Raw genomic sequence first — 144,179 nt, 5'->3', positions numbered from 1 at the left:
TAGAATGGATGAGCTGGAATTAGGATAATATAAAGTTCTTCTTATGATTGTACTCTAAGACCCTAAGAATTTAATTTGGCATTAATTAAGGGGGAATGAACAGAGTCATGCTAGTACTTTAAGGCTAAACAAATTCCTTTAGGGCTCTGATACCCAATCAAGTTAAATAATTTAATTTGACTCATGCTTGGACACCTAAACTCAAAGAATTTATTAAGACATTAATTTAAAATTTAAATTATCTATGCAACAATTCTTTTCAAACACCTTAAGAATTGAGCTAAGTACTTCACCTAATTTTTTTAAGTCTGAGTACTTAACTATGCTACCCTTTAGGGGGAGCTTAAAATTAACTAGACTATTTCTCTCTTCTTAATTCTTTTTGATTTATGTCAAAGGGGGAGAGAAAAGTAAAAGTTAAGAAATCAAGAATGAAAGGGGGAGCATAAACTTTAAATTTTATTTATACATTGATGCTTCTGGTTAACTTTCATTATTTATTCCTTTATTTAAATGTTATGTTTTACTTAACTTTGAACCAAGATTGCCATAATCAAAAAGGGGGAGATTGTTGGTGCAGTGAGCACCAGATGATCGAACCTGAGTTTTGATTATGGCAAAGGGCTCAAAGTTAAGTGGTGGTGTTATCTAACAAAGTTCATGGAGCTTGCAGGAAAGTCCTAAGTGTTACTTAGGCAAAAGTCCTAGCTGCGGTTAGGCAGGTGAAAACCCTAGGGGGTGGTAACCCTATGCGGAAAAGTCTTGGTAGGTCGATGGCTTCAGGCAAAAGTCCTAGGGGGTGGTAACCCTAGGTGAAAAGTCCTGGTGTCGCGAACCAGGTGAAAGTCTGGACTAGCCGGGAAGCGGATGTCCAGCAGAAAGTCCGGAAGCGTCGAGTGCCGAGCAAAAGTCCAGTCGATCTGGAGGATCGTACTGGCAACAGGTAAATCTCCTGAGTGGAGTAGGTGAGGACGCGTTCCCCGTAGAGGGAACAGTAGGCGTCGGGTCGACCTAGGGTTTCCGGTAGGAAACCTGAAGTCAGACTCGGACAGTCCGGAGACTGTTAAATACTTCATTTATAATAGTTATTGTATTATGTGCTAACTTTGTGCTGCAGGGTAGTGTTTGGGACTAACGTATCTTGCAGGTGCAAAGGAGCAACTTAAAGCCTCGGATGAACAGTGTGGAGGCGCCTCGGATGCAAGGCTGGAGCTGGCTGCGAGAAGCTGTTCAAGGCGCCTTGATGAACAGTGGAAGGCGCCTTGAACAGATGAAGGCGCCCTGTGAACAGTGGAAGGCGCCTTGAGTCTGCGATAAGATTCGACCAGTTCGCTCCTCATCTCCGCGGCTGACTCGGCTGTTCAAGGCGCCTTGGTGAACAGTAGAAGGCGCCTTGAACACCCTTTATAAGGGGTTTCGACCAGCAGCTCTAGATAACAACTTCCAAGCGATCTTTCTGCTACAAGCTGCTCACGAGACGATCCCGAAGTGCTGCTACGAGACACCGACGACCCGGAGCTCCGAAATCTTCAGATTACGATATTGTCGTCGGTATAACTGTACTTTTTCATTATACTTAACTGTAATACTTGTACTCTTGTCGAGCTTATAGTTGTTGCCCACGGAAAGCGATCAAGGATCGCGGGCCTTCGAGTAGGAGTCGTCACAGGCTCCGAACGAAGTAAATTCTCTTGTCTTTCTGTGTATTTGTTTACTATTCCGCTGCGTTGTTTTAACTCCGATAAGTTTTACGTTAATCGAACGTTTTAGCCACGAGCGCTATTCACCCCCCCTCTAGCGCGTCTCGATCCAACAACTTGGACTTTTCAATTGCCTGATCTCACTTAATAGGACTTTCACCGCCAAGTCTAGTCAACACTGACCTACTTGGATTTTCACTTTTGTCAACCTTCCTGTTGGACTTACCTTGATGCCTAAACTTCAGTTAGGACTTTCCCATTGCCTAAACTCCAGTTAGGGCTTCTCCACTGCCTAATCTCAAGTTAGGACTTCACCACTGCCTAACCTTTAGTTAGGACTTCTCCACTGCCTAACCTCCAGTTAGGACTTCCAGACACCTAACCTCCAGTTAGGACTTACCTAGTCAAGTCTCCTGTCATCCCTGACCTAATTGACTTGTCTTCTTCTCAACCTGGTCAACTCTTTGACCATCTCCACAACCGGATGATTGCCTTAGCAATCTCCATATATTGTCAAACATCAAAACTTAAATCTCGACTCAAGCTTGACTCAACTCAAGCTTAGTCAAACTGGTCAAACTTGACCTACGAAAATTACCCCAACAATCTCTCCTTTTTTGATGTTTGACAATCCTTCTTAGTTAATACCTCTAAGTTAGGCTAAATCCCATAGCCTTAACTTCTTCTTCATCACAAGGCTAAATCTCATAGCCTTAACCTTTCCATGATAAAGTATGAATGAAGGCCTAACTTAATCTTCAATTCTCCCCCTTTGTTACACATCAAAAATAGAAAACAACTCTTCCCCGTAAGAGTTAATCTCACAATGAAGATCACATACCCTTCATTGTCTCCAAAGCTCCCCCTTGAGCTCTACATGACTCCACAATGCTCAACCTAGAGCATTCACCATTTGACCAATGAAAATCCCATTCATTGTATCCAATGCTCCCCCTTGAGTAGTAATCTTTTTCTCAATGCTCATCCAAGAGCATTTTTCACTTTACCAATGAAGGTCCGATCCCCCTCATTGAACCTAATGCTCCCCCTTGAGCAAACATCTACTCCAAAATGCTCATCCAAGAGCATTTAACATCCTAGCAATGAAGATAACCAACCTTCCATTGTTCTCCAATACTCGACCCTGAGTATTAATTCATCACGAAGGTTTAACCCACCTTCCAAGGTCTTTGAAAATATTTTTATGTTTTCAAAGATTAACTCCCCCTAAAAATATGGTCAAACTTCTATCATTGCACCAACAATGACTTGGGGTTTCTAAATAATTAGGAAAATCAAAACTCAAAGTTTTGAGGTTCAAAATTCAATAATGAAACTAACCTCAACCTAAACATCACCTAAGTCGACATTAACCAAACCATGCTTGTTTTCATCATGAAAACTCTCCCTTAGTGTATACAAATGTATTCCAAAGGGTTAGGAATGGTTAATGACCCTTGAAAACCGAAACTTAAAGTTTTAAAGTTCTAAAATTTAGTATTAGAGAAATATGGCTATAGCCAAGTTAAATCTGTTGTCACACCCTATGATCCTTCAAAAACTCTCCACAAGAATAAGAGTGGTGTGGCAGTGTCTCAATTAAGATACTCACAAATAATAGGTAGTCTAATGTATTTAGCAAATTGTTCTAGACCTGATATTTCTTTTGCTATATCGAAATTGAGTAGGTTTACCAGCTGTCTGGACAGAACGCATTGGGATGTATTAGACAGAGTACTCAGATACCTAAAAGGTACTATATCCTTGGGCTTGTGGTATGGGAGATTCCCTGCAGTCCTGGAGGGATATAGTGATGCTAGTTGGATAGCTGAAACTGCTGAGTGTAAAGACGTTACTGGTTATGTCTTTACACTTGAAGGCGGTGCAGTTGCTTGGAGGTTTGTTAAACAGACGATTATAACCCGTTCTACATCTGAGGCAGAATTGTGTGCTTTGGATACCACAGTAACTGAAGCTAATTGGCTTAAGGGTCTTCTTTCTGAAATTCCCTTGATGATAAAGCCAATACCTTCTATTTCAGTATACTGTGATAATCAAACAACAATAACTCAGATTAGAAGCTCCAAATATAACCAGAAACAGAAGAGACATGTACGAATAAGATTAAAGTCTATTCGTGAGTTAGTGTCTCTTGGAGTGGTGTCATTGGACTTTGTAAGTTCAAAAGACAATATTGCTGATACACTCACTAAAGGACTTGATTCTGATAAAATCAAGAGATCCAGTAAGGGAATGAGACTTAGGCCTATCCTGGTTTCACTTATAACGGCAACCCAACCTATCTGATTGGAGATCCCAAGAAGTAGGTTCAATGTGGTACAAACAAGTTATAAGGGTGAACCGTAAGCATCAAATTGATTGAGATGTAATCTCATAGTCTCTTCCTTGGATAGATGCTTGACTGCTAGTAAGGATGAGCTTAGGAGCTTTTAATGAGTTCAAGGTCTTAATGATAGGATGCTTGCAGTACATCCTTGGAGAACTCACCTATGTAAGTGTAACTGTGTGTCCGCAGTGTGGGGGGTCTAGGCAACTCCCCTTAGCACTTATGAAACAAGATTCGGTGGCATGGCCGTAATGCACCAACCCAGAAGGATTCAACCGTCGCCCGTGATGAGTTGTTACCAATTGATTTTCACATATAAAAGGTTTAAGTTCAAGCCTGAGTTCACTTCAAACCTATGTGAATAAGATTGGTGTACTTAGATAAAAATTCAAACTGGAAGGCATTTTCACTAAAAACTCATTGCAACCAAGCCTCAGAACATATCTTTGTTTTCGACCAAAAATAATTTGAATTAGTGGGGGATTGTTGAGTTTGGTATTTTAATTCAAACTATTTTTTTGGTTTAGTTGTTATTTTGGCAATGCATGTGTGTATGCATTTTGTCCCACATTACTAAGCAAAGAAGGTTGGAAGACCTTATATATGGAGCCCTTCCATTCTTGCTTAGCAAAGTAAAGGGGGGCCTACACGCATGCGCGGGCTGAGCCCAAATCAAGTGGCTTCGGGGGGTTCAGGCCGGAAATCCATAAACCGGGCGCGACGCACGCGATCATCGCGCGCAGGGGGGGTGCAAATCCCCAGCTCGTGGGCCTTGCGCTTGCTTGGCGGCCTGGTTTGTTTTTGCCAGTCTCCGGTTTGGTCTGGTTCTAGGTTCTGACCCGCGCGCACTTGGGTTTGGTTCTGTCCGTGCACACTTGGGTTTGGTTCTGTCCGCGTAAGGAAGCAACGCGACGCACCTGTCCGCGAGAGGAAGAGAAGCGACGCAGTTCTGTCCGCGTGAGGAAGCAAAGTGACGTACACTTTGGTGCGTGCACTACTTCGGAGTGTATAAATACACTTCCTCCGTTCCTTCTCAACTCACTCTAGAAAATAGAGCATTCTGCTTTCTTTCTTTCTTCCCTCTCTTCCCCTGTTCTGAGGCTTGGTTCTGCGATATGAGGTTGAGTCCGAGTGCGGCGTTCATTTTGGAGTGCACCTACGGACGACGCGAGTCGTTGTCGGATCTTGGGAGAATTTTGCCAGAGAGCCTCTGCACCCTGGGCGGCAATAAATTCTCTAAAGACAATCGGCACGTCGGCGCGTCAACTAGAGATACACGATTTCTCAACCTTACTCTTTCCATTTACAAGTTTATTGCATGCTTGCTATTTTGGTGCAAATAGATTACTGTATTTGCGTAATCAGTTTTACAACAATGGTCACGGTTGAGGAATCGGATTCTTGTTCCATATGTCTGGAGGATTTGGGGATGACGGCTCCAGTGTTGGCGATGCCTTGCGGCCATCTCTTCCATCCGGGATGTCTAAAGAAATGGCTGGAACGGAGCTGTTCATGCCCTCTCTGTCGCTTCTTGCTTCCTCAAGAACAGTGTGGTAGCTTGATAGCTCAATGATCTGTAATTCGTCATCGTTCATTTATCTCATATTCATTCTTCCATTTGCTTTCTTCTGCTTTAGACTCTAGATGCTATGTTTAATTAGGATTTCATGCACTTCAATTATGATTAAGGGCATATTGATATTAGGTATGGTGCAAGTATTTTTGACTTTGTGACTAATTAGTAAATTCTTTGCAAAATATGATCTGTTGGATTTTGTTCATGGTCATGACAAAATTCATTAATGTCCTGTTGTGGTTTATTTTCTTCCTTTTGCATATGCTTTATTTCAACTCGAAACATAAAATTAGATTGAATATTTCGCGCTTCGCAAGAAAGGGGTGGTGCATGCACTTTGTCTGTGAAAAATGAAATAATTGAATTAACACAATAAAAAAAACCTCGTTTCAGGATTTCCAGATGGAAATTGAGTTTTCGTCTGGAGAATACGGCTAAATTAAAAAAAAATAGAGTATTATCGATAGAATCTTGAATCCTCGATAATTCCCACTTATTATCGATGGAATCACTTGACTCCTTCGGTAAAATGTGAGATTACCAATGGTGATTCTATTGTTAATACAAGATTACCGATAGAATTAAGATTCTGTCAGGATCCTGAAAATACACTTCTCTGACTCACGCGTGTTTCTGGTCTTCGACAATTCTCTCATTTCCAATGATCTTGGGGTAAGTTCTGTTGGGATCGTTGTACCCGCTAGAGGGGGGTGAATAGCGTCTCGTCGCGTGCTTGTGTTTGTTTCATCTTGATATGCAGCGGAAAATACAATACAAACACAAACACCGCTAACTCTAGGGATTTACTTGGTATTCACCTCAAAAAGAGGTGACTAGTCCAAGGATCCACACACTCACGCACCCTCCACTATGAAATCACTCCTTTACGGTAACTACCGAAGACGGAGAAGCCTTACAAGCTCATAATACAACACAAATACAAAGAGAAGTAGATACAAGGGAAATTTTACAAGATTTGTACACCAAACCCAAACCCTAACCCTAACTTCTTCTTCTTGTTGTAACTCGCCTCTTGACTTGGACGTGCCTCCAAGAACCTTCAAGAACTGGCATTGCAAGCTTGGAGAAGATCGCTATAAATGTCGCAGAAGAGTCTCAGGAAAGAACACAAAGTTCTTGCGAAGAAAATGCTCCACCCAGGCTTTATACAGTGCTCCCAATCGATCCAAATTAGTCCCAATTGATTGTCATGTCACATCTGCACAATCCCAGCCGCCCATTGCTCGTTTCTTGCTCCACGGTCACTTCCCAATCGATCGACCGATCGATTGGGACCATCTGAATCGATCGGTCGATCGATTCAAACCAATTCTATGCTCTCGCGTTCGCGCGAGAGCTTCTCCTCCCCAATCGATTGGTAGATCTCAATCGATCGCCCGATCGATTGGGAAAGCTTCTATGCTTGCGAGTAATGCTCCAAATCGATCGACCGATCGATTGGAGTCATCCCACACTCGCAGCACACTCTAATCGATCGACCGATTGGACACTGGTTCAATTGATCGACCGATAAATTTAACACCCTGAACTTGCTCAAACTCAAGTTCAAGGTCCCAAATCCAACTCCCGGTCAACCATGACCTGTTGGGTATCTATGCCAAGCATTTGGCCAACACCCGACCAACCTTGAACTAGCCTTCTATCCTCCTCCATCAGCCTTACGTCCCTCGGATATCTCCCATCCTTTACGCCTTGCCTTCAGGAGCTTCCTTCAACCTCATCCTAGTTGTCGAATTATACACCACACTCGATCAACCTCGAACTAGCCTTCTAGCCTCCTCCATCAGCCTTGCGTCCCTCGGATATCTCTCATCCTTCACGCCTTGTCTTCAGGAGCTTCCTTCAACCTCATCCTAGTTATCTAGTTCTCCTTGCCAAGTTACACTTGGACTTACCTTGCCAAGACCACATGCTTGGACTTTCAACCTTTGCCAAGATCACACTTGGACTTTCCCAATTGCCTTGCTCCTCACTAGGACTTTCTCCCTTTGCCAAGATCACATTTGGACTTTTCAATTGTCTGATCTCACTTATCAGGACTTTCACCACCAAGTCTAGTCAATACTGACCTACTTGGATTTTCACTCTTGCCAACCTTCCTGTTAGACTTACCTTGATGCCTAAACTCTAGTTAGGACTTTTCCATTGCCTAAACTCCAGTTAGGACTTCTCCACTGCCTAATCTCTAGTTAGGGCTTCACCACTGCCTAACCTCTAGTTTGGACTTCACCATTGGCTAATCTCCGGTTAGGACTTCACCACTGCCTAATCTCCAGTTAGGACTTCTCCACTGCCTAATCTCCAGTTAGGACTTCCAGACACCTAACCTCCAGTTAGGACTTACCTAGTCAAGTCTCCTGTCATCCCTGACCTAATTGACTTGTCTTCTTCTCAACCTGGTCAACCCTTTGACCATCTCCACAACCGGATGATTGCCCTAGCAATCTCCATATATTGTCAAATATCAAAACTCAAATCTTGATTCAAGCTTGACTCAACTCAAGCTTAGTCAAACTGGTCAAACTTGACCTAGGAAAATTGCCCCAACAATCTCCCCTTTTTTGATGTTTGACAATCCTTCTTAGTTAATACCTCTAAGTTAGGCTAAATGTCATAGCCTTAACTTCTTCTTCATCGCAAGGCTAAATCTCATAGCCTTAACCTTTCCATGACAAAGTATGAATGAAGGCCTAACTTAATCTTCAATTCTCCCCCTTTGTCACACATCAAAAATAGAAAACAACTCTTCCCCATAAGAGTTAATCTCACAATGAAGATCACATACCCTTCATTGTCTCCAAAGCTCCCCCTTGAGCTCTACATGACTCCACAATGCTCAACCTAGAGCATTCACCATTTGACCAATGAAAATCCCATTCATTGTATCCAATGCTCCCCCTTGAGCAGTAATCTTCTTCTCAATGCTCATCCAAGAGCATTTTTCACTTTACCAATGAAGGTCCGATCCCCCTCATTGAACCCAATGCTCCCCCTTGAGCAAACATCTACTCCAAAATGCTCATCCAAGAGCATTTAACATCCTAGCAATGAAGATAACCAACCTTCCATTGTTCTCCAATACTCGACCCTGAGTATTAATTCATCACGAAGGTTTAACCCACCTTCCAAGGTCTTTGAAAATATTTTTATGTTTTCAAAGACTAACTCCCCTTAAAAACATGGTCAAACTTCTATCATTGTACCAACAATGACTTGGGGTTCCTAAATAATTAGGAAAATCAAAACTCAAAGTTTTGAGGTTCAAAATTCAATAATGAAACTAACCTCAACCTAAACTTCACCTAAGTCGACATTAACCAAACCATGCTTCTTTTCATCATGAAAACTCTCCCTAAGTGTATACAAATGTATTCCAAAGGGTTAGGAATGGTTAATGATCCTTGAAAATCAAAACTTAAAGTTTTAAAGTTCTAAAATTTAGAATTGAAACTAAACCTTATCCTAAACTTCACTTTGGTATTTCTTAACCAATCCATACTTGTTTTCACATGAAAACTTCCCCTAAATGTATACAAATATATTCCAAGGGGTTTGGAATGGTTAACGGGACTCGAAGTGACTTGAAGTACTGAAATCATGCTTTTCCAGCCAAAATCAGACTTCCCAATCGATTAAAGTTGGGACTCAATCGATTGAAATCACTTCAATCGATCCATTGATTGATTCCGCAAGCTACTGCTCGCAAAAATTTCCCTCTGAATCGATCGACTGATCGATCTAGACCTGGTCAATCGATCGGCTGATCGATTCACTACCCTTCTGTTCACGGGAATTAGCTTCCCAATCGATCGGTTGATCGATTGAACCCAATCCAATCGATCGGCTGATCGATTGGGTTTCTGATTTCCTGAAATTCAATTTCAGCAAACTTCAGAAACTCCAAAAAAATTCTACAAAAATCTAAAAATCATGAAAATTCATGTAGACACTACATAGGATATATACTATCAAGGAAAAATAGTTTTCTATGAAAATACTTCATATTTTCAAAGATTGACACAAACTTTGAAACTTGTAAAAACTCTAGTGTTTTCTTCCAAGTTTGTGCTCAACTATTCAATGATGATTACTATCAAAAGATAGCCTTCATCAAGGTTTTCCAAAGTACATTTAAAATCATTTTCAAAACTAATATCCAACCATGTTCTTTGGGCTCAATGCACATAACTTGTACATTAGCTTTCCCAATGATTGGAAAACACATAACTATGTGTTTTGATAAACCTAAAACTCAACAAGATGCACTAAATCAACATCTTGAGTTTTGTTTACCATCCTAACATCTCACTTGTATCTAATGTGTACTAAAACACATACAAGTCACCTTATGATTCTTTGTGAGATGTAAGTTTGGTTTTGTCCTAAACTAAGGGATCATGCATATCTATCTAGGCATTATGAGACTTATGATCATCTACCTAGGATGTTATTTTAGTAGAATCCCACTTGTTGGGATATTCACCATTCATAATAAATGTCTTTGTCCTTAATCACAAGGAAATTAACTTAATGCATGATGCTACATGGCATACATCAAAATAAGCAATTTTCAAAAGAAAAACATGCTATAACTACATGATGTATGTATGACATGACATGATATTTTTATATTTTTCATAATAAACATGAATGCAACACATGATGTCATGACATATGAAGAGCAAGCAATCATGACATTTTAGCATAAATAAAATATACCTAGATAATCTATCTAAGTATCCTTAAACCTTATCTAAGCCTTAAACTTAATCCTATATTGCCTATGCCTTCCTTAAGAGAATGCCAAAACCAACTTGACATTTCTTTTTTATGTTTGTGCCAATTAAAATCAAAATCAAACCCTCAAACTTTGGCACACTTTACTCTTTATAAGAGTGACAACTTGGATTAAGGTTTACATTTCCCTTAATTCCATAAGAAAATGTCAAATTCCCATTTGACATTTCTTTTGCTTCTCTCAAGTGTGTTAATTTAAATTAAAATCAACTCCTCAAATCTTTGACACATTTTACTCTTTCAAAGAGTAACACTAATAATCCATTTCATTTTCAAGGGTTAACAATAACATTGAAAATGCTCTCAAGTGTCAACTTTACCAAGGTTGGGTGACATACCCTTCCAATTGAAGTTGACACTCTCTAAACCTATCTAGGGTGTAGAGAATATGCTCCTAGGAACCCAAAACCTATTGGTGCTCCTTGGATGCTCTAGGTACTCACTAGGGATAACTTAGATACCTTCCTAAGGACCTTTCTAGGCTTCTTAGAAGCCTTAGTCACTTCTACTAGGTCACTCCTAGGGCTAACTCCCCTTGTAACCTTATTTGTGACTTTGTTTGGCCTCTTTGGAGCCTTAGTCACCTTTACCAGATCAACTTTAGGGATGACCTCCCTTGTGACATTCTTTGTGACTTTGTTAGACTTCTTAGAAGTCTTGGTCACATTGGTCTTGCCAAAAGAACCTTTAGGGCTTCCTTCCCTAGTATCTTTGACTTGACTTCTAAACTTAGGGTTGGTCCCATATCTATATGGAACTCTATGAAAGGAAGTCACATCCTTCTTGACTTTAGGTTTGTATCCCAAACCTCTATAGCCATTGGATGGTTCTTGCCTAGTTCCCCTAGAGTTTGCTCATTTTGACGCTTAAGAATATTTTCCACTCTTGATAGGGTCCTTTCTAAGTTATCAAGTCTTGACCTCAAGACTTGGTTCTCCGTCATTAAATCCATAGATTTGGATTTTTCTTGACCCCTATGAGCATTTCTATTTTTAGACATATATCTAAAGTCCTTAAAGTTATTGCCTAAGTTACTATCTACCTTCCTAAATTTAGGTGTGGTAGTTCTAGCATGAGGAGGAATGTATTTTCCCTTAAAGCTATCATGCTTTCTATTTTCATGATAATTTGCATTAAAATGATGAGTGTTATTTCTAACATGCATTTCATCATGACTAAAAGGAATTGCACTATTAAAGGTTACCTTGGGTTTGCTTTTAGAAGCTCCCCCATGATTTGTGCTTCCTCCTTTAACTTTGATTGGCTTCTTCCCTTTAGGGCATTGACTCCGGTAATGCCCATTTTGATTGCATGAGAAGCACACAATGTGCTCCTTGCTCTTGCGTTTCATGGGACCAATCTCCTTGGGCTTCTCCTTGCCCTTGGGTATTACTTGGCCCTTCTTCTTGGCCAATTTGGGACACTTACTCTTATAGTGCCCATGCTCCCTACACTCAAAGCAAATGATATGATTTTTATCTTTAATAATTGAAATCTTTATACCTTTGCTTGTAGGGTTGATGCTTGATCCTTCATTTGATTTTTCTTGTAATGTAGAGATGACATCATCTTCTATTTCTTCCTCTTCACTTGAGGATGTGGACTCTTCCACTTCTTCATCTCTTGAGGATGTGGAAGATCTCTCCTCTTCCACCTCTTCCTTCTCTTTCTCTTCCTCCTCTTCCTTTTCCGCCTCGAATGTTGAATTCTCGTCAACATCGGATTGGTCCTTCTCTTCTTGGACCAATGAGTCATTCTCCTTGGGCTCTTCCACTCCTTGGACTTATGTAGGGTCTTCATGATAGGCAATGATCTTTTTCAAAAGATCACTTGCATTTGTGGTTTCACCTACACTCAACAAAATATTAGAAGGAAGTAAATTATGCAAAATTCTCGTTACCTCCTTGTCCGACTCCGATTGCTCTCGTTGCTCTTCGGTCCAATGCCGAGGTTGGAGGCGTTTACCCTTCTTGTCCGTAGGAGCTTCAAATAGATCACTTAAAACAACCCATTGGTTCTAATCCATTTGGAACCATGTCTCCACCCGATTCCTCCAAAAGGCGAAGTCTTCCTTGTCGTATGGAGGAGGAATCCGGATGTCCCATCCAAGTGGACCTCCCAAGTCCATCTTCTTCCTCTAAATTCTTGCTCTCTTGGCAGTTAGTCCGTAGAAGAGCGACCTCATTCTGATACCAATTGTTGGGACCATTTTGCCCGCTAGAGGAGGGTGAATATCGTCTCGTTGCGCGCTTGTGCTTGCTTCATCTTGATATGCAGCGGAAAATACAATACAAACACAAACACCGCTAACTCTAGGGATTTACTTGGTATCCACCTCAAAAAAGAGGTGACTAGTCTAAGGATCTACACACTCACACACCCTCTACTATGAAATCACTCATTTACGGTAACTACCGAAGGCGGAGAAGCCTTACAAGCTCACAATACAACACAAATACAAAGAGAAGTAGATACAAGGGAAATTTTACAAGATTTGTACACCAAACCCTAACCCTAGCTTTTTCTTCTTGTTGTAACTCGCCTCTTGACTTGGACGTGCCTCCAAGAACCTTCAAGAACTGGCATTGCAAGGTTGGAGAAGATTGCTGTGAATGTCACAGAAGAGCTGCAGGAAAGAATGCAAAGTTCTTGCGAAGAAAATGCTCCGCCCAGGCTTTATACAGTGCTCCCAATCGATCCAAATTAGTCCCAATTGATTGTCATGCCACATCTGCACAATCCCAACCATCCATTGCTCGTTTCCTGCTCAACGGTCACTTCCCAATCGATCGACCGATCGATTGAGACCATCTAAATCGATCGGCTGATCGATACAAACCCATTCTGTGCTCTCGCGTCCGCGCGAGAGCTTCTCCTCCCCAATCGATCGACCAATCAATTGGTAGATCCCAATCGATCGCCCGATCGATTGGGAAAGCTTCTGTGCTTGCGAGTAATGCTCCCAATCGATCGGCTGATCGATTGGAGTCATCCCACACTCGCAGCACACTCCAATCGATCGACTGATCGATTGGACACTGGTTCAATCGATCGACCGATCGATTGGACACTGGTTCAATTGATCAAGCGATCAATTGGACACTAGTTCAATTGATTGACCGATCAATTGAACACCCTGAACTTGCCTCAAACTCAAGTTCAAGGTCTCAAACCCAACTCCCGGTCAACCATGACCCGTTGGGTATCCATGCCTAGCATTTGGCCAACACCCGACCGACCTCGAACTAGCCTTCTAGCCTCCTCCATCAGCCTTACGCCCCTCGGATATCTCCCATCTTTCACGCCTTGCCTTCAGGAGTTTCCTTCGGCCTCATCCTAGTTGTCGGATTATACACCACACTCGATCAACCTCGAACTAGCCTTCTAGCCTCCTCCATCAGCCTTGCGTCCCTCGGATATCTCCCATCCTTCACGCCTTGCCTTCAGGAGCTTCCTTGAGCCTCATCCTAGTTATCGAGTTCTCCTTGCCAAGTCACACTAGGACTTACCTTGCCAAGACCACATGCTTGGACTTTCAACCTTTGCCAAGACCACATGCTTGGACTTTCAACCTTTGCCAAGATCACACTTGGACTTTCCCAATTGCTTGGCTCCTCACCAGGACTTTCTCCCTTTGCCAAGATCACACTTGGACTTTTCAATTGCCTGATCTCACTTATCAGGACTTTCACCACCAAGTCTAGTCAACACTGACCTACTTGGATTTTCACTCTTACTAACCTTCCTGTTGGACTTACCTTGATGCCTAAACTCTAGTTAGGACTTTCCCATTGCCTAAACTCCAGTTAGGACTTCTCCACTGCCTAACCTCCAGTTAGGACTTGACCACTGCCTAACCTCTAGTTAGGACTTCACCATTACCTAATCTCCGGTTAGGACTTCACCACTGCCTAACCTCCAGTTATGACTTCTCCACTGCCTAACCTCCAGTTAGGACTTCCAGACACCTAACCTCCAGTTAGGACTTACCTAGTCAAGTCTCCTGTCATCCCTGACCTAGTTGACTTGTCTTCTTCTCAACCTGGTCAACCCTTTGACCATCTTCACAACCGGACAATTGCCCTAGCAATCTTCATATATTGTCAAACATCAAAACTCAAATCTCGACTCAAGCTTGACTCAACTCAAGCTTAGTCAAACTGGTCAAACTTGACCTAGGAAAATTGCTCTAACAAGTTCTCTCCTTCCCCACTCTTTTCTCCCCTTCCCGATCTCCGCCGGTCGCTAGCACCGAGCTGCCGGCTTTGCTAGCCGCTAGCACGTGGTTGGCGGCTTTGCTAGCCGCCAGCACACGACTAGAGGTTTTTATGCTCGCTAGCATGTGGCTGATGGCCAACCACGTGCTGTCAGCTTTCTCAGCCGCTAGTACGTGACTGGCGACTTTTCATGCAGCCAACCTTGTGCCGGCGGCTTTTCATGCAGTCAACCTTGTGCTGGCGGCTTTGCAGGCCACTAGCTGCATGCTGGCGGCTTTGTCGGCCACTAGCTGCATGCTGGCGGCTTTGCATGAGATCAGCGACTGTGCTGGCCGCCAGCAAATGGTCGACGACTTTACTGACTGCTAGTAGCGACTGCTTGTAGCATGGTTGGCTGTCAGCCCACGGCCGGTTGCTTGGCCAGTCGTTAGCCGACAACGGAGCTAGCTGCAAGCTTAGCAAGCCAATATTTTCATCTTGTCCTATCGCAAGCATGCGACTATATACAAGCTTGATTCGCCGCATACTCTTTTGTTAAATTTGTTTGTGATAAAATTTCAATAATTTTTTTTGTTGTAGTATACTACATTCGTTGCTCTTCTCCGGCTAGACTACTCTTCTTAGGTATAATTTAATAAATAATAAATATGCGATATTTTACATGGTTGAATTTAGATGTTGTCATTTGGTAGTTTTAGTGTTGATATATTTATATTTATGTTAATTTTAAAGCTCATTATCTTTTGGTTGGATCCAAAAAGATAGCATTGTTTGTTGCTTGTTTGATCTGAAATCTTGTTTTTTATTATTTAAGTTGATAGATACTACAGGTTTAATATATGGGAAAATAATCTTGGTTTCTTTTGATTCACTAAGTTGAATGTTCAATAGAAAGTAAACATTATGTCTGATCTAATCTATTAGGTTGTTAAATGGAAATTACCTATACTTTGATATCTTTATTTAAGCTTAAATCAAATTGTACAAGTTTAATAATATTTTAAATTGTATTCTTATTAGGAGATAATGTCTATGAATAAATCTTGGATGTATAATCAATTATAAAATAAATTTATTAAAGATGAGTATATTGCTGAAATTGAAGAGTTTGTGCATTTTGCTAAGAGTCATCCAGAATGTATGAATGGTGTCGAGTTACGGTATCTGTATAATCATTCGAAATGTAGGAATAAAGCCTTCTGTGATGAAGATATCATGAAAGTACATATATGTACAAATAGTTTTGTGCCAAATTACTACAATTGGTATTATCACGGAGTCTTATTTGTATGAACCAATTGGGTCTTCTGGTAGTTCATCATCTGGCATAACTTATATTGCGCCTCCGGCGAGGTGACCGCGAGAGTCTCTGGCGGCGATGCAACGAGCGCACGTCATCCCTGTGGCGACCATCTCTATGCGGCGGAGAGAAATACGAAGAAAATCCTCCTGCGAGCTTGGAAAGGGGGCCCTCCTGCCGAAGCAGTGAGAGGGGAGAGGAAATGGCGTAGCCAGCGGCGAAGGCGGTGCCGACGTCGGCGCCGAGAGGGGGAAGCGTCTCCGAGTGCTGGGCGGTGATAATGACACGAATCCGATGATGTTTCCGTGAGGTCGTGATAGCCTGAGAGGGAAGAGGAAGTGGCCGCTGGAGTGGACGCTCGAGGCGGAGTGCGCAGCGATTGGTGTACGACCGATGAGCTGCCGGCCCCGTGGGTGGTGGCGGAAGAAAAAACCCAGCAGTCTCCCCCCTCGAAGTAATGAACAGCACCCCATACAAATTCAAAACCCTAATAGTGAAAAGACCAAACTGTCCCTCCCTTCCTCCCTAATTACTCCTAGGTCCCTGATTACGTCTGCATCAAATGGGATACAGTTTAACGGAGGCATGTACTTGGAGAACAAAAATTCTATTTAAATAAATTGAATTTAATGGTTTAATCAAAAATATCGCAGATTTATGGTTTATCTATATATATATATATATATATAGATAATACAACCGGAAGACTGAACTTGCACTGACTACTTCATGCATGTTCCATTGCACGACCGTCAACATTGCTGCTTCTTAATCTGTCCTCCCGATGGAACCTTCATCTCCGATGGTCACCGCCCCTGTAGAGGACGTTGTTCTGGTGGATCTTCTGTCACGCATAACCATCTCACCGAGCGTAGAACATACACATTCTCGGCAAGGTCGCCTGATTCCAGCGCCGACAGCCCCGCCCCGATTATCCATCCACTTCTCTCTTCTGACGTATCCATCCCGGGAGCCCCCGAACGACCAAGCTAACATCATCTTCCACAGATCATTCGACCTCCTCATGCAGGAGCAGGCATGGGAAAGGGAAGCACAGGCGATGTTGGCGCATGTGGCAGCCGATTATGTGGAGCCTATAAACCTAGACTTTATCGCACAAGTATTCTATTGGTACACCTCCTTCTCCGTCTGCCGGCTACGCATGATGGATGTTGTTTCGATGGAGATATCGTCCATCATTTTCGTCTGCACAAATTATCCGGCCACCATTAGCCTCCTGAACATCAGTGACGACGACTATGATGATGACGACGACAACGATGACGACGACGACGATGATGAGGAGAATGATGATGATGATGATGAGGACGATGACGATGAGGATGACTACTTCGACTTAGTCGTCGACGATGACAACTTCGACTTAGTCGTGGACGATGACTATCGTTCCTACTTCGACAAAGGTTCCAGGCTTGCATCTGCAGCGGCGGTGGAGGGCCTCAAGATGGTCACGACTGAGGAATCGGACTCTTGTTCCTTATGTCTATAGTATTTGGGGATGACGACTCCAGTGTTGGCGATGCCTTGCAGCCATCTCTTCCATCCGGGATGTCTAAAGAATTGGTTGGAACGGAGCTGTTCATGCCCTCTCTGCCGCTTTTCGCTTCCTCAAGAACAGTGGTAGCTTGATAGCTCAATGATCTGCAATTCCTCATCGTTCATTTATCTCATATTCATTCTTCCATTTGCTTTCTTCTGCTTTAGACTCTAGATGCTCTGTTTAATTAGGGTTTCATGTGCTCCAATTATGATTAAGAGCATATTGATATTAGGTATGGTGCAAGTATTTTTGACTTTGTGACTAATTAGTAAATTCTTTGCAAAATATGATCTGTTGGATTTTACTAATGGTCATGCCAAATTGCATTAATGTCCTGTTGTGGTTTCTTTTCTTCTTTTTTTGCATAAGCTTTATTTCAACTCGAATAATATAAAATTAGATTGAATGCTTTTCATGCAACCAACCTTGTGCTGGCGGCATTGCATGCCACTAACTGCATACTGGCGGCTTTGTCAGCCGCTAGCATGAGATCAGCGGTTGTGCTGGCCGCCAGCAAACAGTCGACGACTTTGCCGACTGCTGGCAGCGGCTGCTTGTAGCATGTTTGGCTGTCAGCTCACAGCCGGTTGCTTGGCCTGTCGTTAGCCGGCAGCGGAGCTAGCTGCAAGCTTAGCAAGACAATATTTTCATCTTGTCCTATCGCAAGCTTGCGGCTATGTACAAGCTTGATTCGTCGCATACTCTTTTGTTAAATTTATTTGTGATAAAATTTCACTAATTTTTTTGTTGTAGTATACTGCATTCGTTGCTCTTCTCCGGCTAGACTACTCTTCTTAGGTATAATTTAATAAATAATAAATATGTGATATTTTACATGGTTGAATTTAGATGTAGTCATTTGGTAGTTTTTGTGTTGATATATTTATATTTATGTTAATTTTAAAGCTCATTATCTTTTGGTTGGATCCAAAAAGATAGCATTGTTTGTTGTTTGTTTGATATGAAATCTTGTTTTTTTATTATTTAGGTTGACGGATACTACAAGTTTAATATATGAAAAAATAATCTAGGTTTCTTTTGATTCATTAAGTTGAATGTTCAATAGAAAGTAAACATTATGTCCGATCTAATCTATTAGATTGTTAAATTGTTTTGTACTGTTTTGCTTTGTAGATTTGATGAATGCCTACAAACACTAATTGAAAGAACGAAAAAAAAAAAGAGTTTAATTATTGTATTTACGTTATCAAAGATTATTGATGATGCTTCTATTTGTTCGAGTTTTTTGTTCTTTCTATTTTTAGGTCTACACGAAGAATCAATGTTTAGACATCCAAAATTAAAACAGAGTTCCTAGCTGATCATTTGAGATAAAAAGTTGATGTATAAAATCATAACATATGATTAATTCTTTAGGAAAGCTCGACAAAGTAGATGCCATAGAGGTTGCTAAACAGAGTTCCTGTCAACATGGAACAAAATATTTGTTGAGATTTTTTTTTATGTTTTAAAGTTTTTACACATTTAGTAAACTGATGTCTGTTAAATTTTTTAGGATATTGAAATCTGATTACCGTTAAAATTCTTTAACTACAGCTGTCTTTTTCTAATTATACGGAAGATAGGAATCCAACGGTCAATAGAATTCAGCACAGAAAGGATTTCATTTGATTTCGTCACGTGACACTAGACCTAGCCTTATATACATCGCACAAACCCGCCGATCGATAACTCGATCATTCGTCACTTGTCTCAGAGCTTTCCACCGCTTCTCGCGTCGTCTTCTTCTTCTTCATGGATCCTTTCGCTTGGAGCATCAACGCAGACAGCTCCGCCCCGTCGACGGTGATTCCCGGGTGGGAAGCCGACGCAGGCGGCGTTATTCTTAGCATTGAGGCGCGGGTGGTGTTACGGCTCTTGGAGGGTGACCAAGACATGATGCCGCCCCAATTGATCTCACACTTTTGCCGGCGGAGGATTCCTTCTTCCGACGACGTCGCTGCCGAGCACTCCCACTTCACCATCCCCCAGCCCTACTACCACATCAACAATGAGCCCTCCTGGGAGGTGCAGACGCAGGGGATGCTCTACCGCGTCGCGGCGAATCACGTGCGCCCTGCCGACCTCGACCTTCTCGCTCGAGCCTTCCGCACATACACCTACGCGGTGCTCGACCTATTTCCGATCACGGATTTGGTCGTTATGGAGTTCTTCTCCGTCATTGAAATCCCCGACGCTCCTTCCTCTTCTGACAGCCACCTTCGCTATTTGATTCCTCTGGAGACCTACGAATACTTTTTCGAGGACGACGACGATGTCGACGTCGTCCAGTTCGGCAGAGGGCCGTGGCAGGCGTCCGCAGAGGCGGTGGAGGGGCTTCGGATGGTGACTACGACGAGAGAAGATACCTCGTGTCCCATATGCCTCGATGACTTCGAGGAGATGAGTCAGGTTCTGGCGATGCCTCGCGGCCATCCGTTTCACGAAGGGTGTCTGCTGGAGTGGCTGAAGCGTAGCAGTTCTTGCCCCCTCTGCAGATTCTCGCTTCCGGACCCGGAGTAGTCTCTGGATCTATTGCAATTGAGGAAAGAAATTTCTGATCAGTTCAACTATTTGTTGGTTTGATGAGGATTGTAGTTATGTTCTGCTTTAGATTACTATATGATTGTTGTTGTTTGTTTGATCGGAAAGACGGTCAATTTGATGATGTAAATGTCAACTATATTTTTTGATTGATAAGTAAATTTTTAGTTACAATTTGATTCAAGTTAAATTTATAAATTAGTTTAATTGATGAAAAATTAATAATGTATTCTCATTTAAATCTAATCGTTTGAGTGTTTTAAAGCTAGAAAGAAAAAACTTGACCTAATAAATTAACAATTGATTTTGTGGACTAAATGTATATATATATATATGATGTACGATCATTTATTATATAAAAATACACTAATTCTAAATACGCCTATTTGACTTATTTATCCGATTTAGTTTAATTACCTAATTTGATTATTGACAACATTTAGCATCTAATTTTGGTTAAATTTTATTTTAATCAGTAATTGAATCATCATGTAGTTACCTAATTCGGTTACAGATAACATAATTATTTTGTTAACCAAACAATAATCAGTAACTGAATCATAATGATCATGTATAATTTGTCACAATCTAAGTATCTAACTAATATATCTGATTTAATTTGGAAGTTGAAGTTGTTAAGGAATTATCGAAAAAATAGATGGAAGAACAAAAATTTTATTTAAATAAATTGAATTTAACGATTTAATCGAAAATATCACAGATTTATGGTTGCTCTATATCTATAATATGGAAGACTGAACTTGCACGACTACTTCATACATATTCCATTGCACAACCGTCAACATTGCTACTTCTTAATTAGTCCTCCCGATGGAACCTTCTTCATCGACAGTCACCGCCCCTGTAGAGGACGTTGTTCTGGTGGATCTTCTGTCACGCATAACCATCTCACGGAGCATAGAACATACACATGCTCGGCAAGGTCGCCTGATTCCAGCGCCGACAACCCCACCCCGATTATCCATCCACTTCTCTCTTCTGACGTATCCATCTCAGGAGCCCCCGAATGACCAAGACAATGCCACCTTTCACAGATCATTCGACCTCCTCCTGCAGGAGCAAGCATGCAAAAGGGAAGCACGAGCGATGTTGGCGCATGTGGCAGTCGATTACGTGGAGCCTGTCAACCTAGACTTTATCGCACAAGTATTCTGTTGGTACACCTCCTTCTCCGTCCGCCGGCTACGCATGATGGATGTTGTTTCGATGAAGGTATCTTCCATCATTTTCGTCCGCACAAATTATTCGGCCACCATTGACCTTTTGAACATCAGTGACGACCACTATGATGATGACGACGACGACGATGATGAGGACAATGACGACGATGATGATGAGGACGATGACGATGAGGATGATTACTTCGACTTAGTTGTCGACGATGACAACTTTGACTTAGTCGTGGACGATGACTATCATGCCTACTTCGACAGAGGTTCCAGGCCAGCATCTGCAGCAGCGGTGGAGGGCCTCGAGATGGTCACTGCTGAGGAATCAGACTCTTGTTCCATATGTCTGGAGGATTTGGGGATGACGGCTCCTGTGTTGGCGATGCCTTGCAGCCATCTCTTCCATCCGGGATGTCTAAAGAAATGGCTGGAACAGAGTTGTTCATGCCCTCTCTGCCGCTTCTCGCTTCCTCAAGAAAAGTGGTAGCTTGACAGCTCAAAGATCTACAATTCCTCATCGTTCATTTATCTCATATTCATTCTTCCATTTGCATTCTTCTGCTTTAGACTCTAGATGCTCTGTTTAATTAGGGTTTCATGTGCTCCAATTATGATTGAGAGCATATTGATATTAGGTATGGTGCAAAAAAATTTTACTTCGTGACTAATTAGTAAATTCTTTGCAAAATATGATCTGTTGGATTTTACTCATGGTCATGCCAAACTACTTTAATTTCCTATTGTGGTTTTTTTTTTTTTTTTTTTTTTTTTGCATATGCTTTATTTCAACTCGAATAACATAAAATTAGATTGAATGGTTCGCGCTTCGCAAGAAAGGGGTGGTGCATGCACTTTGTCTGTGAAAGATGAAATAATTGAATTAACACTATAAAAAAAAACCTCGTTTCAGGATTTTCATATGGAAATTGAGTTTTCGTCTGGAAAATACGGCTAAAATAAAAAAAAATCAGAGTATTATCGACATAATCTTGAATCCTCGATAATTCCCACTTATTATCGATGGAATCACGTGATTCAATCGGTAATATGTTAGATTACCAATGGTGATTCTATCGGTAATACAAGATTACCGATAGAATTAAGATTCTGTCAGGAATTCCGAAAATAATTAGGGCACGAACCTGTGCACTTCTCCTCCTCGTGCGTGTTTCTGGTCTTCGGCGATTCTCTCATTTCCAGCGATCTTCGCGTAAGTTCACTCCTTCCCCACTCTTTTCTCCCATTCCCGATCTCCGCCGACCGCCAGCACCCAGTTGCCGGCTTTGCTGGCCGCTAGCACGTGGTTGGCGGCTTTGCCAGCCGCTAGCACGTGGCTAGCGGCTTTATAGGCCGCTAGCACGCGGCTAGAGGCTTTTATGCCCGCTAGCACGCGACTGATGGCCAACCACGTGCTGTCAGCTTTCTCGGTCGCTAGTACGTGACTAGCGGTTTTTCATGCAGCCAACCTTGTGCTGGCTACTTTGCAGGCCACTAACCGCATGCTGGCGGCTTTGCCGGCCACTAGCATGAGATCAGCGACTGTGTTGGCCGCCAACAAATGGCTGACGGCTTTGCCGACTGCTGGCAGCGGTTGCTGGCAGCGGCTGCTTGCAGCATGGTCGGCTGTCAGCTCACAGCCGGTTGCTTGGTCGGTCGTTAGCCGGCTGCGCAACTAGCTGCAATCTTAGCAAGCCAAAATTTTCATCTTGTCCTATCGCAAGCTTGCGGCTACAAGCTCGATTCGCCGCATACTCTTTTGTTAAATTTGTTTGTGATAACATTTCATTAATTTTTTTTTGTTGTAGTATACTACATTTGTTGCTCTTCACTACTCTTTTCCAGGTATAATTTAAAAAATAATAAATATGTGATATTTTACATGGTTGAATTTTGATGTAGTTATTTGGTGATTTTAGTGTTGATATATTTATATTTATGTTAATTTTAAAGCTCATTATCTTTTGGTTGGATCCAAAAGATAGCATTATTTGTTATTTGTTTCATCTAAAATCTTGTTTTTTTTTTATTTAGGTTGATAGATACTATAAGTTCAATATATGGAAAAAAAATCTAGGTTTCTTTTGGTTCACTAAGTTAGAATGTTCAATAGAAAGTGAACATTATGTCTGATCTAAACTATTAGGTTGTTAAATGGAAATTACCTACACTATATTATGGTTGATAGCTTTATTTAAGCTTAAATCGAATTGTACAAGTTTAATAGTATTTTAATTTGTATTCTTGTTAGGTGACAATGTCTATGAACAAAGTTTGGATGTACAATCGATTATAAAATAAATTTATTAAAGATGATTTTATTGTTGAAGTTGAAGAGTTTGTGAATTTTGCTAAGAGTCATCCAGAATGTATGAATGATACTGAGTTACAGTGTCTGTATAATCATTTGAAATGTAGGAATAGAGCCTTCCGTGATGAAGATATCATGAAAGTACATATATGTAGAAATAGTTTTGTGTCAAATTACTACAATTGGTACTATCATGAAGAGCCTTATTTTTATGAACCAATTGAGTCTTTTAATGGTTCATCATATGACATAACTTTTAATACGCTTGAATCATCAACTAATGATATTGCAATGCAATCAATAGTTCACGATGCCATGAATGTTGCTGTTGAATATTCTAATATAGATAAAATATCAACATTTGAATATCAGCAACTATACGAAATGTTAAAAGCTAGTAAAAGAGAAGTATGGAAAGACATTCCTCTGGTCATTCACAACTATCAGCTACTACAAGGTTATTGAATATGGAAGCAAAACATCATTTTATAGAAAGATATTACGATGACATATATCAATTGATATCAGAGTTGCTTCCTGCTGATAACTTAATGACTGATTATTTTTACAGTACAAAGAAATTGGTTAGAGGTTTAGGTTTGCCTATAGATAAGATTGATTGTTGTATAAATAACTGTATGATATTTTAAAATGAAGACAACGCTATGAGTGAATACAAAATCTGTACACACCCTCATTATAAGTATGGTACTCGCATACCAAGGCAGAAGAAGAAAAAAACTACTTGGAAAGTGATGTATTATTTTCTGTTAACTACTAGACTTCAACGCTTGTATGCATCTGCTACTACAACTTGCCACATAATGTGGCATCATGAGCATGAGCGCGAAAGAGGTATAATATGTCATCTTTGTGATTCTCTTGTATGGAAATATCTTGATACTGTATTTCTCTCTTTTGCAATGGAAACACATAATGTGAGATTGAGACTTTTCGTAGATGGATTTCAGCCATTTGGTTAGTCGGGTATTCATCTTGGCTGGTTATATTTGTAGGTCTCTTGTGGCCGGCAAGAGGAGGGTGAATTACCCCGCACAATAAAACAAACCAATACCTTTCTCAAACAACTGGGCTTAATACAATTACACACTTAATTAAACAGAATAATAGAATGAAAATAAGTACAAGACAAGCAAGGTTTTTACTTGGTTGGCAATCACAAGATTGCTACTCCAAGGAAAGTAGGCACAGTAAGAAAATCTCTTTCTTGAACAAAACTTCAGAGGTGGAGAAGCCTTATACACGAAAATGAAGCATGAAAGTGAAGAATTGACTAGAACTTAGCTTGAAGTATTGATTGTGTTGTTCGAAAAGGAGAAGACCATGGTTCTATTTATAGCCCATAGGTCAAAAATAACCATTTGCTGACGTGTCACGGTCCAGCCACCTGGACCCTCTCTGGGGGTCCCCACCATGACAAATCTTATCATCACGAAAACGACTACGCAATGGGTGCCGGATAAAATTTTATCTTGGTCCAGGCGCTCGGAGCAGGTCCGGGAACCTAGACACCCTTCCTCGACGAGGCGGGCGTCGAGGCACCCCTGGACTGACCCAGGAGGTTCAGGCACCCGGACAGTCAACATCTCATTGATTGTCTGGTTCTGCTCCGATCTGGTTTCGCTCGCTTGGGTGATCTTAGCTATTTAGAATAGGGCTAACCCGAACCTATTTTCTAGCATTCTCGAGTAGTCTTCCGCTCCGGGTTCTCGTCCCTCGAAAACTCCGCACGCAGTACTCTTCCGCAGCACCTCGTCCCTAGGATGCATTGAGCCCATCGACTCTTTCCCGTGCCGTCCTTCTTGCTAGCTGCGTCTTTCGCTCGACTTCCTATGTTTCTAAGTTCTTGCACACTTAGACACAAGGCATGAAAAGACAACAGGACCTAACTTGCTTAGTTGATCACATCAAAATTATCATGGGGTACTTACAATATTAACACCGTATAATTTACTGCCATGGATGTGCATCAAAGATGAGTTTATATTCCTTACTTTGCTAATTCCTAGTCCAATCAATTCCAAAGATAAGATAGATATTTTCTTGTAACATCTGATTGCCGAGTTGAATAAATTATGAAATGTAGGGCCAGTGACTTATGATATTACAAGTAAAACTAATTTTAGATTGCATATTGCATTATTATGGATGATCAGTAATTTTTCAGCATATTTAATATTGTCAGGATGGAGCACGACTGATAAATTAGCATGTCTACACTGTACGACGGAGTCTGATACATTTTCATTACCTTATAGTGGGAAAGTATCTTAGTTTGATAATTATTGTAAATTTTTACTAGTTGATCACCCTTTAAGGGAAATAAAAAAATTATAAAAAATATTGTAGTCAGAAATAAGGCTGCAAACGAAAAGAGCCAGCTCACGAGCTTTTCGAGCTAGTTCGAAAAATATTTGATTCATATTCGAATTTATCGAATTCGAGCCAAACTCGAACATGTTCGAACTTTTTTTCGAGCTGAACTCGAGCCCAAATTATATTATTCGATAGTCGGGTGCCGTTCGCGAGCCTTAATATTTTATTAATATAAGTTAAATATACATTAAATAAATAAATTTCGAGCCTTTCAAGTACCTATTTTCTAGTAAAAATTCAAATAGTTCGCGAACATGTTCAAATCTTTTGAGCCCAACTCGAACTTGAGCCCTAATTCGAACCAAACTCGAATACAAAATTTTAAAATTTTTGAGCTTCGAATTGAGCTCGAACTCGAATATACCTATTTCGAGCCGAATTCGATCATTAAATTTTTCAGCATATTCGGCTCAATTCGGTTCGCTTACACCCCTAGTCAGAAAATCTCCTCTAATCTATGCTTCATGTGAACAAATTATTGAGTCCCCTCGGATGGGTCTAGTGGCTAGCGCATGAGGTGTTGCCACAATGAAGCCTAGGGTTCGAATCTCGGCAAAGCCGAGGTAAACACCTCCCTTATGTGTTAGTCACTATTCCAAAGGCTAGTAGCCGTCCGTGATTTACCTCCTTCGTGTTGGCCTTGGGACGGGCTGGTGGAGGCGCTGGGGGCGAGCGTATTCGTCTTTTGCCACAATGTGAATAAATTATTGAGCAAATAGACAATTATGAAATATAAGAAAAGAAAAAGGATAATCCTTCTAAAATTAGTGATGCCGGGCAGGATAGCAATTATCTCGTGGGCTATCGATAAAGGAAGATTAAGGAGAAAATAAAAAGAAAATCCTTCTAAAATTCTTTAAGTTGATCCTAATAAATTTTTTTATTATGAATAAAGAATAATTCCTCAACATTTAAATATAACTCTTATATATCACAATCTAAGATCCAAATAAAGGAAATAAATTATAATTAAAATATTTTAATTCCAATCTTAAAAAGAAAGGAAATAGATCTTTTATCTGAAAAGGAAAGTAAATTGAATAATTTTAACTCAAAAAGGGCATAGATCAAGACAAATCCTCTCTTATAAATACCAGGAATACCAACATTATCCTAAATACCCTAAAAAATTACCATAATTAGAAACAAGGCTCTGAAAAGGGTTTAAAAGGTAGAATTTGGGGCCAAAATTTGACAGTTATGGTTTCACCAGTAACAAACGTAGGTTTTCGAATTTTACATGTGTGGTCATCAACAGAACCTAATTTTGAGTCCCAAACCAAAATTTATACTCTTTTAAAATTTGAAAGGTCATATTGAGTTTCATCGTAGATTGAGCTTAATCAAAATGATCAATTAAGCTTGGCAATCTGAATCCGCCAACTATTATAGAAAATTCTCAGCCTTGAAAAATAAAAATTATGAAATATTATAAAAATAAATACAACAAATTCTTATAAGAGGGGGAAAACACCCTAGTCCGAGGGTGGATCTAGGCACCAACTAGAATACCTGAAGACAATTTCCAATAAAGACATTTGCACAATATAATTAATTTTAAAAAGTTTGGATGTGATTAACTCTTTCAACTTTGTGTAGAGTTATTTCGAGATCCTTAGAAATGTAGTAGGAGTCTATGACTGACATCCATTCTAGGGGTCTTGGAAATGCATTTAATACGTACTTTAGCCAATATCTGTTTGTTACTATTTCTCTAAGGTGGTTGAGCCCAGTGATTAACTCTTTCAACTTTGTGTAGAGTTATGCAACCGTTTCTCCTTTTGTCCGTAGGTTGCTAAGTTGATTTCTGAGCAAGTCCCATCTTACTAGTTTAGCCTTCTAGGTGCCTTTATGAAGCTCCAAGAAGTTCTCCCAAAGTTCATTGCAGAGTTGTAGGTGCCGATCCGGTTGACTTCTTGGGGGCAGTTATACACTCAACAGATGGAACTTTACCTTGCAGACGACCACAAAATCAGTTTATTACTTCTTGTTCTATTGGTGTTCTTCCTTTTCTTTTCTATTCTAATCCCTAGGTGTTTCAAAATCATATTCAAGCATCAAAAATATATTAAAATTAGTTTTGAAAAATACTTCCATTTGGTGCTTCCAAAGTGTAAACTCCCCCTTGAATTTGGGTGGATGAATGCTTGTTTCGGCCATTTTCTTATTGCTTTAGTCAGCGATTAGTCCTTTCAGGGTAGTTGTGCTCTATACCACTTGTTGGTGTTGGTGCAATTGACTTTTAAGGTTTTGATGTTTGTTTGAAAATATGTTTAATGGAGTTCGGTCAAGGTTGACCTAGTCGGGTGAGTAGTCTACCGAATGATTGCAAGAATGAGTAGTTTACCAAGTGACTAGCAAGTCTAAACAGGTTAAGATAACCTAATGTTTGGTAAGAGGAAAACCCTAGGAGAAGATAATCCTAGGTAATGAAAAGTCTTAGAAAAGTGTACTCTAAGTAAAGGGAAAACCATAAAGAGAGGTAACCTTAGATAATGAGAAGTCTTAGAGGAGTCAACTCTAAGCAAAGATAAAACCCTAGGGGAAAGTAACCCTAGATAATGAGAACTCTTAGAGGAGTGAAATCTAAGCAAAGGGAAAACCCTAGGGGGGAGGTAACGCTAAGTAATGAGAAGTTTTTTAGGAGTGAACTCCAAGCAAGTTTGATTGGTTGACCGAACTAGTGGATTTTCGTAAACCTAATTATAATTTTACCAACACTATTTTGCATTACTATTATTACTATTGTGCTAATTTAGTATTACAAGAAAAGTCTTAGTGGATTAGATGATCAGACACTCAGGAGAGAAAGTCCAAATAGGTTTGAAGAATTGATGTTCGGAAGGTAAGTTAAGATAAGCTCCTGAAGGGAGTGTGGTGAGGTCGTGTCTCGGTAGAGATAAATCTTAGGCATTAATCCAACTGAAGAAATCAATGGAGATTTCTAAGTTGAGATTAAGATAGTCCTTACTGTCATACTCATGCATCATTACTATATAACTATGCTAACATTGTTTTAAAATCACTAAGCATTACTTAGTGGTTCGGTCGATTGATTAATTGGTTTTGTTAATGGATCCTTGAAAATTTGAAACAATTTAGATATGAATTAGAAGATAAAAGGAAAATTGGTTCCGTCAACTGATCAAGGTGATTAGTCAACAGATCAAAGATTTCATTGAGATAAGACCCGATCAGATTAGAGAACAAAAGGTAAAAAAGGTTCTATCGGTTGATAGGTATGTTTAGTCCATGGATCAGCAGATTCGAACGTGGTCAGTCAGATCAGCTAGATCAGTCGAAAAGGAAATCTTGGGTTGCATCATGAATAAATGATTTAGTCGATAGATCATGCTGATTTCGAGGTTGATCAAATAGAGAAGCTGGATGCGTATCCAAGGAGATTCATTGGGTTCCATCGACGGATCATCAGGTTCCATTAACGGATCAAATCTGAATTCGGAAGCTCAACAAAATCAGTGGGATCTGATTGGTTACTTACTCAGCTATAAAACAGAGCCTCGAGGATGAAGGAAAATGATCAGTTCTATGTAATCAAATTCTTACTCTCAAATCTACTTCATGTTATGCAACCCGAACGCCAAGGTCATCTCCAACATGCCGAGCTCAAACCATTTCTCTGCTTCGTGTTGGTAATGTTACTTTTATTTATTGTATTAGAGAGGTGTAGAATTTTTTTACACTCTCTATTTTCATCTTTGTAATTGAACACCCCTTCAAAAGTTACTCGGAGGAGATTTTAGTGAATTTCCCAACGACTATAGTTAAGGAATCATTGGTCTTGGAATAGGAGTCGGCTGGGCTCAGAGCCAAGTTAAAACCTAGTATGCTCTTTCTTTTGTTTTTCGTATTTCTATTCCACTGCGTACACATTTTTGATAAATTTTTTTAAAAGGAAAAGTTTTTTAAGTGACGAGATTCACCCGCTCCTCTGTCGTTTTCAATGGTCTACAGTTGGAACGTGTGGACTGACTAGAGGTGGTTGACTAGACAACTTGCAAATAAAAATCTAATTCTCTTGCTACTTTCTTAGTAAGAATACACACTTAATCAAATGTAAACAAATAACATAAAAATAAGGAGCAGCAAGGAGTCAACAAAGAAGAATATCTGTGGACGAAGGAGCAAGTCAATTTCGTGGCAAATGAAAAAGAAGAATTACATATACTAAGCGTCTTACCACCAAAAGAAGTCAATCGAATCAGAGCCTATGAGTCATCCCAAGAGCTCTGGGAGAAATTTCTGGAACTACATGAAGGGACCTCAGAGGCGAAAAACTCGCAAGATGAGACCTACTCCAGAACCAAATCAGCAACCTCTGGATGGAAGAAGATGAAACAGTCACACATCTACACCCAAGGATCAAAGAACTGATCACCGGACTCACAAATCATAGAGAAAAGGTAACAAACTGAGATTCATTAAGGTACACTTTAAATGTATTTTCGAGAACACCCGAGTGGACATTTATAGTTGACTCATTTTATATCTCTAAGGACCTCGAGGTTAGTACATTAGAAAATCTGTTTTCCACTATTGAACTTCATGAATCAAGATGTGTTGAAAAATATTGAACAATTAATAATTAAATAATAAGGTTATTTGAGGAAATAATCTTATTGAAATTTTTAGAAATTTTCTAGAATTTAATCGGAGTCTGTATGACGTACTTAGAGGGGATGCATTCATGGACCCGAGAAAAACCTTTTTGGAATACCCAAAGGTGGGAGTTGATCAATTTGATTAACGTATAGTTAATTAATCAAAACCTAAGTTATAAAATTTGGTTTGTGCCCTAGCTCCCTTATTCGCCGAATCCCCTCTACCCCCAATTCCTCTTCACCTCACGATGCCGCCTTTCCCCTTCGCCGGCCCTCTTCCGAGTCACATGTCGCCCGATCTCCTCCTCCTCACGCGGGCGCCAGCCGTCGAGCACCGGCTCTCCTCCTCGTGCGAACACCAAGACGTTGCCAACTCTCCTCCTCACGCGAGCACTAAGACGTCACCGGCTCTCCTCCTCACACGAGCACCCAAGCGGCTCCGATCCTCTCCTCCCGCAAGCGCCCAATGCCTTGGACCTGATGCGTCACCGATCGCCACCATCAGCAGCCGCATCTTCTTCCCCTGCACTCTGGCTGTTGACCTAGGGGGGAGAAGGGGCGCTAATTCTAGGGTTTCCAGCCATCCTTAGTTGCTTGGAGTCATGTGATCATCGAGGGTAGGCTAGCCTTCTTCTTTTCTTGGTACTCTTTGACTCGTGCCCTAACACTGTAGTCGATCCTCCTTTCTCTCGGTGTTTCTCTGCCCCATGCCTTGGTGCTGTCGCCACCCTCTGTTTGTGGATTGACATCTCGGTAGCTACTTGATTTCATTGGAGAGGAGGATGCAAATTCGGATTTGGGCTACAGCAGCGTTCTTCTCCAGCAGAAAATCATCAACTGAGGATTGAAAGAAGGAGGTAAGTTAGTTAAATGTTATGAATCAAGAGTTAGAGTTGAATTCTTGATTGTGGTTGTATTGATATTGAATTGGGATGTTTGAATGGAAAAGGGCAGCGGTTTTACCTACTCACACTAGCAATACTAATAGTGGTTTTCTCCAGTTGTGAAGCATCAGTTGAAGCTTCATACTTGGGTGAGTTCTAGAATTTATTTCGTGTTTACATTGGATTGATTATGCTTGTAGTAAATCCTAATTGGAAGGAGAAATGATTGGGAATGCTTAATCTATTTGATTTCGGATTTGAGATTCAATTATGAGTGGATTTCTCTAGTCAAATTAATTGATTCATGATGCCAAGTCGATTTAAGATTTAGATTAAATGATATGTTGATTTGTGTGAATTTTGGAGATGAGTCATGTATAAACCAAATCTAGTTAGGTTGTAGTATGGTTAAGATTAATTGGGGATTTATCTATAATCATGTCTGATTAGAGTGATTCTATTTAGGTGGGGGGAGTTGTTTAGTTAGTTACTTCCTATGTAATTAGCTAAATATATTATGTGATTGCAGGACTTTATTTCGGGACGATCGTCTCGACGTAGGATTTCCGGACACGATCTATGTATAAAGGCGGGTACTTCTTACCTTGATTCTATATTTCTTTGAACTTTGTGCATGAACTATTTTTGGATAAGGACTATTTTACCTTGACTCCACTCTTATGTTTCCTGCGCTTGATACTTCCACGCGATCTTTGAGATATTCATTTTCATATCTATACAGTCTCTTGTTGTTGTCCATGATAAGTAGTAGATACTAGATAGCATGTTTGTATGCTTTGATTGTTTATTTATGTACTATATTGAGCATGTTGGCTTCGTGTAGTATACCTAATTTTTGCTTATATTTGTATGATGACTGTTGTATTTGGCACATCATATCATGGCATGCATGTCAACGACCAATTCTCCCTTACAGTCGAGAGAGTCGTTGACCAGGGCCGCATCCTCGGCCACTCGAGAGAGTGGTAGCTGGAGTTGATGCCGCTTGTCCTATCGTGCCACACTCGGCCACTCGTGGGTAGGGGTAGCTGGAGTTGCGAGCAGCAGGGACCCCCTTCGCTGTGTAGCTAGTTAGCTACTCAGCATTTGTCCATCCGGTCACTCGAGAGTAGTGACGGTCTTTCGGTGGTACAGTTGTCATCGATCCGGCCTCTCGACCATGCAGGGGTCATGGTGCAAAGGTGGGCAGGGTGACCATCCGTGCATACATTGTTATTATACTGACTTTGGCTGCTGCTGTTTACATATGCTATTATTGCTTACTTATGCTGTTGTGGTATATTTATGCTGCCATCACTTACTGCTGTTATTCCCTTATGCTGACATGCTTATGTTGAGATATGCTCTCATTGTAGGTGTTTAGACATTGGTTTATTTATTGGAAATGTTTATATACCTTACATGTTACCTCTGTAGCTGTGAGCAGTATTGTAGCAGATTAGTACTACTTCTGACCTTCTATTACTAGCTTAGGATATGGTTTCAGGTATGAGTATTTATTATGATTTTATTTTAGTGTCTGCTACTCTCCTTATGAGACTGTATTCCTTTTGGCATTCTCCATTTGTTTATTTTGTTCATGCACTATCTTACCTTTACTCGCTGAGTTCCAATACTCACCACCTCGCAAACTGGTTTTCTTTCGCCAGGTAACAGGTAGATGATTCATGGATGCTTGGAGAGATGTCGGCTGCCAGTCCTGGGTCCTACGTTATATCGATTTTATTTCCGCTTTACTATTTTTTTTAAGTATACAGCGGTTTTAGTATTGTATGAATTGGTCTGTGTTTGGAGTTTGATTTGTGGTGTTTTGCTTTCGTGATCTTGTGGTTGTGTAAGCCTAATTGGCTAGTAAACTTTAGTTGTGGATTGTGGGTTTTCTCTTCATTTTTCCGTTGTATTTTTGATACAGCCGTGTGGGCTAAATATTAACTGCGTGGTTGTTTTATTCATTTATGTCCAGTCGGGTAGGTTGCGTATATTAACTGCGTGGTTATGTTGTTTTTATTTTATGTATGTTCCAGCCGTGTGGGTTGATGAGTATGTTGTTTATGTTATTATGTTGTGTGCGTTTGTATCTATTGCTTCATATTGTCACCGGTACAGGGGAGATGTTGCCGTATTTTTGTCTGGCAGGGACTCCTCTGGGGCGTGACATGTGTAGGTCTACGAAACAAAGTAGAAAAGATGGCTCAAAACCTAGCACTGAAGGCTAGCAAAAGTGTGAACCAGATTCAGACACATCACTCAATGAAGATGAGACTGCATTTATGGTAAGAAAATTTGATAAATTCCTTAAAACTCACAAATTTAACAAGTCACGGGCTAAGAAATATTCACGAAGCAACGAAAGATACGATGTTATAACTGGCAAGAAGAAGGGCATATAAAGAACCATTGCCCAAACTTGAAGGATAAGGAAAAGAACAAACGACCGACTCGGACGAAGCACAAAAATCTAAAGGCGATGTTGGAAAAACATCATTATCAGAATTGAAAATTGAAGCCTACGCCAGACTTGCACTGATGACAAGTCACTAAGAAGATGACAAAGTGAGTTTAGCTTAAATGAGCATTAAAAGCATCGATGAAGGGGGAGTCACTTCAAAAGGAAGCAACAATACAGGGAGAGTATCGGATAACGAGATCGACAAGGTAAGTCAGGTACGATCTCTACCTCCTGACAAATTATATAGATTTATAAAAATTATTTCTAAAAATTCTTGTCAATTAGAATTATAAAATAAAAAAAATAATAAACGAAAACTTAGAATTAAAAGTGAATTTAGCAAAATTTTATCGATTAGAAGATTTTGACAAATTTAAAATTTAAAATAAAAAATTAAAAGAACAAAGTGAAATATTGAAAAGAAATCATGCATGTCTAAATCTTAGTTCTTTTTAAAATTCAAAATTTAAAAATTATGGTAGGCATAATTGGTACCTTAGATACCATACAGGTCAAATTACAAATATTTTATAAAAATTAATTAAAATATTTGGTTGATTTTGTAGGAAATAATTAATTTTAGATACCAAAATACTCAATAAATTAATCTCATATGCATGCTAAAAATTAATTTGGTTAATTTATTCCTTTTTGGGTAAAATTAATAATTTCGTCGACTTTGTTGTCATATTTTCTCTTTAAAATTTTATCTGAGAAAAATAGAAATTTTATCTACTAACAATTTTTTTAAAAAAAAAATTTGTCTGCTAGATTAATTTTTATGAATTTTTCTAAATAAATCATATTTTTAAAATTAAAATTATTTCATAATTTTTATTTTGAAAAAAAATATTTTTTGATTTTTTTTATAATAAAATATTATGTTCTCTATCAATTTTTTTTTAAAAAAAATTTCTCAGTGTTAATTTATTTTTTTTTACTAATTTTTGTGAAAATACTAATTTTTAATATTAAAAATTCTTTAAAAAATTAATATTCAAATTTTTTTCTAGAGATAGACTCTCTGTTTTATATATTAAAAAAGTTACAAGATTTTTTAGTATAAAAAAATATTTTTAAACATTTTTTATAAATTACATTTGACTAGATAAAATAATTTATTATTACTTATATCAATTATGGTTATTCGTGAAAATTTTAGCACCATTTTGGATCATTGTGTTTGATAGTGATAAAAATTTTCAGAAATTTTCAAACAATAAAATCAATTTTAATTTTTTTTTTCAAAAACTGATTTTTAAGTCGTAAAAATTTAATTTTGAGTCACTGTTTATTTATCCCTTAGAATTTTTTCTTAATCTATTTTTGATATTTTCTCTTATTTTTTTTAATATGATCAAAAGTGAAAAAATTGGCAGGGTAAGTTAGATCTTATTTGTAAAAGCTTACTTATTTGTAAAAGCTTAGTTAAACTTAAATTGCTTGATTCATATTAATTTATTTTTATGTTTTTTAATTAGGACCGATGCACATCAACAAAAAGGAGATTGTAAGTACCTATAAAATATAGCACCTAAATATTAATTAAATAATAAGGTTATTTGAGAAATAATCTTATTAAAATTTTTAGAAATTTTTAGTAATTTCAAGGAATTAATTGGAGCTTGTATGATGTAGGTTAAGGGGATCAATATTGAGCTACGAGAAAGCCTGTTTATGCTACCCTATTTAATCGAGAAAATGTTTAAAATTTTTATTTATTTTCCTTTTTTTTTTATTCCCTCCCCCGTGCCCTAAAACCTAGGTCGACCCTTTCTTCCCCGAGCCCTCTCCCTCTCGCGAGTTCCCGCACCCCGCCGGCTTCTCCTCCTCCTCACGTGAGCACCACCGTAGCCGGCGATCTTCTTCTCCCCCTCACGCGAAAGCTACAGTCGTCGGCCTCTCCTCACGTGAGCACCAGAGACGCATGCCATCGCACCCAATGGCATGATATTGCTCAAGCCGTCGCTCGCCGGAGTCTCCTAACCCCTCTACCCTACACCTATAGCCCCGCTAGGTATTCCTCTCTTCCGACCCTTGCTCTGCACCGATCGATCTACAGCGAAAGGGAAGAAAATCCGAGCCCTAGTTTCGCCGTATTTGGATCTTGCTGGATTCGGTGGAGGCTGGCATTTCAGACAGTGATCTCTTGCTCCAGAATTTTTCTCTTGCTCCGGAACCTTAATTTCGAGCTACAATCGTGGATCACATCCCTGTCAAACTCAACAGCAACGTGCTGTGTTTCCGGTTGGAGAGAAAATTTGGGGTAAGACATTTATAGTTTTGGGATGTTAGATCTGTAAATCGAGGTTCTGAGTTTCAGTTTGGTTGCATGTTCTTGAATGTAGCTTCACCATAGCTCCGACTGTAGATTTTCGGTAGCAAACATCATCGGCGAGCATTTTTCGACGGTAGTGTTTCCTGGTCGGGAATCAACAGGGAAGGTATCGTGAGTTGTGGGGAATTTGATACTTATTGTAGCTTGATCTGTTTCTGGTTACAAATAATTAGGGTTTCTAAAGTTAAATAAGAGTTCAAGTTTATTATTGGGTACATGGGTATAGCTTGATTATATGTGTGGTTACATGACTTTGATTTACGACGAGTCACTTGACGGGTAGATAATTCTGGACGCTCGACCTATATTAAAGGCGGGTACTTCTTACTTTGACTCTCTTTAGTTCTTTTAAACTTGGTGAATGAGCTATTTTTAGATAAGGATTGTTTTATCTGTGCTTGATACTCCCACCCAAATCTTTGAGATATTCGTTTTTATATCCATAAAGTCTCTTGTTGCCATCTATGATGTTTAGCAGATATTAGATACCAACCTTGTATGCTTTGATTATTGTTTATTTATGTATCGTATGAGCATGTTGGCTTCATGTAGTATACTTGATTCCTATTTATATGTATATGATGACTATTGTATTTTGCGCATCATATCATTACATGCATGTCAATGACAAATTCTCCCTTGCGGTCGAGAGAGTTATTGACCAGGGCCACACGCTCAGCCACTCGAGAGAGTGGTAGTTGGAGCATATGCCACTTGACCTGTCGTTCCCCCACTCGCTCACTCATGAGTAGAGGAAGCTGGAGTTGCGAGCAGCAGGGACCCCCGTCGCAGATGTAGCTAGTTAGCTACTATGCAACTGTCCACTCGAGAGAGTGGTAGCTGGAGTGTTGTACAGTTTGTCACTGACCTGGCCTCTCGACCATGCAGGGGTCATGGTACAGAGGGATGAGTGGGAGTGACCATTAGTGCATACGCTTTTATTATTGTTATACCTACCTATGCTGTAGTTTCTTTGTTGTTGCTTTCTTATGGTTACAGTTGTTCGTTTTGCCATGTGATACATTTTTACTTGTTGAGCTATATATGTATCGATCGCATGTTGTTCGACTCCGGTTTACTTGTTGATATAATGTCTTTACCTCACATGTTACCTTCGTAGTGATAAGCAGTTCAGTAGTTGATCTGTATTACTCCTGATCTTCTATTACCCAGCCTAGGACATGGTTTCAGGTATGAGCATATATTACAATTTTATTTTAGTATCTGCTATTTTTCTTATGAGACTGTATACTGTTGACTCACTCTCTATTTGTATATTATGTTCATGCACTATCTTTCCTTTACCCGCTGAGTCCCAGTACTCACCACCCCACCAATTGGTTTTTCTTTCGGTAGGTAGTAGGTAGATGAATCAAGGATGCTGGGAGAGTCTTAGCTGCCACTCTCGCGTCACATTCGAGGACAATTTTCTTTTCGATCTTATTTCTATTTGGATGGTATAGTGATTTTGTGTATCTGCTTTCTAACTAGTTGATGTGGATTTTGGAGTCTAGTATGGTGATTTCAGGTATTTTGGTTAATGACCTTGTTGGTCTTACATTCGATTTTCCCCTTGGAGTTTATTATGTGGAGTTTGTATTTGTGTTGTTGTGATTGTGGTATAAAGCTTAGCCGGCTAGCAGTGTGTTGTTTTAGTTTGTATGGGCTCCCTTTATCGTTTTTCCTCTGTGTTGGTTTTTAGTACAGCCGATTGAGCTGTTTAATATATATATAACTGCATGGTTGTGTTTATTTTGTTCCAGCCGAGTGGGCTAAGTATATAATTGCGTGATTGTGTGTAAATCCAGCCGTGTGGACTGATGATTATTTTTCTTATTTTGAGTGGTAATGTATATGGTTATATGGTTATGTATGTATCCTTCAGATTGTTACTAATACAGGGGAGATGTTGCCGGATTTTCGTCTGGCAGGGACTCCTCTGGGGCGTGACAGTACCCCAGGTAAGTTTGATATGATCAATGGAGTTAAGTTAGGTCTTATTTGTGTTTAATGTCTTGTGTCTGAATGTGCAAGAACTTAGAGCACAAGAAGTCGAGCGGAAGACACAGTAGACGAGAAGGATGTCACGAGAAAGGAGCCTACGGGTTCGGTGGATCTGAGAGATGAGAAGCTGTGGAAGAGTACACGTGTGGATGAGAAGGACGTGCATAACATTCAAGGGACAAGAAGCCAGGGAGGAAGCGTGCTCGTGGAGAAGGTCGAAGTTGGATTTGTGTGAGCTCAACTCCAGATAACCAGAGCATCACCCATGCGAAGAAGACCAGCTGGAGGATGGTCTGCCTTGTAGAAGGCGCCTTTCATTGCCTATGGAAAGCGCCCTCAATGACTCATGGAAGGCGCCTTCAATAGCCATTCATTGAAGATAAAGCTTTATTTTCAGCGAATAAAACTTATCTTGTTGGAGGCACCTTGGACTTCCCTGGAGACGCTTCCGAGCCATAGATAAGATTTTTTAGGGGCTATAAAAAGATCCCCGGAGATAGGAAATTAATAAAAACTTCAATATTAATTTCCTAGTATCTTTCTGAGCTATCATAAAGTGTAAGAGGCTTCCCTGCCTTCAATAAAGAAGACTTTTATAGTGCTTTCCTCTGTCTTGGATTAAAAATCACCTAGGTTGTAATCAAGTAAACTCTAACCTTCTTACTTATTCTTTTTAAGTTGTTAATATTTTTATTAATGTTAATTGTCTATAGTAGCTTAATCTAATTACGCATCCTTACTAAGCAAAAGCAAGAGATTATTTTATTCTAACTTTGATCGTAGGCTATTCGCCCCCTCTAGCCAGTCGCACCGGGACCAACAAATATGACCAGCTTAATCTGTCCTAGCGTCTGAACCTCATTCCCAGTGAATTGTACAAAAGTGTGACCATGGGCTAAAGCTCACTCTTCTTTATTTGCAATTATTCGAATGTCTTCTTAAAAATAATGTTGATCGAGCTGTCTGTGTCAACAAAAGTACGATGTATGTTATAATTAGACATAACAACTTCAATAATTAGAGCATCATCATGGGGTATTTCCACCCCTCTAAGTACTTGGGCTCAAAGTTGATTTCGGGCCATTGTCCTTGCTCATGATTACACCCGATAGTGTGAATTTCCAATTGGTAAGTATATGCTTTCGGGTCTGGTTGGAGTCTCCATCGGTTGGCCCACCTGTTATTATACCAATATCACCCCAAGCAGCGTTGATGCAGTTTTTCTCTTGCCTAGTCAGGGGGCGCTCTTGTTCAAGTCAGATAGAGGCCTGAGCCTTGTTCTCTTCCTATTGGGGCGCTCGCTGGCGTCGCTCGACATCTCAATGGTCTCTCCTGGGTGGTTCGTTTGGCTGCTGGTAATGGCGATTGTTGGGAGACATTGAGCGCTAGCCGAAACCCTTGGTTGGCAACTCGACCCATCTCTTGCTTATACTGATAACAGTCCTCAATGTTGTGTGTTCTTGAATGATGGTAGGTGTAGAACATCGGGGTTCATTGCATCAATTCAGGCTCCATGCACTGCACAACGTTAGGCCTTTGCTCGTGGTGGGGTGGTTGGGTTCCCGATAGAGGTCCTTGGTTCGATAGAGGCGGGAGAGGAGCTCGGCGCTCTAGGGCAGAAATAGGAGCAGGCGCGACAACCTGATTCTTCTGAGCGGATTGTGCTTCCTCTACATTGATATACTTATTTACCCTTTTGAGTAGATGATTGAAGTCTCTAGGGGGATTTTTGATCAGGGACCGGAAGAAGTCTTCATCTATGATCCCTTGGGAGAAGACACTCACTAAGATTTCTAGGGTGGCCGAAGGAACCTTTATCGCCACCTGGTTGAATCTTTTGATGTACGCTCTCAACACCTCCTTAGGCCCCTCTTTAAGTGAAAGTCTCAACCTAGTTTTGTGATAGCGACGACTATTGGCAAAGTGATGGAGGAATTGTTTGTGAAAATCCTTGAAGCAGCAAATGGACTCGGCAGGAAGCCAATTGAACCATCTTTATGTCGAGCCAGAGAGAGTTGTAAGGAATACTTAGCACTTAATGTCATCCCTGTATTGATGAAGGATGGTTGCGTTGTTAAATTTAAGTAGGTGATCTTTCGGGTCGATCGTATCTCCATACTTTTCTATGGCTAACAGTCAGAAATGACTCAGTAGCTTGTCTTCTAAAATTTCTTGAGAGAATGACATACTTATCCACTCGGGAGAGTTGCTAGGCATCGGGGCTTTTCCTTTTCAAAGATCTCGAGCGGGCGTGTCTCCAGAAGAAGATACTTACGGTTTTCCACTTGGCCCATATCATCGAACGACATGCGGAATAATGTCTTGTGATACGCAACTGGACAGGGTGGCACGAGCGGCAAGCTGATTGGTTACGCAGATGCTTGCATGAAGCCGACCGGAGGAGGAGGGATTGGTTGGAACCCAGTTGGCCCTTCCACTCAGGTCCCTCGCTCGCTGTGAGGGTCCATCATTCATATAGCTGGGTCATTCTGCAATAGACACCCGACTGTCGTTTGTTGTTATTGTACCAACCTCTGCGCTCGGGAGGCTATTAGCAGCTCCAAGTCTTCTTGCAATAAAGTAACTATATTGAGTCATCCAGTCTTTTCCATCCCCACATTTTAGATTCAGGCAAAGATTCTCATAGACGGTGCTAAATTTAATCTAGTATGAAATCAGGAGAGATGAAACATTGAGCACATGGCTCTAATATTGACTATGAAAAGACTCTACGTTGGAAATTGAAGATACTGTGTGATCCTACGTGTTAAAAATAGAAGGTAGAGGAAAAAATGTCAACAATCGAGGTAGAAAGGGGTCCTCGACGTAGACACTCTGACGCTAAACTCAAACAGGTATCCGAGAGGGAATGCAATGAACAGTCGTGAAGAACAATGGAATCTGAGTGCCTTATATTGTGTAGTGTAGCGTTTGCATTAGCATACCTGCACTTGTAGATGGAGATCCCCTTTTATAGTGTTAGCTTTACTCTTTGCACGAATTTTGAAGCATTACCAAAAAAGGACCGACCCTTCTAACGTTCTGACATTCTTTCCAAAAATAGTTCCACCATTTCTGTGTTTTGTAAAGCAAAAGCTTCCTCACATAAATAGCACAGGGAATATTTCCTTGATTCTCTGACAATCGTTACACAAAATGTCAAAGGGGAATATTTGGTCTTTGGTTTGATGGACCTTCGGTATGGTGAGCCAACCGGCTGACTGAGTTCCCCTTTGTAGTTGAATCGACCTCCACTCGTGGATGGGATCAAGTCGGCTAAAGAGTGACAACCTTCTAAAAGGATCGACCTTTATACTCGTGTAAAGAGTCAGGTCAGGTCGGACCATGTGTCTAGCATGCCCGATTGGACCTCTGGTTCGATTGGCCAGAGCACTTGGTGGAGACACCTGACTCAGCTTTGACTATCATTGATACAACTCGAGGTCTGATCGACCCAGTATTCCTATCGGCTAGACCACCCGGCCGAACCAAATACTCTTGTTAACCCTGAGTGTTGACCCATTCTTGACTTTGACTGGCACGTCGACTGACCCTCTTGAATTTGACCCTGACTTGGGACCCCACCTTATCTACCATATCATATATCATAACTACTTCTATAGGTGAAAGACTGTAGAATATCAAATGTGCAAGACGAAAAGATAATGAATCTTGTATCATGACCTCTCCGTTGTAGGATCGAAAAGTGTGATAGAAGGTAGGTTGAATATCGCTTATCAATTTTTTTTTTTACAAAAACCGAGATAGGCATCTAAAAGTAAAACAAGCTAATAAGAACTCACGCGGTTTACTTGGTTCGTAGTCCAGCGACTACTACTCTAAGATCCACAATCCCCTGAATCGTTTTGAATGGGTAATCACTAAAATCTCCTCTCTAACAAGCTTTCGGAGAAGGAGAGTGTATAACGATGAAGGTGATAGTAACAAACTACTAAACCAACAACTGAAAGATAAAGTTTGAGAGCAGGTTGTCAGAGAGCTTATTGGTGTAGTAGTAGCAAGACTTGCATGGACAAAGCAGCAAAACATAGTATGAGACATGGAGAGAATTAAATTATAAGTCTCAGACCTCGAGACTTATTTTATAACTTTTTTATTCCGTTGATTGATCCTTTTTAGTCGACCAACCTTTAGAATTTTTCCAACTTTATATCAAGGTTCACAATCTATCTAGATCATATCTTCCATAAAATTAGTCTAAATCGGTTGACTGAATCCTTGTTTAATCAATTGAATACCAAGAATTCCCTTTTGTTACTCGATCCGATCTAATCTTTTCTTACCAAATGTATTTGGTTGATCGATTACATATTCAGTCGACTGAACTCTATTATTTCCATTCTTATCTGATCTCTGGTTACCAAAATATTCAGTTGACTGATCATTCTATCGGTTGAATGAGCCAATATTTCCTTCTTTGACTCAATTTGAATCTTATTTGATCTAATCTCATCACTGTGGTTCAATCAACCGAACTTTTGGATCATGTCGAACTTTCTTTTTTGTAAAACAAAGTTAGCATAGTATACTAATATGATCCTGCAAAATAGTGTTAAAATAGATAAGTATGCATGCATTAATATGACAGTTAGGACTATCTTGATCTCGACTTAAAAGGCTATAGTTATAAGAATATAAAATTTATTACCGTTCACAATTAATAATGACTAGCTTTATTAATAATATATTAGATACTAATATTTTTCTTGTTTTACATAAGATGAAATGGCTAATTGAGTTGCAAAAGCATCTCAGCTTGTTATAGAAGAAGAGGAATTATAAACTCTATCCACTGATATTGTAAATGAAATTTATTATGATGTTATTGGTTGAACAAAAAAAATCTCTCTATGGCCTTGGCTACTAGGCAAAAGTCACTTATGAGCGTGTAAAGGCTCCTAGGGGTCATCGTCCCGATTCTTCATCATATGCTGAACTGGAAGTCTGAAGGAAAGAAATACAAGAATTGCAGAAGTAGATGACGACAGTAGAGCAGCATGTGCACGAATTCTTAGCTTGCTTTTCATTAATGAGTCCTTTTGCTTTCTAACACCGCATACTTTTGACTCCCAGGAGACTCAGGACCCGAATGCTATTGATAAGTAGCTCCGTCTGAGGTGTCTTGACTTAGTTTTTTTTTTGTTTATCACTTATAAAAAAAATGTAAAATGGTTTTGTTATTTTTGATACTATATACCTCTCTAATTGTATTTCATATTTTCAAAAATAATGTAGATATTAAAACTCTCATTAAGATTTTTTCTTTTTGCATATTTATGCAAATTCTCATTTATCTAAATAATTTTGAGTTATTGTATATCTAGTCTAACTGTAGATTTATATATATGAATAAGATTATTTTAAAATAGAAAATATAATGAAATTTAAATCATATGCTTGTATTTTATAATAATCTATCGTATTTTACTTGCTAGGATCAGATGATGAGATTTGATGATGATGAGTAGTGTACTAATTTTTTTATTATGATGATATAGATTTGAATACTAGATATATATGTTTGGTTTTGTGATGGAAGTATTTGGAATATTTTTGAGCCATGCACAATGATTTATTGATATAATAAATGTATCATTATTTTATAATTGTGTTGGTTTGTTGATCTATATTTGTTTTGTTGGTACACTGAATAATGATAACTATCGATATGGTTGTTAATATCGTTATTTATGTGATATTGTTGGTCATGTTGATACTGTTGTTTATGTGATATCATTGTTGATATGTACAAATAGGATTGAAACTCAATTGGAAGAGGTGTTGTTAAAATTTTACTGAAAATTAGACAAAACTTATTTGCGTCGCTAATCTATCGTTAATAATGGACGGAACACACTTATCGTCGCAATTGCTTAATTAGCAATGGAACGACGGAATTTGACTGACTACTGAAACTATTAGCAACCGAAGTTAATCTTTGGTTATTCTTGTAGTGATCATTCCACCGCCTCAAGTGCAGGGATTACGTGGAGTGGAGCTTGTCAACTTAGACTTTTTCACACGAGTATTCTGCTAGTATACCTCCTCCGCCCGCAGGCTACACACGATGGATGTTGTTTTGATGGAGTTATCTTCCATCATTATCGTCCACACAAATTATTCGGTCGCAATGAGGACGATGAGGAGGATGACGACGATGATTACGACAATGTCTACTTCGACAAAGGGTCCAGTCCAGCAACACAAATTAGATTGAATGCTTCGGCAATCATACACAATTTCAAGGCATAATTTCAAGACAATTTGATTAATTAATTGCGATCCCAACTCAATTCTGGTTGGTTAAATCGTCGTAGCTATTAGAACCAGTCGATAGTTAGAATAGCCTCACATCTGCAGCCATAAAAAAAGGGCTTCCTCATCTTTGAGTGGTTAGCTGACGCTTGTCAACGATGTTCTCACAACTATCGTTATCGGTTAGTCAAGCGAATTGTTGCCTTTGCGGATGAGTACTAAGTTGGACTTTGAAGTTGCGCTTGAAGTCTCCAATGTTTCAGTTAAGCTTGGAGTTTTGATTTGGCCTGCAAGTTAAATTTATATATGAATTTGCTTGTGGAATTTTTTTTTTTAATTGAAATATAATTGTTTGAGTTTGTTTTTAATCTTGAAGGAAAATGCTTGACCTAAATAAACAAATCGTCGATGTAAGAGCATTCATTATATTCATTTGCCCAGTGACACGATGACAAAGTTTTTATTTTAAATTCCATTTTATGTTCGATATCCGGTCGGAGCAAGTTTTTCGAGGATTGGTGATGAAATGATTGCGTGTCAGATTTTGGGCCTTTTGATGCTGTCAATCAAATCTACAACGGAACAGGTACTTTCGTAATGGCAACTAGTTAGCCTAGATGTTAATCTGTCCTTGATTGTAGAGTGAAGTCACCGAAGCATGTGCAACACTGGTTCACATGGAGATAATGTTCAAATCAGAAAAAAAAAACGAGTAAAACAAATAAACTAATGCACTAACTCTGTAAACTGTATGCTTAGATTTCACTCTGTAATGCCAAGAAAAAACAGCCTTCTAATATATCATATTAGATGTTTTAAGTTACATACATCTTGAGATCACTTTTGCTCAGCAGCAAATATTAATTGATTATAATAATGCAGCTAAATTTGTGCCAATAGCTTACAACTGTTTTTCGGCTGATTGGGAGCTTCCTGTTGTTCTTCAATTGGTATATTAAACTTGGTAAATTATTGTCCAACATAGTAGTATTTTGCACTTACGGCGAATTGTTGAAATGCATTGTTGTCCCTATCATCAAAAACTAACACCATCAGCAAAGACATCTTCCTCGGTGTCATCATCACTATCACTGAAGTCAGTATCATAAGAGTCATCCTCATTTTCAAGATCTTCCACATCGTATCTCTGGTAATGAAGTCAGAGTCCAGCTAATTAGCCATATCCAATTGACGGATTAATAACATATAGAATTAGCGAAGTAACAAAAATCTTTTCTCCAGGTAAACTAGCCTGCTACAGAATGGGGTCAAATATTTCCAAGAAACTATAATAAGGAATTAATACTTGATTGTGAAGAAAGTTCCCAAAATAATCAAGAAGGAACTAATAAACATTTAAGTTTATTCTAGCACATGATTTCAATGTGGTTAGAAGAAAGATTATGTAACTTATATGATATTTACCTTATCTAGATTTACTGGTCGGAGAAAAAATTCCTCTTCCCAATACAATCAATAAGGAAATGTAAGCATTCAAGCTGCGGTGAGAACAATGGTTTTGTAATTTTTATGATATTTACCTCGTCTAGATTTACTGGTTGGAAAGGTTGAGTCGTGTTAGGAACCCAGATCTTTACATCTTTCTCGATTCCAGAACTTGCAAGCATGGTGGTATGAGGGTGAGATACAGTACAGTTCACCACATGTCTGTCACCTTTCATAGCACGTAAAAGTATCCCATCTTTCTTTCTCCAAATAAATATGCGACCACAGTCTGATCCACTAACAACATAGTCACAATACGGTCCAAAAAAATTCACATCCTTCACAGTCTTTCTGTTACAATGTCCTTTGTACAACTTAATCCCTAGGCTCGCATTGGATGTCGATAGGACTGAATTAGATTTATCTTCTGAATCACTATCAGAAAGCAAGGACACAGGATTTGAACCCAGACCTTGATCTTTTGGAAAGAGATAGATATATTCGTTCATATAAGAGACCAGCAGCTCACTTGAATCAGAAAAACACAACCCTGATATCCCTTCACTATGATCGATCAGATGTGCAGGACAGAAATTTTCACATGGAAGACCATAATTTGTTGATCCATCCCATTTGTACTTGCGAATGTCATATACCCGAGCATAGTCATCTGCACCAGCAACTGCAAGATAGTTTGGGTTTCTTGGGTCTATTGAAATAGCCATGAGATTGACAAATGATGTATAAGTCGGCCTTCTTCTAAACGATCTGCATATGAATAGCTTTGTTGAATTTTTGGATCTAAGGTCAAACTGGGAGCAAGAAAACTGCATCAGAATTGTGTAAATGAAATTCTGTAGAAACACAAGAGGCATATTACACAACTCACATGCTGAACTAGGCCATCTTCACCACCACTATAAAGAACATGAGGATTTTGCAGCTCAAATGCAACCTTATGAACAGCATCATCATGTTCAGCTAGCAATTCTGTAGTTACTTGGCCGCCTTCATGTAATTGTGCAAGCCTTACCTGACGAAAATTTAGAGACTCCAAGAGACATTATTTGCTCTTAAAGAGGAAATAGAGAAGAAATAATGCCAAGAGATCCTATTGCAGCGTATACCTCACCATCTGCAGCAGATGTAACAATAGTCTGATGATGAGCTGTACATGGCATGAAGCGTGCCTGGAAAACATTGTCTTTATGCCCAGAGTGGAAGGAAGTCCTGACAGTCCCAACCTCCCAATCCCACAATATTACCATTTGATCATCCGATCCAGATACAAGAATGTTCCCATTTTCATTGAGACTCACAGTATTTACACAGCCATTATGCTTGTTAAGTTTTCTGTCAATTCCCAAACGCAGAACAAAATCCTGGTCAATAATGGTTTAGAAAGTTAAAAACCATCTCTGGAAGAAGAAAAAATAGGAAGTCCAACATAAATAAAAGGAAATTTCTATCAGAAGCAGGCTGGAGCAGTTTGTTCAATTGGTTAACTAGGGAATCAGAAGCTAAACTGATAAAAATGAATAGGAAAATTCTGGTTGAACTGCATCTGGGCTTGGTTCAACTAGAAAAAACAGGAAACAGATGGGTGATAGTGTCATCCACTGTTAGTATAAAAGCATCGCTCATGACCACAAAGTTCAGATAAGAAACTATGTAGCACCCACGCATAAGTGCAGATTTTTCCAATTGTGTTGTAGATAAGGCAAGCTGCCAATTTTAGATAAGCCCCCATTCAGGAGTCCTTGCCAAACCATATCCAAACAATATGTTAAAGGTATTAGGTTAATAGGGCTATTAGTGTAGTGAATACAGCTCCACATTGATATTTTAACTTTGGAATTTCTGTATTATGTGCTATATATATGTGTAGGTGTGCATCCATAACCAATCCACAAACAGAATGTCTAGCATTTGCGTCCAAAATTAGAGACTTCTCCCTTGCAATAGCATGTGCATTTTCTCCAAAGCCAAAACCTTCATTTGTTCATTCTGACATCTGCTTGTGAGCTACTATGTGTGCTACCACAAGTTTATGCCGCTCAATAGTTGTGGAATATCTCAATGAGTTACTTTATCCTTTTTTATAAAATCTTAAATTCAGTGGTCAATGCAGTGAATAATTCCTTTGCATCAAAAAATTTCTGGAAGAAGCAGAAAAGGTAAGGAGGGGAAAGAGTCGGAGATGAATAGACAAAGAAGATTAGGAGTGGGCAAAGTGGAACATTTAATTTTATCATCATATTTCTAAATCTCTATCTTCCCAAGTAAACAGCACTGAAAGTTTGGACTGTTTCCTCAATTTCTATCTCCCTCTCATTATTTGATTTCCTCATTTTCTATCTTTGAAAGAAACAGAACCTTAATTTACCACCATATTCCACTTCCAGAGTAGTAATCAAACCCCATAACATCTTGAAAGAAGTTCATAATGCCACTAGGCTAGCCAATATCTTTACCAACTGCATCTAAATACACGTACTGTTGGCCAGGTAGGCCGGAGGGAGGGGAGGTGAACTGGCTGTTAAGAAAAACCTTCTTCGAACTTTTAACTCAGATTAGTAGTGCAAAAGAAAACAAAATAAATGAACAACAAAAAAAAAACGAGACCAAAAGAATTACTTGGTTACAACCGGAGAGGTTGTTAATCCAAGGCAAGTAAACGCACTAAAGATCTCCTTCTTTGAAGGTGGAGAAGCCTCTTACACTCGTTGGAAGCTCAGAAAGTAGCTAGGAAATAAATACAGAAGTTGTTCCTCTATTTCCTAAGTCTAGGGGTCTTTTTATACCCTTTGGGAAAAGTTATTCGTGGTTGGAAGGAGCCTCCAACAGACTGGAAGGCGCCTTTAGCGAGGCGCCAACGGCTAAACTTAGCCTGGTCAAAGGAGCCTTCCATAGGGCTGGAAGGCGCTTTCGTACTGTTCATCGAAGGCGCCTCTCAGCCATGGAAGGCGCCTTCCACAGTGAAGGTGCGGAGGTGCGCGGAGGCGGCTCGGAGGCGCCTTCAACTCCCTTTGAAGGCGCCTCCAGTAGTATTTCCAACTTTCTTTTTGCTCTTCTGCTGCTCCAATCGCTTGGGTGATCGCGGCCATCCGGGATAGGGCTCACCCAAACCCATTTCCCGATTTTCTCCTTGAGCAGACTTCCGCTCCAGCTTCTTGTCCCTCGGAATGTCACGCACATCCTTCTCGTCCACCGATGTACTCTTCCGCAGCACCTCGTCCCTCGGATGCACCGAGCCCGTCGGCTCCCTTCCCCTGCCATCTTTCTCGCTAGCTGCGTCTTCCGTTCGACTTCTTGTGTTCTTAAGCTCCTGTGCACTTAGACACAAAGGTTAAACACTAACAGGACCTAACCTAACTTGGTTGATCACATTAATACTACCACAGGGTACCAACAATCTCTCCCTTTTTGATGTGATCAAACCCAAGTTAAGTTAGGATAAACCACAAATAAAAAACAATTATAAAAATAAATTGCAAATAAAAATTTTTACAAGTACAAAAATTAAAATTTGTTGTACTACTATCTTCCTAGACTTAATCTCTTACTACTCCCCTTTTAGATCACATTAAAAATCGGGTACTTTTAAAAGTCTAAGAGTAAAAATGATAAAAAAAAATTCTAATTGTTTTTAAAAAGATAAGAATTAATTAAAAAATATATTTAATTAATTTTTAACAAAAAATTAAGATATTTTTAGAACTTCTAAATGCTTAACAGTTAGTCAATTAAATACTTATTTCAATAATTGGCTTTCAAGGCGAGACACTAGGTGGATATGGGAACAACAACCACTTTCTAGACAAAGCCTCTTAAAGAAATTTAATATTTAATTTACTCCAAAAGCCATTATAAAAAAAACATTCAATCCAAATATGATTTTGGAAACCAATATAGGTTCCTTCCTACTAGGTTAATTAAAAATTTCTTAGGTATATATTTCTGTGAAATTTTCCTAATCTGGCCCTTATGGTATTTAAGGTACCAATTCAATCCACTATACTTTCTAATATATTGAATATTTGAGCATGCACGATTTTTTAAATTTTCTATTTCATTTTTTAAGCTTTCATTTTCATTTTTTATTTTATCAAATTCTTCTAATCGACAAGACTTAACAAGAGTTGATTTCAATTCTTTAATTTCCTTTTCTAATTTACAATAATTTTTGTTAATAGTTTTATAAACTGAAATAACTTGTCAGGAAGAGACTGTACCTGACTTACCTTGTCCATCCCGTGATCCGAAGCTCCCCCTGAAGTATTGCTTTCTTCCGATGTCGCTCCCCCTTCATCGATGCTTTCGATGCTCATTTCGGACGAGCTTACTTCGTCTCCTTCTTCTTGGTGACTTGCCACTAGCGCAAGTCCATCGATGACTTCAATTTTCGATTCGGACGACGTTTCGTCCCATGTCGCCTTTTTTCAATTTAGGGCAGTTATCTTTCACATGCCCTCTTCATTGCAGTGGTAACATCTTATCCTTCTTTTTTTACCCTGCACTTGATTAAATCTTTTAGTTTTAAGTAATTTTTTAAATTTATGTACCATCAGTGTTGTTTCACTATCATCGAGAGAAGATTCTGAATCTTATTCGTCCGCCTTTGCCTTTAAGGTAATGTTATGCTCCTTCTTCGGACCTGTACATCTTGTTTCATGGACTTCAAAAGTTGAAAATAATTCTTCTAAAGTAGTTGAATCTAGATCCTTAGATATATAATAAACATATACTAATGATGCCCATTCAGTATTTCTGGGGAATGCGTTAAGAGCGTACCTTAGCGAATCTCAGTTACTTACCTTTTCTCCGAAATTCGTGAGTACAATGATAAACTCCTTGATCCTTGAGTGAAGTGTGCAACGGTTTCGCCTTCTTCCAGTTTGATGTTGCTGATTTGGTTTCTGAGCAGATCCCGTCTTGCGAGTTCGCCTCCGAGGTTCCTTCGTGTAGTTCCAGAAATTTCTCCTAGAGCTCTTTTGCAGACTCGTAGGCTCCGATCCGGTTGACTTTTTGTAGCGGTAAGATGCTTAGCAGATGGAACTCTGCTTTGTCGTTTGCCACGAAATCGGCCTGTTCCTTTTTGGTCCAATGGTATTTTTCTTTGCCTTCGGGTACTACAAAATCAAATTCCATTATTAAAAGCAAATCGAAATCAGTTTTGAAAAATACTTCCATCTTCTTCCAATTAGTGAAATCCCCCTCGAACTTCGGTGGGTAGATGCTTGATCCGGTCATCTCGTATGCTTCGTTTGGCGGTTAGTCCTCCTGAAGCGGACCTCACTCTGATACTAATTGTTGGCCCGGGTAGGCTGGAGGGAGGGGAGGTGAACTGGCTGTTAAGAAAAACCTTCCTCGAAATTTTAACTCAGATTAGTAGTGCAAAAGAAAATAGAATAAATGAACAACAACAAAAAATGAGGCCAAAAGAGTTGGTTACAACCGAGGAGGTTGTTAATCCAAGACAAGTAAACATACTAAAGATCTCCTTCTTTGAAGGCGCAAAAGCCTTTTACACTCGTTGGAAGCTCAGAAAATAGCTAGGATATAAATACAGAAGTTGTTCCTCTATTTCTTAGGTCCAGCGATCTTTTTATAACTCCTGAAAAAAGTTATCCGTGACTGGAAGGTGCCTCCAACAGGTTGGAAGGCGCTTCCAGCGAGGCGCCAAAGGATAAAGCTTTATCCTTTGACAACAGCTAAACTCAGCCTAGTCAAAGGCGCCTTCCATAGGGCTGGAAGGCACCTTCGTACTGTTTATCGAAGGCGTCTCCCAGCCATAGAATGTGCCTTCCATAGTGAAGGTGCGGAGGTGCGCGGAGGTGCCTCGAAGGCGCCTTCAACTCCCTTTGAAGGCGCCTCGAGCAGTATTTCCAGTCTTCTTTTTCCTCTTCTGCTGCTTTGATCGCCTGGGTGATCGCGACCATCCGGGATAGGACTCACCCGAACTCATTTCCTGGTCTTCTCCTCAAGCAGGCTTCCGCTCCGACTTCTCGTCCCTCGGAATGTCGCGCACGTCCTTCTCGTCCACCTGTGTACTCTTCCGCAGCACCTCGTCCCTCAGATGCACCGAGCCCGTCGGCTCCCTTCCTGTGTCATCCTTCTCGCTAGCTGCGTCTTCCGTTCGACTTCTTGTGTTCCTAAACTCCTATACACTTAGACACTAACAGGACCTAACCTAACTTAGTTAATCACATCAATACTACCACGGGGTACCAACACATACAATCGCCAAAGTTAGTGTCATGTTCATTGAAAATTCAGGTACCTCTATAAAATTCATTAATGTGAGCAGAATATTCAGGTCTTGGTCTCTCCAATAAAAAAGAAACTTGCCATTTTCTGATTTAATATTTCATGCCAAAAACAGTGAACTTCCCTCATTAGACACATGAATGCAGAAGAAAAGGTCTTTATAAACATCACCTAAGTTGAATATGATAAAAAAAACAAGCAATAATGGATGAGAGAAGTACATCCATTAACTAACAACACTTCTCTTTAGTATCACCATATTTACTCTCTAGTAGTTCCATTATGCTCTAAATATGTAAGCATTTGCAGTTGTAGAAAAGTAGATAACATCAAAGTGTCAAAGACTAAGAGCCAAGGTTTGCAAGAACGGTTGCAGCGACAGTCACAGATTCTGTTTTTTAGTTCCAATATCATTTCAAGGAATGGCCACCACACGGATTTGTAAAAAAAAAGTATAAATTACATCAGTAATAAAAAAATAAAATGCATGAAGCCATAAAAAATCAATAACATAATTATCATACAATAATAACATAATGAAAAAATATAATGAAAATTATAACGCCTTCCCATAATTATCTGTTCCATTTCGTGGAACAATGCTAAGAACTACATACCCTCATTTGCTCCAAGCATTAACAAAGATAACTACCAAACACAATTGAAATTTAACCATATTGGATAGATATTTTCTAGCGTCCCACGTAACTTATCATAGAAAGGAATATTTCTGTCCAATAGAAGGTAAAGAACCTTATCAGTCTCCACTCTTATCACGAGCAACAACAAACTATTGTTAACATGCATTTGCATTTCCACTTCCGAGTTTGGCATAAATCATCCCTGTTATATTGTAAGAGATTAGTCGAAAGTGCAAACTTCATCAGTACCAGATCTTTAATGCTTACACGAAATGATAAATAAAAATAAAACAAAGATCTGAGGGTGAAAAAAAAAGGACGCATGCACCTCCGAAGCCCTAGCGCGATGCGAGAAATTTCTGGGTGACAGGACTCCAACCTCGCGCTGATACAGATTGAGGATCCCGCTGCCGGAGCTCCTCTGGCGCTTCCCCAAGATCACCATTCCGGATTCTCAAAGAGGTTAACTGGTCGAGGAAAACACCGCGCTATATGACTTCGTGTAGGACCTTGCCGTCTCACCCGGAAGAGGGCGATGGCGAAGGAACGCAACGTGGAGACTGTGTCGAGAGGATGACAGAGGGAGAGAGTGTCGACAACGGAAAGGGAGGCGTTAGGGTGAAATTTAAGGATCAGTCACCTCGACCGGACGGAGATCGGATCTGACCTGGTGACCGAGTTGGCAATGGGTGGGATTTAAATCCGAGTTTAAATTCGATTAAACAGATTATAAAGTAGATCTAAACCTGTTAACTGAATTTAGAAGTGGGTTCATGATCGGTTATGAATTTTAGTAGAGGTGTAATTGAGTCGAGTAAAATCGGATTCTTAAATATTTGAGTTTGAGTTATATAATCGAACGAGTTTAATAAATATAAATTATAAATATAAATATTCATTATAAATTAAATTATATATTTAAAAAAAATTATAATATTTTATTAAAATTTATAATTTTATTCTAATAAATAAATTTAATATATTTATCTATATATTTCACAGTAAAATATAAAATCTATAAATTTAATATCAAAATTATTATTTTTTTATTTAAAAGTTGATTCATGAGCTTAATGAATATGTTCACGAGTTAACGAGTCAAATATTGTGAAACTTGAGCTTGGTTTATGATCTTGTCTGGAAGCTGAGGAGACGAACCTGCCGGTATGACGTGTCTGGAGGGTTGACCGCATCCCCATGACTCGGTGGATGATCTGTCCCCTACGTTGACCGGATCGTCGGAAGTCCTCCTCCTTCCCACAGACGGCGCCATTTTGATCCTGTCTGGAAGCTGAGGAGACGAACCTGCCGGTATGACGTGTCTGGAGGGTTGACCGCATCCCCATGACCCGGTGGATGATCTGTCCCCTACGTTGACCGGATCGTCGGAAGTCCTCCTCCTTCCCACAGACGGCGCCATTTTGATCCTGTCTGGAAGCTGAGGAGACGAACCTGCCGGTATGACGTGTCTGGAGGGTTGACCGCATCCCCATGACCCGGTGGATGATCTGTCCCCTACGTTGACCGGATCGTCGGAAGTCCTCCTCCGGTCAACTGTACCTGTATCCAGCGACTGGGTCGCCCCCGGTCTCTGGTACCTCGGTGCTCGAGGCGAATCCCACAGACATATAAATAACCGCATAATAGTATAGCATAATTAACTGAATGCAGAAAAGGTACGAGAACGTACCCTGGCCCAGGGGGGCGCCCTCGGATGGATGGATGAGCTGATAGTGATGCTGATCAAGTCGTCGTGACCCGGAAGGGTGGATGCCTCTGAACCGGCCGAAGAGGAGCTGGGTCCGGAGGTGACAACGCGGAGCCGAATGTGGCATGGATCGGAGGAGGGAGCCTCCGGCGAGGGAGCTGCTGTGCGCGCGGAGGCTGCCGGCGAGGAAGGCGCTGTGCGCGCGGAGGCTGCCGGCGAGGGAGGCGCTGTGCGCGCGGAGGCTGCCGGCGAGGAAGGCGCTGTGCGCGCGGAGGCTGCCGGCGAGAGGACTGCTGTGCGCGCGAAGGCTGCCGGCGAGAGGGCGCTGTGCGCGCGGAGGCTGCCGGCGAGGGAGGCGCTGTGCGCGCGGAGGCTGCCGGCGAGGAAGGAGAGGAGGAGAAGAAGGGAGCGCCGGCGGCTTCGTCGGCGCCGGCGAAGAGCTGGAGAAGGAGAAAAAATCTCCTTGATGGCTGGCGGCGGCCCAAAATCACGAAAACCCCCTCCCCCGTTTCTCTCTGGCGGCGCCCCCCTGCAAACGTGAGCCCCCCCCCCCCCTCTCCTTTAAAAGCCCTAGCCTCTCCAAAGACCTAAATGGCCCTCTACTTTCTCCTATCTCCTTTTCTGCCCCTTACACAACCGGATCAGTTTATTTATCTTAATAAGTCTCATTAAACGAGCTCAAATGAACTTTTATCGAATCGAGCTTCAAATATCTCATGAGCGGCTTGATTCATTTACACCCTTAAATTTCAATGAATTTGTCTGAACTCATCCGTATATATATATTATTTATATTTTATATTAATATAAAATATATAATAATAATTTATTATTGATTTGTATCTTAATTTTTTAAAAAGTTTAGCTGATGGCAGGTCCAACTTGTTATGAACCTGTAGAATTTTGAGCAAATTGGAGACGGAACGGATTGAAAAATTAGGTAGGATGGTTCAAATTTAGATTTATTTTTTTTCTAACGGGACAAATTTTAGGATTGATCAAATTCAATCTGAATCTGGCCTATTGCCAATCCTAATCGAGTTAGATATAATCGAAATTTGTTGACCTGAATTCTAATAAATAATAATAATAATAATAATAATAATAATAAGTTAGGACCAAGGAAAAAGATTGTGAAGCTGTTATTATTAATTTTTAAAAATTAAATTAATTCGTTATCATTTTTGTTGTAAATCAAATCCTTTGTCCCTAATATTACCTGTTCCCGTGTTTCATTCATCGTCCCAGTCCACCGTCGGCGGCTTCCGGCCACAGTCTCGATCAATATTATAATCCTTAGGAGAGGTGAACCCAAGGGGGTCGCCATCGGCACAATTGGCGCCGAAATCCGGTCAGATCTAAGTAAATTTTTTTCTACCAACGATCTAAGCCCCTGTTCAGATCCGGTCGGATTCCGACACCGATCGTGCCGATGACGATCCCCTTGGGTTCACCTTCCCTAAGGGTTATAGTATTGATCAGGGCGATAGTCGAAGGCCGCTGGCTGTGGACTGAAACGACGAGTGAGACACGAGGACAGAGAAATTTAAGGACAGAAGATTTGAACTCGTTTTTCTGGACGGCTAATGCAGTTCAATTACACTAGAAATAATATGTGCACCAAAATGCTCCTCTTCCACTTGTTTTATTATCTCCAGTAGTGCTTAGGTGGTAAATTCTACTAAACTATCCTTTATTCTTTTAAAAGAAGAATTGCAAATCCTTATTTTCCATTTTTTTAGAATTATTTATAATTTAAAAAACATATAATTATGATAATATTCTTTCAGGTTTATTTTAGATTTTTTTTTCAATAAATTTGTAGCACGATGGGTTGCAGAAGCTCGATTGTACATGATATGACGAATGAGGACAGATCCTTGAAAAGTTGACGTAGAGATCAAACTTAAACATCAGAAAGAGTTTACTAGTTGACGTAGAGGTCAAAATTTAAGAAAAGTCAGCATAAACATCTCAATTTCGAGCTAGCTCATGAAGTCCAATAGGAGGGGTGAGTCAAATCCTTAGAAAGAGTAGGGGCATGGTTCCCTGGAGCCCGATCAAATGAAGTAGAGTAGACATTTGCAACAACCACGAAGCCCAACATATGTAGCCAAGCATCCCAAGTTTTCTAATGAGCACATGAGAAGTTTCTCCTGACAATGTTGGTCGAATGGTGTTGATCGAACATTTTATGGGTCCAACGGGTCTCACCTCTCTCTGAGACCTTCAAGGGACAATATCCCAGGTCTGATCGAACATGACACATAACATATTCCCTGACCCTTCAAGTGACTAAGACCTATCAGGTAGTTGAGTTGTCAAACATCGTTCTAAGTCTGTTAAAAGTCCTACCTTCCCATAAAGATCTCATGCATGCTCAGCCTCCCGAAGTTGATCAGATCTAGTGGTACACCATATCTGATCGGACTCCAACAAGGTTGACTCCGCCGAAGGAATATCACTAGGGGCCCATTAAAGCCTCAAACCCTTTGGGGGCCCATCCAAATTTAAATTCCTCATTTATGGCCCACAAGGCCTTCTCTTAAGTGATACATGTTTATTACTGAAGGATATCAACTAATAACCCTTAAATCTATTTGGCCCATTAGACCATTGTCTCATTTAATTCCACACAGAAGTTTGTCAAAAAAAAATCCCTGAAATGTGTCTTTGCAAATTATGTTTGATACATCCCTACCATCCCTACGATGGGTTTGTCAAGTACCGTTTAGGCATTGGTACATTAGGGGTTACATTATATGATGAGATGCCTTGTTGCATGGGCCAAGGGTAAAGATGTTATATAAGGTCCCTTCTCCATGTGTAGATAAGCATTCCAATGTTTTTCACTGTTCATCACCACTATTTTCATAGTTACTTATATTTAGCCCCAAAACTAACATGAGCGTTGGAGTGACTGGGCCGGGGACCTATGTTGCGATCTTGACGTCCACTAGAGAGAGGTGAATAGCGTCTCACCCAAAACGTCGCTTCCTACAATGGTTAGTACGCACAGTGGAATATAAAAACAAATACTAACAATAGAAAGCAAATCTAACACATTGATTTAATGTGGTTTGGAGATAAAGCTCATACTCCATGACTGTCCATAAGGTGGACGATCTCAATCCGTCGGTGGATGATTCCCCGGAGAACTTCCGGCTAGCTGGCGTAGCTCCTTGTGGGTCGAGAAACCTCGCCACAACCTCGTGTTGGTGCGGTTAGCACTGACGATCTAACTCAGGTTTTGATGAATGACAAAGTAGGTTAAGTTAGTTTCGTTGTGATCTAACATTTTGACCAAGTGTGCAGGAGAAGCCCAGCTAGGTCGACGGGCCGACCGGATAGCTGGCACGAAGTTCAGCTAGATCGACAGGCCGACCGGATAGCTGTCACGAAGTCCAGACTGGTCGATGGGCTAACCGGATGTCTGGCACGAAGTCCAGGTAGGTCAACGGGTTGACCTGATAGCTAGCACGAAGTCCAGATGGGTTGATGAGCTGACCGGACGTTTGGCAAGTAAGTTAAGGTAAGTCACTGGAGGGGAGTGACTTGTGAGGACGTGTTCCCGGTTAGGGAACCTAGACGTCGATCCAACTTAGATCCATTTCGGAAATCTAAATTGAGATCGTGACTAGATTCTGATCTCGAGAAGACGGAATCTAATTACCGCTCTGTTTGATTATAAATTGTGCTAACTTTTGTTTTGCAGAATAGTTTAACTTTTATTTTTGCCTCGGACTAACATTTTCTCGTAGGAAAAGGAATTTCTGGAGATTGGTGATCCGGGCGCCTGGAAGGCAAAATATATCTCATCGTAGACTTGGAGCATGCTGATTGGCCGGACCTACGTCACGGTCCGGGCGCCCGGAGCATGCCTATAAAAGGAGGCCTCCACAGAGTATCAAACACAACAACTCCTTCTACAACTGCTCTATTGCGCTCTGCTCCTGTGACGCTGAGAAGCTACTCTGACAACTTGCGGTTCAAGCTTTTTTTCTTATTGTTGTCTGTATTTCGATTTAATAGTTCCTGTACGTTCTGTTGTAATCAATTTGCGAACTATTAGTGATTTCCCAACGAAAACACTCAACGAGTGCGAGCCTTGGAGTAGGAGTCGGCGAAGGCTCCGAACCAAGTAAAACTGGTTTTTGTTAGCGTTGTGATTTTCATTTTTTCGCTACGTACTCGCTTCGAATTTTTTCGACCACTATTCACCCCCCTCTAGCGCTTTCACGATCCAATAGGTAGTATCAGAGCATGTACCACTCTGATTTGGTGTAACCACCAATTAGACAAAGGGGGTGAAACTTTTTTTCCTTCTTTTCGATTTTAAGTTTTATGATATAATCCAAACTAATATCATTACCTTTTTGGAAATTATTTTTTCGTAGCAATCAAACTGAACTGGTGCAACATCAATTCAGTTTTATTTTATTTTTTAATTTAATCCCGCACTACTAATCCAAGACCAAGTCTTGGGATTCATTTTTTTTTCTTTTATCTCCTTGTGTACAGGATCAATGTCTCAAATTGAAGGTTTTAGTACAGTTCGTCCACCTCTGTTCAACAGTGATGACTTCTCCTACTAGAAGAAGCGTATAGAGGTCTACTTAAAGACCGACTTCGACCAGTGGTTCAACGTCACCTGTGGCTACAAGGCGCCTGTCGACAACTCCGAAAATCCATTGGACCCGGAACAATGGAATCCGGACATGAAGAAGAAAGCCCGGACAGATTTTAAAGCGCTCAACACGCTGCAATGTGGGATGATGAAGGAAGAACTAAACCGAGTGGGACCACACCAGGACGCAAAAGAACTATGGGACAAGCTCGTCGAACTTCATGAGGGAACTAACGACGCCAAGGTAACCAAACGAGACCTTCTGTTAAATAAGTTATTTAATATTAAGATGTAGGAAGGAGAATCCGCGAGTCAATTCCACGGGAGGATCAAGGACATCCTCAACGAACTTCACGCTATCGGCCACTAAATGGAAAACCGTGATTTGATCAGGTACGCTCTAAACGTGTTTCCTCGAAATGTATTGTGGGCATCCATCGTGGATGCCTACTGTTGGATCGTGAAAGTTGATAGGGGGGTGAATATTGATCGAAAAATTTGAAGTGTGTACGCAGCGGAAAAATGAAAAATAAAACAATGCTAACACAAACCAATTTACTTGGTTCGGAGCCTTGGCCGACTATTATTCCAAGGCCCGCACTCATCGAGTGCTTTCGTTGGGCAATCACTAATAGTTCGCAAACAGGTTTACAAAGTTGAGTACAAGAACTATAAAAAAATAAACAATACCGACAACAATAAACAGAACTTTAGCCGCAGGTTGTTGGAGAAGCAGTGTCGCAGGAGCACAACGTAGTAGAGCAGATGTCGTTGTTGTTCTTTGCTTCAGGACTTACCCTCCTTATATAGGAGGCTCCGAGCGCCTGGATCCCTTCCGGGCGCCCAGACCAGTTTCTGGCATCCGGACCAACTCCGGGCGCTCGGATCCCTTCCGAGCGCTCAGACCACCTTTCTCCAAAATATCCTTCTTCTGCAAGAAAGAGTTAGTCCAAGGCAAAAATAATAGTTTAAACTACGCTGCAAAATAGAAGTTAGCATTATAGAAAAAGAATATAATTAGATTCCGTCTCTCCGAGACTAGAATCTAGTCACGATCTCAACCTAGATTTCTGAAATGGATCTAAGTTGGATCGACGCCTAAGTTCCCTACCTGGGAATGCGTCCTCACAACCACTTTCCTCCAGTTACTTACCTTAACTCACCTGCCAGACGTCCGGTCAGCCCGTCGACCCATCTGGACTTCGTGCCAGCTATTAGGTCAGCTTGTTGACTTAGCAATACTAAGTTAGTACAATAGATAAAAATAGTACAGTAAACCTAGAATTACCTCCCTAGGGTTGCATAGCTTCACTCACTAGGACTTCCATTACTCAGCTTCACTCACCAGGACTTCCTCCATCTAGCTTCACTCACTAGGGCCCGACTTCACTCACCGGGACTTTCACCACCTAGCTTCACTCACTAGGGTCCGACTTCACTCACCGGGACTTCCACCACCTAGCTTTACTCACTAGGGTTCGGCTTCACTCACCAGAACTTCCACCACCTAGCTTCACTCATTAGGGTCCGACTTCACTCACTAGGACTTTCACTTTGCCTAACCTTTGGTTAGAACTTACCTTTGCTTGTCATCTAGTCCTGACTAGACTTCTCTCTCCCAAATATCAAGTCCTGTTTGGGTCAACCCTTGGTCATATTGTCAAACATCGAAACCCTAGAGGTCGATTGCACCAACAATCTCCCCCTTTTTGATGTTTGACAATTTTCTTAAGTTAGGCTTGGGTCTTTAAGGGTTAAATATAAGATAATACAATTATCACCTTTCATTTTAGCATACACACATTTATCAGAGTCATTCATTTCAAAGTTAAACGATAGCATAGCTCTATCAAATTTTTCGTGCCACTGTTTTGGGGCTTGCTTCAAATCATAAAGATATTTGACTAACCTACAGACTTTATTCTCATTTCCAGAAACTACATGTCCCTCAGGCTGATCCATATATATCTCTTCTTCAAGATCTCCATTAAGGAATGTCATCTTGACATCCAATTGATAGACCTCAAGATGATATATGAATGTCAATGCTATTAACACTCAGATTGTAGTAATTCTGGTAACAGGAGAATAAGTGTCAAAATAGTCAATCCCTTCTTTCTGTTTAAATCCCTTAGCAACTAGGCGAGCTTTGAATTTATCTACTAACCCATCAGGTTTTAGTTTTCTCTTAAACACCCATTTACATCCTATAGTGGTACACCCAAGAGGTAAATATACCAACTCCCAAGTGGCATTAGAGATAATAGAGTCCATTTCACTTTTAATGGCCTCTTTCCAGTACTTAGCTTTAGGAGAAGCCATAGCATCTCTATATGTCACAGGATCACCTTCTATATTATAGGTGATAAAGTCCTGGTCTAAATCCATAGACACACGTTGCCTCTTGCTCCTTCTCAGTTCTGTATACTCACTAGATTCATCTAGTTTAGAGTGACTTGAGGAAGGTGTACCTACTACAGATAATGGGGCCTCTACGGAAGCAGGCTTATCTCTAGTAGGAATATCAGATATAGACTGAGGTGTTCTCGTCTTCATAGGAAATATATCCTCAAAAAATGTAGCATCACGAAGTTCTACAATAGTATTTGCATCTATTCCAGAAATTTCTGATTTAATAATCAGAAAGCTATATGCAATATTATTTTGAGCATAACCCAAGAAGATACCATCTACGGTCTTTGAACCAAGTTTTTTTTCTTATGTGTTCAGGTACTAGTACCTTTGCAAGGCACCCCCACACTTTAAGGTATTTCAAACTTGCCCTCTGGCCTTTCCAAAGCTCATATGAGTTTTTATCCCTTGACTTCATGGAGACTCTATTTAACACATGACATGCAGTATATAGAGCCTCCCCCCACATGAAGTTGGGTAACCCAGAACTGCCTAACATGGAATTAATCATATCTACAAGAGTTCGATTTTTTCGTTCTGTTATACCGTTGGATTGAGGACTATATGGAGCAGTTACCTCGTGAATTATACCTGCATCTTGATAAAATTTTTGAAACAGGTTCGAGGTAAACTCTCCACCCCTATCAGACCTTAACCTCTTAATAGATTTATTTGTTTGATTCTCAGCTTCAGATTTAAAAAACATAAATTTATATAAAGCTTCATCCTTAGTTTTCAGCAAATAAACATAATAATAACGAGAGTGATCATCAATGAAGGTAATGAAATACCATTTATGGTCTCTCATTATTACACCGTTAAACTCACAACAGTCAGTATGAATAAATTATAAAATATCAGAATTTCTATCAACTGATTTAAAGGGTTTACGGGGTTGTTTATATTGCATACAAACTTCACATTTTTTTTATCATTTATAGCATGCTTAGGAATCATGTCTAGATTCATTATCCTTTTTACGGTATTAAAATTGACATGTCCTAATCTGTCATGCCATATATCATAAGACTCAATGTTATATGGACAACCAATATCAGTAGATTTATTTAAGGTAGTATTTTCTACATTAAGTTTAAATAAACCTTCATTAAGGTAACCTTTTCCAATAAATGTTCCTAAATGTAATATTACAACTTTATTACATTTAAAGTTCAACTCATAACTAGCGCGGACTAACTTTGACCCGCTAATCAAATTCTGACGGACCGCTGGAACATGATACACCTCATGTAGTGACAGGACTTTTCCAGAGGTGAACCTCAGGTCAACTTGTCCTATCCCAAACACCCTGGCTGCAGAATGGTTCCCATGGTCACGGAAGTGCCTTCAATTACCTGATAAGTAAGGAAGGCAGAGCGATCAGCACAACAGTGCACATTAGCACCTGTATCAACTAACCATTCTTTGGGTTGATAGATCAAGTTTAGTTCGGGTTTGAAGGTAACAAACCTATTGCTGGTGTTGTCATTAGCAGTCACAACATTTGCTTGTGCCTTGGTGTTGGACGTATTGCTTTGGTTTTTCTTCTTGTCCTTTTGCTTAGGGAAGAATTTAGCATAATGTCCAACTTATCCACATGCCCAGCATGGCTTGGTTCCATTTTTCTTTTGAACCTTTGGTTTGGGTTTCATCTTGTTCTTCATTTTCTAATTTTTGAATTTATTCCTGTCAGATGAGACTACTACGTTTGCCTTTGGAATAAAATCCATAGGCATTCTTTTATCATCATCTTTATATTGCTTCCGATGTTCTTCTTCGATATTTAAGGCAATCATCAAATCTTTTAGAGAGATTTTACCTCTCCTATGTTTAAGAGTCATGCCAAAATCTTCCCAACTCGGAGGCAATTTTTCGATGATAGACAAGACCTGAAATTTTTCGAGTAATGGCATATCTCCTTCAGCAAGACCATGAATTTGAACTTGGAATTCATGTGTCTGCTCAACCACAGATTTCCCTTCAACCATTTTGAAGTTTAGGAATTTTGCCATAGTGTACTTTTCTAAACCAGAATTTTCGGAGATGTATTTTTTATCCAAAGATTTTCACAGCTCTTTAGCCGAAGACGTTGAGCAGTATACATCAAATAGTGCGTCTGAGAGGGCAGATAGGATCCTCCCATGGCAGAGATAATCCCTTTGCTTAAACCTCTGTAAGGCAGCACTATATGCAGGTTCCTCTTCATCAGGTGAAGGAAGATCTGTTTCTATAACGGTGAATAGCCATAGCGTAGTAAGCCAAAATTTCATCCGTTGTTGCCAACATCTGAAGTTTTGCCCGAAAAATCTCTCGGGTTTGGCGCTAGCCTCGTCAGACCCCGTTACCCTATCATTCATTGATGCTGGCAGTATATATTCTCTAAAATTGTTGTTGTTTATTGAGAGCACTAACACAGCAATATATTTGCACAAAAATAGCAAGCATGCAATGAACAGGTAAACAAAAGAGTAAGGTTCAGAAATCGTTATCCTCCGGTTGAAGCGCCGGCGTACCGACTGTCTTTAGAGAATATATTGCCGCCCACGGTGCAGAGGCTCTCCGGAAAAATTCTCCCAAGATCCGACAACGACTTGCGTCGTCCGTAGGTGCACTCCAAGACGGACGCCGCACTCGGACCCAACCTCAGATCGCTAAACACCAAGCCTCAAGGCAAGGAAAACAACACCAAGCCTCATGACAAGGAAAACTAGAGCACGCAGAGACAGAGAGGGAAGAAGGAGAAAGCAGATTGCTCGAGAGCACACGAACGATGAACAGAGGCGCAACATTTATCCACTCTGAAGCACTGCTTCGCCAGCGACGAACCAAACTGTGCGTCGCTTCCCCACGCGCGCAGCCAAAGACTAGCAAAAACAAACCAGGCTGCCTGCAAGCGTGAGGCCCACGAGCTGGGGATTTGCACCCCCCCCCCCCTGCGCTCAATGATCGCGTGCTTCGCGCCCGGTTTATGAATTTTCGGCTCGAACCCCCCGAAACCACCTGATTTGGGATCGACCCACGCATACGTGTAGGTCCCCTTAACTTTGCTAAGCAAGGATGGAAGGGCTCCATCTATAAAGTCTTCCAACCTTCTTAGCTTAGCAATGTGGGATTAAATGCATACACATATGCATTAACAAAAAACAAGAAATATAGTTTGAATTAAATTACACAAAACTCAACAGCCAAACTTACACCGCCAAAACTCATCCTTGGACTTTTCTCCTTTGTCAAGATGACACTTGGACTTTCCTTATTGTACCCGTATCTTGCACACTCAATGCATATCAAATACAATAATAAACCTAACTTAAACCTTTGCCCAAACATCAAAACCTAGGGTCACTAGATTGCTCCAACAATCTCTCCCTTTTTGATGTTTGATAACACGTTTAAGTTAGAGAAACAATATAGCAATAATAATACAAATAAACAAATTTTAACTTGAACCTTTGACAATATCAAAAATCAGATTCAATTATGGTGCACCCTGTATCAACAGTACACCAGGTCCGATCGAACTCCAACAAGGCTTACTCCGACGAAGGAACATCAATGGGGGCCTTTAAGGCCTCAAATCCCTTGGAGGCCCATCCAGGTTCAAATTCTTCATTTACAGACCCACAAGGCCTTTTCTTAAGTGACACATGTTTACTACTAAAGGATATCAACTAAAGACCCTTTAATCTATTTGGCCCATCAGCCCATTGTCTCATTTAATACCACACATAAGTTTGTCAGAAAATCCTTGAAATGTATCTTTACAACCCATACTAGATACATCCCTACCATCCTTATGATGAGACTATCAGGTACTGTTTAGGCATGAGGGTAAGACAGATTATATTAGGAGTTACATTATCATGATGAGACACCTCTTTACATGGGCCAAGGCCAAAGGTGCTATATAAGGGGTCCCTTCTCCACGTGCAGGTAAGCTCTCCAATATTTTTCATTGTTCATCACCACTATTTTCATAGTTACTCAGAGTTAGCCCCAAAACTAACTTGAGTGTCAGAGTCATTGCACCGAGGACTCATCCCTAGCCCGTCTACTGGCGTTTCCTTCTCCCCTTGTCATTTGTGATGTGGTAGGCTAGCTCAAAACTTTGGACTCCCCCACATCAAAGTCATCTTTGTTAGGACCGAAAAGTAGCTAGAGGGGGGGGGGGGGGGGAATAGTTTCGCGTGTGCTCGTCGTGCTTCGATGCTTGTTTCTTCAAAGTGATGCGCAGCGGAATACAAAGAAACAAACTACAACAATGCTAACACGGTTGGTTTACTTGGTATCCACCTCACAAGAGGTGACTAATCCAAGGATCCACACCAACACACACACCCTCCACTAATAAAACTCTCCTTTATGGTAACTACCAAGGGCGGAGAAGCCCTACAAGACTCAATACAAGAAGATAGGGAAAGGATACAAGAAATACAAGCTTACAAGCTTACAATGAGTACAAACCCTAACCCTAGCTTCCCTTCTTGGCTTTGATCCGCCTCTTGACTTGGAGAACTTCCAAGATCCTTCAAGAACTGGCGATCTGAGCTTTGTGAGTGCTGTGGAGGAGCTGGCGAGAGATCTGGAGTGAATCGGTGAAGAGATGCCGAGGGAATCGTGCGCCTGCGGCCTTTATCGACGCCAACGGTCGGATCCCGATCGATTCGAATGTTCCCAATCGATCGGGGAGGCTTTGGATCGATCCACGGATCGATCCAGAGTGCCTCTGTGCTCTGGGAAAAACGCCTGGATCGATCCATGGATCGATCCAGCGCTTATCGCGCGAAGCAGTCGCAATCGATCCAGCGATCGATCGATCATCCGCGTCCCAATCGATCCACTGATCAATTGGGACATCTGGATCGATCCACGGATCGATCCACTGATCGATCCAGTACTTGGTTTTTGCCCAAAACCAAGTCCCAAGCCTACCAAACCAACACCCGGTCAACCTTGACCTGTTGGTACACCATACCTAGCATCTGGTCACTCCTTTGACCTGCTAGGACTTCCCACCAAGTGTTTGGTCAATCCCTTTGACCCACTTGGACTTTTCTATTCATGCCAAGTATCTGGTCACTCCCTTTGACCTACTTGGACTTCCATCAGATGTCTGGTCAATCCCTTTGACCTATCTGTATTTCCTCGTGCCAAGTATCCAGTCAATCCTTTGACCTACTTGGACTTCCCAACACCAGATGTCCGATCATCCTTGATCCATCTGGATTTTCCCTTGCCTGGCTTCACTCACCAGGACTTTCACCTAGATTCACTCACTAGGGCTTTCACCTGGCTTCACTCACCAGGACTTTCACCTAGCTTCACTCACTAGGGTTTTCAATCTGCCTGGCTTCACTCACCAGGACTTCCATTCTACCTAACATCCCAGTTAGGACTTCCCAGTCAAGTAACCTTGACCTACTTGACTCTTCTTCAATCAATTTCTTATTGTCAAACATCTAAACTCAAACCAAGACTCAGCTTGGTCAACCAGGTCAACCTTGACCTGAGGGATGTTGCACCAACAATCTCCCCCTTTTTGATGTTTGACAATACCACAATAACACTTACAATACCACATGTAAGTTAGGCTAGTCCTATAGCCTCAATCTTCATGCCACTAGGTAATGAGCACATAAATTAAGCTTTTCATTCTCCCCCTAAGAGGGCATACTTCCTCTAGGTAATGAAAGCCTAACTTGCACCCATTCACAGGTCCTTTCATTCTCCCCCTATTGGCACACATCAACCCATCTTTGGGCACACATCAACCCATGCCCCAATTTTGGGTACACATCAACAAATCCATTTGTTGACGACTCTCCCCCTGAAGAGTTGCTCATCGTTGTTCACAACATCACTCGTTGTGATCAACACGATAATGAAGGTCTCATACCCTTCATTTATCTTTAACTTCTCCCTCAATGTAGACAAATACCCAACCTTGAGCATTCTCTAACCACTTGAGTTCTCACTTGAAATAATGAGGATATCCACTCCCCATTACAAGTTCAAAAGCTCATCCATGAGCATTTTCTTTAAAAAAAAGGTTAACCACCTTCCAAGGTTCATGAAAAATAATTTTTCATGTCTTTAAAGAGTCCCTCCCCCTAAAGACATGGTGGTAACTTCTGTCATTGCACCAACAATGACTTGGAATCCCTAAACCTTTAGGAAACCCAAATTTAGAAGTTTTGAGGTTCAAATACTCAAAATTTGAAACAAACCTCAACCTAAACTTCAATGAAGTCTTCCTTAACCAATCCATCCTTGTTTTCACATGAAAACACCCTTTGTATGTATACAAATGTATATTAGGGGTTGGGAATGGTTACCTAGACTCAAAGAGGTTCAAAGATGCTGAAATCAGGCCTTCCCAGCCAAAATCAGCAACTTGGATCGATTGGAGTTGGGTTCCAATCGATTGAACCTTTCTGAATCGATCCACTGATCGATTCAGACTCCCTGGATCGATCGGCTGATCGAGCTTCTGCTCGCGGGAGACTTGCCTTCCGAATCGATCCACGGATCGATTCAGGCACTCCAATCGATCCATGGATCGATCGGAGCTCTGATAGTTGCTGAAATTCCATTTCAGTCAACTTCAGAAACCCCTAGAAAATTCTACAAAAATCCAAAAATCATGAAATTTCGTGTAGACATTATTTAGGGCATACTTAATCATGGAAAAATAGTTTTCTATGAAAATACATTATATTTTCAAAGATTGACACAAGCTTGAAAACTTGCTAAAACTTTAGCGTTTTCTTCAAGTTTGTGTCTAACTATTCAATGGTGATTACTATCAAAAGATAGCCTTCACCAAGGTTTTCCAAAATCTCTTTGAAAACATTTTCAAAACCAATATCCCATCATATTCCTTGGGCTTAATGCACATGACTTGTACATTAGCTTTCCCAATGATGGGAACACACATAACTATGTGTTTTGATGAACCTAAAAACTCAAAAGAATGTACTAAATCAACATCTTGAGCTTTGGTCATCATCCTAACATCTCACTTGTATCTAATGTGCACTAAAACACATACAAGTCACCTTATAGTCTTTGTGAGATGTAGATTTTGGTTTTGCCCTTATCTAGGGATCATGCATATCTATCTAGGCATTTTAAAGATATTAGACATCCACCTAGGATGTCACTTGTTAATAAGTGTTGTTAAATGTCATTTGTCCTTAATTACAAGGAATTAAACTAATGCATGATAATGTTATGGCATACATCAAAATAAAATAACTTTCAAAAGAAAGATTCCTATCACTACATGATGTATGAATGTCATGACATGGTATTTTTGGATTTTTCATAATAAAATAATGAATTCAAAAATAGACATGATGTCATGGCATATGATGGGCAAAACAATCATGGCAAGATTTAGCATAAATAAAATATACCTAGATTAACTATCTAAGTATCCTTAAAATCTTAGCTAAACTTACAACTTAAACCTAGATTGCCCTAAAGTGCTTCAAAGAAATGCCAAAACCTAAATTGACATTTCTATTTCTCTTGATTTGTTTATGCCACTTAAAAATTAAGCATGTTCTCAAATGTTGGCATATTTCATTTTTCCTCAAGATTGATTACATAAATCAAGGCCCGGATTATCTTAAATTTCCTAAGAACATACCAAAATCCCAACTTGGTAGTTCTTATGAATTTCCCAATATGTGCCATTTAAGATTAAAATCAATTCTTCCACCATTAGGCACATTTTACTCTTTCAAGGAGTAAATAATAATTCCATTTCATTTTCAAAGGTTAACAAAAACCTTGAAAATGCTCCTTGAGTGTCAATTTCCTTAAAGTTGGGTTAACTACCCTTCTAATCGGAGTTGACACTCTCCAACCCATCTATGGGATAGAGAAAATGCTCATAGGAACCCAACACCTATTGGTGCTCCTTGGATGCTCTAGGTATTCACTAGGGATAACTTCCCTAGATACCTTCCTAGTGACCTTGTTGGGCTTCTTAGAAGCCTTGGTCACATTTTCTAGGTCAACTCTAAGGATAGCCTCCCTTGTGACCTTGTTAGTGACTTTCTTAGACTTCTTAGAAGTCTTAGTCACTTTGGTTGCAAAGATACTTCTAGGGATATCTTCCCTTGTATCTTTGACTTGACCTCTAGACTTAGGGTTTGTTCCATAGCTATATGGAACCCTATGATAACTAGGCACATCCCTTTTAGCTTTGGGTTTGTATCCCAAACCTCTATGGCCATTGGATGACTTTTGTACCCCTAAACCTAGGTTATGCTCAATTTGCCCTTTTAGGATATTCTCCATCCTTTTTAGGGTCTTTTCCATTTTATCAAGTCTTGATCTCAAGACTTGATTTTCTATCATTAAATCCCTATATTTTGATTTTTCATTACACCCATGAGCATTTTTGTTTTTGGGCTTGTATCTATTATCCTTAGTGTTCTTGCCCAAGTGTTCATCTACCTTCCTAACCTTAGGTTGGGTAGTTTTGGCATGTAGGGCCACATGCTTTTCCTTAAAGCCCTCATGCTTCCTATTCTTATGGTAAATCGCATTAAAATGATAAAAATTAGAACTATCATGCTTTTTACCATAATGTAAAGGGGTAGGCTCAATAAAAGACACCTTCTTCTTTACCTTGGAGGCTCCCCCTTGACAAGTGCCTCCTTGAGCCTTGACCACCTTCTTCCCCTTGGGGCATTGACTTCGGTAATGCCCCTTTTGATTGCAAGAGAAGCATATAATATGCTCCTTGCTCTTCTTTGTGTTGGGGATGATCTCCTTGGGCTTCACCTTGCCTTTTTGTGCCACTTGGCCCTTCTTCTTGGCCAATTTAGGGCACTTGCTCTTGTAGTGCCCATGTTCCCTACACTCAAAGCATATAATGTGATTTTTATTATGAATTGAACTATTTTTACCTTCTTGTGTAGGGATGGCACTTGCTCCTCCATTTGATATTTCTTGAATGTTGGAGGTGGCACCATCTTCTTCTTCTTCACTTGACCCGGATGTAGAAGCTTCTCCTTCTTCTTGATCCGGTGTCACCAAGGATTGCTCCCCCTCAATCCTAGAGGTGGAGGCTTCATCATCTTGAATATGAAACAAGGAGTATGCTCCCTCCTTGTTCCCTTCGTTGCATTCCCTTGAGGATGAAGTTTCTTGGATTTCCTCTTCTTCGGAGGTTGAGCATCTCTCAACCTTGGAGTCCTCCTCTTGGTCTTGCTCCAAAGAGTCACCCTCTTTGGATACTTCTTGCTCTTGTACAGTGGAGGGGATCTCTTCATGAAGCTTGGCCAATTTGCTCCATAATTCCTTTGCATCTTCAAATTCTCCAATTTTGCAAAGGATGGTGCTTGGCAATAAATTGACCAAAAGCTTGGTCACTTTGTCATTGGCCTCGCACCTTTGGACTTGCTCTTGGCTCCACTTGCTCCTCTTGAGAACTTTGCCCTTTGAATTTCTTGGAGCCTTGAAGCCTTCCATTAGAGCAAACCATTGCTCTATCTCCATCATAAGAAAATTTTTAATTCTTGATTTCCAAGAATCGAAGCTTGTGGAAGTGTACGGTGGAGCCACCCTTGTGTCAAATCCAAGTCCATCTTGGAGTTGCATCTTGAAGTTGAGCTTCTTGAAATCTTTGACTTTTGATGAATTTGCTTCAACTTCTTCACCCTCTAGCTTTTCTTGTTATGCTTGACCCTTCCGGCGATGATTCCGGTGAAGAGCGGCCTTGCTCTGATACCACTTGTTAGGACCAAAAAGTAGCTAGAGGGGGGGGGGGGGTGAATAGCTTCGCGTGTGCTCGTCGTGCTTCGATGCTTGTTTCTTCAAAGTGATACAAAGAAACAAACTACAACAATGCTAACACGGTTGGTTTACTTGGTATCCACCTCACAAGAGGTGACTAATCCAAGGATCCACACCAACACACACACCCTCCACTAATAAAACTCTCCTTTATGGTAACTACCAAGGGCGGAGAAGCCCTACAAGACTCAATACAAGAAGAGAGGGAAAGGATACAAGAAATACAAGCTTACAAGCTTACAATGAGTACAAACCCTAACCCTAGCTTCCCTTCTTGGCTTTGATCCGCCTCTTGACTTGGAGAACTTCCAAGATCCTTCAAGAACTGGCGATCTGAGCTTTGTGAGTGCTGTGGAGGAGCTGGCGAGAGATCTGGAGTGAATCGGTGAAGAGATGCCGAAGGAATCGTGCGCCTGCGGCCTTTATCGACGCCAACGGTCGGATCCCGATCGATTCGAATGTTCCCAATCGATCGGGGAGGCTTTGGATCGATCCACGGATCGATCCAGAGCGCCTCTGTGCTATGGGAAAAACGCCTGGATCGATCCATGGATCGATCCAGCGCTTATCGCGCGAAGCAGCCGCGTCCCAATCGATCCACTGATCGATTGGGACATCTGGATCGATCCACGGATCGATCCAGAGGCTCTCTGTTCGCTAGGAAAGGCTTGGATCGATCCACTGGTCGATCCAGCTCCTGGATCGCTGATCGATCCAGTACTTGGTTTTTGCCCAAAATCAAGTCCCAAGCCTACCAAACCAACACCCGGTCAACCTTGACCTGTTGGTACACCATACCTAGCATCTGGTCACTCCTTTGACCTGCTAGGACTTCCCACCAAGTGTTTGGTCAATCCCTTTGACCCACTTGGACTTTTCTATTCATGCCAAGTATCTGGTCACTCCCTTTGACCTACTTGTACTTCGATCAGATGTCTGGTCAATCCCTTTGACCTATCTGTATTTCCTCGTGCCAAGTATCCAGTCAATCCTTTGACCTACTTGGACTTCCCAACACCAGATGTCCGATCATCCTTGATCCATCTGGATTTTCTCTTGCCTGGCTTCACTCACCAGGACTTTCACCTAGCTTCACTCACTAGGGCTTTCACCTGGCTTCACTCACCAGGACTTTCACCTAGCTTCACTCACTAGGGTTTTCAATCTGCCTGGCTTCACTCACCAGGACTTCCATTCTACCTAGCTTCACTCACTAGGGTTTTCAATCTGCCTGGCTTCACTCACCAGGACTTCCATTCTACCTAACATCCCAGTTAGGACTTCCCAGTCAAGTAACCTTGACCTACTTGACTCTTCTTCAATCAATTTCTTATTGTCAAACATCTAAACTCAAACCAAGACTCAGCTTGGTCAACCAGGTCAACCTTGACCTGAGGGATGTTGCACCAACAATCTTGCGGTTAGTGTACAAGCCACCTCACCAGCATACATCTTCATCGATTTCAAACAGGAACCGTACATGAACCAAGACCATCTAGAGTGGCATGGCCCCATCATATCACATCACTAATTTTCCGTGCAAAACAGCTGATGTAACAGAGATATTATTTCTTTCTTTAATTGTGAAGTGAAGCTTACTTTTACCATAAAAGATCAACCAATTAACAAATTATCAGAAAATGTAATTCAATTGCATTACAGCAATTTATAACACATAATGGTCTAAATCTTATCGAGATTGTTATGATCAAGTTTACAATTAACTGATAATTGAAGGTTAATCATGAATACCACCAGTTTTAACTCAAATATGGCAAAAAGAACTCAAATATGATATATGCGCAATAAAATGCATGTGACAGTTTGACTTGGATATGCTGACCATTCACCAGTTTTTAGTCACATCCTATGAGACTTTAGTGCTTCAAAGCGAGCAGTCAGTGCTGCATAATCAGACAAGTTTGGATGAACATGAGTAAGTGAATTCATCTGTTGCGAAGGCAAGACTGGAGGAGGTCTATTTGGAGAAGGATCCGACTCCTGTTCACCATTCTCTGATTCATGACCGTCTGAGTCATCAAATTTTATATCCGAATAAACAGTCCGAGAGATGCAACTGTTCCTTCTTAGTATCTTTTTTTCATTCAGGTCGGCACTATCTATGCTGTCATCATCCAAAGTGTTTGATAAACTGAAACTCTGAGAACTGAAGGGCCTCTTCTCCAGGGTCTTGGCCTCATAATTTGAAGGAGCATGTGTCCCTGATAGATGGTCTAGTTCCTGCTCTTTTTGAAACGCAACCTGATTAAATTTATTGCATTTGCATACCAAGGTATCCACAGGGGTCGGCTGATCAAATGGATGAGAATTCTGATTGGCAACATGGCTTGCTGCTTGTTCACCGTCAATTGCTTTTTCGGCAGACTCTGAAGAGGCTTGAGCAGCTGAGACAGGGTCCTTGAATTGCAATTCTTTTCTGTTTGTAGTAGGCATAGACATTTAAGTAGTAGAAAGGTTAAATCACTTATTAATCTCTTACATGGGGACAAAAGAAAAAACCTGTTAAAATCCTTTGGTTGTTTAAGAAATATTGGTTTAACAGAAACATTTTTGACGTCTGCAAATGCTCGTGGTCCTTCCTGCAAAATTAAATATAGTGAGACCAAATATTTTAAAATTTGACCAACACAATATACAGTATTCATTGAGAAACACAATCACAAGTGATCAGATGCATGTGCAACCATTCACACACGTATCTGTGATTGTGTGTGCGTGTGCATGTGTGCAGGAGAGAGTTCTGGAACATACTATAACTCTCTCTGGAGGTACAAGAAGCTCCTGCTCTAATTCTGTTGAATCCCACTTAACCTGATACTCCTTTGCTATTTCCTTCAAGACTTTCAGCTTAACTTCACCAATAGGTTTCCTCACTGATAACTTCTCTATTAACTTCAAAATAGGGAGAGAAAAAAGAAGATAATCTTAGGAATAAATAGAGCAAACAAGTAAAATTTCAGCGTCTCATAGTTGGACATTGCATTAGCAAGCAGAGACTAATCCAGCAGATCTGGATACATATGCATGCAAAATAATAGCCAAATTCACCTTAAAGCAACCTAAGTTTAATAGAAAACATAATTTTGAAATTTCAAAACCTATGCTTTTCAGTTTGAATATACAACTTAACAAAAAATATTTTCCAGGAAGGACAGCACTACTCAAGTTATGCACCCACTGGAACACCATCTGAACTTTGAAGTTGGTTTCTTTCATATTGTTACCATCTTTTATGTGAATGCTCACTTCAGATAGGATGTGCAATTCACCCCACTGAGTCAAAACTGAGGACCAAAATGGGCCATTAAGTTACTAGATTGACAAAGGTATGTTCTATCCCTCTCTTACTCCAAAATTAAGGACCAAAACATATGGACATTGTATCTTGTGTTATTAGGTTACTGCAATGGCGTATAATCTGTCCTTGTTCATTTATGCTATAGTTGTATGCTTCAGATGGTTGGGCATGGGCTAAAATCATTGAACTGCTACTCCTAATATGGATCAGCAAGATCTATTTCATATGTCAAATAGGATTCTTGGCTACATCTGGTCCTTCTTAAAAAATGTCTACTCATGAAATCTTCTGAAACTGCTCCTCCATATGCAGTGACACTACCATCCTCTGTGAATCATGTTTAGCCTTACATCCTAATAGTAAATATTCTTCACAGCATTTCTTGCCTTAAAAAGATACTCATGAAATTCTCAAAAACTGCTACTCCATATGCAAAGATACAGTACTTTGTGAATCATGTTTAACCTTCCATTTTGAGGGTGAATCCAGTTCTCGTATTTCATTGTAAAACTAGGATGAATTTAGAGTCACATCTCTTTAGGGATCCCTTGTCTAAGGTTAAATTCTCTTCATCCTTTGTCCACTTCACCTGAGTTGACAGACTTCCAATTCTTTGAAGTTGGACAGATAACTCAAGGATCATAAACTAAAGAATACTATATCAAGAAACATACAACAAAACAATTAAAAAGGTTCTTTATGAGAAAAAGTCTTACCAAGCAATTAACTTCAGATTTAGGTCGCAATTCAGTCGCAGCAGATACAAAATCTTTTCCATACTTCTTTTCAAAGATAAGAAGAATTCGGCTAAGCTCTGGAATGTCTGAGCACCTTGGAGAAGCATAGATCAAACTTGAAATTCCTTCTTTTAGATCTTGCGGGCAATCCCTAAAATATTCAGGATAATCTTAGAATGACTTCACCAAAGTTTGTTGATACTTAATGCCAGCAAGGTAATAAACCTTTGTTTAGCGATGATAGGTAGGCGAGCAACTATTAGCTCGCAGAAAAGTTCAATGATGTCATTAGCTGCCATGACATTTTGTTCTCGTATCACATGCTCAACCTACAAACAAATACCATTAATTCAGTAGATTAAATGTTTTCAAGAAACTGACAAAAGATACCTACACCATGTTCAACATATTCAAAGTATATATGTATTATAACTTTAAAAAAAACTACAACAGTATATATATTGGAACTTTAGCTGACTATAAAATTGTTGAATGGAAAAAGGAGATCCAATACTTCATAATTTAATTTGGATAAGGCATCTCATTATTGAATCTCAATGAACAAAATTTTTATGCAACGACTCAAAAAAGGAAGTGACTATGACAGTTGCTCCATATCAAATGACAACCAATGACTATGTGAGATAAGTGACTCTCAAAGCTGATAGAAAATTCATGGTTAACTCTATCACAGTATTTCATTGTGAATGAACTTGTCATAACAATTCATATGCTTAAATAAAGTGTCAGTCAACTTTTGTGAAACTATCTAATACAACTAAACCAATGGTTTTAAGTAAATATATCAATCATGGAGAATTTTTAATCAGTGACACCTATATGTTGTAAGATGTCTCATATGAGAGTTCATGAAACATATTTGTTGGTGCCATTACCTATTTAAAAAGGGATGTTCGATAACAAAGAAGAACAAAGACAATTGAATCTTAAACCTAAACACCAAGCACCATTCAAGAAGTGTGGAATTAGTTGAATCCAAATAAAATGGAAATGTAGTACTTGGATTCTATTCTTATTTGGATATTTTTGAGTTTTGATACCAAGAAGAAAGAATGTAGTTTTTATCCTCCAAGTTTTACCAAGAAGGGGGTTAGTGCTCCCTCTAAGTTTATAATTCTATTGGGTAAAATGATCAAAATTTTAAAATAATTTAAATAGTACAAGATAAGGTTGTGTGCAATAGATCTAATATGACTCAATTCTTCTCCGATACCTCATATTGGCAGGAGATATGTGCACCGGGTTGTCCTTTATGTATTTAAATTTTAATGAAGTTACTATGAGAATAAATTTTTTGAGCTTACCTTTGTTTTGGGAAATACAAATTGAATTTCTTTTAGGTTGTCTAAGACTCATATGTTTGGTAAACAGAAAGATATAGATTAGAATTTAATTATACCAAAAAATTGGGATTTGAAAATTCAGACAAAATGGGTTGACTGTGTATTTGAAAGTTCCAGTGAATTCATGAGATTAAAGAGCACTCCAATATAACGCTGAACATTCTACACAATATATGACGGAAGCCTTTACCAGCATAACTTCATGGTCCCGATACAAGTAGAAAACTTGCAGAAGTGTGTTGCGCTGGGGAAATTCCTCAAACCCTATGCGTCAGTATTCTGTTCTCAACCAAAAGGCAAACTCTTGCATTACGATTACAGTTTGATTCTAGGTTATTGTCAAAATAAATCATCCAAGATTCAGAAGAGGGACACGTTATTCTATACATGGAACCAACAACGCAGCTCCTTAATTAACTAAAAAAGTCAAACCCTAAAAAATTCGATCGAATCTACTCCGCGCAAAAGCGCATTTATAAATGCGAGCCACCCGCTAGAACATTATGGTTCAGGAAAAATACGTAAATGAAAAGGGGACAAAAAAGAACAGGTACGAACTCTGATTCGAGCGGTCTCGTCACGCCCGGACTCGAGGAGAAGGGCAACATCACGCCGCATCTGCCGCACCTGCGCCTCGCGCTTGTTCCGAAGAAGCTTGATCCTAGCTATCGCCATCCTCGCCTCAGCTTTGCTACATAAAACCAACACAATAGATCGGAGCTCCAGATTTTGCAAAGAAAAAAGAGGAGAAAGAAACAAAAGAGCGGAGGGAAGAGAAACCAACCATTTGGAGGAGTCGAAGCGTCGGAGAAGGATGGAGGAGAATTCGGCGCCCATCAGCTTCTTGACGGCTCCGATTGTCGACTGATTGATGGAGGAGCGGCTTGCGAGCAGTGTGCGTGAGAGGGCCCTTTTCTTCCGTCGGCAACGGTCTCCTTGATGTGTTATAACGGTCTCCCTGATGTGAAATCTAACGAATCACGCAATAATAAATACCCAATCGTGTACCATTATCGTCGGCGCATCAATATGAAAAAAATAAATGCAATATTGTGTTTTTTTATAATACAGGTGCTATTAATATTACGATTGGCAATTGTGTTATCCCTTTTGAATATTTAAAATTTGATTTATTTATAATTAAGTCGAGTTGAAGTTTTATTTAATAAATATATTTATGACTCGTGAGATTATTCAAATTTTTATCGAGTTTAAATGAATTTAATAAATATAAATTATAAATTTAAATATTCATTAAAAATTAAATTATATATTTAGAAAAATTATAATATTTTTATTAAAATTTATAATTTTATTCTAATAAATCAATTTAATATGTTTATCTATATTTTTCATAAGTAAAATGTAAAATCTATAAATTTAATATCAAAACTATTATTTTTAATTTAAAAGTTGATTCATGATATCACTAATGAACATGTTGACGAGTTGACGAGTTAACGAGCCGAGTATTGTAAAACTTGAACTTGGTTTATTTATTTTAACAAGGCTCGTTAAACGAGCTCAAACGAGCTTTTATCGAATCGAATTTCGAATAGCTCATGAGCAGCTTGGTTCATTTACACCCCTAATAATACTTTATATTCTATCAATAATTAGGTCATTTTATCCGGGTCCTCGCTAGGTTGGTTCAAAAACTGAATATCTATATTATTAAAATAATAATAATAATAATAATAATAATAATAATAATATATTATAAATTTCAATATAAACTTATACAGATAATATAAAAATTTATATTTAAAGAATAATATATAAGATATAAAATTAATTTTTTTAAACATTAATTTTAAAGGTAAGGAATCATATTATATTTTTATAAAACTTATTTATTTATAAAGATGATGTTTTATTTAGTTATTTTGACAATTATCCATGATGGTCAATGATAAAATATTTTAATTTTTTAAAATATTCTTGTTTACTTTAACAATATTAAAAAAAACATGATTAACGTCGAGTCTGGAATGATTGACCCGGCCCATTAAAATTTTTCATTAGTCACCAGGATAAATTGGGAAAGACTCGCAATGGACAATCCAGGAACCCAATATCCTTTAGTTGTATGTCTCATTTCGAAAAAAAATTTCTATAAATTTATCATAACTGGGGTTCGAATTGTGGGTGTTTGAGTGACAACTTGGATACCCTACCTTGGTACTAACAATATTAGAATCTATGATATGTGAATAAAATTTGAAATTTTAATCGGTGTTTCGATAATATAAAACTATAGTATATTGTAATTTAACATTTGAATTTACATTTTAGGTAAATTATACTTGATGATATGTATATGAGTGCAATGATAAGAATTTAAATAGTGAGAAAAATAAACGCATTTATTTTAATTCAAAGAATTCTTTGAATTAATGAGTAGATTTTATTTTAAAAAATAAGAAAATTAATTTGTGGTATAAAAAATAAAAATGAATGGATGGATAATTCATGAGTTAATATTAAAATGAATATAAATGTGTTAATAAAAAATATTAATATAATGAGTATGTGGTATGCGATCATGAAATATTAATAATATTTATAGTTGATCGAGGGAGTGATCAATAGACACTATATGGATAAGAGAGGACTGGTAAAGATGACTGAAGTGGTTCCAAACAGAAAATTCTTGAGCCTCCCAACTCCTCGGGCCTCACACATCCTCTTGGGCCTTCCACAACCTTCTGGCTCCTTGGGCCTCCCAGTTCCACGACCTCTGACATCTTGGGCCTCCGGTCATCTTGGGTCTCCCGACTCCATAACCCCTCGACTCCTTGGACGCCCCAACTCCTAGGGCCTCCTGGCTCCACAATCCATAACCTCCTGACTCCACATTCTCCAGGCCTCTTGGGCCTCCGTGTTCCACAACCCCCTTATTCCTCAGGCCTCCTAGTTCTACAACCTCCCGACTCCTCGGGTCTCTTGGTTTCTCGGGCCTCTCGGCTCCTTAGCCTCCTGACATCAAGTCTCTTAGCTCCTAAATGATGCAGGATAAAGAACCATTTTAGGAAAAAAAAAATAACCATCGCATAAATCTTGGATTATTATGGGAAAAAGACAACGAGAAGAATAAATCTTACATTATTTAAAGAATTAAATAATGGCAACAGGAGGATCAGAATAAAAGGAAAATGTATATTAATTCTTCTTCCTCCTTTAACTTGAGTGTCAGAGTAACTATGTCAATGAATCCCTTGGTCGTGATTCTAACTCTCTTCTATTTCTTGCTTATCTCTGTCTATGGTCCCAATCACATCATTATCCTTGTTGTTATTTGGTGACTGACGATTAAGTTGGTAACATAGCCAACTTACTAGTGATTCACTCATTGATATTCATGGGCAGAATCAAATTGGCGTCGTATGTGGAAACACTATGTTAAGAACTGAACCAAAATGTGAAGATGGATGATATCGGAACACCTAATATCATTATAGCAATAGATGATTTTGAAAATTTGGTAGCAGCAATAGTGTAAGCGGTGTTAAAGGGGCAACTCTCACATCCTACAACAATCAATCCTTCAGCTAAACCACTGCCCCATTTGGTTGCACATCGGCACATCAAAAGGTGTCTGGGATTATAAGAATGCGTTGAATTACTTCTCCTATACCAATTGATAAATCCACAGCTAGAGAACTTTTTGTAGAATCTTCTGGCGAAACCCCTCATGAAGGTTTTCTAAGGGAAAAATGCCTTGAAATTTGTGGTCTGAAAGCTCCTCAAGGTCCTCCATTCTCAAAAGACATCTTTCAAGATGCATTATCAAAGCACTTTTGGGTATTACAGATTAAAGAATATAATGGTGCTATAGATCCAGAAGATCACATCTATAAGTTTGAAAATACTTCTTTGTTATACCAATATATAGATGGTGTCAAGTGCAAAGTTTTCTTAACCACTCTCTCAGGTTCATTGCACAGATGGTTTAGTCGACTCCTTGCCTCTTCTATTCAGAATTTTTAGGAATTTAAAACCGTCTTCGTACAACACTTTGTAACTAGTTGAAGGTATCAGAAAACTCCACATGATTTATTTGCTCTTCGACAGAAATTCAAAGAACATCTCAAAGAATACTTACAACTGTTTAACCGAGTAGCCATAGATGCTCCCTCGGTTACCCAAAAGTGCATGTTAGTATTTTTTTCTCAAGGTTTGATTGATGGAGATTTCTTCAGGTCCTTAGTAAAAAAGCCCCCAGGCAATTTTAGAGGATTACAAGTTCAGACTCTTAAATATATTCAAGTCGAGGAAGCCCAGTCAATTAAAAGAAAAGAAACCCCAACTCTGACTCTTGTCCCCACTCATTAAAGCAGAGAGCTCCTCCTCCACCCTTGCAAAATCAAGAATTCACAAATTGAAGGGAAGAAAAAGTGGAACAAACTATGGAAGTAATCCCCACTCTTGCTCTCAAATCCGGCCAACAATCCCATGAGGTGATTCAATATTATCCTTATCATCAATCAAGAACTCACTACATTCGAGATTGCCAATAGTATACAAAGGAGTTAGAATGAATAGCTGATAAGTTAAACACTAAGAATGAATCGAACAAGAGGAAGTCTCCTGAACCTTACAAGCGTCGTCGTCACCACAATATTGTCTAGCCTGTAAATCAGCGATCCTATTATCCTTTAAAAGAACCTTGAGGTTCTTCTCGGTCTCGACAGAAGGTTAAAAAAAAAGATACCAACAATGGCAGAGTTAACACTCGAGGAACAATAAACATAATCTCAGGAGGACCTACGAATGGAGATTCTACTCAAGCTCGAAGGGCCCATGGCCGCAAGCTGGAAGGTTATGTTGTCAGCACTAGTCAGGAAGGGAATGAGGTCCTTCCATAAATTTCAAACTTGTGAATCTATTAGAAGTAGAGGCCTCCCATGATGATGCTGTAGTAATTGAAGTTTTCATTGACACTGGCAGTGTTAGGGTCGATTGATGCTAGGAGGGGGGTGAATAGCTTGTCGCACTCCATTTGCTTGCTTCGGTGTTGTTGATATGCAGTGGAAAGAACTCAAAACAAGACTCACAACGCTAACACAAGAAATTTACTTAGTATCAACCTCAAGAAGAGATGATTAATCCAAGGATCTGACCCTCATTCACTCATTCACTATGAAAACACTCATTCTTGGTAACTACCAAAGGGGAGAAGCCTTGTACAACGCTCACAATACAACAACAAGAAAAAGAGAAGCAAATACAAGTAAAATCTTACAAGATTTATAACATGGAGCCAAAACCCTAGCTTCTTCTTCTTGCTTGAATACACCTCTTGACTTGCTTGGAAGTGTACCAACACTCCTCTCTAAGCCTCCAATATTTGGTGTGTGTCGATGAGCTTGGTGGAGAAAGTCGCATGAGGTTGGGGATGAAGCTCGTGAACAACTGCTGAAGAAATCACTCGCCAATGACATTAACTTGCTCAACGGTCACAACCCAATTGATTGGCTGATTGATTGGGGAAGCTGAATCAATCAGCTGATAGATTCAGCCTTCTTCTGTACTCTCACGTTTGCGTGAGAAAACTGGCCTCAATCGATTGACCAATTGATTGGGGAGCCCAATCGATCGACTAATCGATTGGGGAAGCTACTGTGCGCGCGATATAAGCTTCCAATCGATTGGCTAATTGATTGGGCTACCATTTGTCATAACATTATGCCCAATCAATCAGCTGATCAATTGGGCTTGGTCTAATTTGATCACTTGGTTAAATTGACTAACCCTAGCTTGCCCAAGTCAAGTCTAGGGCTCCTAAACCCAACATCTAGTCAACCGTGACCTGTTAGAACTCCTCGTGCCTAGCATCCGGTCAATCTTAACCTGTTGGGACTTTTTCACCAAGTGTCCGATCAATACTTTGACCCACTTGAACTTTTCTCCTGGTGTCAAGTGTCCGGTCAACCGTGACCCACTTGGACTTACTATCTCATGCCAAGTGTCCGGTTCGTCCTCCATTGCCCACTTTGACTTCCACCATATGTCCGGCCACTCTTGACCCATCTGGATTTTCTCATGCCAAGTATCCGGTCAATTCTTTGACCTACTTGAGCTTTCCAACACCAGGTGTCCGATTATCCTTGACCCACCTGGATCTACACGTGTCTGGCTTCACTCATCAGGTCTTTCCATCTGCCTGACTTCACTCACCAGGACTTCCCATCTACTTAACTTCATTCACTAGGACTTTCACCTATCTTCACTCACTAGGATTTTCATCGACTTGGCTTCACTCACCAAGACTTTCCATCTTCCTAGCTTCACTCACCAGGACTTTCACCTAACTTCACTCACTAGGATTTTCACCTGCCTTCACTCACCAGAATTTTTCATCTGTCTAGCGTCACTCACTAGGTCTTTCACCTGGCTTCACTCACTAGAATTTTCCCTTGCCTAACCTCCAGTTAGGATTTTTCCAGTCAAGTATCTGGTCAACCTTGATCTACTTGACTCTTCTTCACATCAAAATGGTCATCCCTTAATCATAGGAGAATTATATCAATAATCTCTCCAATCGGACGATTGCATCTGCAATCTCCATGTATTATCAAACATCAAAACTCAAATATCAAGACTCAAGCTTGAGCCAACTTAAGTTTAGTCAACCTAGTCAACTTGACCCAGGGATATTGGACCAACAGGTAATTCTGTCAATATCATCTTTAAAATTGCTTTTGATCATACATAGCTAGATGGAGAAGAGCTTCATCATATACACACTCCCTTGTATGCTTTTGTTGGTGCTGGAAGCCCTATCTAATCAAACTTGTGTTTGATATTTGGTAAAGGTTAAAAGTTAAGTTGTGTTGTAATCTAACAAGTATAAATGAGTGTGCAAGAAAGTCCTAAGTGATCTTTGGCAAGGTAAAAGTCCTAGTTGAGGCTAGGCAAAAAAGTCCTAGTGGACACCAGGTAGGTGGAAAAGTCTTATTTGTGACTAGGTAATGAAGTCCTGGTCCATGAGACTGGGCAAAGTCTTGACAGGTTGAGGACATCGGGTGAAATCCTAGGGTCGAGGACACTAGGTGAAAGTTCTGGGGGTCGCAGACACAAGGCGGAAGACTGGATGAGTCGGGATTTGGACATCTAGTGAAAAGTCTCGATGTCTCAGATACTAAGCAAAAGTCTAAACAGTATGGAGAACCGGTTTGACAGAAGGTAATCTCTCCTGAGAGGAGTAGGTGAGGATGCATTCCCTGTAGAGGGGACAGTAGGCATTCCCTGTAGAGGGGACAGTAGGCATCAATCCAACTTAGAGTTTCAACAGAACTCAAAATCAGGACTGGACCGTATAGAGACTATCAAAATTTACCCTACTTTACATATTATTGTGTGTTTTTTTCCAACTTTATGGTGTAGGTGTTTAAAAGTGAAAGGTAGTTAGACAAAGGGCTCTGGGCGCCCGGAGCTTGTCTAGGCGTCAGCACGTCCAAGCGGCCGGAGGTACTCCAAGTGCTCAGGTCAGTGGCTATGAGGGTGAGCTGAGTGGTTAGCCTTCGTCACCTTAGGCATTCAGACGATCTAGGCATCTAGAGTTGCTCCAGGAGCCCTGACCAACAAAAATTCATCTATATGTTGAGTTGGAGCATGTCAACTGGCCAACCCACATTAGCAGTCTAGGTGTTCGAACAGGTCTGGGCGCCCGGACATCGATAAACTTTGTCGGATGAAGTTTCGATGAGAGAACGTCACATTAGCACACTCCAGGCACCTGGGAGTAGATCCAGGCGCTCGAATGGGGCTATTAAAGGAGGGTTCAACCAGTAGCTTGAAGACAACAATCCAAATGACTTTTGCTCTTGTGCGCTGCTTAAAGAAGCTCTTGGCGATGATGTAATGCTCGGCGTTCGAAGTCGAGACCACGAGTATGCTAGGATTTAAGACTAAGGTATGGAGGAGATCAGGATCTGAGGCCAAGACATAAATTATATCGTGGAAGATATCTAAATATGAGGCTAAGGAAATAGAGATGTCGATGGCTGAAGTCAAGAAATAGAAGATGTCGGAGGAGGTGTCTTGATCTGAGTCTCAAGCAGGGGAGATGTTGACAGTTGAGGCCGAGCCATGAAGGATATATGTCATGTTTGAGACTGAGGAAGGGGAAATTTTGGCAACTGAGGCCGAGACATGGAGGATGTCGGGGGAGATGTCTTGATCTAAGGCTAAGGCAGGGGAAATGTTTATAGCTAAGGCCAAGATATAGAGGATGTCAGGTAGACATCTAGATCTAAGGCTAAGTTCAAGGAGATGTTGGAAGCTGAGACTGAGACATGATAACTGACTTGTCCAATCAAATTCGAGTCTCATCTGAGCTGGGTCTAATTCTTTTTGGGTCATGTTTGACTCACCTTAATTTTGATGGTCAATTTAGCACGACTTTTCACCACAAGGCTTACATGAAGGCCGTAAGATTCCACCACATCAACAATGATGAGGACTATGATGATAATGATGGAGAACAATAAGGAGGACAATGACATCGACTACGACGATGACAACAACGCCTACTTTAATAGAGGGTCCAGTCTGTTTGACAAAAACAATCTGCTGCCGAAGATTTACGGGATATTAGATGAATTTAAATACACCGAATTAAATTCACTTATCTGTCAAATGGCCTGAGCTTATAATCTCCGGCTGCCAACAGGGACTGGTATCTGCCAAGTGCCTAACGAAAGTTGCACAGTGGTTGAACGGGCTAGCTCCCGAGCAAGCTTGAGACTGGCCGAGCGTAGTGACTAAGCGAGCTTATAGCCGATCGGGTGAGCAGAGAGACCGAGCGAGTTGAAGATCGGCCGAGCAGCTTAGTTGAGCGAGCTTGGCGATCGAGTGCCGAGCTAGATCAAGGTCGGTCGGGCAGATAAACCAAGCGAAGTAGCGAAGTGGTCGGTCGGGCAGAGCAACAGAGCGAGCAACCGAGCGAAAGATCGAGCAACCGAGTGAACTGGAGGTCGGCCGGGCCAAGAGGCCGAGCGAGCTGGAGGCCAGCTGGGCCAGGAGGCCGAGCGAACTGGAGGCCAGCCGGGCCAAGAGGTCAAAGAGCTGGAGGCCGGCCGGGCGAAAACTAGAAAGTGACCAGACGAGCACGCTTCCGAGAAACTGGGCAGGCGAACAACTGAGCGAAGTGATCGGTCTAGAGCTGAGCGAACTGAGGCCTGCGATAAGCGCAGTTTCCTTGAAACAGATTTACCCCACCTCCAGCTGTGCTTCGAGACTTTCTCAGGACATCTGTTTCCCATAATACAACGGTGAACCGTGATTCCACCAAGCACTGGTGGTCACAGCGAACTGAGTGATACCAGAACTATCACAGACACTCCACCGAGCAAAATTTGCATGACAGAAGAGGGAAAGTAGGTGGAGAGTTTCTGTTGCAGCCTCCTTATATAGGAGCTTAGACCAATGACAGTATTAATGATCGTTTAATAATCATTAACGTCAACGTTTCACTCGGCTGCATTAATCTTTTCTTTAATGCATCCACAAGCAGCAAAAAAATTTATGTCCCACTCGTCGTCCCAAGCCCATCGCCGGCGGCTTTTGACCGCCGCCCCGATCAATAGCATAACCCTTAGGGAAGGTGAACCCAAGGGGGTCGCCATTAGCATGATTAGCACCGGAATCCAGCCAGATCTGAGCAAACTTTCCTCTACCGTCGATCTAAGTCCCTGCTCAAATCCGGTCGAATTCCGGCGCCGATGGCGACCCCCTTGAATTCACCTTCCCATAATATTGATCGGGGCAGCGGTCATGAGAGAAAACCTCTTCCCATATATTTATTCACATTTTCAATGCATGTGAATCAATATAAATCAATCTATTTGCCTTGAAATTCTTAATGTGGGACTAAAGTATCATTCATAATGGAGCATCTTTTCTCTTACACCTCTTCTTCATTCACATCTCTTATATCCAACACAGTCTAGTATCTAGCGACGGTGGAGGGCCTCAAGATGATCGCTGCTGAGGAACCGGACTTATGCCTAGAGGATTTGGGGATGATAGTTCTAGTGTTGACCATGCCTTGTAATCATCTCTTTCATAAGGCATAAGGCGTGTCTGAAGAAATGGCTCGAGCGGAATTGCTCGTGCGCTCTCTGCCACTTCTCGCTTCCCCAAGAACAGCAATAGCTCGACAGTTCAACGATCTGCGACTAAAAGTATTGCTGATTTCTTACTTCTTTTTGGAACTGCAATTATTTTAACTCGAGTAACACGAATTAGATTGAATGCTTCGGCAATCATACATAATTTCAAGACAATTTGATTAATTAATTGCGATCCCAACTCAATTCTGGTTGGTTAAGTCGTAGCTATTGGAACCAGTCGATAGTCAGAATAGCCTCACATCTGCAGCCATAAAAAACAGGGCTTCCTCATCTGAGTGGTTAGCTGACGCTTGTCAACGATGTTATCACAAAAATCATTTTCGGTTAGTCAAGCGAATTATTGCCTTTGCGGGTGAGTACTAAGTTAGAGTTTTGATTTTGCATGCAAGTTAAATTTACAAATTAATTTACTTGTGAAAAAAAATATTTTTTTCATTGAAATCTAATTGTTTGAGTTTTGTTTTAATCTTGAAAGAAAATGTTTGACCTAAATAAACTAATCGTCTATGTAAAAACATTCATTATATTCATTTGTCCAGTGACGATGACAAAGTTTTTATTTTAAATTCCATTTTATGTTAGATATCCGGTCGGAGCAAGTTTTTTGAGGATTGTGATGAAATGGTTGCGTGTCAGATTTTGAGCCTTTTGATGCTGTCATACAAACCTACAAGGGAACAGCTACTTTCGTAATGGCTACTAGTAGCCTACATGTTAATCTGCCCTTGATTGTTGAGTGAAGACACCGAAGCATGTACAACACTGGTTCACATGGAGATGATGTTCAAATCAGGAAAAAAAAAAAGAGTAAAACAAATAAACTAATTCACTAATTCTGTAAACTGCATGCTTAGATTTCACTATGTAATGCCCAGAAAAAAACAGCCTTCAAATACTTCATATTAGATATTTTAAGATACGCACATCTTCTAGATCACTTTTGCTCAGCAGCAAATATTAATTGATTATACTTACGCGGCTAGATTTGCGCTAATAGCTTACAACTGTTGATCGGCTTCATGTCCAACTCAGTAATATTTTGCACTTAAGGTGAATTGTTGAAATGAGCATTGTCGTCCCTATCATCAAAAACTAACACCATCAGCAAAGACATCTTCCTCGGTGTCATCATCGCTATCACTGAAGTCAGTATCATAAGAGTCATCATCATATGCAAGATCTTCCGCATCGTAACTCTGGTAATGAAGTCAGAGTCCAGCTAATTAGCCATATCCAATTGAAGGATTAATAACATATAAAATTAGCGAAGTAACAAAAATCTTTTCTCCAGGTAAACTAGCCTGCTACAGAATTGGGTCAAATATTTCCAAGAAACTATACCAAGGAATTGATGCTTGATTGCGAAGAAAGTTCCCAATATAATCAACAAGGAACTAATAAACATTTAAGTTTATTCTAACACATGATTTCAATGTGGTAAGCAGAAAGATTATGTAACTTATATGATATTTACCTTATCTAGATTTACTGGTTGGAGAAAAAAATTCCTCGTCCCAATACAATCAATAAGGAACTGTAAGCATTCAAGTTGTGGTAAGAACAATGATTTTGTAATTTTTATGATATTTACCTCTAGATCTACTAGTTGGAAAGGTTGAGTGGTGTTAGGAACCCAGATCTTTACATCTTTCTCCATTCCAGAACTTGCAAGCATGGTGGTATAAGGGTGCGATACAGTAGAGTTCACCACATGTGTATCACCTTTCATAGCACGTAAAAGTACCCCATCTTTCTTTCTCCAAATAAATATGCGACCACAGTCTGATCCACTAACCACATAGTCACAATACGGTCCAAAAAAATGCACATCCTTCGCAGTCTGTTCGCTCCAACGTCCTTTGTACAACTTAATCCCTAGGCTCGCATTGGATGTAGATAGGACTGGATTAGATTTATCTTCTGAATCACAATCAGAAAGTAAGGACGCAGGATTTGAACCCAGACCCTGAACTTTTGGAAAGAGATAGATATATTCGTTCATATAAGAGACCAGCAGCTCACTTGAATCAGAAAAACACAACCCTGATATCCCGTCACTATGATCAATCAGATGTGTAGGACAGAAATTTTCACATGGAAGACCATAATTTGTTGATCCATCCCATTTGCACTTGCGAATGTCATATACCAGAGCATAGTCATGTGCACCAGCAACTGCAAGATAGTTTGGGTTTCTTGGGTCTATTGAAATAGCCATAAGCTTGACAAATGATGTATAAGTCGGTCTTCTTCTAAACGGTCTGCATATGAATAACTTTGTTGAATTTTTGCATCTAAGGTCAAACTGGGAGCAAGTAAACTACATCAGAATTGTGTAAATGAAATTCTGTAGAAATACAAGAGACATATTACACAACTCACATGCTGAACTATGCCATCTTCACCACCACTATAAAGAACATGAGGATTTTGCGGCTCAAATGCTACCTTATGAACAGCATCATCATGTTCAGCTAGCAATTCTGTAGTTACTTGGCCACCTTCACGTAATTGTGCAAGTCTTACCTGATGAAAATTTAGAGACTCCAAGAGACATTATTTGCTCTTAAAGAGGAACTAGAGAAGAAATAATGCCAAGAGATCATATTGCAGCATATACCTCACCATCTGCAGCAGATGTAACAATAGTCTGATGATGAGCTGTACATGGCATGAAGCGTGCCTGTAAAACAATGTCTTTATGTCCAGAGTGGAAGGAAGTCCTGACAGTCCCAACCTCCCAATCCCACAATATTACCATTTCATCATCTGATCCGGATACAAGAATATTCCCATTTTCATTGAGACTCACAGTATTTACATAACCATTATGCTTGTTAAGTTTTCTGTCAATTCCCAAACGCAGAACAAAATCCTGGTTAATAATGGTTTAGAAAGTTAAAAACCATCTCTGGAAGACGAAAAAATAGGAAGTCCAACGTAAATAGAAGAAAAAATTTCTATCAGAACCAGGCTGGAGCAGTAGGTTCAACTGGTCAACCGAATCAGAAGCTAAACTGGTAAAAATGAATAGGGAAATTTTGGTTGAACTGCATCTGGGCTTGGTTCAACAAAAAACAAAATCAGGAAACAGATGGGTGACAGTTTCATCCGCTGTTAGTATTAAAAGCATCGCTCATGATCACAAAGTTCAGATAAGAAACTATGTAGCACCCATGCATAAGTGCAGATTTTTCCAATTGTGTTGTAGATAAGGCAAGCTGTTGATTTTAGATAAGCCTCCATTCAGGAGTCCTTGCCAAATCATATCCAAACATGTTAAAGGTATTAGGTTAATACGGCTATTAGTGTAGAGAGTACAGCTCCACATTGATATTTTAACTTTAGAGTTTCTGAATTATGTCCTATATATATACGTGTAGGTGTGCATCCATAACCAATCCACAGACAGAATATCTAGCATTTGAGTCCAAAATTAGAGACTTCTTTGCAATAGCATGTGCCAGTGGCAACATTTTCTCCAATGCCAAAACCTTCATTTGTTCATTCTTACCTCTGCTTGTGAACTACTATGCGTGCTACAACTACAAGATTATGCCGCTCGATAGTTGTGGAATATCTCAATGAGTTATTTATCCCTTTTTTTATAAAATCATCAATTCAGTTATCAATGCAGTGAATAATTCCTTTGCATCAAAAAATTTCTTGCAGAAGCAGAAAAGGTAAGGAGGGGAAAGAGTTGGAGATGAATAGGCAGAGAAGATTAGAAGAGTGGGCAAAGTGGAACATTTTATTTTATTATCATGTTTCTATATCTCTATCTTCCCAAGTAAACAACACTGAAAGTTTGACTTGTTTCCTCAATTTCTACCTCCCTCTCATTATTTGATTTCCTCATTTTCTATCTTCCGAAAGAAACAGAACTTTAATTTACCACCATATTCCACTTTCAGAGTAGTAATCAAACCCCATAACATCTTGAAAGAAGTTCATAATGCCACCAGGCTAGCCAATATCTTTACCAACTGCATCTAAATACACATACGATCGCCAAAGCTAGTCTCATGTTCATTGAAAATTCAGGTACCTCTATAAAATTCATTAATGTGAGCAGAATGTTCAGGTCTTGGTCTCTCCAATAAAAAAAAACTCGCCATTTTCTGATTTAATATTTCATGCCAAAAACACTGAACTTCCCTCATTAAACACATGAATGCAGAAGAAAAGGTCTTTATAAATATCACCTAAGCTGAATAAGATAAACAAGCAAGCAATAATGGATGAGAGATGTATGTCCATTAACTAACAACACTTCTCTTTAGTATCACCATATTTACTCTCTAGTAGCTCCATTATGCTTTGAATATGTAAGCCTTTGCAGTTGCAGAAAAATAGATAACATCAAACTGTTAAATACTAAGAGCTAAGGATCACAAGAACGGTCGCGACGGCCATCATGGATTCTACTGTTCAGTTCCAATATCATTTCAATGAATGACCACATCACAGAATTTTTTTTAAAAAAAAATAGAGAATAGTTTGAAAAAATTAAATAAATGTATAAATTACATTGATAATAAAAAATAAAATACATGAAGCCATAAAAAATCAATACATCAGTACATAATTATCATACAATGATAACATAATGAGAAAAATATAATGAAAATTATAATGTTGTCCCATAGCAACCGACGTTATCTACCTGAAAAAGAAAGAAAAAGAATTGACATAATTAGGGGCACAGCGACTTGCTACTATAAAGTAGCAACCAAACTTAACTATCACAAGGTCGCAACAACTTTACAACGACCTCATGACCAAGCAAGGCCTCTTCAGGAAGCCTCCTAAACCCTAATTGTTGTTTACTTTTATTGATTTGAAGTTAAAATATTCTTAATTTCACTTGTATCTCTATGTATTCACAGTTTAATTAAATTATTTTATGTGAATTCATAAGGTAAATCTAACCAAACCAAATCCAACATAGATTGGCTACTCGTGGTTCTCATTAAGCCTTTGCTCGCTTCTCAGTGGGAGACATGTGGCACAAGTTTGTGGCCACATAAACGGATGTGGTTGGAGAAAAACCCGGCTCAATTTCAAAATTCTTCAGTCTTTCTTTCTTCTTCCTTTCTTCCTCCGCACGTCGCCTCCGCTCACTCATACATCCTCCAAATTCCTCTTCTCCTTCCTTTCTTCCTTCCTCCCTCTTCCCCTACGTCCTTCTCAAATCTCTTCCCCGCAGCCATCTAAATCAAGAGTTCCGTTCCAATCTGTTCCATTCTTTTGCCGTTATAATGCTCAACAACGCCGTCCCATAGCAACCAACATTATTTACCGGAAATTTAAAATGGCATGAAGCATTCCCATGCCAGAACGCCCGTTCCAGCCGTTCCACATCTGTTCCGACGAACCAAGCTAAGAGCTAGAAACCCTCATTTGCTCCAAGCATTTAACAAAGATAACTACCCAACACGGCTGAAATTTAACCATACTGGATAGATATTTTCTAGTGTCCCACGTAACTTATCATAGAAAGGAATATCAAGGTAAAGAACCTTATCAGTCTCCACTCTTATCACGAGCAACAACAAACTATTGTTAACATGCATTTGCATTTCCACTTCCGAGTTTGGCATAAATCATCCCTGTTATATTGTAAGAGATTAGTCGAAAGTGCAAACTTCATCAGTACCAGATCTTTAATGCTTACACGAAATGATAAATAAAAATAAAACAAAGATCTGAGGGTGAAAAAAAAAGGACGCATGCACCTCCGAAGCCCTAGCGCGATGCGAGAAATTTCTGGGTGACAGGACTCCAACCTCGCGCTGATACAGATTGAGGATCCCGCTGCCGGAGCTCCTCTGGCGCTTCCCCAAGATCACCATTCCGGATTCTCAAAGAGGCTAACTGGTCAAGGACCTTGCCGTGTCACCCGGAAGAGGGCGATGGCAAAGGAACGCAACGCGGTGACTCCGTCGAGAGGATGACAGGGCGAGGGAGGGTTTCGACAACGGAAAGGGTGGCAGTGGTTCGGGGTTTAAGTCATTCAGTCGTGATTCTTAGATCCGCTGTCAAAGTCGTCAGCGATCTCATGCGTAAATTCTACTAAACTATCCTTAACTTTTTTTAAAAGAAATTGCAAATATTTTTTTAACATTTTTTACAATTATTTATAATCTAAAAAACATATAATTATGATAATATTCTTTCAAATTTATTTTAGATTTTTTTTCATTAAATTTGTAGCACGATGGGTTGCCACAAGCTCGATTGTACATTGTGGCAAAAGACGAATACGTTCGTCCTTAATATCTCCGTCAACTCATCCCAAGACCAACACGGCAAGTTGGATTGTACATGAACCAAGACCATCTAGAGTGGCATGGCCCCATCATATGGCATCACTATTTTTTTTCCTACAAAACAGCTGATGTAAGTTAACAGAGATACTATTTCTTTAGTTAATTATGAAGTGAAGCTTACTTTTACCATCAAAGATCAACCAATTAACTAATTATCAGAAAATGTAATTCAATTGCATTACAGCAATTTATAACACATAATGGTCTAAAGCTTATCGAGATTGTTATGATCAAGTTGAAAATTAACTGATAATTGAAGGTTAATCGAGAATAGCGCCAGTTTTAACTCAAATATGATATATATACGCAATAAAATGTACGTGATAGTTTGGCTTGGATATGCTAAAGATTCACCAGTTTTAAGTCACATCCTATGAGATTTTTTAGTGCTTCAAAGCGAGCAGTCAGTGCTGCATAATCAGGCAAGTTTGGATGAACATGAGTAAGTGAATCCACCTGTTGTGAAGGCAAGACTAGAGGAGGCCGTCCCCTCGGATGGATCTAGTGATTAGCGCATGAGGTGTTGTCATAATAAGGTCTGGGGTTCGAATCTCGATAAAGTCGAGGTAAATACCTCCCTTATATGTTAGTCACTATTCCAAAGGCTAATAATCGTCCGTGATTTATAACCTCCTCCATGTTGACCTTGGGACGGATTGACGGGACCACTGGAAGCGAACGTATTTACCTTTTGTCACAAAGACTAGAGAAGGCCTATTTGGAGGGGGAGGTAACTGCTGTTGTTCACCATTCTCTGATTCATGGCCGTCTGAGTCATCAAATTTTATATCCGAATAAACAGTTCGAGAGATGCAACTGTTCCTTCTTAGTATCTTTTTTTTCATTCAGGTTGGCGCTATCTATGCTGTCATCATCCAAAGTGTTTGATAAACTGAAACTCTGAGAGCAGAAGAGCCTCTTCTCCAAGGCCTTGGCGTCATAATTTGAAGGAGCATGTGTCCCTGATAGATGGTCTAGTTCCTGCTCTTCCTGAAACTCAACTTGATTAAATTTCTTGCATTTGCATACCAAGGTATCCACAGTGGTCGACCGATCAAATGGATGAGAATTCTGATTAGCAGGATGGGCTGCAGCTTGTTCAGAGTGAATTGCTTTTTCAGCATACTCTGAAATGGCATGTGCAGCTGAGGCATGGTCCCCGAATTGCAATTCTTTCTGTTGGTAGTAGGTATAGGCATTTAAGTGGTAGAAAGATTAAATCACTTATTAATCGCTTAAATGGGGAGAGAAAAGAAAAAACCTGTTAAAATCCTTTGATTGTACAGAACATATAGGTTTAACAGAAACATTTTTGACATCTGCAAATGCTCGTGGTCCTTCCTGCAAAATTAAATATAGTGAGACCAAATATTTTAAAATTTGACCAAACACAATACGCAATGTTTATTGAGCAATATAATCACAAATTCTCAGATGCATGCGTAAGGATGAACACACGTACCTGTGTTTGTGTGTGTGTGCAGGAGAGAGTTCTCGGGCAATTTATAACTTTCTCTGGATGTACAAGAAGCTCCTTCTCTGATTCTGCTGAATCCCACTCGACCTGACGCTCCTTTGCTATTTCCTTCAAGACTTTCCGCTTAACTTCACCAATAGGTTTCTTCACTGATAACTTCTCTATTAACTTCAATATAGGGGAAAAAAGAAGAAGAAGATAGTCTTAGGAATAAATAGAGCAAACAAGTAGAAATTCAGTGTCTCATAGTTGGACATTGCATTAGCAAGCAGAGACTAATCCAGCAGACCATAAAGCAACCTAAGCTTAATAGAAAACATAGCTTTGAAATTTCAAAATCTATACTTTTCAGTTTGAATATACAACTGAACACAAAATATTTTCCAGGAAGGATGGCACTAGTCAAGTTATGCACCCACTGGAACACCGTCTGAACTTTGAAGTTGGTTTCTTTTATATTGTTACCATCTTTTATGTGCTCACTTCAGATAGGATGTGCAATTCATCCAACTGAGCCAAATCTGAGGACCAAAATGAGTTATTAAGTTACTAGATTGACAAAAGTATGCCCTATCCCTCGCTTACTTCAAAATTGAGGACCAAAACATTTGGACATTGTATCTTGTGTTATTAGGTTACTGTTGTTGGATTATAAAGTTCGCTAGAGGGAGGGTCAATAGCAATCGTTGAAAATCATAAATTGAGTTGAGTAAGCAGCGGAAACAGAAAAATAAGAACAATGCTAACACACCAAGTTTTTTACTTGGTTCGGAGCCTTTGTCGACTCCTACTCCAAGGCTTGCACTCATCAAGTGCTTTCGTTGGACAATCCACTAATAGTTCATAAAAAAAATTACAAGATTAGTACAAGAACTATATAAAACTGAATTACCGACAACAAGAAAATTAAAACGTAGTCACAGGTTGTCGGAGGAGCTTCGCAGCGTCGCAGGAACAGTGCACCAGAGCAATCGTAGAAGGAAGTTATTGTTCTTTGCTCTAGGTGGAGGCCTCCTTATATAGGAAGCTTCGGGCACTCGAATCCCTTCCGGACGCTTGGAGCGTGACGTCGGCCCAATCAATCAGCGTGCTCCACGTTGTGACGAGATAAACTTTTGCATTTCGGGCGCCTGGATCCCTTCCGGGCGCCCGAACCCCTTTTTCCTGCAAAAGTTTTTCCTGTAAGAAAAATATTAGTTCGAGGCAATAAATATTATACTACAAAATAAAAGTTAGCACAAATATATATATATATAAACAGAGTAGTAATTAGATTCTGTCTTCTCGAGACCAGAATCTAGTCACGATCTCAACTTAGATTTTCAAAATGGATCTAAGTTGGATCCATAGTTCCCTCAAACGAGGAATGCGTCCTCACCAAGTCACTTCCCTCCAGTAACTTACCTTTTGCCAGACATCCGGTCAACCTTTCGACATATCTGAACTTTGTACCAGCTATCCGGTCGGCCCGTTGACCTAGTTGAACTTCGTGCCAAATATCCAATCGGCCCGTCGACCTATCTGGACTTCATACCAGCTATCCGGTCAGCCCGTCGACCTAGCTAGATTTCTTGTCAGATATCTAGTCGGCCCGTCGACCTAGCTAGATTTCTTAACAGATATCTAGTCGGTCCGTCGACCTATCTGGACTTCTCCTGCACACTCAGTTAGATCGTTAGATCACAACAAACCTAACTTAACTTACTTTGTCATTCATCAAAACCTGAGTTAAACCGTTAGTGCTAACCGCACCAACAACTACAATGGCTTAAAATTTGTCCTTGTTTATTTGTGCTATAGTTGTATGCTTTAGACGGTTGGGCATGGGCTAAAATCATTGAACTGCTACTCCTAACATGGATCAGCTAGATCTGTTTCATATTTCAAATATGATTCTTGCCTACATCTGGTCCTTCTCAAAAAATGTATACTCATGAAATCTTCTGAAACTGCTCCTCCATATGCAATGACATTGCCATCCTCTGTGAATCATGTTTAGCCTTACATCCTAATAGTAAATAGGATTCTTCACAACATTTCTTTTGTCTTAAAATAGTACTCATGAAATTCTAAGAAACTGCTACTCCATGTGCAAAGATACTGTACTTTGTGAATCATGTTTAACCCTCCATTTCCAATCTTCTTATTTCATTGTATGACTAGGATGAATTTAGCATCTCTTTAGGGATACCTTGTCTAAGCTAAATTCTCTTCATCCTTTGTCCACTGCACGTGGATTGGCAACTCCCAATTCTTTGAAGTCGGACAAGGAAACTAATGAAGTATAAACTAAACAATATAAATCAAGAAACATACAACAAAACAATTAAAAAGGTTATTTATGAGAAAAAGTCTTAGCATGCAATTAACTTCAGATTCAGGTCGCAATTCAGTCGCAGCAGAAACAAAATCTTTTCCATACTTCTTTTCAAAGATAAGAAGAATTTGGCTAAGCTCTGGAATGTCTGAGCACCTTGGAGAAGCATAGATCAAACTTGAAATTCCTTCTTTTAGATCTCGTGGGCAATCCCTAAAATAGTAAGGATAATCTTAGAATGATTTCTCCAAAGTTTGTTGATACTTAATGGTAGCAAGGTAATAAACCTTTGTTTAGCAATGATAGGTAGGCGAGCAACTATAAGCTCACAGAAAAGTTCAATGATGTCATTAGCTGTTATGACATTTTGTTCTCGTATCACATGCTCAACCTACAAACAAATGCCATTAATTGAGTAGATTAAATCTTTTCAAGAAACTGGCAAAAGATACCTACACCATGTTCAACATATATATGTATTAGAACTTTAGCCGACTATAGAATTGTTGAAGAGCAAAAAATGATCAAATACATAATTTAATTGGGATAAGGGCATCTCATTATTGAACCCCTCAATGATACCAAATGCTTGTGTAGAAAATAAAAAAAGGAAGTGACTGCGATGGTTGCTCCATATCAAATGATAACTAATGACTATGTGAGATAAGTGACTCTCATAAAAAATTCATGTTTAACTCTACCACAGATTATTTCATTGTCAGTGAACTTGTTATAACAATTCATATGCTTAATAAAGTGTCAATCAACTTCTGTGAATCTGTCTACTATAACTAAACCAGTGGCTTTAAGCAAACATATCAGTCATGGAGAATTTTTAATCAGTGGCACCTCTTTGTTGTAAGATGCTTCAACTGAGAGTTCATGAAACATATTGGTTGGCGCCATTAGCTAATCACAAAGGGATGTTTGATAACAAAGAAGAACAAAGACAATTGAATCTTAAACCTAAACACCAAGCACCATTCAAGAAGTGTGGAATTCACTAGCACCGACCAATATATATATAGAGGGAAAACAAGTTGAATCCAAATAAAATGGAAATGTAGTGCTTGGATTCTATTCTTTTTTGGAAAATTTTGAGTTTTGATAGTCAGAAAGAAAGAATATAGTTTTTATTATCCAAGTTTTACCAAGAAGGGGGCTAATGGCGGTAATGGCTCCCTCTAAGTTTATAATTCTATTGGGTAAAATAATCAAAATTTTAAAATAATTTAAATAATGCAAGATAAGGCTGCGTACAATAGATTTAATACGGTTCGACTCTTCGCTAGGACCTGCATTGGTGGGAGCTTCTTCGTGTACCAGGCTGCCCTTTATATATTTAAATTTTAATGAAGCTATTCTGAGAATATAGATAATGAGTTTACAATTGTTTTACAAAATACAAATTGATTTTTTTTAGGTTGTCTAAGACTCATATGTTTGGCCAACCTAAAGATGAGGATTAGAATCTAATCATGCCCAAAAAATGGGATTTGAAAATTCTATGAATTCATGAGACTAAAGGGCACTACAATATAACATTGAACAATCTACACAATATATGGTGGTAGCCTGTACCAGCATAACTTCTATTATGACTTAAAGATACACGAATTGCTAATTTCATGGTCCCTATATGGCACTATATGTGGGAACCTCTCCGCCTAATCTGGGGGAAGGGATCCTCTGGTCTGCAAATACTAGACCATCCCCTAGTTTAGCATTTGCATTGGTGGGAGGCAATGGCCCCCACCTGTTTAACATGAGGGGGCCATTGCCTCCCACCAATCCACCTTTCCTGGTCTGGCAGACCAGGAAAGATGGTCCAGAGGATCTCATTCCCTAATCTGGAATGTGAATATGGACAACACCGGAAAACTCTCAGCCATCACCATGATCCCAGAGGATTACGACAAAAACATCGCCGCCACAATGCAAAAGAAAAAATGGAATTTCTTAGGCAGCATTCTCAGTCGACCAAGGTGTTAAAAGCTTATAGGTCTTCATCCTGACGAGACCCTTATTCTCCATATCCTCGCTGGATTCTTATTATGTGATATTCTCTCCCCAGCTCCATGGGCATTCGAGAGTCAAGGGATCGAGTCAGATCCTCAGCTAGTCAATAGATTGATTTTCTATTATATTCTCTCCTCAACTCTACGTATATTCAGGGATCCAGTCAGATCCTATGTCGGTCGACAGATTGATTTTCTATTATATTCTCTATTCGACTCCATGGTATTCGGGAGTCGAGGGATTGAGTCAAATCCTCAGTCGGTCGATAGATTGGTTTCCTATATATTCTCTCCCCAACTCCACGAGCATTCGGGAGTTGAGGGATCGAGTCAGATTTGTAGTCTACAAATTGGTTTTCTATATATTCTCTCCTCGACTCTGCAGGCATTCAGGAGTCGAGGGATTAAGTCCGATCCTCAACTAGTCGACACAGCGATTGTCACCGCCGCCCGCTCAGCATGATCACCGCAGTCTCCCACTCGACACAATCACCGCAGCCACCCGCTCGACATCCGCTTGGTTGCTCAATCGATATCCACTTGGCCACCTGCTCGACACGACACGAAGCAAAGAGAAAGGGGGCTTTTCTTCGTTTTTTCCTCCGCAAGCACACCACCGCCGCAATGGCAGGCACTGCCTCCCTTGCCATAATGTAGTTGATCTTTGGCTAGAGCATCGCCTCCCCTCTCTGCTCTGTGATCCGCCCCCATTATCGTATTTGTGCCCTAGCCACCGGCTGCCGCTGGATCTACACCCTAGCCGCTGGGTTCTGTCGGATCTGCTCCCCGGTTACCTAGGTTGTCCCTTTCTGACGCCCGCCTCCATGGTTGGCCCTCTTCTCCCCCACGAAGGCCTTCCTTCTCACGCTCATCATCACTCTTCCCCCTTTTCGCACACACTCATATGCATCTCCTTCTACTTGTTGCTACTTGTTGTCATCTTTGCACCACCATCATTTCTAACTTGATCGTCGGAGTAGCTGCGCCAGGGACTCCCCCTAACTTGCTTACTGACGATTTCCTTTTCTCCTCAAGAGTTCTTGGAGTCGGTTAATCTGCATGCCACATCACCGACAGACCACCCTCATCACAAGATCACTATACAAGTAGAAAACTTGCAGAAGTGTGTTGGGCAGGGGAAATTCTTCAAACCCTATATGTCAGTATTCTTTTCTCACCCAAAAGGCAACTCTTGCACAACTATTATTATTGTCAAAATAAATCATCAAAAATTCAGAAGAGGACACGTTATTCTAAACATGGAACCAACAATGCAGCTTCTTAATTAACTAAAACCCTAAAATTCGATCGAATCTATACCGCGCATTTATAAATGTGCGCCACCCTTTAGAACATTATGGTTCAGGAAAAAAAAAAAGTAAATGAAAAGGGGACAAAAAAGAACAGGTACGAACTCTGATTCGAGCGGTCTCGTCACGGCCGGACTCGAGGAGAAGGGCGACATCACGCCGCATCTGCCGCATCTGCCGCACCTGCGCCTCGCGCTTGTTCTGAAGAAGTTTGATCCTAGACATCGCCATCCTCGCCTCAGCTTTGCTACATAAAACCAACACAAGCGATCGGAGCTCCAGATTTTGCAAAGAAAAAGAGGAGAAAGAATCTAAAGAGCGGAGGGAAGAGAAACCAACCATTTGGAGGAGTCGAAGCGTCGGCGAAGGATGGAGGAGAATCCTGCGCCCATCAGCTTCTTGACGGCTCCGATTGCCAACTGATTGATCTCGAAAGCCATTTCAAGATGTAATAGTCGGCGCGGCTTGTGAGCAGTGTGCGTAGGTGAAACAGGCGAGCGGACCAGAGGATCCGTGCTCAAGGGACAAAGGCCCCTTTTCTTCGTCGGCAACGGTCTCCTTGGTTTGTAACGGTCTCCTTGATGTGGAATTCAACGGCGTACGCAATTATATATTACCCGATTGTGTACCATCGTCTGCCCATCAATACGAGAAAAAATATATGCAATATTGTGTCAAGCAATATTGCGCTATTAATATTATGGTTCGCAATTGTGTAATATTCTCCATTCTATTAATAATTAGGTCATATTATTCATTTCAATATAAATTCATCTTAATTTATATAGATAAGATAAAATTATATATATATATATATATAAAGAATAATATATAAGATATAAAATTAATTTTTAAACATGTAATTTTTAAAGGTAAGGGATCATATTAATATTTGTATAAAACTAATTTATTTCCTAAATAGGTCAACTGTGTTAATTTTGATTAAAATGTTAGCAAATTAAATTCAAGACAGTATAGTTATGCTAAAAGTTACAAAAGAAAATATTATAAATAACTTGCTAAAGATGATTTTTTATTTAGTTATTTTGTTATCTTGACAATTATCTATGATTGTCAATGATAAAACAGTTTAATTGTTTAAATATTCTTGTTTACTTTAACAATATTAAATCTATGATATGTAAATAAAATTTAAGATTTTAATCAGTGTTTCGATAAGATTTTCTCTACTTTACCGATATTTTAATTTAACATTTGAATTTACATTTTAGGTAAATTATACTTGATGTATGTATATGAGAACAATGATAAGAAATTAGATGGTGAGAAAAATAAAAAAGTTTGAAAAACAAAGTAAAAATTTAAACAAGGAGAAAAAAGTTGTAACTAAGAGTTTACTTATTGATCATGAAATATATATCAACAATATTTACAGCAAATCCATGTTCTCGTGGATCAAACAGAAGGATAAAAAACGAGCAGTAATAATCTAAAGGAGAAGGTAATTACTAAATATGATAATCAAACAAGACAAGCCAAGCCCGAGCCGATCCTGAGGCATATCACCTGGGGCAACGGCTAGGGTCCTTAATTTTTAGAGACCCCTAAATTTGACATATATATATATATAATATATCTTATATATAATTAGATTATTTTAATAAAAAACTAAAAAATATATTTTATTAGATTATTTTAATAAAGGTCCAAGTATATATATATTGTTGGATTGTTTTAATAAAGGTAAAAAAAATAATTTTTTCAATAAAATTTAAGAAGAAAATCTAAAAAGGGGGGAAAAAAAAAGAAGGAATGTAAACAATCAATTTTTTCTTTTCCAAGATTTTATTTATTGTACAACTCTTTCTTCATTAATTTGTTTATAGAAGTCAAAATATTCCAGAGACTAAAGCCTGAATCCTGAATACTAATTTTCTTCCTTCTTCTCTTTTGAATTTTTTCTAAATAAATCAGAAAAGTCTATTCTCTAATTAAAATTTTAGTTTCATCAATATCATCATTCATCAATATATAAACTTAAAATGTAAGTTATTTATTTATCTATATTTTCCCTTATTGTCAATATTCAATATTAATTTTTAATATTGTATTGGAGTCCAATATTTTATGATTTTTCGTGCGGATTTGAAAGAGTTTAAATGAATCATCTCAATTTTAATCATCATTAAATAAATTATATTGATTGCTTCAAGCATATATAAACCAGGCTTTATTGCTCTTTCACTATTATTTTCATTACTTGTATTTGTTTCATTGCTAGCTTTGTTTCTGGTTTTGTGTGTTGTATTTTTATACTTGAAATTTGTAGTACAAACATGTTTCTAAAGAAATATCAATCTGGGAGTCAGAAAAGAAACACAAGAAAAAAGTGGAGCAAATTATTAAAACTCACAAAGGTGTGTTTCATAAGTTTTTTAAAGTTAGCTCTTCAATTAAAGATTTAGTTGATGAATTACAAGAAGAAAGTCAAGAAAAATTAAATGATCATGCAACAAATGAGCAATAATCAAGTAATCAAGAACTAAATGATCATGCAATCAATGAGCAAAAAGAATTGAGAGAAAATGATGATCATAATCATACAACAACGAATGAGCAAGAAAAATTGAAAGAAAATAATGATAATAATTTGAATTTAATTGGCTTGACAATTTTATGTATCAAAATGCGGTATTAGAAAAACTTGATTTTGAAGACATTATTAATAATTTTACTTCTTAAAATGCTAGAAGATCTAGATTTTTTCAATGATTATTTTATAGTTATTTTTTTTTTGTATTTATAGATATTACACTTTTTGAAGAAATTTAGAAAACATATTTTATATGGTGGTGCACTTTTTAAAAAATCTTGAGAAATATATTTTGTACGGAGTTTATCATATTTTAAATAAAATATATTGATTTTAAGTTTTTTTATTAAACTACATTAGTAAAAAAAAATTTTATAGAGGTCCCTTTTCTCTTTTCGCCAAGGGCCCCAAAATTCAAGGCCAACCAAGGAATGGATGAACATTGGAATCTCTTTAATTTTCTCAGTTAAGTTGTAGTAGATCTAGTTGCTACTCTATAGTAGGAAGTGGGAATCTGCATAGGGAAAGAATTTCTCCATTACAGCCACTCCTTCATACATCTTTCGCGAAATGAATGACCACAAGACATTGCCAAAGCCCGAGTCATCAACTCGAAGTCACTATAGGGAAGAGCAACTGAGGCCTGCAGAGTGAAGGAGTCCCGGCCGAGCGGTTATCCCGCTCGGCCAAGTAGCGGGACCATGCCATAAACGGAGCGAAGGAGTTCCGGCCGAGCGGCTACCCTACTCTGCTAAGCAATTGGACTATGGTCGTATCCCTCGGTATCCTTCTGGGAGATAGTGCCGCTGACACGAGGCATGGTCGACAGGTGGATCGTACGGTGGAAGATTCTACTATCTTGTCAGGGACATGCATGCCCTGTTAAGGTATGATGTCAGAGGTACTTTCATGACAAGTCCCTTCATATGACCTATTGGAGAACATGTTCATACCTCCAGAAGCGTGCACGTCGCCCACCAAAGCTCTATCTAAAAGGGGGTCCATCACTGATAGAGGTATGCGAGATTCATTGTTTTCGTTAGAGTTACTGTTGCTCCACTTTCTTCCACTATTCCGGTGACTGACTTAAGCGTTGGAGGGCCAACGTCGGGGACCCCTTCCTTAGCTCGGCATTGATGTTACTTGTTTTGCAGAGCGGAGCAAGGTCTACAGCCGGTTAGCGAAGCCGCTACATCCCCAACTTTCCACCTTCCCACTTTCGGACAGGATCAGTGCCCTTATCAATCATCTCATAATTAATACTAGGGCTAATACTAACACTCACTTCCTGCATGTAAACTTTTCTTTACTTTAACTCTCAAATGCACACCAATTTACTTAATTATCCTCATTTTTTTTAGGTATAAAAAGTTTAAAATGAGATATAATTCATCATAAATTTAGTACATTTAAATTACAATCTAGTATATATATATATATATATATTTTATCAAATTGAGCACGATTCTTTTTTCGTATAACCAATTTATTGATCTATTCTATTCTAATTAAATTTAGGAGGAATTGTACCATTATTTTTAGATCAGAATCCCTCGTTATTTTTTATAGGTACAAAAAGTTAAAATGAGATATAAATCCTCCTAAATTTAGTATCATTTAACTACAATCGAGTATATTAATCAATTGATTAAACGGAAAAATAGTCGTGCTCAATTTAATAGAAAATATGTTATATTTTAGATTAAATATGATATACTTAGGAGAAATTATTGTTGGTGGCTACTCGGAAAGCCTAGAGGTTCCACTGTACAAAAATTTTGTACAAAGGTCTGAACCTTTTCCTAGCTACCATGTGTTCTTTTTAAATTAAATTTTGGATCGCCTGCGGAACTTAACACGTTTGATCCAAAACTTAATCTATTTTTTCTTTTAGGTTTTGACTTGGATCTCCTGCGGAACTTAACACGTTCGACCCAAATCACCTTAAGTTATTAATTCCATTAAATATTAATTTCCATAATTGGTTCCCAGTACTGACGTGGCGAGGCACATGGCCTTCTTGGATATGGGAGCAACCACCACCGACTAGACAAAACCTTTTATAGAAATCTAATATTTAATTTCCTAAAATAACTTTAGGTTAACCGAAAAGAACAATCAAATCACAAGGAAAAATAAAACAAAAGAACACAACTTCGAAAAACATATTCGAAATACTAGAATCGTAAGCCTCTTGTATTTGGTATTATTTCCAAAAATAACTAGTATGATGCGGAACGGAAAAATACTAGTTATACCTTTTAGAAAGACCTCTTGATCTTCTACCGTATTCCTCTTCTAACCTCGGACGTTGTGTGGGCAACGATCTTCCGAGATGAGAATCCACCAAAGCACCTTCTTCTCCTTTCTTCAAGTTTCGGCCAAGCACAAAACTTCCAAAAGATGAAGATCTTTTTCCACCAACCAAGCTCCAAGGGATACAAGCTTTCTCTCCTTCTTCTTCTTCTTCTCCAAGTAGTATCCGGCCACCACAAGAGCTCCAAGCAAATAGAGAAGGTTCGGCCACCACCAAGAGGAAGAAAGGAAGAGAGGTAGAACGACCACAACACCAAGGAAAAGAGGGAGAGAAATAATAGAGGTTGTTCACCATGAAGCCTTCTCTACCCCCTCTTTTATAATCCTTGGTCTTGGCAAATAAGGAAATTTAATTAAAAACTTCCTTAATTCTTTTGCCATGAAAAGGAAAATTTTATTTAATTAAAAACAATTTTCCTTTTCTCAATTTACATGGCCGGCCACCATCAAGCTATAAACAAGGAGAGTTTTAATTAATTAAAACTTCCTAATTTGTCTCCAGAAATTTATAAAATTTCTCCAATAATTTAATCCCTTCATGATTGGTTTATAAAAAGGAAATTTAATAAATTAAAATCTTTCTTTTAAACATGTGGATAAAAAGAAAGTTATCTCTAAAAATTAAAATCTCTTTTAATCTACAAATAAGGAAAGATATCAAATCTTTTCTCAATCTTTTGTAGAAACTAATAAAAGAGAATTATTAATTTTTAAACTTTCTTTTAAATCATGAACATGGTTAAAAAGGAAAGTTTTCTTAAAATTTAAAATCCTCCTTTAATCAACAAATAAGGAAAGATTTCAAATTTTAAACTCTCTTTTAAACATGTAGATGATTTACAAATAAGGAAAGTTTTTACCAAAAATTAAAACCATCCTTTTAAACTACAAATAAGGAAAGAGATTAATCTCTTCTCTTAATCTTTTGTAGAAAACTATAAAAGGAAATTTTTAATTTTTAAACTCTCTTTTAAAATCATGATATCCACATAAGAAATAATTTTAATAAAAATCCTTTTTAATATTCTAGTGGTCGACCACCTAAGCTTGGGACCCAAGCTTTGGCCGGCCACCTACATGGCTCATCCACTTGGTCTTGGCCGGCCCTAGCTTGGGTTCCAAGCTAGCTTGGCCGACCCCATTGGATGGGTAAGAAGGTGGGTATAAATCTCTATATACTAGAGGCTACGATAGGGACCGAGAGGAGGAATTGGTTTTGGTCTCCCGATGAAATTAAGCATCCCGTGTTCGCCCCGAACACACAACTAAATTTCATCAATAATAATTCATTCCACTAAAGAACTATTATTGAACTACCGCACCAATCCCAAATTACATTTTGGGCTCCTTCTTATTATGAGTGTGTTAGTCTCCCTGTGTTTAAGATAACAAATGTCCACTAATTAAGTAAGTTATTGACAACTCACTTAATTAATATCTAGCTCCAAGAGTAGTACCACTCAACTTCATCGTCATGTCGGACTAAGTCCACCTGCAGGGTTTAACATGACAATCCTTATGAGCTCCTCTTGGGGACATTCTCAACCTAGATTACTAGGACACAGTTTCCTTCTATAGTCAACAACACACACTATAAGTGATATCATTTCCCAACTTATCGGGCTTATTGATTCATCGAACTAAATCTCACCCATTGATAAATTAAAGAAATAAATATCAAATATATGTGCTTGTTATTATATTAGGATTAAGAGCACACACTTCCATAATAACTGAGGTCTTTGTTTCTTTATAAAGTCAGTATAAAAGAAACGACCTCTAATGGTCCTACTCAATACACTCTAAGTGTACTAGTGTAATTATATAGTTAAGATAAACTAATACCTAATTACACTACGACCTTCCAATGGTTTGTTCCTTTCCATTATGGTCGTGAGCTACTAATTTATAATCGATAACATGATCCTCTGTGTGTGACACCACACACCATGTTATCTACAATATAAATTAATTGAACAACTACATTTATCATAAATGTAGATATTTGACCAATGTGATTCTTATTTCTAGATAAATGTTTATACCAAAAGCTAGGCTTTTAGTATACACTCTAACAATTATATCTTATTTTGGACGTTTTTTATCTTAAAAAAGGGATAATTAGATAAATTGATGTATTAACTGGGACGAATTTATGTAAGGGCTGGGCTGGGCTGTGCTGTAGCCAGCCCTTCAGTAAAATCATTTAAAAATTTGAATTACTTATTTGGTATCTCGAACTCAATTTTGGTCATCTCGATTAAGAAGAAGAACTTTCCCTAGTATATAGCAATAACTAATAAACTTGCTTACATAAATTTTTTTGACAAATATTCATTCACTCTACCAATTTAATAAATCTTTCCCTACAAGAAAATAAAAGTATAAAAAAATCTATTACTAAAAGTTATTTTTTCGTCCTTAGTGAAAGTCCCTGATTAATTTTAACATGAAAATATTCCATTTCTAATTTAAAAAATGGGTTAAAAAATTATTTATATATTTATTTTTAAATTGATCAAACAAAATTAATTTCAAATGAAAAGTTTTCCCTATTTTTTTTAAATTCGTTATTAATACGTCTCAAATAACATATCAAGTATAATTTTAATTTGTTTACAATTCTATTTATAAATCCGTATATAATTTGTTTAAAATTTGATAAAATATTGAAAAAGCCAAGATGATAATGTGCTTATGTAAATGAACTCGGACCCCTTCTACAACATCCTTAGTGGACAACTTAGAATTAGCCCAGTCCATTTTTAATTCCGGAATCCGTCTAAATGTATATTAAGGAGTTGAAGTAAAGAAAAATTTATATTACAGAGAGTGAGAATATTTTTTTTTAAGATAGGGATTGAGGAGTAAGTTAAATTTACTATTAAATATTTGAAGGCAACTTACTATAATTTAAACGTGTCTATAATTTTAAATCGTATCATTCATTGAAATGACCATCAATATCCAAGACCAAACTTTGCTCGATCATACTAAAATGGCTCTCCGTAAAAATTTGTTTAAATAATGTTTCATAAAAATTATATTCCACCTGAACGAGTTGTCCTTGTGTGTTCCCGTCAAACTTAATTAGATCCTTATCACTTCACGGGAACAGAACAAACTTCTGCATCTATATATATTTCATGTTCATCTCATGTCGACCTTGGTTCATACAGTGGGCCGTCTCAACTCTCTCAGATGCCCTAGGTAATTTTTTTAAAAAATATTTTATTTTTTAATTTTTGAGAAGTAAAATTACTAACAAAATTATATGTTCTTGATAATAATTTTTTAAATTAATAAAATATAAGTTATTTAATCTTTAAACATTATTAAAAATTTAATTGATTTTAATTTTAATTTATTTTTTTATATAAATTTAATATCTAAAAGTGTATTGAATTCCAAATTTATTATTCTTTTTTCAAAAATATTTAATTCAATATTAAAAAATACTCATATTAAAAAAAAGTGTTTCAAAGTAAAAAATTGAGAAACTAAAGATAGTTATTTTATTAATTTATATAATAAAAAAACAATTTGATGCTTAAAAAATTAATATACTAGCTTCCAAAAATTTATATTTTAAGATATCGATAAAAAAAAGAAAAAGAGCCGTAATAATCTAATTAGAAAGGAGTGAATGTGCTGGTAGTATATATGTTTCTCTAATGTGAAAGGGTCGTTCTGTTATGTTAAAATAATCTTTATGATTTATTTCACTTTCAGTATGTGTGGGATAGTTTTGGAGGGTCTTGAGATAAGGGTTATCATTTTTTACCGATGAAGAAGAAGGGTACAAAATCGATGAATTAAAAAGGAAAAAAAAATACAAAAACATCAAGGAGAGAGAGAAAGGATATGAGATCATCAACGACTATCAGAATATAGATCAATATCAAAAATAAAGATCCTCCGTGTTGATCCTGAGACAGATTGACGGGGACGTTGGGACGAACGTATTCACCTTTTGCCACAATATCAAAAATAAAGACTCGACTAAATTATAAAAATAAGATATGTAATTAAAAAAATTAACAAATAAATTAAAATAATCTAAAATTTAAAATAGATATTTTTTAAAATTAATTTAAAATTAAAATCAAAGTGAATGTTTTTTAATATATAAATAATATAAAATATAAAAAACTCGAGTAAATTATAAAAATAAGATATGTAATTAAAAAAATTAGCAAATAAATTAAAATAATCTAAAATTAAAAATAGATATTTTTTAAAATTAAAATCAAAGTGAATGTTTTTTTAATATATAAATAATATAAAAATATAAAAAACTTAGGACCCCAACCAATAATTTAGTATACTAGGCATAGAACTTATGTTGAGCTGGCAGCTACTGCGACCTGTAATGCCTATGTGCTCTGTATCACGTTTTTGTCATGACTTACATACACCAATAATTGAATTCCTTTCTTTATATTTTGGTTAAAATACAGTGTCGATTTCTTAATTCCGCTAGAAGCAGTTTTGATTTGTTAGCATGGTAGGAAGCTCATTCTCTCTGTTCAATTATTTCTCTCTATTGATCACCGCGTCCCCAAACTGGCAGCGAATCAAGCGACTGACACTACGGCCGTGGACCCATCCTACTCAGCAAGTAATTATTGCATCTTAATTCCGTTAGAATTTGAGGTGTGTTAAGCATGCTTGAAAGCAACTTATGACCATGCTGCTTGATCTCATCCTTATTTCAATCGAAATTACTGCAGTAGAATTAAGCCGACGGTAACGCATTTCTCTCTATTTAAGCACTACCTCCGTCCCATTTCTTTCCATCATCCAAACCATGACGACCAGTAGGTTCTTACCCATCGTCTGCACCGTGGCCGTGCTGCTGCTCGGTGCCTCCGGCGAGCAATGCGGGGAGCAGAACAACGGTGCTCTGTGCCCTAATGGTCTCTGCTGCAGCGAGTACGGCTGGTGCGGCAACACGGCGGCTTACTGCTGCAATGGTTGTCAGAGCCAATGTAAATGCCCCTCTCCTCCACCTCCATCGCCCTCCCCTCCACCTCCAACGCCCACCCCTCCATCTCCGGGCGGCGGCGTGGCAGACATCATCAGTGCCTCCCTGTTCGAAGAAATGCTGAAGTATAGAAACAACGATGCCTGCCCTGCAAAGGGTTTCTTCACATACAACGCCTTCATATCCGCCGCCAACTCCTTCGCCGGATTCGGGACGACCGGTGACATGGAGACCCGGAAGCAGGAGATTGCTGCCTTCCTGGGTCAGACTTCTCAAGAGACTACTGGTACGATGCCAAGCATAACTATTGGTTAAAATGAAAAAAAAAACAAATTTTTGTTCGATTTCTTATAATTTTATATCTAATTATTTATTATTTTGTGATTGTTTTTTACTACTATTAATATCGTACTCCGTTTTGATGGGCTTTCAGGTTGGTGGGCAGGCCAGCCATATGCCTGGGGTTACTGCTTCAAAGAAGAAAATTCCGCTTCTGATTACTGCGTCGCCAACGCTCAATGGCCGTGCGTCGAGGGTCAAAGTTACCACGGCCGTGGCCCGATTCAACTCAGCTAGTAATTTTCCCCTCCTTATTTTTATAATTTTCAAATAGCACACTCATACTTTTGGAATATAAATAAATAAACCGTAATTAACGTCTCCTTTGAGCAGCAATTACAATTATGGCCCTGCCGGGGAAGCTCTAGGGTTGGACCTCCTCAGCAACGCAGACTTGGTCGCTAATGACGCATTGGTCTCCTTTAAAACGGCCATTTGGTTCTGGATGACCCCGCAGTATGATAAACCCTCGGCACATAATGTGATAACTAAGAACTGGAAACCGTCCGATAACGATATCCAGGCTGGAAGACTTCCCGGATACGGTGTCATCACCAATATCATTAATGGAGGTATTGAGTGTGGACGTGGTTTCAATCAAGCGGTTTTCAACCGGATTGGATACTATAAGAGATACTGCGACTTATTCGAGGTGGGTTACGGCGATAATCTAGACTGCTATAATCAGAAACCTTTTGGTGTTAGCCACGCGGAGTTTCAACAACTGCAGACCTTTTAAAACTAGATCGCCAGATAATGGCGATAGATATATATCGTAATGAATAAATCTGTGGCTCTGATGTATGTCGTGGTTATTATGCTAGTAGCTATGTTGTAATAAATGTTGATGAATAAATTTGGTAATGTGAGAATATTAAATAATTAAACTGTGGACGGTAAGGATTTCATTAAATTTGAGTTGATGAGTATATTTTATGCGTGCGTCATAGCAAAACGGATATATATATATATATATTCTCTTCTAATCTTGAAGCAAAATTCATCTTACAGTCTTTTTAAATCGAAGAGCAACTCCCTAAAAAGTCTTTTAAATTGTGGAGTGTTCCTTGCTTAATAGGCCCAACTTGCACACCTTCATCGTCAGCAATGCCTCCCACCTCGCCGTCCTCTTTCGCATCCTTTTTAACTCAACCACGCATGTGTGCATGTCCATCTTCATCCACTCAACCACCATCTGTGGCCTTGCAACCCTATCCTATATTCTCTCCCACCCCTCCGCCCACCTGTCTGTCCCGTCGAACATCGTAGGTTGTCATTGTGCCACTTCGTCCAGCTCTGCCCTTCGTGGAGTCGCGTCATCACCTCCTCAGCGCACTGCTCGGTGCATGCCGCTTACCGAGCAGAAGGGGGCGTGCACCTCCTCTCACGCCACCTTCGCCATCGTCAGCTACGCCAGAAATGTCGAGAATGAGTTGAGCTGAAGGTATCAGACAACGTTACCTTTCTTTTTGTTTTTCTCAACTGCAATTAAAGTCATATATTTCTCCTTATGGCTTGTATTACCATGTTCATCGTTCTAATTTATAAAATAATTTATTTAATTTAACAATTGATAAATCCCTTGAAATATATGATAGACATTGACCATTGATGAGCATAAAATGTTTTCTGGGAAGGCTTTTAGCGAGTATCCGATGAGGTCTCGGTTCTCTATATTTTCTCTAACTGAATGAAGTTCCTTGAACCTCTCATGAAATTGACTTACATATTCTCATTCGTTCATGGCTAAGTTCTGCATTTGGTTTACGAGGAGGCCTCCTGTGATGGAGGATCGGAAGATTTGTATTACTATTTTTTTTTTGATAATTTTTATTTTTATTTTATAAATTTTGAGATTTTTGGCATTAAGGCTATTTTGAATAATTTTTATTTTTCAAGTTATTGTTAAGATTTAAATGTTTTATTTTATAATATTTATTAGAAGTTCTAGTCATGGGTGATTTATCCGAGTCTTAGTTATCCTAGTCTAAAACCTATTTATAAGCTCTTTTTCTTCATCAATTTGATGAACTTTTTCATTCCAACACGTTTGTTTTTTGGCATTGTATCAGATCTATATAAGCATCTGATTAGTTGATATTTAAGGTAAATTTTTTTGGATCAATAATAATTTTATGTAATGTGGTTTATTTTCCTATTTCCTAATATTCCGAATCAATAGATTTTAGAAAATTATTTATAACGTTCGCAATCAATCACCGGAATCAATATTACCCATACGATAATCAATATTCCATCCGATGTAAGTTGATATCAATTGATATAGAAGGATCTAAAGATTTTTATTACTATTTTTGATAATTTTTAGGATTTTGGGTATTGAGTGTATTTTGGATAATTTTTATTTTTTATAAGTTAGGTTTTTGGATTTATATAGGCATCTGTTTAGTTGATGTTTAAGGTGGTTTTTTATTAATAATAATTTTAGTAGTGTTGTTTATTTCCCTATTTCTAGATATTCTTTCAAATTAACAGGTTTTAGAAGATTATTTTCTGGCATTTGCATTTGATTAACGAAATCAATACAACCCACAAGATAATCGCTATTCTGCTCGGCGTCAGATTTCTAGATCCTATGGATGGTCATTGTGATCATGATCGTGGTCATTATAGGCAAGTTTCAGCTGATGAAGCCTCGCACCGTGGTCGTAACACCTAAGACGAGATATTTAAAGATTTAAAGAGAAAAATTACAAAATTAACTCGCCATCTAGAGACGTGAGATCATAAAGTTCGTAAGTTCCCTTATTGTACTCTTGAAAGATCCCTAATTTCCAATTGAGGAGAGATGTCGAAGTGTAAGTTTGATTTCGAGAGATTCTGGTATTGGTGCAATCAACTTTAAGTCAAGATTGACTAGGTTGACGAAGCTTGGGTTGACTCGAGTTTGATGAGTTTCGATATTTGATCAATATATTAATAAGATGTCATGTAGGTCAAGGTTGACAAGATACTTGACTGTGAGAAGAAGAGTCGAGTAGTTCAAGGTTGATCAAATACTTGATGGTAAAGAAGTCAAATAGATCAAAGTTGACCGGATACTTGACGATGTTAGAAGTCTAATGGGGAGTTGACACGAGAAGTCAAATAGGTCAAGATTGACTGGATACTAGACGATGTCAAAAGTCCAACAGGAAGTTGGCATAAGAAATCAAGTAGGTTAAGGTTAATCGAATACTTAAATAGAAGTGGAAAGTTCAAGTTGTTGGTGCAACCTTAGGTCAAGGTTGACCTGGTTGACCTGACTCGAGTTGACCTGACTCGAGTTGTATTTTGATGTTTGACTTAGGAAGATTGTCGGTGCAACCTTAGGTCAAGGTTGACCTAGTTGAGTTGCATGTTGATGTTTGACACTCGTGGAAGAGTTGTATTCTTGATATGGGACAAGAATAGATGTTTGGGAGATTGTTGGTGCAACCTTAGGTCAAGGTTGACCTGGTTGACCTGATTCGGGAAAAAGTCCAAGTATGGAGACTTGGCACTGGAAAAGTCCAAGCAGGGAGCTTGGCACGCGAAAAGTCCAAGTATGGAGACTTGGCACTGGAAAAGTCCAAGCAGGGAGCTTGGCACGCGAAAAGTCCAAGTATGGAGACTTGGCACGGGAAAAGTCCAAATATGGAGACTTGGCACTGGAAAAGTCCAAGTATGGAGACTTGGCAGTGGGAAAGTCCTAACTGGGATGTTAGGCAGTTGAAAAGTCCTGGTGAGTGAAGCCAGGCAGTCGGGAAATCCTGGTGAGTGAATCCAGGTGAAAATCCTAGTGAGTGAAGCTAGGTGAAGGTGAAAGTCCTGGTGAGTGAAGCCAGGCATTCGGGAAAATCCTGGTGAGTGAAGTCAGGTGAAAATCCTAGTGAGTGAAGCTAGGTGAATGAGAAAGTCCTTGTTAGGACCAAAAGTAGCTAGAGGGGGGGGGGGGTGAATAGCTCGTCGCGTTCGCTCGGTGCGCTTCGTTGCTTGGCGTTGCTTGTTTCTTCTTGGATGTGCAGCGGAAAATACAGAAACAAATACAACCACGCTAACACTAGGATTTTACTTGGTATCCACCTCCAAAGGAGGTGACTAATCCAAGGATCCACACCACGCACGCACCCTCCACTATGAAACACTCCTTTTCGGTAACTACCGAGGGCGGAGAAGCCCTACAAGACTCTCAGTACAAGAAGAAGAAAGGGTAGTAAAGATTAAGTACAAGCTTACAAGAAATGCAGTGAAAACCCTAACCCTAACTTCTTCCTCTTGCAATGGATCCGCCTCTTGACTTGGAAAGCCTCCAAGAACCTTCAAGAACTGGCGATCACGTGCTTGTAGAGAGCTGTGGAGGAGCTGGAATGAATCTGAGAAGAGCTCGTGTAGGGATCGCCGAAGACCAAGCTCGCCTGCGGCTTTAAACCCGATGCAACGGTCGGATCCCGATCGATTCAAAAGTTCCGAATCGATCGGGGAGGCTTTGGATCGATCCAGAGCACCTCTGTGCTCTGGAAACGCGCCTGGATCGATCCACGGATCGATCCAGCGCTTATCGCGCGAAACAGCATCGTCCCGATCGATCGGCTGATCGATCGGGACCTCTGGATCGATCCACGGATCGATCCAGAAGCTTTCTGTTCGCTGGGAAGAATCTGGATCGATCCACTGATCGATCCACATCCTAGATCGATCCACGGATCGATCCAGCACTTGGTTTTTGCCCAAAACCAAGTCCCAAACCTCCCTAACCAACATCCGGTCAACCTTGACCTGTTGGTACATCATGCCTCGCATCTGGTCACTCCCTTGACCTGCCAGGACTCCCCACCAAGTGTCCGGTCAATCCCTTTGACCCACTTGGACTTTTACTCGTCGTGCCAAGTATCCGGTCACTCCATTGACCTACTTGGACTTCCACCAGATGTCTGGTCAACCTTGACCCATCTGGACTTCCTTCCTTGCCAAGTATCCAGTCAATCCCTTTGACCTACTTGGACTTCCCAACACCAGATGTCCGATCATCCTTGATCCATCTGGATTTCCTTCCTTGCCTGGCTTCACTCACCAGGACTTTCACCTAGCTTCACTCACTAGGGTTTTCCATCTGCCTAGCTTCACTCACTAGGACTTTCACCTGGCTTCACTCACCAGGATTTTCTTCTGCCTAGCTTCACTCACTAGGACTTTCACCTGGCTTCACTCACCAGGATTTTCACCTGGCTTCACTCACCAGGACTTTCACCTGGCTTCACTCACCAGGATTTCCTTCTGCCTAGCTTCACTCACTAGGACTTTCACCTGGCTTCACTCACCAGGATTTCCTTCTGCCTAGCTTCACTCACTAGGACTTCCTTCTGCCTAACTTGCCAGTTAGGACTTCCCAGTCAAGTATCCGGTCAACCTTGACCTACATGACTCTTCTTCAATCAATATCTCATTGTCAAACATCTAAACCCTAACCAAGACTCAGCTTGGTTTACCAGGTCACCCTTGACCTGAGGGATATTGCACCAACAATCTCCCCCTTTTTGATGTTTGACAATACCACAATAACACTTACAATCCCACATGTAAGTTAGGCTAATCCTATAGCCTCCTTCTTCATGCCACTAGGTAATGAACCCATAAATTAAGCTTTTCATTCTCCCCCTAAGAGGGCAAACTCCCTCTAGGTAATGAAAACCTAACTTACTTCCTTTCATTCTCCCCCTATTGGCACACATCAACCCCCTACAAAAACATCAACCCGTCTTTGGACACACATCAACCTATGCTCCAATTTTGGGCACACTTCAACAACTCCATTTGTTGAAGACTCTCCCCCTGAAGAGTTGCTCATCGTGATCACAGTTTCACTCATTGTGATCAACTCAATATTGAAGGTCCCATACCCTTCATTATCCTTAACTTTTCCCTCAATGTTGACAAATACCCAACCTTGAGCATTTTCAACCACTTGAGTTGGCACTTGAAATGATGAGGATATCCACTCCCCATTTATCCCCATTTCAAGTTTAAATGCTCAACCTTGAGCAAGTTCACAACGGAAGGTTAACCACCTTCCAAGGTTCATGAAAAATAATTTTCATGTCTTTAAAGAGTCCCTCCCCCTAAAGACATGGTGGTAACTTCTGTCATTGCACCAACAATGACTTGGAATCCCTAAACCTTTAGGAAACCCAGATTTAGAAGTTTTGAGGTTCAAATGTTCAAAATTTGAAACAAACCTCAACCTAAACTTCAACTTAGCCTTCCTTTACCATTCCATCCTTGTTTTCAACACGAAAACACCCTTTTTATGTATACAAATGTATTTTAAAGGGTTTGGAATGGTTACCTAGACTAAAATAGGTTCAAAGTGTTGAAATCAGGCTTTCCCGGCCAAATCAACAACTTGGATCGATTGGAGTTGGGTTCCAATCGATTGAACCTTTCGAATCGATCCACCGATCGATTCGAGACTACTGGATCGATCGGCTGATCGATCCGAGCTACCGATTGGAGTGCTTGAATCGATCCATGGATCGATTCAGCACTCAATCGATCCATGGATCGATCGAGACTCGATAGTTGCTGAAATTCCATTTCGGTCAACTTGAAACCCTAGAAAATTCTACAAAAATCCAAAAATTATGAAATTTCGTGTAGACATTGTTTAGGGCATATATTATCAAGGAAAAATAGTTTTCTATGAAAATACATCATATTTTCAAAGATTGACACAAACTTGAAAACTTGCAAAAACTTTAGTGTTTTCTTCAAGTTTGTGTCTAACTATTCAATGGTGATTACTATCAAAAGATAGCCTTCACCAAGGTTTTCCAAAAACATTTTAAAACCATTTTCAAAACCAATATCCCATCATGTTCCTTGGGCATAATGCACATGACTTGTACATTAGCTTTCCCAATGATGGGAAAACACATAACTATGTGTTTTGATGAACCTAAAACTCAAAAGAATGCACTAAATCAACATCTTGAGTTTTGTTCATCATCCTAACATCTCACTTGTATCTAATGTGCACTAAAACACATACAAGTCATCTTATAGGTCTTTGTGAGATGTAGAGATTTTGGTTTTTGCCCTAATCTAGGGATCATGCATATCTATCTAGGCATTTCAAAGATATTAGACATCCACCTAGGATGTCACTTGTTAATAAGTGTTGTTAAATGCCATTTATCCTTAATTACAAGAAATTAAACTAATGCATGATAATGTTATGGCATACATCAAAAGGAAATAATTTTCAAAAGAAAATATCCTATAACTACATGATGTATGAATGTCATGACATGGTATTTTTGTATTTTTCATAATAAGTCATGAATGCAAAATACAAATAAGATAAAATATGATGTCATGGCATATTATGAGCAAACAATCATGGCAAGGTTTAGCATAAATAAAATATACCTAGATTACCTATCTAAGTATCGTTAATCTTAGCTAATCCTAAAACTTAAATCCTAGATTGCCCAAAGTGCTTCAAGAGAGTGCCAAAACCTAAATGGGCATTTCTAATTCTCTTGATTAATTTATGCCAATTGAAATTAAGCTTATCCTCAAATGTTGGCATATTCTATTTTTCCTCAAGAGTAATCACATAAATCAAGGCCCGGAGTGCCTTAAAATTTATAAGAGAATACCAAAATCCCAACTTGGTATTTCTCTAGGTTTTCCCAATTTATGCCTTTTTAAGATAAAATCAATTTTCCACCATTAGGCACATTTTACTCTTTCAAGGAGTAAATAATAATTCCATTTCATTTTCAAAGGTTAACAAAAACCTTGAAAATGCTCCTTGAGTGTCAATTTCCTCAAAGTTGGGTTAACTACCCTTCTAATTGGAGTTGACACTCTCTAACCCATTTATGGGGTAGAGAAGATGCTCCTAGGAACCCAACACCTATTGGTGCTCCTTGGATGCTCTAGGTACTCACTAGGGATAACTTCCCTAGATACCTTCCTAGTGACCTTGTTGGGCTTCTTAGAAGCCTTGGTCACATTTTCTAGGTCAACCCTAGGGATAGCCTCCCTTGTGACCTTGTTAGTGACTTTCTTAGACTTCTTAGAAGTCTTAGTCACTTTGGTTGCAAAAATACTCTTAGGGATGACTTCCCTAGTATTCTTGACTTGACCACTAAACCTAGGGTTTGTTCCATAACTATATGGAACCCTATGATAACTAGGCACATCCTTCTTAGCCTTTGGTTTGTATCCCAAACCTCTATGGCTATTTGATGGCTTTGACTTTCCTAGCCCTAGGTTTTGCTCATTTTGCTCTTTTAGGATGTTTTCCATCCTTTTTAGGGTCTTTTCCATTTTATCAAGTCTTGATCTCAAGACTTGATTTTCTATCATTAAATCCTTAGAATTTGGTTTTTCAGTAAGTCCATGAGCATTTTGGTTTCTAGGCTTGTATCTAAAATCCTTAGAGTTATTGCCTAGACTATTACCTACATTCATAACCCTAGGAGTGATAGTCTTAGCATGTAGGGCCACATGCTTTTCCTTAAAGCCCTCATGCTTTCTATTCTTATGGTAAATTGCATTAAAATGATAAAAGTTAGACCTATCATGCTTTTTACCATAATGTAAAGGAGTAGGCTCAATAAATGTTACCTTCTTCTTTACCTTGGAGGCTCCCCCTTGACTAGTGCCTCCTTGAGCCTTGACCTTCTTCTTCCCCTTGGGGCATTGACTACGATAATGCCCCTTTTGATTGCAAGAGAAGCATATAATATGCTCCTTGCTCTTCTTTGTGTTTGGGATGGTCTCCTTGGGCTTCACCTTGCCCTTTTGTGCCACTTGGCCCTTCTTCTTGGCTAATTTAGGGCACTTGCTCTTGTAGTGCCCATGTTCCCTACATTCAAAGCATATAATATGATTTTTATTATTAATTGAAATATTTATACCTTTGCTTGTAGGGGTGGCATCTTTTTCTTTGGATCCGGAGGTAGAGACTTCCTCTTGATCGGACCTTGATTCTCCTCCATTTGATTTTTCTTGACTTGTGGAGGTAGAATCTTCTTCCTCCTCTTCATCTCTTGACCCGGATGTAGAAGCTTCTCCTTCTTCTTGATCCGGCGTCACCAAGGATTGCTCCCCCTCAATCCTAGAGGTGGAGGCTTCATCATCTTGAATATTAAACAAGGAGTATGCTCTCTCCTTGTTCCCTTCGTTGCATTCCCTTGAGGATGAAGCTTCTTGGATTTCTTCTTCTTCGGCGGTTGAGCATTTTTCAACCTCGGAATCCTCCTCTTGGTCTTGCTCCAAAGAGTCACCCTCTCTGGATTCTTCTTGATCTTGTACAGTGGAGGGGATCTCTTCTTGAAGCTTGGCCAATTTGCTCCAAAGCTCCTTGGCATCTTCGAATTCTCCAACTTGAGCCAAGATGTGGCTAGGCAATAAGTTGACCAAAAGCTTGGTCACTTTGTCATTTGCCTCGCCCCTTTGAATTTGCTCCGAGCTCCATCTGCTTTTCTTTAGAAGCTTGCCCTTGGAGTTCGTTGGAGCTTTGAAGCCTTCCATTAGAGCAAACCATTGCTCTATCTCCATCATAAGAAAATTTTCGATTCTTGATCTCCAAGAATCGAAGCTTGCCGATGTGTATGGTGGAGCTACCCTTGTGTCAAATCCAAGTCCATCTTGGAATTGCATCTTGAAGTTGAGCTTGATAAAATCTTGCACTTGAAGAAATTGCTTCAACTTCTTCACCCTCTAGCTTTTCTTGATATGCTTGACCCTTCCGGCGATGATTCCGGTGAAGAGCGGCCTTGCTCTGATACCACTTGTTAGGACCAAAAGTAGCTAGAGGGGGGGGTGAATAGCTCGTCGCGTTCGCTCGGTGCGCTTCGTTGCTTGGCGTTGCTTGTTTCTTCTTGGATGTGCAGCGGAAAATACAGAAACAAATACAACCACGCTAACACTAGGATTTTACTTGGTATCCACCTCCAAAGGAGGTGACTAATCCAAGGATCCACACCACGCACGCACCCTCCACTATGAAACACTCCTTTTCGGTAACTACCGAGGGCGGAGAAGCCCTACAAGACTCTCAGTACAAGAAGAAGAAAGGGTAGTAAAGATTAAGTACAAGCTTACAAGAAATGCAGTGAAAACCCTAACCCTAACTTCTTCCTCTTGCAATGGATCCGCCTCTTGACTTGGAAAGCCTCCAAGAACCTTCAAGAACTGGCGATCACGTGCTTGTAGAGAGCTGTGGAGGAGCTGGAATGAATCTGAGAAGAGCTCGTGTAGGGATCGCCGAAGACCACGCTCGCCTGCGGCTTTAAACCCGACGCAACGGTCGGATCCCGATCGATTCAAATGTTCCGAATCGATCGGGGAGGCTTTGGATCGATCCAGAGCGCCTCTGTGCTCTGGAAACGCGCCTGGATCGATCCACGGATCGATCCAGCGCTTATCGCGCGAAGCAGCATCGTCCCGATCGATCGGGACCTCTGGATCGATCCACGGATCGATCCAGAAGCTTTCTGTTCGCTGGGAAGAATCTGGATCGATCCACTGATCGATCCACAGCCTGGATCGATCCACGGATCGATCCAGAACTTGGTTTTTGCCCAAAACCAAGTCCCAAACCTCCCTAACCAACATCCGGTCAACCTTGACCTATTGGTACATCATGCCTCGCATCTGGTCACTCCCTTGACCTGCTAGGACTCCCCACCAAGTGTCCGGTCAATCCCTTTGACCCACTTGGACTTTTACTCGTCGTGCCAAGTATCCGGTCACTCCATTGACCTACTTGGACTTCCACCAGATGTCTGGTCAACCTTGACCCATCTGGACTTCCTTCCTTGCCAAGTATCCAGTCAATCCTTTGACCTACTTGGACTTCCCAACACCAGATGTCCGATCATCCTTGATCCATCTGGATTTCCTTCCTTGCCTGGCTTCACTCACCAGGACTTTCACCTAGCTTCACTCACTAGGGTTTTCCATCTGCCTAGCTTCACTCACTAGGACTTTCACCTGGCTTCACTCACCAGGACTTTCACCTAGCTTCACTCACTAGGATTTTCACCTGGCTTCACTCACCAGGACTTTCACCTGGCTTCACTCACCAGAATTTCCTTCTGCCTAGCTTCACTCACTAGGACTTTCACCTGGCTTCACTCACCAGGATTTCCTTCTGCCTAGCTTCACTCACTAGGACTTCCTTCTGCCTAACTTGCCAGTTAGGACTTCCCAGTCAAGTATCCGGTCAACCTTGACCTACATGACTCTTCTTCAATCAATATCTCATTGTCAAACATCTAAACCCTAACCAAGACTCAGCTTGGTTTACCAGGTCACCCTTGACCTGAGGGATATTGCACCAACAGTCCTAACTGGGATGTTAGGCAGTTGGAAAGTCCTGGTGAGTGAAGCCAGGCAGTTGTGGAAATCCTGGTGAGTGAAGCCAGGTGAAAACCCTAGTGAGTGAAGCTAGGTGAAAATCCTGGTGAGTGAAGCTGGGCAAGGGAAAATCCAGATGGATCAAGGGTGATCGGACATCTGGTGATGGGAAGTCCAAGTAGGTCATAGGAGTGATCGGATACTTGGTACGGAGAGAAAAGTCTAAGTGGGTAAAAGGGATTGACCGGACACTTAGCGGGGAGTCCTAGCAGGTCAAGGGAGTGACCGGATGCTAGGCGCAATGTACCAACAGGTCAAGATTGACCGGATGTTGGTTTGGACTTGGTTTGGGCGAAAACCATGAGCTGGATCGATCTGGTGACCGATCCAGTGATACTGCGTTTTCCCTGATCGGTCTGGTGACCGATCAGAATCAGATCAGTGGCTCACTGATTGTAATCTGATCGGTCTGGAGACCGATCAGGAAGCAACGCAACCTCGCGAGAAGAAAGCCGTGGATCGGTCTGCTGACCGATCCACCCATGGCCTGATCGGTCCGGCAGACCGATCAGGCATAGATCAGTGGCGGAAGAACCGAAGCCTGATCGGTCTATGGACCGATCAGGATGTTCCCTGATCGGTCCACAGACCGATCAGGAGACGCCGATCAGACGAGGGACCGAAGCCTGATCGGTCTGTGGACCGATCAGGAGGTTCCCTGATCGGTCCATGGACCGATCAGGAATCTAGCCGTTGCGACGCAACGACTAGTTCTCTGCTCTTCTTCTTCGCAGGTATAAAAGAGGGCTACAGGACTTCGGTGAAATCTCTCCTTTAGCTACTTCTTCTTCCTTCTGGAAGTTCTCTCCTGCCTGAAGCTTCTGCTTCTTCTTCCTGCTGAGCTTTGTTGAGCTCGTTGGGTGCTAAAGCTTCGCGTGAGCTTCTTCCTGTTGCTGGTTTTCTAGCTAGGCTTGGATCCGAGAAGCTGCTGCTTCACCAGGGTTCCTGCTGACTTCAAGAAGGCAAGCAAGTGTTGTTTACATTTCTGTTCTTGTTTTCTTGTTCCTATTTGTACTCCTATTGCTGTTGCAAAGATTGTGGTGAGGTTTCTCCACCCACAAGGAGTATCTATTAGCCGGGTTTCCGGGGACTCATCCACCGACGGATTGGTAGGCTTCGTCCACCTTACGGACACGCCGAGGAGTAGGAGCCCTAATCTCCGAACCTCGTTACATCCTTGTGTTAAGGTTTGGTTTTCTTCTCTTTTGTTTCTTTGTATTTTCCGCTGCGCTAACAAATTGTAGGAAGAAACGAGCGATTTGGGGCGGCTATTCACACCCCCCCTCTCTAGCCGAGTACGAACGATCCTAACAAGTGGTATCAGAGCGAGGTCGCTCTTCATCGGATCAACACCCGTGGGAGCAAAGCTAGAGAATGGATCTCTATGGAGAAGACGTCACCATTCCACCCTTCTACGAATGCGGCGACTTCGCGTATTGGAAGGTAAGGATGAAGTACTTTCTTATGAATAACATAATGAATTGGTTTTGTATACAAGAAGGCTTTTCTCCTCCGGTGGATAGGGAAGGAAAACCTCTTGAGAAGAAGGAGTGGACCGGAGAACAAATTCATAAATCCGAAATCAACGAAGAGGTAACGAAAACAATTGAATTTTCATTACCTACTAATATTTTGTGTAAGATAGGTAAATACAACAATGCCAAGGAGTTGTGGGATAACTTGGCCAAGTACCATGAGGAGAGCTCCACTTCAAGCCATGAAGAGGAGCCTAGTGAGTCAAGTAGCTCACATCATGGAGGGAGCGAATTGGGAGTTGAGGGCTACTCAACATCCAAGGAGGAAGAGGAGGAGAGGTCCTCTTGCTCAAGTTCGGAGCAAGAAGAAGAAGTTTCCACCTCCGGAAGGGTTGAAGAAGAAAGCTCATCTCCATCCACAACCCTAGGTAACTCAAACACTATGATTTCAAGCAAATTACACATAATGTGTTTTGAGTGTAGGGAACATGGACATTACAAGAGTAAGTGTCCAAAGAGGGTAAGAAAGACTCCACCGGCGCCAAAGGTCAAGGAAGCCGGAGTCCCGAAACGCAAGGGCAAGGAGCACATCGTGTGCTTCCAATGCAAGCAAAGGGGACACTATAGGAGTCAATGTCCAAGGGGGAGGCAACCTCACAAGGACAAGAGGCCAAATACGTGTAAAGGGGGAGCTAAGGCAAACCCTAAGGTAACCTCTAAGGTTCATTTTTGCAATTCTAATAAAATGCATGCTAGGAATTTTATTGCACTTGTCGATAATAACAAGCATGATAACCTTAGGAATCAATACACGTGCTTAGGAGCTAAACATGTGAATCTAGATAAGGATAATTCTAGAAAGGCTAACCCTAGGATCAACCCATCTAAGGCTAAGGATAACCTAGGTAGGAATCCTAAATCAACTAGACATATGCCTAGGAATACCTCAAGGAAGAGTGATAAATCAAAAATTGAGGTATTAGAGAAGGAGAATCAAGTCTTAAAGTCAAGACTTGATACTTTGGAAAAGACTCTTAAGAACATGGAGAAGTCATCTCTAGGGTTTAAGAGTCAAAAACCCAAGTCCAAGGACAAGAAAGGTTTGGGTCACAAACCTAAGTCCCAAATGGTCAAGCCCACTTATCATAATGTTCCATTCGATTATGGAACAAAACCTAGGGCTAGGAAGACCACCACCAAGGTCACAAGGGGAGTCACCCCTAGAGTTGATCTTGATGAGTCCCAAATGACCAAGGCTTCAAAGCCTAAGAGGGTCATTAGGAGGGTTGCTAGGGAAGTTATCCCTAGTGAATATTTAGTGAACCCAATGAGCTCGAATAGGTATTGGGTTCCTAGGAGCATCTTCTCTATCCCATAGATGGGTTAGAGAGTGTCAACTCCGATTAGAAGGGTAGTTAACCCAACTTTGAGGAAATTGACACTCAAGGAGCATTTTCAAGGTTTTGAGAACTTTTGAAAATGAAATGGAATTATCATTTACTCCTTTGAAGAGTTAAATGTGCCTAAAGATTGGAAATTTCATTTTTAATCTCAATTGGCACAATTTGGGAAAATCTAGAGAACTCTCGAGGAAAAATGAAACATGCCAAGTCTTGAGGATAAATTTGATCTTTAAGTGGCATGAATTAATCTAGAGTTCAAGAAGTGTCAAAATTAGGATTTTGACATTTTGGGGGAATCTAGGATTAAATTTGAAGTTAGCCAAGTGATTAAGGATACTTAGATAGGTAATCTAGGTATATTTATTTATGCTAAATCTTGCCATGATTGTTTGCCCTCACATGTCATGACATCATGTTTAGTTTTATTATCATTTGAAATGTCATGATAATGCTTAGGCTAGTTTTTATATCATGTTTATTTAAGTTTCAAACTTTATGCCATGACATCATGACATTGGCACATGTTTTCATTTATGATACCATTTTATGCCATGTCATCATCTCTTGCATTATAATCAATGAAATTGATTTAAGGACAAACATATAATTTGATATTGAGATCAAATTGGTGTTTAGAAAATGCATGAGAACTTAGCCTAAGTTGACCTTAACCCATATCTCACATCAAATTGACTTGAATGTGGTTTGATACACCTTAGATGTGTGTGAGATATTAGGATCATGAGTTAGGATCAAGGTGCATTGTCCTTGTACCTAGATGACCCTAATTCAAGAAATTAAGGATCATAGGGAAAGCTTGTGTACAAGTCATGTACATCTAGCCCTAAGATTATGGTCCTAAATTCAAATGGTTTTAAAAGTATTTTAAAATTGATTTGAAAAACCTTGATGAAGCTTTCCTAGTGATAGCATTCATCATTGAACATTGTGATACAAAATTGACTTAACTTTGAACTATTTCAAAGTTTTCGAATTTTGTATCAAGATTTGAAAATGGAAACTATTTTCATAGAAAATTATTTTTCCATGATAGTATATGTTATGAGGAATGTATCCTCAAAATTTCACAATTTTTCGAATTTTCTGGAATTTTCTAGGAGTTTCTGAATTTCGGGAAGGAAATTTCAGAAATCTGCCTATCAGAGTCTGGATCGGTCTGGGGACCGATCCAGGTAAGTCCTGATCGGTCTGTGGACCGATCCAGTGAAGCATGGATCGGTCTGCAGACCGATCCAGTAAGAACCAGAGAGCTTGGTGCGATCTGGTGAAGGCCTGATCGGTCCCATGGGGTTTCTGATCGGTCTGGGGACCGATCAGAGCGTGCCAGTTTCTGATTTTCAGCTGTTGTCTGAAATTTCAGTTATGGAAATGGTGTTTTTGGATTTCTAAAGGTTTGGAACTCACAAAGACATTGTTGGTGCAATGGTCAAGGGGGAGTTGACCTTTAGGGGGAGTTTTACCTAATTGTCAAGGGGGAGTTGACTTTTAGGGGGAGTTTTTACTCCTTAAGACTTTTGAGGATTAGTGATATGGGATTATCACTAAGTTGATTGTTGAGTTTAGTATCAAGTGGAAAATTAAGAGTTTCAATGAAAGGTATGAGACTTTCATTAGGAAGAAACTCTTGACCTTGATACCCTCTTTTTCTTTTTGATGTGTGTCAAAAAGGGGAGAGTGTTCATTGGAGAATTATTGGAGAACCCAAGTTAGGTTATCGGGTTAACCTAAGCTAGGGGAAGAATGTCAAGGAATGTTCGAGGAAGAACATTGGAATTCTTTTGATGTGTGTCAAAAGGGGAGAATTATTGGAGAACCCAAGTTAGGTTATCGGGTTAACCTAAGGGGAGAATGTCCAGAGAATGTTCAAGAAAGAACATTGGACATTGGAAGATGATTGGAAAACCTAAGTTAGGTTATCGGGTTAACCTAACTTGATTATGGGTTTTGTCAAACATCAAAAAGGGGGAGATTGTTGGTGCAACCTTAGGTCAAGGTTGACCTGGTTGACCTGACTCGAGTTGACCTGACTCGAGTTGTATTTTGATGTTTGACTTAGGAAGATTGTCGGTGCAACCTTAGGTCAAGGTTGACCTAGTTGAGTTGCATGTTGATGTTTGACACTCGTGGAAGAGTTGTATTCTTGATATGGGACAAGAATAGATGTTTGGGAGATTGTTGGTGCAACCTTAGGTCAAGGTTGACCTGGTTGACCTGATTCGGGAAAAAGTCCAAGTATGGAGACTTGGCACTGGAAAAGTCCAAGCAGGGAGCTTGGCACGCGAAAAGTCCAAGTATGGAGACTTGGCACGGGAAAAGTCCAAGTATGGAGACTTGGCACTGGAAAAGTCCAAGTATGGAGACTTGGCATGGGAAAGTCCTAAGCGGGATGTTAGGCAGGTAAAAGTCCCGTGAGTGAAGCCGGGCAATGAAATCCTGGTGAGTGAATCCGGTGAAAATCCTAGTGAGTGAAGCTAGGTGAAGGTGAAAGTCACAGTGAGTGAAGCCGGGCATTCGGGAAAATCCTGGTGAGTGAAGCCGGTGAAAATCCTAGTGAGTGAAGCTAGGTGAATGAGAAAGTCCTAACTGGGATGTTAGGCGGTTGGAAAGTCTGTGAGTGAAGCCGAGGCGGTTGTGGAAATCACGGTGAGTGAAGCCGGTGAAAACCCTAGTGAGTGAAGCTAGGTGAAAGTCACGGTGAAGTCAGGCAAGGGAAAATCCGGATGGATCAAGGGTGATCGGACATCCGGTGATGGGAAGTCCAAGTAGGTCATAGGTGATCGGATACTTGGTGCGGAGAGAAAAGTCTAAGTGGGTAAAAGGATTGACCGGACACTTAGCGGGGAGTCCTAGCAGGTCAAGGGTGGCCGGATGCTAGGCGCAATGTACCAACAGTCAAGGTTGACCGGATGTTGGTTTGGACTTGGTTTGGGCGAAAACCATGAGTGGATCGATCGGTGACCGATCCGGTGATCTGCGTTTTCACGATCGGTCCGTGACCGATCGAATCAATCGATGGCTCGCGGTTGTAATCGATCGGAGACCGATCGAAGCAACGCAACCTCGCGAGAAGAAAGCCGTGGATCGGTCTGGCCGATCCACCCATCTTTGATCGGTCCGTGACCGATCGAGGCATAGATCGATGGCGGAAGAAGCTGATCGGTTTATGGACCGATCAGATGTTCCCGATCGGTCCACGACCGATCGAACTATAGCGAGGACTCAGAAATCAGAGGCGTGGACCGATCAGGAGGTTCCCTGATCGGTCCATGGACCGATCAGGAATCTAGCCGTTGCGACGCAACAACTAGTTCTCTGCTCTTCTTCTTCGCAGGTATAAAAGAGGGCTACAGGACTTCGGTGAAATCTCTCCTTTAGCTACTTCTTCTTCCTTCTGGAAATTCTCTCCTGCCTGAAGCTTCTGCTTCTTCTTCCTGCTGAGCTTTGTTGAGCTCGTTGGGTGCTAAAGCTTCGCGTGAGCTTCTTCCTGTTGCTGGTTTTCTAGCTAGGCTTGGATCCGAGAAGCTGCTGCTTCACCAGGGTTCCTGCTGACTTCAAGAAGGCAAGCAAGTGTTGTTTACATTTCTGTTCTTGTTTTCTTGTTCCTATTTGTACTCCTATTGCTGTTGCAAAGATTGTGGTGAGGTTTCTCCACCCACAAGGAGTATCTATTAGCCGGGTTTCCGGGGACTCATCCACCGACGGATTGGTAGGCTTCGTCCACCTTACGGACACGCCGAGGAGTAGGAGCCCTAATCTCCGAACCTCGTTACATCCTTGTGTTAAGGTTTGGTTTTCTTCTCTTTCGTTTCTTTGTATTTTCCGCTGCGCTAACAAATTGTAGGAAGAAACGAGCGATTTGGGGCGGCTATTCACACCCCCCCTCTCTAGCCGAGTACGAACGATCCTAACACAAGTGAGTTAAGATTGATCGGACACTTGGTGATCAGAAGTCCAACGGGAAGTTGACAAGAGGAAAGTCCAAGTGGGTCATTATTGATCGGAAACTTGACCAACGGAAAGTTGGCAAGAGGAAAGTCCAAGTAGATTACAATTGATCAAATACTTGGCGCTTGGAAGTCCACAGGGAGTTGGCATAAGGTGTAAAGTCCCGACAGGTCAAGGTTGATCAAATGTTAGACAACGAGGAAGTTACGATAGACAAACTTTCGAAGGTCATAACTTTTAACTCGAATATTAGAACGAGGTGAATTTTTATGTGAAACAGAGCTCGTTTAGAGATCTATATGTTTACTACTTGACCAATTGATTGAGCCAATTGATTAATATAGTACCAATTGATTGAAGCAATAGATTGGTAGGGAATTTTGGGTGACCATAACCCTCCCTAATCAATTGATCCAATCGATTAGAGGCTAGCAATCAATTGACAGGTAAAAGAATAGTTATTCTGTAGGTTTAAATGGTTAGATTTGTTAGTGCAGTTATAACTAATAATCAAACTCAAGTTTTGATGTATGAAAAATGGTTAAAGTTAGATATTGTGTTTTCTAACCTATTTACCAAGTATGCAATGTTGGTGCAAGAAGCATTAGATAATAGAACCTGAGTTTTAATAATGACAAAGAGTTCTAAGTTAAGTATTATTGTTATTCTAACAAGGTTGATTGAGTGTGCAGGAAAGTCATAAGTGATCTTAGGAAAAGTGAAAGTTCTAGTTGAAGCTAGGCAAAGAAGTCCTAGTGGGCACTAGACAGGTGAAAGTCCTAGTTGGGATTAGGCAACGAAGTCCTGGTTTGAGTGATTGGGTAAAGTCTTGGTATGTCGAGGACGTCGGGTGAAATCCTATGGTCGAGGACACTAGGTGAAAATCTTGGGGGTCGCAGACACCAGGTGGAAGACTGGACGGGTCGGAGTTCGGAAGTCCAGCGGAAAGTCCTGAGGTCTCAAGTGCTGACCAAAAGTCCAGACGATTTAGAGGACCAGTTTGGTAAAAGGTAATCTCTCCTGAGAGGAGTAGATGAGGACATGTTCCTTGAAGAGGGAACAGTAGGCGTCGATCTGACCTTGAGTTTCAGTGAAACTCAAAGTCAGGACCAGACAGTTTGGAGACTATCAAATGTTATCTTGCATTATATATTATTACTTGTTTATAACTCTGTGGTGCAGGTGATTAAGATTGCAAGGTTGCTGGAAAACAAGTCTCCGAGTGCTTGGACGTCTGGGCGACTTGGGAGGGAACTGAGCGCCCAGGTAAGGGTCTTCGTGGGTGCCGGGCAAGGAGCTCAGACGGTCCTAGTGGTCGGAGTTTCTCCAGGCGCTCGGACTAGCAAAACTCTGTTGGAACCCCAAGGTTGTTTTGGTGTGATCAACAAGTTAAGTTAGGTCCTGTGTGTTTCTAACCTTGTGTCTAAGTGTGCAGGAGCTTAGGAGCACAGGTAGTCGAGCGGAAGACGCAGCTAGCGAGAAGGACGACAGTCCGAGGGACGAGGTGCTGCGGAAGAATACGCCGGCGGACGAGAAGGAAGCGTGCGGTGGTTCTGAGGGACGAAAGCCGGAGCGGAAGATTGCTCGGGGAGCAAGAGACGTAGCTAGCGAGAAGGACGGCACGCGGTGCATTCGAGGGACGAAGACTGCGGATGAGTACGCTGGCAGACGAGAAGGAAACACGCGGCGATTCCGAGGGACGAGAAGCCGGAGGGAAGCCCGCTCGAGAAGACCGGAAGTTGGGTTCGGGTGAGCCATTTTCCGGATGACAGAGATCACCCAAGCGAACGGATCCGGAGGAGAAGAACCGGACCGAGGCGGGACTGAACCAAAGAAGAGGTCCCGGACGAAAAATTCAACACCTGTTGACTTTGGGCTCCGGGGCGCCCGGACCTTGATTTTGACCAGGATCATGATTTACGCGATCTGAACATTGGGGAATAAAGTTTTATCCCCCCAGGGCGCCCGGAACCCTTCCAGGCACCCCGACCAAGGCTATAAATATAGCCTTGGTCTAGAAGCTTTTCATCAATTCAGAACAACTCATTGTAACAACACTTGTACGCTCCCTCTAGTTTAGCTTCTCTAGTTGTGCACTTCACTGCTGTAAAAAGGCTTCTCCGCCAGAAGGAGATAATAGTACGACGTCTTCCTTGGATTAACAACCTCCCCGGTTGTAACCAAGTCAACTCTTTGTGAGCCTTTCTTTTTCTGTTTTCTGTTTGCTTTATTATTCTGCAAGTGTTCTGTTGAAAGTTCGAGAAGGGTCTTTGTTGTTTTTTAGGGCTATTCAACCCCCCTTCTAGCCGGCCCAACGGTCCTACAAGTGGTATCAGAGTTGAGGCGCTTCAGGAGGACTAACCGTCGAACGAAGCAACGAGATGGCCAGACCAAGCATCCACCCGCCGAAATACGAAGAGGATTTCGCCTCCTGGAAGAATTTGATGCAGGTATTTTTTACTACAGACTTTGAATTAACCTTAACAATGGAATTTGGCTATGTAGCTCCAGAAGGTAAGGAAAAATGTCAATGGACAAAAAAGGAGCAGGCTGAATTCGTGGCGAACGGCAAAGCAGAATACCATCTGCTAAGCGTTCTTCCACCTCAAGAAGTCAACAGGATCCGGCGCTACGACTCGGCAAAGGAACTTTGGGAGAAGTTCCTCGAGCTGCACGAAGGTACGTCCGAAGCCAAGCTCGCTAGACGAGATCTGCTTCGCAATCAGCTCACCAGCCTGCGACTTGGGGAAGACGAGACAGTCGCACATATGCACTCTAGAATAAAAGAAATAATCACCGGACTCACGAATCTCGGAGAAAAGGTAAGTAACCTAGATTTGCTTAGGTACGCTTTAAATTCCTTTCCTAGAAATACTAAATGAGCATCATTAGTAGATGCATTTTACATTTCTAAAGATTTAGAAAAGATTTCATTAGAAGAATTTTTTTCAACATTTGAAGTGCATGAGTCAAGATGTTCAGGAATGAAGGAGCCCAAGAACAACGTCGCCCTCAAAGCCTCAAGAGACGAACCATAATCGGAATCCTCTCTCGACGACGAGGAAATGGTAATGATGGTAAGAAGATTTAAGAAACTTTGTAAATCCAGATCTACTAACCATCCGCAGGGGAAGAAGAAAAGGACAATCCGCTGCTACCACTGCAACGAAGAAGGGCACCTCAAGGACAATTGCCCCAAGCTGAAGAACAAGGACAAGCAGAAGGGTAAGAAGCTCATCCAAAAACGAAAGGCCCTAAAGGCGACGTGGGACGATACGTCGTCCGACTCGGAAGTTGAGGCATTCTCCGGACTCACACTGATGGCGAGTCATCAAGACGACGACTGCGAGTCAAGCTTTTCCGAGATGAGCATCGAGAGCATCGATGAAGGGGGAGCTTCGTTAGAAGAAAGCAGCAGTTCAGGGGGAGACACGGACAACGAACTCGACAAGGTAAGTCAGGTACGTTCTCTTCCTCCCGATAAACTTTTTAAATTTGTTAAGTTATTAACTAAAGACTGCTGTAAATTAGAAAAAGAAATAAAAAATTTAAAAATAATTCTAGCTAAGTCTTGTCCCTTAGAAGAATTAGATAAATTAAAACTAGCAAATGAAAAATTGAAACTTGAAAATGATGATTTGAAAATTCAAGTAGATAACTTGAAAAACTATGCATGTTCATCTAAAACTAATTTTAGAAGATTTAATAATTTAAATTGGTACTTTAAATATCACCCGGGACAAATTAAGAACATTTCAAGAAAATATGTCCTTAAAAGTTTTTTGGTTAATCCAGTAGGCTGGAACCTATAATGGGTTTCGAAGTCATGCTTAAATTAATTTTAAAATTAAAATTAGCGCTTTAAGTGAGAAAATTAAACAAAGAATTTCTTTATGAGGCTTTGTCAAGGAAGTGGTTGTTGCTCCAATAACCAAGAAGGCCTAGTACCTCGCCACGACCTGGAAGCCAAAATATTGAAATAAATGTTTAATTAACTTACTAATAAAGTATTAATGCAAGAATTAATTAATGCTTTAAAAAGGTTATACAAAACATTTTTTTCAATTTAGATATTTACTTACTTAAATTTTTTTTAAGTTGACTAAGTCATTGTTTTTAGGAAATTTTTCTTAAAAATTCTCAAATGATTAAGTTAGAAAAATTTCTTTCAAAAATTTTACTTAGAAATTTTTTTTCTCTTAAGTTAAAATATTTTTTAAAAATTAGAAATTTATGCTCAAATTACTTAGAAATTTTTTTCAAATTTACTAAATTTTTAACCCTTAGATTGTTTTGGAACCCCATTTTTTGTGATCAAAGGGGGAGAAGGGAAAGTATAAGTCTAGGGGGAGGTAGATAGATTTAATTTTTTTTCTATCTCTTTGTACTTAAATTGCAAATTAAGTTAATTTACTTAATTTTATTTAATGTCTATTTTAACCCTAGCTTAACTTGGGTTGATCACACCAAAAATGGGGAGATTGTTGGAACCCCAAGGTTGTTTTGGTGTGATCAAGAAGTTAAGTTAGATCCTGTGTGTTTCTAACCTTGTGTCTAAGTGTGCAGGAGCTTAGGAGCACAGGTAGTCGAGCGGAAGACGCAGCTAGCAAGAAGGACGGCAGTCCGAGGGACGAGGTGCTGTGGAAGAGTACGCCGGCAGACGAGAAGGAAGCGTGCGGTGGTTCCGAGGGACGAAAGCCGGAGCGGAAGATTGCTCGGGGAGCAAGAGACGCAGCTAGCGAGAAGGACGGCACGCGGTGCGTCCGAGGGACGAAGACTGCGGATGAGTACGTCGGCAGACGAGAAGGAAACACGCGGCGATTCCGAGGGACGAGAAGCTGGAGGGAAGCCCGCTCGAGAAGACCGGAAGTTGGGTTCGGGTGAGCCCTTTTCCGGATGACAGAGATCACCCAAGCGAGCGGATCCAGAGGAGAAGAACCAGACCGAGGCGGGACTGAACCAGAGAAGAGGTCCCGGACGAAAAAGTCAACACCTATTGACTTTCGGCTCCGGGGCGCCCAGAACCCTTCTGGGCGCTCGTACCTTGATTTTGACCAAGATCATGATTTACGCGATCTGAACGTTGGGGGATAAAGTTTTATCCCCCCAGGGCGCCCGGAACCCTTCCAGGCGCCCCGACCAAGGCTATAAATATAGCCTTGGTCTAGAAGCTTTTCATCAATTCAGAACAACTCATTGTAACAACACTTATACGCTCTCTCTAGTTTAGCTTCTCTAGTTGTGCGCTTCACTGCTGTAAAAAGGCTTCTCCGCCAGAAGGAGATAATAGTACGACGTCTTCCTTGGATTAACAACCTCCCCGGTTGTAACCAAGTCAACTCTTTGTGAGCCTTTCTTTTTCTATTTTCTGTTTGCTTTATTATTCTGCAAGTGTTCTGTTGAAAGTTTGAGAAGGGTCTTTGTTGTTTTTTTTAGGGCTATTCAACCCCCCCTTCTAGCCGACCCAACGGTCCTACAAACTCATCATCACACTGAGTTAGAACACAACGATTGGCCGACCCACGTCAACAATCTAGGTGCCCGGAGGGGGTCCAGGCGCCCGGACATGGATAAACTTCTTAGATGAAGTTTCGACGAGAGCTCACCATGTCAGCACAGTTCAGGCGCCCGGGAGGGGATCCAGGCGCTCGGATGGGACTATAAAAGGAGGGTTTGACCAGCAGCTCAGTAACATCAATTGAAACAACTTCCGCTCTTGCGCGTTGCTCTGAAAAGGTCTCTACGACGTCCAAAAGCTGCTCCAACGATAACTACACTGAAGATCTCATTCTCTAAGTTGTCGGTATTTTTTATTTGTTCAAGTTACTTGTACTCAATTTAAATTGTATTTGTATCCTTTGATTGATTAGTGATTGCCCAATGAAATCATTCTCACATACGCCTTTTTTCATTTTTCAAATTTTTTCCATAAGTTAGAATTGGTCTAATAACCTCTCCTGACAAATTTGTCGATTCGTCAAATTTTTTCGAAATAGGTTCAACACCACTTAAGCCGTTTTTTTCATCTTTTCTTCTGCTACACTACTAATCTCAAACTAAGTCTTGGTACACTTTGCTTTTCTTTACTATGTGCAAGAGTTCTCTTTTAATGGCCTATGAAGAAGGTCATAACACTGCTCGTCCACCCCTTTTCTCCGACGAGGACTTCAGTTATTAGAAGGGTCAAATCGAGTACCACTTGAAAACACAAGTGGAAATATGGATCATAATCCAAACCGAATTCACATTTTCCACCAAAGTTGGAGTACTCATCCCTTCGACAAGTGGGACGCACCAACAAAGAGGAAGATCGAGGCGGATGTAAAAAATGACATGTACTCTCCTATGTGGACTAACAAATGAAGAGCTTGATCGAGTTGGAAAATTCAATAGCACTAAGGAACTTTGGGAAAATTTGATTGAGCTTCATGAGATTCTGTTTGGATCAGAAGACTTCAATGAGGAACATGAGCAACCAAACTTCCTTGCTCTACTAGTACAAGCTTACATTGCCAAAACCAAGTTCGAGTCCGAAATTGGAGCTGAATAAGAAACTGAATCTGAAAGAAGCCATAGATTTGTATTCATTTTCGAAGAGCCAAATAATACTATAAGTTCTCCTCAAGTAGATAAATTATAAAATTTAATTCATACTTATTAAGAAAGTTGGCCAAATCTAATATCCGAGTCAAGTCACTCCAAAAGGAGGTAACAACCCTTAAGGAAGTGACTAACCTAAGTTCCTTCACTAACTAAGTTCAAGATGGAACCTCAACTCAAGTTCAACAACTTGAGGAAGAGAATTCCACTTTGAAAAGTCAAGTCAAGGAACTTAAGGACACATTGGAATGATTCACCTTGGGTTCCAAGAACCTTGATCTTATTCTTGGAAAATAAAGGGTCTTATACAACCGATCCATACTCGAATATAAGGCTAAACAACACTTCAGATCATACTTATCTTTAGTGAATTGATTAAATAGAAACCTAGTCCAAGCATGAGTCCCCAAGTTTAACTTGACTAATCAAGTTGAACTTAATCAATATTGGATCTCCAAAGATTAAATCCACTACCATGATAGATCTTATTTAGGCTATGATCCATGGGGAGCCAATAGAAAGACCATCTTCATTATTAGATATACTTGTTTGATGTTTGATTTACTGCTTTAATTATTTATGCTTAGATTAGGATAGATAAAAACTTAGGCTTGATCAATATTTGACTAGTTAGATCTTGGATTTTTAGAAAGAAAATTAAATATCCAATTTTCTTAAAAGACTTTGTCTAGAAGTGGTTATTGCTCCAATATCCAAAAAGGCCTCGTGCCTCGCCATAACCTAGAAGTTGATTATCGAAATAGATATTTAATTAGCTAATTGTTAAATCGAAGTCTAACTCAAATATAAATCAATCTATAGAATTCAATTTAAATTGAAGATAAAAAAATTAATCATCTCACAAAACCCATAAGGTTCCCTGATTGATAATTTAGAAAAGGATGAGATGAATTTAGGTTGAAAATGAATAGTAGTCAAACCAAACTAAAATTCAAAATAAACTTAATTAAATTAAAATTCACATTAAACTTAATTAAATCAAATCTAATCAAACTTAAATCTAATCAAACTTAAATCAGATTAAACTTAAATCAAATCTGAACGTACACTCAACGTTAGGAGGTTACGTTCTATATAGAAGGATAGTTACCTTAGATACTCAACATTAAACAAGTATCCTAAGGTCATGCAGAGCTATATCGGAACGTACACTCAAAAGAGGTAACAATTTATGCATCTATTCAATAAAAATTTAGGCCCGCGCCCATATATAGACACAACAATATATCTAGCTTAGAAATTAGATCTATGCATACAGAAATGCAATCTAAATAGATAAATCCATGTTCATAAAGAAAGCCTACTTGCTAGCATTTCATCAAATAGAACAAGTTCCATACAAGTTTTATCAAACAAGGAAATTGGTAATTTAATAGACTTTACAATATCCACACATTATAATTATTTCCTACATCCTAGAACGATATAAATCTACTCCATAATTAGAAGAACTACAATCCAAGAATTCAAAATCATAAGAATTTCAAGAACCCTAAGGGAAGAAGAAACTTATCCTTTGATGTCAATCGAAGCCCTTGGATACAGATCTTGGAGTGTCGATAAGAATGGAGCAGTAGAACAACCTTGGATCGCGCTGACGATGTCTTCAAATGCAAGGATTTGACCTAGGGGGTCTCCTCCCATCTTAAATCTTCCTCCCCTAGCAAGGGGATGAAGTGCCCCTTATATAGAAGTGGAGGCATGGAGTGGTCGTGCCTTGGAACATGATCCATGCCATTTGGCACGGGGCATGCCCCCTCTAGCTACTGATTGTGGCATTTAGCACAGCCAGAGCCAAGTTGGTTCTCGCTACGGGCAGCTGGCCATGCCATTTGGCACGGCTAGAGCTATTTCTGGCTTCAGGCCATGCCAAATGGCACAGCCAGAGCAGAGCTTGCTTTGTTTAGGACTTCTGGGCCGTGCCATTTGGCACGGCTTGATATCCAAACTTGCATTTTTAGACTTTTGGAGGCATGGTCGTGCCTCAAGGCACGGCCAAGTTCAATTCTACTCTAGAGATCTACATGGGTTGGCTCCTAGTCATGCCATTTGGCACAACCCCTTTAAAAATTGGCTGGAACAAGAGGAACGACTGTGCCTCTAAGCACAGTCGTGCCTCTAAGCACGAGCGTGCCTCTTTGCACGACCACCCCTTGTTTACTGCTACTTGGATGCACACCCTTGGACGCGTCCATGCCTTTAAGGCATGGTTCGGGGCACAACCGTCTAAAATCTCATGGTCATGTTTGAAGAAAAGTTGTAGAGATTGAAGTTATCTTCACTTTTATACTTGGAACGACCCATAGCTTCAATCGAGTAAAAAGGTATGGCCATTTTACTTTGCATCCTCTTAGCAGTCTAAAATCTGGCATGCCCGTGCTTGAAGGCACTACTGTGCCTTTTGGCCATGTGATTTTTCCCTGAAAATCCCTATGGCCGTGTTTCTCATCAAGTCATGGTCATGTGGGTGAAACTTGAGAACATTTTGACTTTGTTTAGACTCCGATGTGCTCCAAGGAACATGGCAACGTAGCTGGACATGATTGCTTGTTTTCTCTTCTGAAGTTGCCCCAAAGTGTATTCTTCATTTGTTTTTGCTCGGCAAGGCATCATTTTCATCCCAAAGTCCATCCATGAGGCATGGCTAGGTCTTAGTCTTTCTTCAAATGATCTTCTTTTGCGTGCTTTGAATCCTTTTTCACTCTAAAATGCTTCTGAAAATGAAAACAAACACTGAGCATTTTTCTAGACGCAAAGTAGTAATTATGTTGAAATACGATAAAAAAGGGTGCAAAATACATAGATTATAAACATGAAATATAAGTAGATGTACATCAAATAGTGTAAAATAACATATATAATCTACGCGCATTAAGTGTTTAGTCTAAAGGAAGTAATTTTTTTTAAAAAAATTAATACTAGGTGCTCATGGGGTGCCCATAGATGAGTGAGTAAGGTAACAAACTTTAGCTACACAATGCACGTTGTAAAATCAAATATTAATAGTGTATTTTTGCGCACGGTTAAAAGTATGTTTTAAAAATAAAGTTTTAACCACGCATAAAAGTACGCTATTAATTTTTTTTTACCGAGACTACGCTCAAAATTTCCTTACCCTCGTCGACTTTTTTTAAGTCGAACCACGCCCAAAATTTTCTCGTCGCCTCATTTATTCCTTCGCCTCCTTCATCAAGCAGCAAATCGACCCTTCTCTTCATATGTTCGCCTCCTTCGTCCCCAGTGCTGAGGCAACAGATTGACTACCCTAATCTCTTATTCGCACTACCCTAATCTCTTCTTTGTACTGCCCTAATCTCACTAACCCCACCTTCGTCAAGCGGTAGATCCCGATGTTGAGGCAATCGACCATGACAGATCGACTCTTCTCTTTGCCTTCTTTGCCCCCGATGCTGAGGTGACCCCTCACACTAGCACGACTATATACCTATCATATGTGAAGGATCGATAAAAAGTGATAGAAAGGGGAGGGGGGTGAATATTGCTCTTTAAAAACTCTTTCTTTTGGAACTTTTAGAACATGAGTAGTGCAACGGAAAGTAAAAATCATATTTCGGTTACTTGGTTCGGAGCCTAGGTTGACTTATACTCTAAGGCCCACGATCCTTGACTGCATCGTTGGGCAATCCACTAAAACTCTTCTTTCCGAAACCTTCGGAAAGAAGCAATTCGTACAAATGAAAGTATAAGATAGTAACAACCTACTATCTTATATGAAATTAAATATAGTGCAAGCTAAAATAAAATATACCAAAAAAGTATGTAGATGAAGATTGTCGGTGTCTTTTCGGAGCAGTAGCTTGCTTGAAGATGTGTTGCAGAACAGTAGTAGGAACAGAACTTTTGCACTGATGTGGACAGAAAACTTGTAACAAGCCTCGGACCTCAAACTTCACTTTTATAAGGATCATCACCATTCAGTCGATCAATCCTCGGGTTCGGTCGATCGAACTCACTCCCTTCCTTCTTCACTGAGATCCAATCTTTGGGCATTGATGACATTTAATGGTTCGGTCGACTAATCACCTTGTTCAGTCGATCGAATAGTGAATTTCCCTGTTTGCCGAGATTCGCACTTGATGCTTCATTAATGTAACGATTGTTCGGTCGACTGATCACCATGTTTGGTCGACCAATCATCTTGGTTTCCTTCTTTACTTTAGGTCAAGTTTGCTCTCTGTCATGTCATCATTGTTCGATCGACCGATTTATTGGTTCGGTTGACCGATCAGGCTTTGACCGAACTTTGCTTTGTTCTGCTCTAGTCTGATTTCTGATCTGAGTCAGCCTAGTTTGGTCGACCATTCCCTACGTTCGATCGATCGATCAAGCCGAACTTGCAACACAGAGTTAAACAGAATATTCCTGCAGAACAAAGGTTAGCACAGTAATATATATGAGATGCATGAGTAGTAATGGACAGTAACACTGTCTTGATTTCAACTTGGAAACTTTCTCGATTTCTTCAGTTGGATCAGTAGCCTAGGGTGTGTTGGATGCTACTCAGAATTCCATTCTACTTCCCCTGTACAAAAATTTATACAAGCATAAAACTTTCCTAACAACCTATGTGTTCCTCATGAGTTAAACTTGAATTGGAAACGATATTTAACATTTTTTACTTCAAGTTCAACTCATGTGTTCATCAGTAGTTAAAACTTGGATTGCAAATGATACTTAACATTATTAATCCAAGTTCATCCCATGTTACAGAAGTTGATTAAATATCTATTTCAAGGATTGACTTCCAGGTTAAACATGATGAGACACTTGGCCTTCTTGGGTATGTGATCATCCACCACTTCCTAGACAAAGCCTTTCAAAGAAATTGGATATTTAAACTTCTTACAGTAACCCTAGGTTTAACTACAAAGACCTCAATAGAAGAACAAGATCAAAACACTAAATCGAAACACAAAAATGAAACACGAAATCGATAGCCTCTTGTGTTGGTATTTCAGGATCCATACAAAGAACACAAACGAATTAATTTGAAGCAGAAACAATTAATTAGTTATACCTTTCTTTGTAAACAAAGACCTCTTGATCTTCTGCTATATTCCTCTCCTCCTCTTGAACGTCGCGTGGGCGACGATCTACCAAGATGAAATCCACCCAAACCACTTCTTCTCCTCCAAGAAATTCGGCCACCAAGGAAAATCCAAAATAGGAAACTTCCTTATCTTCTTCTTCCTCTCTAAGCAACCGGCCACAAGAAGATGTCATTTGATGTGTCGTCGGCCCTAAGGAAGAAAACAAGGTGAAGAGGCCTCCTTCTTCTTCTTCTTCTCCACCAAACAACCGGCCACCAAGGATGAAGAGAGGTGCTGCCGGCCTCAAGGGAGAAAAGGAGAAAAAAGAGGGAAAACAGAGAGTGCCGGCCACCAAGGAATAGAATAGGAAGAGGAAGAGCCGACCCTTATGGAGCAAGGGAATTAAGAGATGTGTGTCTCCGATAAGGCACCCTCTACCTCTCTTTTATAATCTTTGGTCATGACATAAAAGAAAATTTTAATAACAATTAAAATCTCTCTCTTTTTAAATTTCCTATTGTGATGGTTACAAAAGGAAAGTTTTAAAATTAATCTCTCTCTTTTAAATATTATAGATGACTACAAAAAAGGAAAGATTAAAATTAAAACTTTTCTTTTAAATCATGGTTACAAAAAAGGAAAATTTTATCAAAATTAAAATCTCTCTTTTAAATACTACAAATAAGGAAATATTTTAACAAAATTAAAATCTCTCTTTTAATCCTTTGTAGATAGCTATAAAAGGAAAAAATTTAAAATTTAAAACTCTATTTTAAAACCATGTGGATGGCTATAAAAAGGAAAGATTTTAATAAAAATAAAATCTCCTTTTAATCCTAGTGGTCGACCCCTAGCTTGGGCACCAAGCCATGCTTTGGTCGACCACTTCTTGGGCTCCAAGCTAATGCTTGGCCGGTCCCCTTGCACCAAGCAAGGATGTGTCTGACCCATTACTTGGGTAAGAAGTAGACTTGGTGGCTATAAGGCTTTATAGAGGTTACAATAAGGACTGAGAGGAGGAATTGATTTTGGTCTCCCGATGAGCTTGAGCTTCTTGTGTTTGACCCGAAGACTCAACTCAAGTTCATCAATAATAATTCATACCACTAAAGAGTTATTATTGAACTACCGCACCAATCCCATATTACATTATGAGCTCCTTCTTATTATGAGTGCATTAGTCTCCCCGTGTTTTAGATATTGAATGTCCATTAATTAAATAAGTTACTGATAACTCACTTAATTAATATCTAGCTCCAAGAGTAATACCACTCAACTTCATTGTCATGCCGGATTAGGTCCACCTACAGGGTTTACATGACAATCCTTATGAGCTCCTCAAGGGGACATCATCAACCTAGATTACTAGGACACAATTTCCTTCTATAATCAACAACACACCATATAAATAATATTATTTCCCAACTTATCGGGCCTATTGATCCAACTGAATAAATCTCACCCATTGATAAATTAAAGAAATAAATACTAAGTATATGTGCTTGTTATTATATCGGGATTAAGAGCACACACTTCCATAATAATAGAGGTTATGTTCTTTTATGCAGTCAATATAAAAGGAACAACTTCAAATAGTCCTGCTCAATACACACATATTGTATTAGTGTAATTTTATAGTCAAGATAAACTAGTATCAAATTACACTATAACCATTCCAATGGTTTATCCCAATCCATCTTTGTTGTGAGCTACTATTTATAATTTATAAGGAACTGATAACATGATCTTCTGTGTGACACCACACACCATGTTATCTATAATATAAATTAAATGGACAACTGCATTTAACTAAATGCAGACATTTGACCAATGTGATTCTTATTATAAAATAAATGTTCATACAAAAAGCTAGACTTTTAGTATATATCCTAACAGGGTTTGTTCCTTTTCCAGAACATGACTTCACTGTCACTCCTCCAATTGCTTAGCTCAATCTACTTGCCAAACCTTGGTCCTCTAGACCTATTTGGACTTTGCCACTTAGCATCGTGTCGACCCATCAGGACTTTCTCTCGATCTTTAGTCCTCCAAACCTATCGAGCTTCCTAGCCAAGTGTCGAATCCTCTCGACCCACTTGGTCTTTTCATCTGGCTTCCATGATCTGCTAAGTCTTTCTTACCTAGTCGCGACTAAGGATTTCCTGGTTGAGTAAACAACCTACACACTCAATTAACTAGTTAGATCATAGCAAGACTTAACTTGAACCTTTGACAACATCAAATCTCAAGTTTGATTCTAGTACATCCTACACTAATAATCTCCCTCTTTTTGATGTTTGACAACTAAGGTTTACAGTTAAGTTAATATATCAAACATATAAGTAAACATGCATTTATTTTTCATTTTACTCCCCCTGAATTCACTATCCCCCTTTGACACACTAAAAAAAGGGAAAACACAATATAGTTTTGAAAATAAGGTTTTGATAAAAAAAAAATCTAAGTATCCAAGAAAAATAGACTTTTAAAAGCTTAGCAAGGTTTAGATACATGGTTATAAAGGAAGTTTGAAAAAAAAAATTAAAGTAAAAAATGGAAAAATATGAATATTTGGAAAAAAAAACATTAAGTTAATAATTTTAAGTAGTGAAATTTAAAAAAAATTAAGATAAAGTTAAAAATTTGAAAAATTTGATAAGTTAAGGTTTAAAAATTTCTTAGAGTTAAAAAAAATTGTTAAGGTAAAATAATTTTAAAAAGTTACTAAGTTAAAAAATAAAACAATAAAAATAAGTGAACTTGAAAATTTGTAAAGTTAAATTTGAAAATCACTCTGAGAAAGATTTGAAAATAATTTTGAAAAGATTTTTAAAAATAAAGTTTGAAAAATTTATAAGAAAAAAAATTAAAAAATACTTATAATTTTCTCAATTTTTATTTCTTTTTTATTTTCTATTTATTTACAAAAATTACTAAATATTTTAAAAGTTTTATATTTACGAGTTAAGAATTTAACCCAAGTGTATTTGGAGTAGTCATATATTATAACTAAGCAGTAAAGACTTCCATTTAGTGATTTTACTCCATAAGAGTCAAATAAGTCTAAATATAATAATTCAAGTATTTTATTAGTTCTATTTTGATTAGTTAATTTATGAGTTGATTTAATTTATTTTTCTTGTTGACATGAGTTACATATTTTATTTTCGGGGGTTCCTAATTTAGGTAAACCTCTAACTAAACTAATTTTGTTTAATTTAAGTAAATTTCTAACATGGGTGTGAGCTAGTCTCTTATGCCACAACCATGTTTCTTCGTGTTGTGTTAAAAGATAATTGTGTAAAGTTTTTGATAGATTTATTGAATAAATATTTTTATTTCTAAATCATTTTAATAATATATTGGTTGAGCTTATATAACTTATTTGACATTTAGAAGATAAGAATTTCACTTTAAATCCAGAGTCATACAATTGACTTATACTAAGCAAATTATAATGAAAATATTCAACAAACAATATCTTTTTAATTGATATGTTTGATTGTAATTGAATTTCTCTTATACCAATTACTTTTAATTTGTCATTATTTTTAAAAGCAATTAAACTAA

At 39.7% G+C, this 144,179-nt stretch overlaps 4 protein-coding genes and 1 long non-coding RNA gene across 15 annotated transcripts; 2 read left to right on the top strand and 3 right to left on the bottom strand.

The window, feature by feature from the left end:
* Positions 1-35,678: 35,678 nt before the first annotated feature.
* LOC121981983 lies at positions 35,679-38,869 on the top strand. Of its 2 annotated transcripts, none has more exons than XR_006111974.1 (3): positions 35,679-36,200; positions 36,283-38,233; positions 38,314-38,869. It is a non-coding gene; the product is annotated as an uncharacterized LOC121981983 (long non-coding RNA). The 2 variants fall into 2 exon arrangements; XR_006111966.1 differs by having other exon boundaries at positions 38,307-38,869.
* A 6,438-nt stretch (positions 38,870-45,307) lies between these two features.
* On the bottom strand, positions 45,308-53,525 carry LOC121981957 (DDB1- and CUL4-associated factor 8-like). 5 transcript variants are annotated; one of them, XM_042534790.1, is made up of 6 exons: positions 53,238-53,376; positions 53,022-53,111; positions 47,126-47,380; positions 46,888-47,031; positions 46,094-46,810; positions 45,309-45,699 (listed from the first exon to the last, which is right to left on the bottom strand). In XM_042534790.1, the coding sequence occupies exons 2-6, from the start codon at positions 53,100-53,102 to the stop codon at positions 45,589-45,591; spliced, it is 1,308 nt and encodes a 435-aa protein (XP_042390724.1). In that variant the 5' UTR covers positions 53,103-53,111; positions 53,238-53,376; the 3' UTR covers positions 45,309-45,588. The 5 variants fall into 5 exon arrangements, with proteins under 5 accessions (XP_042390708.1, XP_042390715.1, XP_042390724.1 ...); XM_042534806.1 differs by having other exon boundaries at positions 47,126-47,351; XM_042534774.1 differs by lacking the exon at positions 53,022-53,111 and having other exon boundaries at positions 45,308-45,699; positions 53,238-53,525.
* A 19,609-nt stretch (positions 53,526-73,134) lies between these two features.
* LOC121981946 (IST1-like protein) lies at positions 73,135-101,049 on the bottom strand. Of its 2 annotated transcripts, none has more exons than XM_042534753.1 (7): positions 100,822-101,049; positions 100,588-100,729; positions 75,751-75,854; positions 75,505-75,676; positions 74,242-74,382; positions 73,990-74,069; positions 73,135-73,906 (listed from the first exon to the last, which is right to left on the bottom strand). In XM_042534753.1, the coding sequence occupies exons 1-7, from the start codon at positions 100,920-100,922 to the stop codon at positions 73,330-73,332; spliced, it is 1,317 nt and encodes a 438-aa protein (XP_042390687.1). In that variant the 5' UTR covers positions 100,923-101,049; the 3' UTR covers positions 73,135-73,329. The 2 variants fall into 2 exon arrangements, with proteins under 2 accessions (XP_042390687.1, XP_042390696.1); XM_042534762.1 differs by lacking the exons at positions 100,588-100,729; positions 100,822-101,049 and adding exons at positions 77,080-77,168; positions 77,448-77,573.
* On the bottom strand, positions 87,851-93,480 carry LOC121981921 (DDB1- and CUL4-associated factor 6-like). Of its 5 annotated transcripts, none has more exons than XM_042534734.1 (6): positions 92,767-93,480; positions 89,787-89,903; positions 89,649-89,711; positions 89,411-89,554; positions 88,620-89,333; positions 87,851-88,224 (listed from the first exon to the last, which is right to left on the bottom strand). In XM_042534734.1, exons 1-6 carry the CDS (start codon positions 92,881-92,883, stop codon positions 88,114-88,116), a joined length of 1,266 nt encoding a protein of 421 aa, XP_042390668.1. In that variant the 5' UTR covers positions 92,884-93,480; the 3' UTR covers positions 87,851-88,113. The 5 variants fall into 5 exon arrangements, with proteins under 5 accessions (XP_042390668.1, XP_042390658.1, XP_042390650.1 ...); XM_042534724.1 differs by adding an exon at positions 92,551-92,640 and having other exon boundaries at positions 89,649-89,903; positions 92,767-92,899; XM_042534716.1 differs by having other exon boundaries at positions 89,649-89,903; positions 92,551-93,478.
* A 9,091-nt stretch (positions 101,050-110,140) lies between the features above and the next one.
* On the top strand, positions 110,141-111,565 carry LOC121981912 (endochitinase-like). Its single transcript, XM_042534697.1, has 3 exons — positions 110,141-110,625; positions 110,773-110,914; positions 111,012-111,565. The coding sequence occupies exons 1-3, from the start codon at positions 110,163-110,165 to the stop codon at positions 111,415-111,417; spliced, it is 1,011 nt and encodes a 336-aa protein (XP_042390631.1). The 5' UTR covers positions 110,141-110,162; the 3' UTR covers positions 111,418-111,565.
* The last annotated feature ends 32,614 nt before the right edge of the window (positions 111,566-144,179 follow it).

The sequence above is a fragment of the Zingiber officinale genome, chromosome 1B (genome assembly GCF_018446385.1).
Source record: "Zingiber officinale cultivar Zhangliang chromosome 1B, Zo_v1.1, whole genome shotgun sequence".
Lineage (NCBI taxonomy): Eukaryota > Viridiplantae > Streptophyta > Magnoliopsida > Zingiberales > Zingiberaceae > Zingiber > Zingiber officinale.
This window is presented reverse-complemented; position numbering and strand designations above follow the sequence as displayed.

Coding starts and splice junctions, on each gene's coding strand:
- LOC121981957 (XM_042534774.1), bottom strand. CDS start 53,354: ATGGTGATCTTGGGGAAGCGCCAGAGGAGCTCCGGCAGCGGGATCCTC. Junction 47,032..47,125: donor CATCTGCTGCAGATGGTGAG/GTATACGCTGCA, acceptor AATTTTCGTCAG/GTAAGGCTTGCACAATTACA. Junction 46,811..46,887: donor AAGATGGCCTAGTTCAGCAT/GTGAGTTGTGTA, acceptor TCTTGCTCCCAG/TTTGACCTTAGATCCAAAAA.
- LOC121981921 (XM_042534709.1), bottom strand. CDS start 92,883: ATGGTGATCTTGGGGAAGCGCCAGAGGAGCTCCGGCAGCGGGATCCTC. Junction 89,555..89,648: donor CATCTGCTGCAGATGGTGAG/GTATATGCTGCA, acceptor AATTTTCATCAG/GTAAGACTTGCACAATTACG. Junction 88,225..88,619: donor TCCAACTAGTAGATCTAGAG/GTAAATATCATA, acceptor CTTCATTACCAG/AGTTACGATGCGGAAGATCT.
- LOC121981946 (XM_042534753.1), bottom strand. CDS start 100,922: ATGGCTTTCGAGATCAATCAGTTGGCAATCGGAGCCGTCAAGAAGCTG. Junction 75,677..75,750: donor CCTATCATCGCTAAACAAAG/GTTTATTACCTT, acceptor TGAATATTTTAG/GGATTGCCCGCAAGATCTAA. Junction 74,070..74,241: donor TACCTCCAGAGAGAGTTATA/GTATGTTCCAGA, acceptor TTAATTTTGCAG/GAAGGACCACGAGCATTTGC.
- LOC121981912 (XM_042534697.1), top strand. CDS start 110,163: ATGACGACCAGTAGGTTCTTACCCATCGTCTGCACCGTGGCCGTGCTG. Junction 110,626..110,772: donor GACTTCTCAAGAGACTACTG/GTACGATGCCAA, acceptor ATGGGCTTTCAG/GTTGGTGGGCAGGCCAGCCA. Junction 110,915..111,011: donor GGCCCGATTCAACTCAGCTA/GTAATTTTCCCC, acceptor TCCTTTGAGCAG/CAATTACAATTATGGCCCTG.